Raw genomic sequence first — 144,179 nt, 5'->3', positions numbered from 1 at the left:
AACTTCACTGTATTGGCCAAGCACGATTTAGAGTTGAGTTTACCATTTTACACTCAACTTTAACTCTAAATCGTGCTAGCCAGTGGTTTGAAGCAAACGGTTTGTGCATGAATTCTGAAAAAACAAGTGCCATCCTATTCAGGACAGCTCATTCGGGTCCCCAAGTGCCTACCAGCATTTCACTGTCTAACTCCACATTAGAACTGACTAAATCTTGTCGCTTCCTAGGCCTCACTATTGAGGTAACCCTTGATTGGGGAGAGCACATTTCCAACCTTTGCAATCAACTGGGTACCATCTGCTACACTTTGGGAGTGCTCAATAAATATCTGGACATAACCTCACTAAGAACAATATACCAGGCAGTGTTTAGGTATGGCATCATGTTCTATGGTAGTTCATACAACCTACATAGAGTGCTGAAAATGAAGAAGAGAACCTTCAGAATGATCTGGAGGATGAGGAGGACGGAATCATGCAGGGGAGTCTTCAGAAGGAATGGTCTTTTGACTGCTCCTGCTGTACACATCCAAGAAAGCCTGGTATTTACATTCAAGAACTAGCACTACTTCGAAGAGAAAACAGTAAGTAATTACAATACGAGGACAACTGCACTAAAATATCCAAGACACAGATTAAGCCTCACTGAAAAGGGACCTGAATATAGATATATTCGTTATTACAATAAGATAGCTCACAAACTAAGAGGAGAATGGACTCTACAACAGTTCAAGAAATTCATCTTCAAACTCCTACTTGAAATCGAACCCTACAGTGTGGAAGACTTTATGGAACACAGACTATAAAGCAGAAAATGACCCTGTTTCACTTCAAGTGTTTAATGTCATGTGTACACTTTACCTGATATAAAGCACATTATTTATTTATTTATTTATTTATTTAAATATTTTAGTGATGTATCATAAAGAAAATTACAAATTATATCGAAACAAGTAAGAATTCATGAAGAATTATCCAAAACAGATTTGCATTTTTCGATAGATCATACAGGATGTAAGGGAAAAAATAAACAAAATTGAAGTCTTTAGAAGGCCTCGAGTCAACATATTTTGAAATTGCAACCATATTTTTGTCAAGACATGATGAATCTACAAAATGAAGGTAATAATATAGATACATACTCGGATACATATGATTGATTGGTAATTCCCAAAAGCTATGATGAACAGCGGACACTATGATGGACGCATGATGAAAGGAGAAAGACAAAATTTAATTTAAGTATTTTCGAATGAAGTTTTATTATTCAAAATAAATGATGATTCTTATAATTAACAAATCAGATGCAATTAAAATTTTTGTTTTGGTCTTCGAAAATAACACATATTGATTAAACTTCTACTATCCAAAATGAATAGGTACATAGATAAAATGTATCTATATACAGGATATCTGTAAACAAATGCGAAGGACTAAGGGAGATGATTCCTTAATGAAAATAAGCGGGGCTAGTTCCTATAATTTTTTTTCCAAATAGACAGCTCTTCCAAGATGCAGCCTTGGAAGGCGATGACGAGTCTACAGTTTTTATTTTTTTTTTACAGGTTCTGAAAAACACTGAGTCATAAAACTATACATATTATGAAGCACTGAGTAGATTGGTACCAGTTTCAACTTCGGCAAGCTCGTAGTTTAGGCGGTAACTTGCTATCGATTTTTTTAATGTGTCTCTCCCTTAAATTCAAAAATTTCTATGAAAATGTTGAAATTTGAGTTATTATGCTATTGTCATAGAAGTATACGAAACTATCAGGTCGGGGGATCCAAGATTTCGGGCCGATTCACATGAAAAAAAAAAAACATAATAAAATGAATTTCGTGAATACCGAGGCTGAAAACCACTATTCTCCGCTATGAAAATTTAATATTATTCCAATAATATACCGAGTTAATTAATGCTACGTTGCTATTACTATAAGGCCCGGTTGTTCAGTTCAGGATAAGGCCGAGATTTAAGATGATCCTAGATTAACCTGACAGAACTGAACTGAAGTGTCAAAATCAATTTAGGATAAACTTTAATCCCGAACTGAACAACTGGGCCTATTCATGTAGAGTTTCGGATTTTGCGAGAATCTACTGCTTTTTCTTCAAAACAACAACTGCGCTGAAGGAAATGTGATTGACTGTTATCTATATCATTTACATCATTATTTGCCGAACTTCAAAGTTCTGAATGAATTAAAATCTAAACTTGAAAATATACGAGATAATTTTCGCAAGAATTTCAATGAAATCTGAAAATTTTCATCATTCTGGAGCATTCTGGACATCAATAATTCTCGAATCATCCATGGAATAAATTCAATTTTATCCAATATAACACGCAAAACGAAATGTTATTCGAACTCGGCATCTTGAGCAATTCGTTCCTAAAAAGCCCGAATCAGGTAGAAAATTTTGAACCCTTCATATCAGCGTTAACACGTGTTTTGCAGTAAACAGATGCCGATTTCGTTTTCAACGGGCCATGTAACTAGGGTCGGCGTTGGGTGAAAGGATGAACGGTTCTTACAACAAGAAGAATTTGAATTTTCATATGACGGTGAGAGTACAAGAAGTATACAGGGTGTTTCACGAGTAAACAGACAAATGAAAACCGTGAAAAGAGGGCATTGAGCTGAGTTCAGAATCATACCATATACAGGGTGTTCCAAAACTAGTGAATCAAACGTTACACCACGATAGAGTAAACCAAATATTATCGAATGACACCAACATTAGTTCGACGAAAATGTACCGTTTCCAAAATAATCAGAATTTCATTAAAATACATAAAGTTGCCGATTTTCGAACTATTTTTCTTAATAACAGGGCCAGTTTGTGAAAAAGGATATCGATTTTAAATTATATTGAAGTAATATTATTGTTTCATCTCCCCTAATTGAAATTATTTTAAGTAGTTAATCGATAACCATAACCTAAGTAAATGTAAATTAAAACAATTGTTTTTTCTACATGATTTTTAATACTCAGAATAAACAGGGGTGATAATATGGGAGAAAAACGCTATCCTCAATAACAAATTGGCCTTGTGACTGAAAAAATAGTTCGAAAATCGGCAACTTTAGGTTAGGTTTTTTTAGAAACGGTACATTTTCGCTCAACTAATGTTGGTGTCATTCGATAGTATTTGATCTAGTCTATCGTGGTGTGACGTTTGATTCAATAGTTTTGGGGCACCCTATATATAGGTTTCTTCGAGGTTTTTTGAAATTTCTCAAATTTCCGTTTGGCTATAACTCCTGAAATTCTGATCAAGTCGACTGAAAATTTATATTTAGCCTTGAGTTGTTAATTTCATTGAAACAGAGCATTAAAATTCGACAAAAATCTGGACCGGGCTCAGTGAGGCTTTACTTAACTTCAAACTCATAAAAACACCATGTATGTAGTTTATTAATCATAATTTCAACTTTTTTATCTGCATTATTATTGTCTCAAAATGAATTGATTTTTGGGTTGCCCCACCTGTTGATCATGTTCTAGAAATAATTGTTTTGGTCAGACGCCTCTAAGGAATAGAGCACTTCATGAAAATGTATTTAGAAATCCATAATTGATTTTTTTTCAAAGAATATTCTGTTGAATGTGTTCAACAATTATACCATATTCGGTCTTCAAAATACTCTTTCACAAGAATAAAATGTTTCAAAATTGATAATATCCAAATATGGGTGGAAAAACTACGCTATCTTGAAACTAAAATTTAAAACTTGATAGTCAGAATGAATCTTTTTTTCTATGGACAACTAGTTGTGTGAATAAAAACAAAGAAAGAAATCGCGGGGTGTCAGATCTGGAGATCTAGCAGTCCAATATTGGGGTCCTACCCTTCTAATAAAATGACCTGAAATACTGATAAATACTTTTGCTGGTGCATGAATATCATCAATGTTTCAATAACAAATTGTAATAAGACCAGAACAATCCATAGATTTCCATAGATCCAATAATGACTATAACGGAATCAGTGAAGAATTCGAAAGTGCATTTATCATACTTATCCGAAGTGCCAATCATTACCTTCACTAAAAGACCAAATGAGGTGAAAACCAGTTCGGAAAATTACTTCAGTTCCACGTTGTCCATAAAAAGCGATTCATTCATAAGACATCGAATTATAATTATTATTTTCATGATCATGATAGCGTAGTTTTTTATTTCTATTTTTGTTCATTATCAATAACAAAGCTTATTATCACTGTTAATGACTTATCTGAATGACCAGATATGCTATAAATATCAAAAACAAATGCAAGACATATATTGAGAACGAAAAAATTCAGTTGAACATTTCCAATTCCATTTTTAGATTTCCTCAGTTGATTGGCGATCATATTCATCCCATTAATTAATGTGAAGTAAAAGTCAATATGCAGCGCTGTTTTTTCCAGACATTTCACGATCAAACAATTATTCATTAAAAATAATCTGAAAAGGCATGCCAAAGTTTCATTGATTTTGAGAAAATCAATGGAGATACCTGAAAAATTCAAAATTATGACGAGAAAAACTACAAACAGAGTGTTTTGCATGAGTTTAAATTTGAATATATCCTCAATGAGTTCGGTCCTGTGTTCGTCAACTTTTAATGTTCTGTTTTATTGAAACTTAGAAGTTTAAGCGGATAATGAATTTTTAGCCGAATCCAACTAAAATATTTGGAGTTATAGCCGAACAAAAATTAGGGAAATTTGAATAAACTCCTCTCTATATCGGAAACGGAATGCCTAAGACACACATATGAGGTGTTTTTGAACTAAGCTCAATGCCCTCTATTCACGGTTTTCGTTTGTCCGTTTACATGTGAAACACCCTGTGTACTGAAAAATTTCAAAAGACTCCTCGAGCAATTAAGAAATGCCATTAAATCAAGGAGTTTCTTTTGAACCGCTATGATGAAAAATGTCAATATCCAGTTATTATTATTATTTGGGGTGATTCATCGAAAATCCCCAATATCTCGAAAACCAAGGCACTTTTGCCAAACGTAAAATATATTTATTTGAACCGCCATAGAGTACTCTACCCGCAGGCTCCATATTATCCACTCATTACGCCACACCCTGTATAATTATTATTATTATATCAATGTATTGAAAATAAACAGACATGAATACTAGGCAGTTGTTTTGTTTGAAGGTGAAGCTCCTGTTGCTTCAAACTTCGTTTAATTATTTTGACGCAAGATGATTTTTGTTGAGGAATTGAACATTCACGTAATTATCCGTTCATTTCTTCAAGAGATACCCATTCCCTACCACCTATGAGTATTCAATTCAATGCTAACACTGCATCAAATGCATTTCATCTTCGGGTTGATTTTTTTGAATTTTCCGAAGTGATTTGACATTGTGATGAAATACGTAATTACTGAGAGTCTCACGTAGAACGGACTACGTAGCACTGATTTAAAACTCAAAAATGTTTTGACAAGCGTCTTAACCCAACATTTTCGTACCATACACAGTGAAAGGTATTCAATTTCCATGGCCAATCCTGTGCTAAAATGAAAGTGAATGAAGTATAGAAGCTGAAAGTAAAACGTATATCTTTGTTGATTCATTCGGGAAAAACTTTTCAATGGAGTTCCTCATGTCGTGAATATAATGCCCAAAATTTAGATAACTATTTCATACCAGAACAAATTCGGTAAAATTGTCTTTGGAATTAATCTTATATGTAACGAAAAATTTCATTGTCATGTATCATTCATTTAAGGACCTATACGGTATTAAACTCCCCTATCGGACGAAGTATCGTAGACATAGCATACTTATTCAAAACTGTTGATATTCATGAAGAAAAGATAATAATTTCTGTCCAAATTCATTTACTCCGAATCCTTATCAATCAATTATTAGCGTATGAAGTTTATTAATATCAGTATCGTTCTCGAACTATTTACAGGCTTCAGTATGTGTGAATGAATCGGAAGAGCAGCTGTATTCTGTATATGAGTAGAATTCAAGCTGCCCTACTTTCTGTCCTCCTGAAATCTGGCAACGTTGCGGGAGGTGAGAGCGCACTACTAATAAGAAATATATGCGGAGGTAGTAAGGTCTGATTCGTTTAAAGAATAATTTTTCAATGAAAATCTTTTCCCCTCTTTAGGTACCCCTGTTATTTACCTTCCCCTCTACATATATAAGCAAAAATTATTCCAATTAAAAAACTCCTTCACCTGGAGGTCAGGTCGCCCAATGAACTTAACGGAGGTAACAACGAACTACGGGTTCATATATATATATATATATATATATATATATATATATATATATATATATATATATATATATATATATATATATATATATATATATATATATATATATATATATTTATATATATATATATATATTTATATATATGAACCCGTAGTTCGTTGTTACCTCCGTTAAGTTCATTGGGCGACCTGACCTCCAGGTGAAGGAGTTTTTTAATTGGAATAATTTTTGCTTATATATGTAGAGGGGAAGGTAAATAACAGGGGTACCTAAAGAGGGGAAAAGATTTTCATTGAAAAATTATTCTTTAAACGAATCAGACCTTACTACCTCCGCATATATTTCTTATTAGTAGTGCGCTCTCACCTCCCGCAACGTTGCCAGATTTCAGGAGGACAGAAAGTAGGGCAGCTTGAATTCTACTCATATACAGAATACAGCTGCTCTTCCGATTCATTCACACATACTGAAGCCTGTAAATAGTTCGAGAACGATACTGATATTAATAAACTTTATACGCTAATAATTGATTGATAAGGATTCGGAGTAAATGAATTTGGACAGAAATTATTATCTTTTCTTCATGAATATCAACAGTTTTGAATAAGTATGCTATGTCTACGATACTTCGTCCGATAGGGGAGTGTTATACCGTATAGGTCCTAAAATGAATGATACATGACAATGAAATTTTTCGTTACATATAAGATTAATTCCAAAGACAATTTTACCGAATTTGTTCTGGTATGAAATAGTTATCTAAATTTTGGGCATTATATTCACGACATGAAGAACTCCATTGAAATGTTTTTCCCGAATGAATCAACAAAGATATACGTTTTACTTTCAGCTTCTATACTTCATTCACTTTCATTTTAGCACAGGATTGGCCATGGAAATTGAATACCTTCCACTCTGTATGGTACGAAAATGTTGGGTTAAGACGCTTGTCAAAACATTTTTGAGTTTTAAATCAGTGCTACGTAGTCCGTTCTACGTGAGACTCTCAGTAATTACGTATTTCATCACAATGTCAAATCACTTCGGAAAATATTGCGTCGAAAATATGTAACGAACATAATTGACATTTTATACAAACTGATTGAAGACATACCAAATCTATTTATTTACATGGAAAATAGAAGTAATCAGTAGCTTGAGGAGAGTTACTGTTGTTTATTTTCTTTGGCTGAAGGCTGAAGACGTTACATCGGTTGTAGAATTCAAAAAAATCAACCCGAAGATGAAATGCATTTGATGCAGTGTTAGCATTGAATTGAATACTCATAGGTGGTAGGGAATGGGTATCTCTTGAAGAAATGAACGGATAATTACGAGAATGTTGAATTCCTCAACAAAAATCATCTTGCGTGAATGGTAGTCAAAATAATTAAAAGAAGTTTGAAGCAACAGGAGCTTCACCTTCAAACAAAACAACTGCCTAGTATTCATGTCTGCTTATTTTCAATACATTGATATAATAATAATAATTATACAGGGTGTGGCGTAATGAATGGATAATATGGAGCCTGCGGGTAGAGTACTCTATGGCGGTTCAAATAAATATATTTTACGTTTGGCAAAAGTGCCTTGGTTTTCGAGATATTGGGGATTTTCGATGAATCACCCCAAATAATAATAATTCATCATAGCGGTTCAAAAGAAACTCCTTGATTTAATGGCATTTCTTAATTGCTCGAGGAGTCTTTTGAAATTTTTCAGTACACAGGGTGTTTCACAAGTAAACGGACAAACGAAAACCGTGAATAGAGGGCATTGAGCTTAGTTCAAAAACACCTCATATGTGTGTCTTAGGCATTCCGTTTCCGATTAGATAGAGAGGAGTTTATTCAAATTTCCCTAATTTTTGTTCGGCTATAACTCCAAATATTTTAGTTGGATTCGGCTAAAAATTCATTATCCGCTTAAACTTCTAAGTTTCAATAAAACAGAACATTAAAAGTTGACGAATACAGGACCGGACTCATTGAGGATATATTCAAATTTAAACTCATGCAAAACACTCTGTTTGTAGTTTTTCTCGTCATAATTTTGAATTTTTCAGGTATCTTCATTGATTTTCTCAAAATCAATGAAACTTTGGTATGCCTTTTCAGATTATTTCTAATGAATAATTGTTTGATCGTGAAATGTCTGGAAAAAACAGCGCTGCATATTGACTTTTTCTTCACATTAATTAATGGGATGAATATGATCGCCAATCAACTGAGGAAATCTAAAAATGGAATTGGAAATGTTCAACTGAATTTTTTCGTTCTCAATATATGTCTTGCATTTGTTTTTGATCAGTGGCGGCTCGTGATCTAGTTCACTAGGGGGCTACTTTTAGAATAATAATAAAAATATGAAATTTTAAAACCAGTTTTCCGCAAAATTTTATGCAATTTATAATTCTTTTTGAAACATACCTGTTCTTATCTACTTGCTCGTTGTGCTTAATAATATTATTCCGGTATTCTAATTGAGCAGCGATATTAGTCGTCACCAGAAAAGCTAATTCTGTCGAACAATTTACATGCTTGGCAGATAGCTCATGCTTCTTAATTTTTTCATTAAGGTGCTTCAAATCTCTAAATCCTGCCCTTGCCCATACGTTATCAATTGTTATACACTTGTCTTCAGAAGTTTTTGGAGTTTTATCTGCCTGGGTTAAATTTAAATCGGGAGTCGGTCTACCCAGCAGTTGAATACGGCTTTTTTCCGCCAGCGAAAGCCTCGCGAAATCAGTTTTTAAAATATTTTGAACACTATTGTCCGCCGTGATTTGAAAACGTAAACAAATACGAACGCACGCTAAGATGTCTATACGCTAGCCGGCAGCGGCTAGAATGAAGCGGATAGGGGCGACTTTTATCGTAGCCCTTTTACTCCTTAAAACGACCGACACGAAGAGTTGCGGCTGGAGCCGAATGACTGTCCGAATGCAAGAATTCGGGGCTACACGATTCATCGCCCATGCAGGGACGATCTGCTAGATTATGATTGGAACAAACAAAACTGCAGGAGTCGCATGAAAGTTTTACATTAATAAATTATATAAATAACCGTGGAAAGTAATATTTTCATGGAAAATCTTACGAGAAGGTAAATAGCATAAAAGGATTGATTTCTCGTGATTTCTTGTATGGGAGGCGGTAACCCTATAGCCCTCACAGACCAGCCGCCACTGTTTCTGATATTAATATAGCATATCTGGTCATTCAGATAAGTCATTAACAGTGATAATAAGCTTTATTATTGATAATGAACAAAAATAGAAAAAACTACGCTATCATGATCATGAAAATAATAATTATAATTCGATATCTTCCGAATGAATCGCTTTTTATGGACAACGTGGAACTGAAGTAATTTTCCGAACTGATTTTCATCTCATTTGTTCTTTTAGTGAAGGTAATGATTGGCACTTCGAATAAGTATGATAAATGCACTTTCGAATTCTTCACTGATTCCGTTATAGTCATTATTGGATCTATGGAAATCTATGGATTGTTCTGGTCTTATTACAATTTGTTATTGAAACATTGATGATATTCATGCACCAGCAAAAGTATTTATCAGTATTTCAGGTCATTTTATTAGAAGGGTAGGACCCCAATATTGGACTGCTAGATCTCCAGATCTAACACCCCGCGATTTCTTTCTTTGTTTTTATTCACACAACTAGTTGTCCATAGAAAAATAGATTCATTCTGAATATCAAGTTTTAAATTTTAGTTTCAAGATAGCGTAGTTTTTCCATCCATATTTGGATATTATCAATTTTGAAACATTTTATCCTTGTGAAAGAGTATTTTGAAAACCGAATATGGTATAATTGTTGAACACATTCAACAGAATATTCTTTGAAAAAAATCAATTAAGGATTTCTAAATACATTTTCATGAAGTGCTCTATTCCTTAGAGGCGTCTGACCAAAACAATTATTTCTAGAACATGATCAACAGGTGTCGCATACATGGTGTTTTTATGAGTTTGAAGTTAAGTAAAGCCTCCCTGAGCCCGGTCCAGATTTTTGTCGAATTTTAATGCTCTGTTTCAATGAAATTAACAACTCAAGGCTAAATATAAATTTTCAGTCGACTTGATCAGAATTTCAGGAGTTATAGCCAAACGGAAATTCGAGAAATTTCAAAAAACCCCGAAGAAACCTATATATAGGGTGCCCCAAAACTATTGAATCAAACGTCACACCACGATAGAGTAGATCAAATACTATCGAATGACACCAACATTAGTTGAGCGAAAATGTACCGTTTCTAAAAGAACCTAACGTAAAGTTGCCGATTTTCGAACTATTTTTTCAGTCACAAGGCCAATTTGTTATTAGGGATAGCGTTTTTCTCCCATATTATCACCCCTGTTTATTCTGAGTATTAAAAATCATGTAGAAAAAACAATTGTTTTAATTTACATTTACTTAGGTTATGTTTATCGATTAACTACTTAAAATAATTTCAATTAGGGGAGATGAAACAATAATATTACTTCAAAATAATTTAAAATCTATATCTTTTTTCACAAACTGGCCCTGTTATTAAGAAAAATAGTTCGAAAATCGGCAACTTTATGTATTTTAATGAAATTCTGATTATTTTGGAAACGGTACATTTTCGTCGAACTAATTTTGGTGTCATTCGATAATATTTGGTTTACTCTATCGTGGTGTGACGTTTGATTCACTAGTTTTGGAACACCCTGTATATGGTATGATTCTGAACTCAGCTCAATGCCCTCTATTCACGGTTTTCATTTGTCTGTTTACTCGTGAAACACCCTGTATACTTCTTGTACTCTGAAAATTTTAAAACAAATGCCCTCACCGTCATATGAAAATTCAAATTCTTCTTGTTGTAAGAACCGTTCATCCTTTCACCCAACGCCGACCCTAGTTACATGGCCCGTTGAAAACGAAATCGGCATCTGTTTACTGCAAAACACGTGTTAACGCTGATATGAAGGGTTCAAAATTTTCTACCTGATTCGGGCTTTTTAGGAACGAAATGCTCAAGATGCCCAGTTCGAATAACATTTCGTTTTGCGTGTTATATTGGATAAAATTGAATTTATTCCATGGATGATTCGAGAATTATTGATGTCCAGAATGCTCCAGAATGATGAAAATTTTCAGATTTCATTGAAATTCTTGCGAAAATTATCTCGTATATTTTCAAGTTTAGATTTTAATTCATTCAGAACTTTGAAGTTCGGCAAATAATGATGTAAATGATATAGATAACAGTCAATCCTATTTCCTTCAGCGCAGTTGTTGTTTTGAAGAAAAAGCAAAAGATTCTCGCAAAATCCGAAACTCTACATGAATAGGCCCAGTTGTTCAGTTCGGGATTAAAGTTTATCCTAACTAAATTGATTTTGACATTTCAGTTCAGTTCTGTCAGGTTAATCTAGGATCATCTTAAATCTCGGCCTTACCCTGAACTGAACAACCGGGCCTTATAGTAATAGCAACGTAGCATTAATTAACTCGGCATATTATTAGAATAATATTAAATTTTTATAGCGGAGAATAGTGGTTTTCAGCCTCGGTATTCACGAAATTCATTTTATTATGTTTTTTTTTCATGTGAATCGGCCCGAAATCTTGGATCCCCCGACCTGATAGTTTCGTATACTTCTATGACAATAGCATATAATAATAACTCAAATTTCAACATTTTCACAGAAATTTTTGAATTTAAGGGAGAGACACATTAAAAAAATCGATAGCAAGTTACCGCCTAAACTGCGAGCTTGCCGAAGTTGAAACTGGTACCAATCTACTCAGTGCTTTATAATATGTATAGTTTTATGACTCAGTGTTTTTCAGAACCTGTAAAAAAAAATTAAAAACTGTAGACTCGTCATCGCCTTCCAAGGCTGCATCTTGGAAGAGCTGTCTATTTGGAAAAAAATTTATAGGAACTAGCCCCGCTTATTTTCATTAAGGAATCATCTCCCTTAGTCCTTCGCATTTGTTTACAGATATCCTGTATATAGATACATTTTATCTATGTACCTATTCATTTTGGATAGTAGAAGTTTAATCAATATGTGTAATTTTCGAATACCAAAACAAAAGTTTTAATTGCACCTGATTTGTTAATTATAAGAATCATCATTTATTTTGAATAATAAAACTTCATGCGAAAATACTTAAATTAACTTTAGTCTTTCTCCTTTCATCATGCGTCCATCATAGTGTCCGCTGTTCATCATAGCTTTTGGGAATTACCAATCATATGTATCCGAGTATGTATCTATATTATTACCTTCATTTTGTAGATTCATCATGTCTTGACAAAAATATGGTTGCAATTTCAAAATATGTTGACTCGAGGCCTTCAAAAGTCTTCAATTTTGTTTATTTTTTCCCTTACATCCTGTAGGATCTATCGAAAAATGCAAATCTGTTTTGGATAATTCTCCATGAAATCTTACTTGTTTCGATATAATTTGTAATTTTCTTTATGATACATCACTAAAAAATTTAAATAAATAAACAAATAATGTGCTTTATTTCAGGTAAAGTGTACACATGACATTGAACACTTGAAGTGAAACAGGGTCATTTTCTGCTTTATAGTCTGTGTTCCATAAAGTCTTCCACACTGTAGGGTTCGATTTCAAGTAGGAGTTTGAAGATGAATTTCTTGAACTGTTGTAGAGTCCATTCTCCTCTTAGTTTGTGAGCTATCTTTTTGTAATAACGAATATATTTATATTCAGGTCCCTTTTCAGTGAGGCTTAATATGTGTCTTGGATATTTTAGTGCAGTTGTCCTCGTATTGTAATTACTTACTGTTTTCTCTTCGAAGTAGTGCTAGTTCTTGAATGTAAATATCAGGCTTTCTTGGATGTGTACAGCAGGAGCAGTCAAAAGACCATTCCTTCTGAAGACTCCCCTGCATGATTCCGTCCTCCTCATCCTCCAGATCATTCTGAAGGCTCTGTTCTTCATTTTCAGCACTCTATGTAGGTTGTATGAACTACCATAGAACATGATGCCATACCTGAACACTGCCTGGTATATTGTTCTTAGTGAGGTTATGTCCAGATATATATTGAGGACTCCCAAAGTGTAGCAGATGGTACCCAGTTGATTGCAAAGGTTGGAAATGTGCTCTCCCCAATCAAGGGTTACCTCAATAGTGAGGCCTAGGAAGCGACAAGATTTAGTCAGTTCTAATGTGGAGTTAGACAGTGAAATGCTGGAGGCACTTGGGGACCGGAATGAGCTGTCCTGAATAGGATGGCACTTGTTTTTTCAGAATTCATGCACAAACCGTTTGCTTCAAACCACTGGCTAGCACGATTTAGAGTTAGAGTTGAGTGTGAAATGGTAAACTCAACTCTGAATCGTGCTTGGCCAATACAGTGAAGTTTGTGTCATCTGCATAATTCACTGTCCTAACCATGGTTAGGACTGCTGTCTGAGTTGATCTACCTCTTACATAACCATGTTGTGTGGGTAAAAGGATCTTTTCTTTTACAAGGTATTCTACTAGTTGATACAGATTGTTAGTTCCAGTATTTTAAACCAGAGAGATGGTACAAGCTATTCAAATTTTCGGGAAAATCCAATAATTAAACATAATCGATAATAAAACAGATGTTTCTGAGCAAAGGATTCCTCAAAATCATTGAGCAATCCGATTTAAGAAAAATATATAAAACGTTCCATTTGAAATAACACAACAATGTCCAACATTCGGTTTAGCCGACGTTGTTCATTTCTGTGATATTGTAAAATTTGTAGCATTTTTTCTCTTGATTCTGAAATGAAAATTTTCGGAATGGCTCATTGTCCTTGAATATTCATCACCATTTACATCTGAATATTTAGCTTGAGATGAAAGAAGTTCAACGGATGCATAGATACACACGATGAAATATAAACAGTCATAATTCCATTCGAGAGAGCCAAGATTGGTTTTCTTTCACGTGATTCTTTCCCCTACAGATAAATGCGATAAAAAATCGTTGAGATATGCCGCCTGCATTGCAATTATGGGGAAGATAGCGCGCTGCGCCTCTCTACAGTTAATTCATCCGTATACTTATATTCCGCCTGTCTACATCTGCTTTGAAAATACAACGTTGCCATTTTCGGAGGTGCTAACGAGCAAAGAGTCCCCCACAGCAATTCTTCGATATACAGCTCAGCACACTAGCGCCAGTGATATACACTCGAACTAAAAGATTGTTCAGTACATAAACGGGGTGCGTTGTGACCTCAAAACGATTTTTTGATATGTTGGTCCCTGAAGCCTCCTGAATCTAACAAGCTAAAAAACAAGGCAAAACGTTGTCACCTCCGATTTCGGAGGTGACAGCGATATATATGAGGTGAGAGCGTTAAACGAGTCACTATTTTGGAGGTGATATTAACACTTTATAACTATATATATATATATATATATATATATATATATATATATATATATATATATATATATATATATATATATATATATAGATTTGTTCGACCGCATATACAGACCCAAAACGGTATACTCGACCGACTTTTCAGTCCAAAAGTGACGTTGTCAGACCCGGCTCCGGGTCTGGTAACGTTCGACCATAAAATCGTTATAAGGGGGGTTAGGGGATGCTGGGGGTGAATTTTGAGGTGGGTCTGAAAAGTCGGTTATACTCTTTATTATATACAGAAAACTTCAGGGTTTGGCCAGTGCGAGGGCGCTTCAAGCGACATGAACTTGATGTATATAATCCGCATAGTTAATCGACGCATCTAGTACGCAAATTTGGCAACGCTGCAGTTGAAGAGCTTGAGAATTTATTTTGTCATCTTTTCGATTTATACACCTCAAATGTACTATAAGAAAACTTATACGATCCCGGTATGATGAACAGTCGTCATGAGAAATATTCAATGACAATATTTTGAATTGAATTGAAGTGGTGTTATTGGATTCATTTCGTGTACGAACTATAATAGCATACGTATGGAAACTTATACAAGCCCGATTAAGTTAGTCGACCTAATTTCAGGAGCACTGGCACGTTTAGGATCCTATGCACAAAAATTGTATTTTCACCACACCCTACTTGACCCTCTGCCGTGTTTACGAATTTACGAATTTCCTGAACATCATTGTAGTTATATTTAGTTGACTTGAAAGGAGCTCTTTTCCAGAAATTTTTCAGAAGATCAATATACAAAAGCAATAGAGATTTTTTACTCCTACCACAGTGATAAAAATGTTTTTTCAGTATGAAGTCCTTATATTCTTTGATTCCGCAGATAAATTCACGATTTCCATGAGAATGTACTATAATATTCAATCATGAAGAGCTTCAAAATAGATCAAATTTGTTTGGGAATTTTTCGTTGTTATCCTGTTAGCCATGATATTATGGCAGTAGAAATGCAGCAAGAATAAAAGTTTATACATATGTCATTCGAAAGCTCACTAAATGAGGTATTTTTTTGCTGAAAAAAAAACATATCTATAATTAATATTTTTTCATCGATAAAACCATAATAGGATTAATATTGTTTGTTACGAAAACACAATAATATACAATTCTACATAAAAAGTGATGTTTTCAACCTAAACAAGTTGAGTGAAGACTAATGAGCACGGTCCTGAAATATCGAAATAATTGATCTCCCGATCACAATATGTATCAACAAAGTAAAAAGTTTCCATATGAACTCTGTTGATTCGTTTAGTTTTTATCATAGTCATAGTATTTGCCTAAATGATTTGAAGAATTACTCGTTTTTTTTAGGAGAGCTAAACATTTTTTTTTCAGTCAATTCATACACATTAGATTCTACTCTATCTCTGGTACAAGTATTCTTCAGCAACTTCATTTTTGTTTGAATCATAGAGATGAAATATTGGAATTTACTCGAGTATCCCGAACTAACAATTGGAAATTTTCAGTTCAGGAGGTGGAAGGGTATTCCTCAGTCAAACTTTCGATTTATTCATTTATAAAAATACACATGAAAATCATTATCAATTCAGAGGACTTTCAGTTACACGATTGATTTTCGCCTATAGGTACAAGTTAATTTACAGAGTGATGTGATACCTGATATAAGTTTAATATAGATATTTGAATTAGCTTGAGCTGAAATGAACAGATGATATAATATACCGAAATAAATCAAAACACCTAAAAACTGTCTCTCACCAATTTATTCTACAAGAACCACCGGTTTCGGGGTGACTAATCGCATCCCATCTTCAGGTTCCAACACCAGAAACGCTGTTATGAGCCTCTGGACTCTAAAAACCTACTGGGATGTCAAAAATTCTGGAAAAGATCATAGTGATATTTCAAATTTTGACATTTAAATTGACATTTTCTGGAACTCATCTATGTCTTGAAATTTTTACTTTTCGTAACTAGTGAATTATTTCGCAACTGTTGCGATAAACTAAAATGAAATACCTTCAGTGACGACTGAGACAATTTAAAAGGAATCTGCGAGGAACGTTTGACTATTGACGGCAGAGGGTAGACTAGGGTAAAGTTGAAATTAATTTTTTTTTTGGCGAAGATCCTGAAGTTGACGCACTTCATCGGACGTTTATAGTTTTGCGGACGTGTGATAATCTAGTTTGTATACGAAAAGAATTCAATAACACCACTCAGATTCTATTCAAAATATTGTGATAACTTTTTCTTTCAAGGTGTTCCAGACATAAAAATCCAAAAGCGTAAGGTCGGGGCTTCTTGTTGGCCATCTTACCGGACTGTACCTACCAATCCATTGCACCCCAAAATATTGATTTATTTAGTCCCGTACATTCCGGCTATTATGTGCTGGGCAGCCATTCATTTGAAACCAGACATTTTCTCCAATATGTCTGTCAAGATGCTTTGGATCAATCGGATCGGGAAATATTACTCGTCCGAAAAGTTCACCTCTCATGACTGCCAACCACACGTTGAGCCTCAACCCATGTATGGAAAAGAGAAAACCCCCATGCGACCATGGTTTCTCATTTTCAACATGAGTTGAGGGTCAACGTAAGATGGCCACAAAGAGGCTCCGACCTTACGCCTTTGGATTTTTATGTCTGGAACACCTTGAAAGAAAAAGTTTATTAAATTATCGTTTAGACTCGAGAGGTCCTGATCGAAAGTATAACATTGTGTTATGCTGAAAAGCGTCAGAAACTTCGCAGGGTTACAGATTCACTACAAAAACGATGTCTAAAATGTATTGAACAAGGCGGTGGACATTTCGAGCAATTATTACGAGTATGAGTACTAGTCGTAATTTGTTTTCTTTACATGTTTTCATAAAATCTATATCATTAAAATTTAGTTCATTTATTTCGGTTATTTGATTTTGCAGATAAATTCATGATTTCCATGTGAATAATTTCAATATTCAATCATTCAATCGAATTAAGGTTTGGAATGTGTCGAGTTTTTCGTTGTTATCTTGTTAGTCATTATATTCATATGTTAACACTTTCTCCTTAACCGTATATTTCACAACTGGAACCGTCTCCCTGAATGCGTAGTGCGATCGACCCCGGTAAACAGTTTCAAAAACAGTTATGACAGTTAGAAGTCCTCTCTGTGAGGAACTGTGGTGTTATTTCTAATTTTTTTCTTTTTTGTATATGATATTTCAGTTTTGTATTTTTCGCTTTCATTTTCATTTATCCACATCAGTTTATGTATGCATGTATGTAATCTACAACCTCCGAGTTTATAGGCTTGTCCTCTACTGGAAACAATTATGTAATGAATAAATGTAATGGAAAAAGACAAGCAGCAAGAATGAATGCTTATATGTCATTCGGAAGCAATCTAAATGGGGTATTTTTTGTTGAAAAGAAAACATATCCATAATTAATAATTTTTCATTGATAAAACCATTGGAAAAATAGGCTTAATTTTGTTCACTTCAGAATCGTGATATTCATCCCATCCCCTTACCAAGCCCGCAATAAGAAATTTTTTCGTACACACGAATTCTCATTATGTAGCAGATTTATTGCTGTTTCCAGATATGTGGTCAAATTTAATTAGGCTACGAGATAACTGTAGTGTGATTGATACATACCATTAAAAAAACTTGGAATATTTCATGAAATCGAAAAATGTTATATTAAAGAATAACCGATAACATTTCGATGATGTGTTATACGACATTTTTCGTTCAAAATCACTTGTATGATCTCATCATGAAGTTTGGCCCTTTTAAAAGTGGACACGCTGTATAAACCAATAATCAATTAGTTTTCAACCTTGACAGTCGAAAATTAATTTTTCAACAGTATTCAATTGTAAAGCGCAGTATACAAGAGTTTCCTCTCCACATGCAGTATTTAGAATGTTTAGAACTTGGAGATAATATTCAACCTTGAATTTTTCAAATTGTATGGCCAATCACAAACCTTCTTTGTATATGAGGATCTGCAGTGATGAGGATGCTCAGTTCACTGAAGATCATGCGTTTTACTCCAGAGATCGAATAGTATCATCGTGTGAAACCATAAGAAATACTACCGGGTTCTTCGAAAGAATACGAAGGTCTACGAGACAGAGAGTTGATGCATATATTTTAGCGAGAGATAGTCATTTTGAATATTTATTATAGTTTTGCGTTATTGAATCTGAAATAAAATGAAAAGTACTGTTGTCAAGTATGCTTATTAATAGAAAGAAATTTCGATTTGTTAAATTAAAATTTTACGGATATAATTTTCTTCTGGAAATTGGTAATTTAACCTTCAGAAAGATTCATAGAACATCTTTATCTCCCGTCATAGACATACAATATCTCAGAATATTCATTCTATGGAACACTTTTACGACGAAATGGAATGAACAGTAATCAGAACTGATTGTAAGTTTATATTTCTCCCGAGGAAGTATCGACTGTAACGAAACTTTGCAGGCGATTTTTTTTCCCGAATCGAATAGGAATCCATAAGAGAATTTTGTTTTTTGAATATCTATCCCACGAAAACAATTTTTGAAAGAAAATCATAAAGGGTTGTTATGTTCAACCCTTACCTTAATAATGAAGTTGAGATCTAAAAAATTTTGTGGGTAATAATATATACTTAGTGCTTCATATTATGTATAGTTTTATGACTCAGTGTTTTTAGGAACCCGTAAAAAAATCAAAAACTATAAACTCGTCATCGCCTTGCAAAGGCTGTATCTTGGATGGAGGTTCATTTCGAAAAAAATTCATAGGAACTACCCCTGCTTATTTTCATCATCTCCCTTAGTCCTTCGCATTTGTATGATATTAGCTTTCCACAAAATATTTCTCCTGGCATGCCACAGGGCATAAAAATCGGAGAAACACATTTTCAAAGGAATGGCCTGGACAATACCTATCCAATTAAATGAATTGGTCCAGGAGGACCAACTGGGAACCATATATGATATGATATGAAAAAACTGAACACGTTGAATTAGGTGTGATGTGTCTAGCTCTGGATTATTAAAATAATTCATATTTCTCTCTCTAGCTCTCAATATTTGTCAACAGTGTTTCATAAAATCATTTTATGTATACAGGCCTCTCAAGGTTATGTTATTAATGGATCAAAATTTGAGAAGAATCTGTCAAAAAAGAATTTGCTTCATGAGAATATTGAGACAATATTTCTTTCTCAACAAACTCACACATATATGAATTTCTACCGTAACACCTACTTTTTCGCGTCATTTTATACATCGAAATTGTCGGCTCCAGTCCCGTCAAACTGGCAACAGCGCCGGGATCGTGAACGTTGGCCATATTTACCGCTGGAGTATATGTGGGATTGTAAAGTTGGTGCAATGTCTCGGGTTTGGAAAATATTATCGATTATGCTACTTTTTTAAATGAAGGAATTCTTTTCCCCTCTAAGTGTGCCTAAGGAGTTATAATTCTCATTAACGTTATTTCATCATATATACTCGAAGAAAACATTCGGATCATGTGGGTCTCAGGTCGCCTTAGAAACGTATCGGGACTGGAAACGTCTATTGGACAAATATATATATATATATATATATATATATATATATATATATATTTGTCCAAAAGACGTTTCCAGTCCCGATACGTTTCTAAGGCGACCTGAGACCCACATGATCCGAATGTTTTCTTCGAGTATATATGATGAAATAACGTTAATGAGAATTATAACTCCTTAGGCACACTTAGAGGGGAAAAGAATTCCTTCATTTGAAAAAGTAGCATAATCGATAATATTTTCCAAACCCGAGACATTGCACCAACTTTACAATCCCACATATACTCCAGCGGTAAATATGGCCAACGTTCACGATCCCGGCGCTGTTGCCAGTTTGACGGGACTGGAGCCGACAATTTCGATGTATAAAATGACGCGAAAAAGTAGGTGTTACGGTAGAAATTCATATATGTGTGAGTTTGTATTGTCTCAATATTCTCATGAAGCAAATTCCTTTTTAACAGATTCTTCTCAAATTTTGATCCATCAATAACATAATCTCGAGAGGCCTGTATACATAAAATGATTGTAATAAAATATGAAAAATTAATTTTTAGCTTCCTTCTGAAATCTACAAGGGGGTTCCTGAAATTCGTGCAAGTACTCCAACTATCATAAAAATGAGACAAAAATCAACAAAATTTATTGAAACACTGTTTTCAAAAATTGAGATCTAGGGAGGGAAATATGAATCATTTTAATATTCCACAGTTAGACCAGAGAAGTTCGTGCCAAGCCCAGAATTCCTCCTCTAATGTATTCTCCAAATTGAAATAAAAAACAGAAAAATCTAATTCATTCCTATAAATATCGCGTCAATGAATAGGTTTGAGATGTGAAATATTCCATAACAAACTAAAACGACCAGAATAATCGTAATAGCTTTCCTCGATAGGTACAATCATTCATTAATGCGAAACACTGAAATGAAATAACACAAACAAAAATGAAAAAATTGATTACTGACGTTCAAATTCCGTCAATATTATTTTGAAAGTTTTGCGAAATGAGAACCGTTTGTTTGTACACATCTGTCACGTTGAATTATCCGATGAGATGAAGCCTTCCGATCCATTTTGCCATTGTTTCTTAATAGATCACAAAAATTCATCATTCAATTGAATGCATTCAATTGGTTTCTCGTCGTCTGGATATTCTCCTCATAAACCTCCTTCAATTTTACCCACAAAGAATTGTATAGAAGGTTCAGATCTGGTAATCTATAAGGTCATCATTCCCAGTTGGGCCTCCTGGACCAATTCATTTAATTGGATAGGTATTGTCCAGGCCATTCCTTACTTTGAAAATGTGTTTCTCTGATTTTTATGCCCTGTGGCATGACAGGAGAAATATTTTGTGGAAAGTTATTATAATATTATACAAATGCGATGGACTAAGGGAGATGATTCCTCGATGAAAATAAGCAGGGGCAGTTCATATGTTCCTATTATCTCCAAGTTCTAAACATTCTACATACTGCATGTGGAGAGGAAACTCTTGTATACTGCGCTTTACAATTGAATACTGTTGAAAAATTAATTTTCCACTGTCAAGGTTGAAATCTAATTGATTATTTATTGGTTTATGCAGCGTGTCGCGTGCCCACTTTTAAAAGGGCCAAACTTCATGATGAGATCATACAAGTGATTTGGAACGAAAAATGTCATATAAAGAATTCTCCGGAGAATTCTCGGCTATTGCAAACGGGCTTTACACATCATCGAAATGTTATCGGTTATTCTTTAATATAACATTTTTTGATTTCACGAAATATTCCAAGTTTTTCTAATGGTATCAATCACACTACAGTTATCTCGTAGCCAAATTAAATTTGACCACATATCTGGAAACAGCAATAAATCTGCTACATGATGAGAATTCGTGTGTACGAAAAAATTTTTTATTGTGGGCTTGGTAAGGGGATGGGATGAATATCACGATTCTGAAGTGAACAAAATTAAGCCTATTATTCCAATGGTTTTATCAATGAAAAATTATTAATTATGGATATTTTTTCTTTTCAACAAAAAATACCCCATTTAGATTGCTTCCGAATGACATATACGCTTTTATTCTTGCTGCTTGTCTTCTTCCATTATATTTATTTATTACATAATTGTTTCCAGTAGAGGACAAGCCTATAAACTCGGAGGTTGTAGATTACATACATGCATATATAAACTGATGTGGATAAACGAAAAATACAAAACTGAAATATCATATACAAAAAAGAAAAAAATTAGATATAACACCACAGTTCCTCACAGAGAGGACTTCTACCTGTCATAACTGTTTTTGAAACCGTTTACCAAGGTCGATCGCACTACGCATTCAGGTAGAGGGAGACGGTTTCAATTGTGAAATATACGGATAGGGAGAAAGTGTTAACATACGAATAAAATGGCTAACAAGATAATAACGAAAAACTCGACACATTCCAAACCTTAATTTGATTTATTTTGAAGCTCCTTATGATTAAATATTTAAATAATTCACAAAGAAATCATGAATTTATCTGTAAAATCAAATGACCGAAATAAATAAACTAAATTTTAATGATATAGATTTTATGAAAACATGTAAAGAAAACAAATTACTACTAGTACTTATACTCGTAATAATTGCTCGAAATGTCCACCGCCTTGTTCAATACATTTTGCACATCGTTTTTGTAGTGAATCTGCAACCCTGCGAAGTTTCTGACGCATTTCAGCATAACACAATGTTATTCTTTCGATCAGGACATCTCGAGTCTGAACGCTAAGTTAATGAACTTTTTCTTTCAAGGTGTTCCAGACATAAAAATCCAAAAGCGTAAGGTGGGAGCCTCTTTGTGGCCATCTCACGTTGACCCTAAACTCCATGTTGAAAATGAGAAACCATGGTCGCATGGGGGTTTTCTCTTTTCCAACATGGGTTGAGGGACAACGTGTGGTTGGCAGTCATCAGAGGTGAACTTTTCGGACGAGTAATATTTCCCGATCCGATTGATCCAAAGCATCTTGACAGACATATTGGAGAAAATGAATGGCTGCCCAGCACATAATAGCCGGAATGTACGGGACTAAATAAATCAATATTTTGGGGTGCAATGGATTGGAAGGTAGAGTCCGGTAAGATGGCCAACAAGAAGCCCCGACCTTACGCTTTTGGATTTTTATGTCTGGAACACCTTGAAAGAAAAAGTTATCACAATATTTTGAATAGAATCTGAGTGGTGTTATTCTTTTCGTATACAAACTAGATTATCACACGTCCGCAAAACTATAAACGTCCGATGAAGTGTGTCAACTTCAGGATCTTCGCCAAAAAAAAAATTAATTTTAACTTTACCCTAGTCAACCCTCTGCCGTCAATCGTCAAACGTTCCTCGCAGAGTCCTTTTAAATTGTCTCAGTCGTCACTGAAGGTATTTCAATTTAGTTTATCGCAACAGTTGCGAAATAATTTACTAGTTACGAAAAGTAAAAATTTCAAGAAATAGATGAGTTCCAGAAAATGTCAATTCAAATGTCAAAATTTGAAAAATCACTATGGTCTTTTCCAGAATTATTGATATCCTAGTAGGTTTTTAAAGTCCAGAGGCTCATAACAGCGTTTCTGGTGTTGGAACCTGAAGATGGGATGCGATTAGTCATCCCGAAACCGGTAGTTCTTGTAGAATAAATTGGTGAGAGTCAGTTTTCAGGTGTTTTGATTTATTTCGGTATATTATATCATCTGTTCATTTCAGCTCAAGCTAATTCAAATATCTATATTAAACTTATTAGGTATCACATCACTCTGTAAATTAACTTGTACCTATAGGCGAAAACCAATCGTGTAACTGAAAGTCCTCTGAATTGATAATGATTTTTATGTGTATTTTTATAAATGATTAAATTGAAAGTTTGACTGAGGAATACCCTTCCACCTCCTGAACTGAAAATTACCAATTGTTAGTTCGGGATACTCGAGTAATTTTCAATATTTCATCGCTATGATTCAAACAAAAATGAAGTTGCTGAAGAATACGTGTACCAGAGATGGAGTAGAATCTGATGTGTATGAATTAACTGAAAAAAAAATGTTTAGCTCTCCTAAGAAATACGATTAATTCTTCAAATCATTTAGGTAAATACTATGACTATGATAAGAACTAAACGAATCAACAGAGTTTATATGGAAACTTTTTGCTTTGTTGATACATATTTTGATCGGGAGATCAATTATTTCGATATTTCAGGACCGTACTCATTAGTCTTCACTCAACTTGTTTAGGTTAAAAACATCACTTTTTATGTAGAATTGTATATGATTGTGTTTTCGTAACAAACAATATTAATCCTATTATGGCTTTATCGATGAAAAATTATTAATTATGGATATGTTTTTTTTTTTCAGCAAAAAAATAAACCATTTAGTGTGCTTTCGAATGACATATGTATAAACTTTCATTCTTGCTGCATTTCTACTGCCATAATATCATGACTAACAAGATAACAACGAAAAATTCCCAAACAAATTTGATCTATTTTGAAGCTCTCCATGATTGAATATTATTGTAATTCTCATGGAAATCGTGAATTTATCTGCGCAAACAAATAATCAAAATAACTCAAATGAATAAACAAAATTCCAATGATATAGATTTTAAGAAAATATGTGAAGAAAAAAACTACTACTTAAAATTATTGCTCGAAATATCCACCGCCTTGTTCAATACATTTTACACATCGTTATCGTACGTACACGTTTTATATTATGAAAATAAAGTTTTTCAAGAATATAAGGACTTCATGCTGAAAAAACCTTTTTCTACAAGCGTGCGCGTTCAACCTTTTTCCCGCACACATTCCAAGTTGCAAGGAGTCACTTTCCCGCACGCAAATATTATAGAGTAAATTAAATTCTATCATGTTTCTATGCACAGAACGTCAACGATGAGAAACTCATAGTAATGACATGCAGAATTACGTCTGTCATTATATATGAATTAATCAAATGAGATATGATATGTTTCGTGAAATGGATACAATTATATATTTCAAGCGCTTGTAGAAAAAATATTGATCCTAACTCTTGCGGAAAGTGTCTTGCCCGCACTCAACTGCTTACCCGAACTCTGCTTCGCATCGTTCGGGCAACGGCAGTTTCGTGCGGGCAAGTATCACTTTCCGCACTTGATAGGAAAATAACTATTTTATCACTGTGGTAGGAGTAAAAAATCTCCATTGCTTTTGTATATTGATCTTCTGAAAAATTTCTGGAAAAGAGCTCCTGTCAAGTCAACCAAATATAAATACAATGATGTTCAGGAAATTCGTAAACACGGCAGAGGGTCCAGTAGGGTCTGGTGAAAATATAATTTTTGTGCATAGGATCCTAAACGTGCCAGTGCTCCTGAAATTAGGTCGACTCACTTAATCGGGCTTGTTTAAGTTTCCATACGTGTGCTTTTATAGTTCGTATACGAAAAGAATCCAATAACACCACTTCAATTCAATTCAAAATATTGTCATTGAATATTTCTCATGACGACCGTTCATCATACCGGGATCGTATAAGTTTTCTTATAGTACATATGTATAAATCGAAAACATGACAAAATAAATTCTCAAGCTCTTCAACTGCAGCGTTGCCAAATTTGCGGACTAGATGCGTCGGTCAACTATGCGGATTATATACATCAAGTTCATGTCGCTCGAAGCGCCCTCGCACTGGCCAAACCCTGAAGTTTTCTGTATATAATAACGAGTATAACCGACTTTTCAGACCCACCTGAAAATTCACCCCAAGCATCCCCTAACCCCCCTTATAACGATTCTATGGTCGAACGTTACCAGACCCGGAGCCGGGTCTGACAACGTCACTTTTGGACTGAAAAGTCGGTCGAGTATACCGTTTTGGGTCTGTATATGCGGTCGAACAAATCTATATATATATATATATATATATATATATATATATATATATATATATATATATATATATATATATATATATATATATATATATGAACCCGTAGTGCGTTGTTACCTCCGTTAAGTTCATTGGGCGACCTGACCTCCGGGTGAAGGAGTTATATAATTGGAATAATTTTTGTTTATATATGTAGAGGGGAAGGTAAATAACAGGGGTACCTAAAGAGGGGAAAAGATTTTTATCGAAAAATTTTTCTCCAAACGAATCAGACCTTACTACCTCCGCATATATTTCTTATTAGTAGTGCGCTCTCACCTCCCGCAACGTTGCCAGATTTTAGGAGGACAGAAAGTAAGACAGCTCGAATTCTACTCATATATAGAATACAGCTGCTCTTCCGATTCCTTCACACATATTGAAACCTGTAAATAGTTCGAGAACGATACTTATATTAATAAACTTCATACGCTGATAATTGATTGATAAGGTTCGTGATCTCGGTGTAAATGAATTTGGACAGTTTTGAATAAATATGCTTATGTCTACGATACTTCGTTCGATAGGGGAGTTCAATAACATATAGGTCCCAAAATGAATGGTTTTTCGTGACATATAAGATTAATTCAAAAGACAATTTTACCGAATTTGTTCTGGTATGAAATAGTAGTCTAATTTTTGGGCATTATATTCACGACATTAGGAACTCCATATAAATATTTTTCCCGAATGAATCAATAAAGATATACGTTTTACTTTCAGCTTCTATACTTCATTCACTTTCATTTTAGCACTGGATTGGCCATGGAAATTGGAAACCTTTCACTCTGTATGGTACGAAAATGTTGGGTTAAGACGCTTATCAAAACATTCTTGAGTTTTAAATCAGTGCTACGTAGTCCGTTCTACGTGAGACTTTCAGTAATTACGTATTTCATCACAATGTCAAATCACTTGGGTAAATATTAAGTCGAAAATATGTAACGAACATAATTGACGTTTATACAAACTGATTGAAGACATACCAAATCTATTTATTTATATGGAAAATACCAGTGATCAGTAGCTTGAGGAGAGTTACTGTTGTTTATCTTCTTTGGCTGGAGGGTGAAGACGTTACATCAATTGTAGAATTCAAAAAAATCAACCCGAAGATGAAATGCATCTGATGCAGTGATAGCATTGAGTTGAATAATCAAAGGTGGTAGGGAATGGGTATCTCTTGAAGAAATGAACGGATAATTACAAGAATGTTGAATTCTTCAACAAAAATCATCTTGCGTGAATGGTAGTCAAAATAATTAGAAGAAGTTTGAAGCAAGAGGAGCTTCACCTCACAAAACAACTGGCTCGTATTCATGTCTGTTTATTTTCAATACATTGATATAATGATAATAATTATACAGGGTGTGGCGTAATGAATGGATAATATGGATCCTGCGGGTAGAGGACTCTATGGCGCTTCAGATAAATATATTTTACGTTTGGTAAAAGTGCCTTGGTTTTCGAGATATAATTATATAAATAATAATAATAACTGGATATTGACATTTTTCATCATAGCGCATCAAAAGAAACTCCTTGATTTAATGGCATTTCTTAATTGCTCGAGGAGTCTTTTGCGATTTTTCAGTACACAGAGTGTTTCACAAGTAAACGGACAAACGAAAACCGTGAATAGAGGGCATTGAGCTGAGTTCAAAAACACCTCATATGTTTGTCTTGGGCATTCCGTTTCCGATATACAGAGGAGTTTATTCAAATTTCCCGAATTTTCGTTCAGCTATAACTCCAAATAATTTAGTTGTATTCGGCTAAAAACTCATTATCCGCTTAAGCTTGTAAGTTTCAATAAAACAGAACATTAAAAGTTGACGAACACAGGACCGGACTCATTGAGGCTATATATATTCAAACTTAAACTCATGCAAAACACTCTGTTTGTAGTTTTTTTCGTCATAATTTTCAATTTTTCAGGTATCTGCATTTATTTTCTCAAAATCAATGAAAGTTTGGTATGCTTTATCAGTGGATAATTTTTAATGAATAATTGTTTGGTGGTGAAATGCCTCTAGAAAAAACCAGCGCAGCATATTGACTTTTACTTCATAATAATTAATGGTATGAATATGATCGCCAATCAGATGTGGAAATCTAAAAATTGAATTGGAAATGTTCAACTGAATTTTTTCGTTTTTGATATTTTAGCATATCTGGTTATTCAGATAAATCATTCACAGTGATAATAAGCTTTATTATTGATAATGAAAAAAATAGCAATAAAAAACTACGCTATCATGAAAATAATAATTATAACTTGATATCTTCCGAATGAATCGCTTTTTATGGACAACGTGGACCTGAAGTAATTTTCCGAATTGATTTTCACCTCATTTGGTCTTTTAGTGAAGGTAATGATTGGCACTTCGAATAAGTATGATAAATGCACTTTCGAGTTCTTCACTTATTCCGTTATATTCATTATTGGATCTATGGAAATCTATGGATTGGTCTGGTCTTATTACAATTTGTTATTGAAACATTGATGATATTCATGCACTAGCAAAAGTATTTATCAGTATTTCAGGTCATTTCATTAGAAGGGTAGGACCCCAACATTGGACTGCTAGATCTCCAGATCTGACACCCCGCGATTTCTTTCTTTGTTTTCATTCACACAACTAGTTGTCCAAAGAAAAATAGATTAATTCTGAAGATCAAGTTTTAATATTTAGTTTGAAGATAGCGTAGTTTTTCCATCCATATTTGTGCATTATCAATTTTGAAACATTTTATCATTGTGAATGACTATTTTGAAGACCGAATATGGTATAATTGTTGAACACATTCATTTCATTTCTTTGAAACAAAAAATCAATTAAGAATTTCTATTTTTCATGAAGTGCTCTATTCCTTAAAGGCGTCTGACCAAAACAATTACTTCTAAAACATGATCAACAGGTGGCGCAACCCAAAAATCAATTCATTTTGAGACAATAATAATGCAGATAACAAAAAAGTTTAAATTATGATTAAAAAACTACATACACGTTGTTTTTATGAGTTTGAAGTTAAGTAAAGCCCCACTGAGCCCGGTCCTGATTTTTGTCGAATTTAAATGCTCTGTTTCAATGAAATTAACAACTCAAGGCTAAATATAAATTTTCAGTCGACTTGATAGAGAATTTCAGGACTTATAGCCGAACGGAAATTCGAGAAATTTCAAAAAACACTGAAGAAACCTATATATAGGGTGCCCCAAAACTATTGAAACAAACGTCACACCACGATAGAGTAGATCAAATACTATCGAATGACACCAACATTAGTTGAGCGAAAATGTACGGTTTCTGTGAAAACCTAACCTAAAGTTGCCGATTTTCGAACTATTTTTTCAATCACAAGGCAAATTTGTGATTAAGGATAGCGTTTTTCTCCCATATTATCACCCCTGTTTAATCTGAGTATTGAAAATCATGTAGAAAAAACAATTGTTTCAATTAACATCAACTTAGGTCGAGACTTAGGTTATGGTTATCGATTAACTACTTAAAATAATTTCAATTAGGGGAGATAAAACAATAATCTTAGTTCAATATAATTTAGAATCGATATCCTTCTTCACAAACTGGCCCTGTTATTAAGAAAAATAGTTCGAAAATCGGGAACTTTAGGTGTTTTAATAAAATTCTGATTATTTTGGAAACGGTACGTTTTCGTTGAACTAATGTTGGTGTCATTCTATAATATTTGGTTTACTCTATCGTGGTGTGACGTTTGATTCACTAGTTTTGGGACACCCTGTATATGGGGTGATTTGGAACTCCGCGCAATGCCCTCAATTCACGGTTTTCATTTGTCTGTTTACTAGTGAAACACCCTGTATACTCCTCGTACCCTGAAAATTTTGAAACAAATACCTCACCCTCATATGAAAATTCAAATTCTTCTTGTTGTGAGAAACGTTCATCCAGAGACTCTGGTTCATCCCCCCGACCCTGGTTACATTGCCCGTTGAAAATGAAATCGGCATCTGTTTACTGCAAAACACGTGTTAATGCTGATACGAAGGGTTCAAACTTTTCTACCTGATTCGAGCTTTTTAGGAACGAATTGCTCAAGATGAGTTCGAGTAACATTTCGTTTTGCGTGTTATATTGGATAAAATTGAATTTATGCCATGGATGATTCGAGAATTATTGATGTCCAGAATGCTCCAGAATGATGAAAATTTTCAGATTTCATTGAAACTCTTGCGAAAACTGTCTCGTATATTGTCAAGTTTAGATTTTAATTCATTCAGAACTTTGAAGTTCGACAAATAATGATGTAAATAATTCAATATTATATTTGCCTCAAGACTCGAAACTTTTCGAGAAACGATTTATTTAATTATTTGATGACGAATAAATCAATTATGTGTGTTGATATTATATTTTCATTCATTGAAGAATATTTAGAATAATGAAGTTCAACAAATGATACGAACAAGATACTTATTCAATTAACCTCATGATCCGAAACATTTCAGAATTAATTTCGTGTTTAGATAATCCGCTGCATATCGTTGTTCACAATACGACTGTCAATTTAGGACCAATTATAGAACGATTTAATTAATAGATCAATAGCTTTCGAAAATGTTGGTCAGTCTATGACTGACAACTCATTTTGTCAAATGACGGATTTCAGTATCAGACTGCTATATTAGTATGATGAGAGTTCAAAAAAATTTGTATGGACTACAGAATTCAGATGGTTGATATTCCGTGTCGCTAACAGTCAATCACATTTCCTTCAGCGTAGTTGTTGTTTTGAAGAAAAAGTAGTAGATTCTCGCAAAATCCGAAACTCTACATGTATAGCAGTTGTTCAGTTCGGGATTAAAGTTTGTCCTAGATTGATTTTGACATTTCAGTTCAGTTCTGTCAGATCAATCTAGGATCATCTTAAATCTCGGCCTAATCCTGATCCTGATCCTGATCCTGGATCCCCCTGACCTGATAGTTTCGTATACTTCTATGACAATAGCATAAAAACTCAAATTTCAACATTTTCACAGAAATTTTTGAATTTAAGGGAGAGACACATTGAAAAAATCGATAGCAATTTACCGCCTAAACTACGAGCTTGCCGAAGTTGAAACTGGTAACAATCTACTCAGTGCTTCTGTGAAAAAAATTAAAACCTGTAAACTCGTCATCGCCTTCCAAAGGCTGTATTTTGGAAGGGCTGTCGATTTGGAAAAAAATTTATAGGAACTACCCCCGCTTATTTTCATTAAGGAATCATCTCCCTTAGTTCTTCGCATTTGTTCACAGATATCCTGTATATAGATATATTTTATCTATTTACCTACTTATTTTGGATAGTAGAAGTTTAGTTTCGAAGACCAAAACAAAAATGTCAATTGCACCTGATTTGTTGATTATAAGAATCATTTATTTTGAATAATAAAACAGCATGCGAAAATACTTAAATTAACTTTTGTCTTTCTCCTTTCATCATGCCTCCATCATAGTGTCCGCTGTTCATCATAGCTTTTGGGAATTTACCAACCAATCATCTGTATATCAATCATATGTATCCGAGTATGTATTTATATTATTAACTTCATTTTGTAGATTCATCATGTCTTGACAAAAACATGGTTGCAATTTCAAAATATGTTGACTCGAGGCCTTCTAAAGACTTCAATTTTGTTTAATTTTTCCCTTACATCCTTTATGATCTATCGAAAAATGAAATCTGTTTTGAATAATTCTTCATAAAATCTTACTTGTTTCGATATAATTGGTAATTTTCTTTATGATACATCACTAAAAAATTCAAACCAGAGAGATGGTACAAGTTCTTTAAATTTTCGGGAAAATCCAATATTTAAACATAATCTATAATAAAATAGATGCTTCTGAGCAAAGGATTCCTCAAAATCATTGAGCAATCCGATACAAAGAAAATATACAGAGCGTTAGATCTGGAATAACACATCAATGACCAACATTGGGTTCAGCCGACGTTCATTTCTTTTATATTGTAAAATTTATCGCATTTTTTCTCTCGATTCTGAAATAATTTGAATTAATCTGAAAATGTTCGGAATCGCTTATTCTCATTGAATATTCATCACTATCTATTACGGTAGTGCCGATCCTAGCAGGTATGCAGCGCTTGTCCGGCACGCGGTCGCCCAAATAAAAGGGATGGCCTCAGACAGCCACCTTCATTTGTCAGTCAGTGTCAATTATTGAGTATTACTTTCTAACTCCAATTATCCAAATTTTGAATGAGACGACGAAAAATATTAAATGAAACTGAATTTTTCAATCTTGTCAAATCGAATATTCCTTGTTCCCTTTCACCGAAAAAAAGAAAAACAAAAGAATGCTTGCTTCAGAAGAACGTGATGTAAAGATCGAACAAACCACCATCTGAGAGCAATTATCGTTATCGATAGGGACTCGAGATAGGAATGTCTAGGGTTTGTAAAAATTACCAGATTTTGAAATAGAATCGCGTGGTCGTAAAAACAAAAACGGCTAGGGTTCAATTATGATGCTTCCTACAGTTACTGCATGGGTGTACTTAAAAATGTAAATTGCATTTTTATTGTGTAGATTAGATAACATAAAAATCTGTAGAGAAGATGTCGGAGGGCAGGGACATCATCATCCAAATGGGAGATTATAGATTCTCATTTACAGGGTGTTTTTAAAGTTTGAGTGGAGTGGAAATTAAAACAACTCTATCTCCTGAACGGAATCGCCTATTCATCCGAAATTTGGAATGGAGATAGTTTCCATGAGGTTCCAGAAAACTGCAATCAATATCATTCTATTTGCAGGACAGTAAATTTGGATAGTCGTTGTCGTTAAAATTTCGCGAAATCACCCAATGAATTTCATGATTTCTCGATATCTGCGTAAACTGTAAATTTTATTTATTCAATTTCTTGATAGTGACAATAAGTTTTTTCTCGTGTTGATATTTAACATTCTATTCTTCTCATACCGAAGTGAATTTTGAATCTTTACGAATTTAATCAATTAAATATACATTATTGAATGTTTATTCCAATTTTCATTTGATCCAATACAAAAAAAATCAAAGGTGCGTCGCGTTCTATAAAATAACATCAAATAAAATCATCTCTGCAACCAAAGATGTAGGAACAATTAATTCTTTAATGCAATTCATTAAGATATAAAATTCACTTCATCATGGGATGAAAACGATCACTTTATATTTTATTTTTACCAATTAAATTACTTAAAAATAAATAATTGTTGAAGAACCATCCTCGAGTTACTCTTCAGAAAACTGATCTAAGTAGTCGATCAAATGAAAACTAAAATTAACATTCAATAGTGATTCAATTGATTAAATCCATAAAAATTCAAAATTCACTTCGTTATGAGATCAATAGGATGTTGAATATCGACACGATAGAAAAAATTATTGTCGCTATCAAGACGAAAAATCAGTTTCTGGAACCTCATAGAAGCTATCTTCATATCAAATTTCGGATGAATATCTCCGTTCAGGAGATAGAGTGGTTTCAATTTCCATTTAAATTTGAAAAACACCCTGTAAATCAGAATCTAGAACTCTTAGATACTACATGTGGGGGTTCTTCGTAATCCTCGAGGTGTTCTCTATCTCACATTAAAATGTTTTTCATCTTATCTGGGACACCGTATATATGTAAAAAAAAAGTATATTTTTTGTCTTTGGAGCGGGCGGAGCGGCACATAAGGAATTCGGCACGCCTTAGGATCGGCCTGTACTTCTGAATATTCTTTTCCAAAAAGTATTCTCCTTTCTCTGAACAGCTCATTTTTTTATATGCAATGTAACATTTCTGATTATTCATTATTCTAATAGGAAGTATTATCTATATAAATAATTTTCATAGAAAGAATCAATATTATTATGGTTTTATTTCAGGTAGGTAATGAATTATTTCGCCAAATTCAGAATTATAGAGATATATTGAATTGATGTGACTGATACTGGATGAAGATCCATAATTGAACTCAAAATAGATAATACGATTTTACAAAATTAGTTTTGAACCACGACACAATAACATCTTCAGGTGGGTGAAGGTAAGCTCAGTTTACCCAGTAGTGGAATTAATAGTATTCCAAATCTTGCTTATGACCATGAAGGTCTTTCGACTAGGTTCGGCCTTCCAAGTGAAGATTCTTCTGTTCTTCAGTTGCTTGAGGAACCCTCATGTTGGGGAATCATCTCCCATAGATATATCAGTGGTTATTCATTAAAAAATAGGAAAAAGAAATTCAAAAATTTCTCACACTTCATTGAAAATTCGTCAATATTTCCTATCAGTGGTTATCAAACCGGCCGAAACAAGGCAACATTTGGCCCGATAAAATCATGCAGAAACCAGAGACGGAATAACTTGAAATATCTCCAATTGTACAAATTCGTGATTCGTGTTGGCGTAGATTCAGGGTTTTTAGCCCGATATGTATTTTAACAAGTGTTTGAAACAATGAATAATTTTTCTCCTGTTGTGTTATCTTGCAGGTAGTTGTACATTCTTAACAAAAAACTATCTGGTATCATCCATTTAAGCCGTTTCCCTACATAGAGCATTACGCTCTTGTGAGTGATACACTTTTTGTAGTGCTATCGATGTTGATATAAATGAATATCGAAAGTTCGAGCTGAAAGAAAGTTCTTCATAGTATATATAGATATATTTTACCTCTAGGTGTACCTAGAAAAGCTCCTTCCTGTTATTCTATGTTCTAAGAACATTACTGATTTATTCGTTATTCTAATGAGTGGTATTATCTATATAGATCATTTTCATAGAAAGAATCACTATTATGTACAAGATTCAAATCGATTTGTTTTCAAGTAAGTAATTAAATCGCCAAATTCAGAATTATGGTGTTAGCTTGAGATGAAAGAAGTTCAACGGATGCATAGATACACACGATGAAATGTATACAGTCATAATCCCATTCGAGAGAGCTAAGATTGGTTTTCTTTCTCGTGATTCTTTCCCCTACAAAAGAATGCGATAAAAATTGTTGAGATATGCCGCCTGGATTGCAATTATGGAGGAGATAGCGCGCTGCGCCTCTCTTTACTTAATTCCTCCGTATACTGATATTCCGCCTGTCTACATCTGCTTGTACGGTACAACGTTGCCATTTTCGGAGGTGCTAACCAGCAAAGAGTCCCGCAGAGCAATTCTTCTATATACAGCTCGGCACACTAGCGCCAGTGATATACACTCGAACTAAAAGATTGTTCAGTACATAAACGGGGTGCGTTGTGACCTCAAAACGATTTTTTGATATGTTGATCCCTAAAGCCTCCTGAATCTAACAAGCTAAAAAACAAGGCAAAACGTTGTCACCTCCGATTTCGGAGGTGACATCGATATATATGAGGTGAGAGCGTTAAACGAGTTACTATTTTGGAGGTGGTATTAACACTTTATAACTATATATATATATATATATATATATATATATATATATATATATATATATATATATATATATATATATATATATATATATATATATCTGAATATCTGAACCTATAGAGTAAATACACATATAAATGATCATTATTGTTTAAATACAAAATTTTTCAACTGATCTTGATCAAGTGAGGTGCACCTTCAATATTTTTTTGTGAAAGCTTTAATATTATTACGTTACTACTTAATGTTAGGCTCAAGATTTTGTTGGAAATTTCGCTAGAATTGTGCTCGAATTCGACGTTACATATTAAATTCTTTTCATATTCTCCAGGTTCTTCTCAATTCCTTTTAATTTTTTTTTTTTATTACTTGTCACAATATACTTTTCCACCTTTGAAATATTCTGGTCGGTATTTACGTATTTAGCCGATGTGATATAGTTTTTCATTTTTGAAGAGTCACTTTATTCAAAATACGTTGGCGCCCTTTATAAAATCATTGTGAACCCACGCCGTCTACACTGACAGCTGACCGAGGAAAAACCCAAGTGAAACTCTTCTGTGTATTGGTTTTCTTTATTAATTTTTTTGAGCAAGAATGACGCCACAACTGGCAACTTAAAATATTCGTGTAAGGCAAGTTCAGCATAATAATCATACTTACAATCACGTGTAGTTTTTTGCAACTTCAGTATTTTCATTACGTTTCAAGTCACCCTGTTTATGCCAATTGTTCAGGAATAATTTACTATTATCAGTATTATTTTCAAAACTTATTGAAACATATATTTATTGGTAGTTTTTCCAACATTCATTTTGAATCGGTTTCAATATTTGTGAAAATAAAGTTATCGACGTGAAACATGTTCCGCCGGAGACAAAAAGAATGGTACGATCTGACCAGCCCGCTGGCACAAAAATCACCCGACCCACCGGGAATTTTCCCGGTTACCCGGCGGTCCAATAAGCCCCTGAACATAAATCTGTGAATATTTTGAAAATAACATTGAATTTTCCTTCAGATTGAATATAGGATTCCTAGAATAACTAGGCACTTATATTGACCATACTCTGCCCATAGGTTTCAACACTCGAAACGTCGTAAAACTTTTTTTTATGACATGTTTGGGAGTTTATCGCCATTTCGAATATTCTGAAGATATTGAAGTTTTCCTGAAGAAATTTGTCCAGAAGAATTATTCAGATGAGTGTGACCCACTGGTTTCACCATTTCACCGGTGAAAATCACCGCAACTCATAAAGCAAGGTATGGTATTCTGCCTAATTCAATATAAAAAACTTGTGAGTATCTGAGTGGCATATAAATTTGGATTCATTATTATTTCAATAGGTATTTGGACAAACATACATATTTTCAATGTAAACACCAATAAGGTACATACATGTAGAAAGATATTTTTATTACTCTTGATTAACTTTTGACGTTGTTGTTGCTGTTCTATTGTTGTTCCTATTGTTTGAATAATGAGAAACTGATAGAAAATGGGAAGGCTAGGGAGTTGTCAATTTAGACGGAAATTGAAAAAATACTTTAGTATTCAGTTCTTCAAAAATTTGTTGAAAAGTGTTGAAAAATAACATCAGTCGAGACGCGACCGTTATTTAGAAGAAGTAACGACGAATTTAATATCGAAGACGTAAGGTTGTATCAAAATTGTGTGTTGCCGATTAAAGAGTGAAACCAGTAAGAATAATATAATTAACCCTGTATACCCTAGACAATTATAAAAAACCTAGTTACATGTTCCAGAAGTTTTCATAAAACATTTCTACAATATCAGAATCATAGCATTGGTAATTTGAACTCGTAAAATAGAATCTTTTGGTAGCTTTCTATAAAATTCAGTCTTTTTATCGTTCCACTGCAAAAGCAGCGGATAAGAGAGCAGTGAGTAATCAGTAATTGAAAGAGGTACTGATATTTTTCGTACTTGATTATTGGATATCAATAAAAAAAATCTACCCAAACTACTTACACAAATATAACACTTAACTAAGAACTATATTCAAAATAAGATCGTGTATAAAAGCATGTTAGGATTAATTACTATATCATTTCTTATATATTTTTTCTAAATCATTATATTCGCCCAACTGCCCATCATTTCTCCTACAGTAGGAAGTATATTGAATTATACCTGCGCTATCCACCGGACTCAAAAAATTGGCTATCCCTCTCAGAATATAAGTTTGGCTTCCAATTTCTAAGTCAAGTGACACTTGTAGTTGGGGAGCCGAAGAGGGAAATTCGGGATATACTCGAGCGTGTCAGATTAATATAAGGGGACATACCTTGGAACCTGTAGAGTACCTCTACGAAAAATTAGACCTGTATATAGGGGGAATTGTCAAGATGACTTCACCTTTGAAAAAAAATTTCACCTGAATAAACAATTAACAGGACAACTGACGCGTATTTGTGGCTGTTCATCTTAATACATTGATATAATAATAATAATTGATAATTAATAATTGGTACCTTAAATCATTCACAATGTATAGGCAACTCAAATGAAGATTAGAAATATCAATTTTCGGGAACATATTCTACGATGACATTCATCGAGAATCCTGTAGTAAACTTTTCGCAATTAATTCACTCAAGCATGAAATTCTCAAATGCACCACTTTTTTGGGTCTCTCAATAGAAGGAAATTCTTTGTCATCCTCTTCATTCACAATCTTTCTGATTGTGGAAATATTCAGCTGAAATATAAGTCGTTTGGATTCAGATGAAACATTATATAAATTTTCTCACAATTGATATTTTCGCTTCTGTCTGACGTATTGTGGATTTTAGAATATTAAATGAGCGGACCTGAATTCTTAATAGTATTTCCCGAAACCCTGTCTCTTTTTTCAATCACTTTCGGCATTTTCGTAATAAAAATTGATATTAGTTGTGGCAACGGTGTTGTGACAAACGAATTATCCACAACTGACTTTAATATTGTTTTCTGCCCATTTATGTCAAACAGTAAAAATTCTTCATTTGTATAAATAAGAACATTGAGTATTATCATTCAAACTGAAATGTGGCATAATGAAAAAATAAAATTTAATTTGAAGATGGACATTGGAAAAGCTAAAGAATAAGATAAAAGCAAGCTGCGATCTGAAGAAATAATATGTTCCCCTCTTACTTTGATCTCCTTTGGATTCAAGTCAAATAGCTATTTTAGCCCTTCACATGAGGAATGAAAAGTGCAAAATGTGAATTTTTTTTCGATGAATCCGTTTCATAGGGACAATTTCTGGTGAATAAAAAGGTGATTTGGGTTAAATTAATATCAAAAACTGATAATTTCAATCAATTGTATTTTCTCTCAACAATAATGTGGACAATTTTTTCACATCCTCTTCAGACAAATATTTGCATATTTGCTTTAAACATAAATAGGGAATTCTACTATCGAACACTATATTCAGAACTCTACAGGCCTCCTCTTGAAATTTGACGATTTCAATGATTTTCGAGAATTTGTGTCGAATTTCATTCCAATAAAAAGTGGAAACCTCTTGTGAAAAAATGTTATTCCTGACACTAGCGTTTCTCAAGTAATTGATAACCTCACTCTTCTCGCAGCATAATATATGATGCAGTGTTACCCAGTGTGTTTCAACTATATTTATGGATTTCAGATACTCCAAATCTTCGTCGTAATAGCGATATATGATTTGTAGTTTCACATCGGAGGCAATTTTCCTAAAAATACTGTCTTCAACATTTTCCCCACGGTGTTTTCTCAGAGCGATGTGTTTAATGAAGGTGGTGATGATGGCCGTCATTGGATGATTTTCCACGAACAATTGCTCGAAAGCAGTCAATCCAATGTTGCTCCTCACGTCTATTGCCGCCCCCTCACGAAGAAGAAGATCGACCAAAACCGTCTTTCCTGTACGGGATGCTATTTGTAAGGGTGTCTCACCGATTGATGTATTCTTACGGTCGATATCAACACCTCTGTGTATGAATTTCCTCGCCAGAAACAGGACCTTTTCGATAGAGCATGTGCGAGATGCAGCAATGATGTGGAGGCAGTTGTTTCCTATTATATTTGTGGCATTTGGACCTAAACCGTAATCCAGCAGTTTTTCGATAAAATTCATATTTTGGGGTCTAAACTTCACCACTAAATGTAGTAAGGTATTTTGCAAACAGTCAACGGCATCTAGTTGAGCACCATATTTCAGTAACTCTTCCAAGCATTTGTCTTTGTTGGCCGCATAAACACACAAATGAATTGGTTTGTAACCGTAAAAATTGCCTTCTTGCTCTATCTCAGCGCCATACATTACTAGGTGTTTAATTAATTTGTAATGTCCGCATAGCACTGCGTGGTGAAGACAAGCATAGCCAATAACATCGGTGCATTTCACATCCGCCCCCTCTTCCAATAACTTCAACATTGTATGTTCTTCTCCAGCAAAAATTGAAGCTCTGAAAGCGGAGTTAATCCTATCCTGGTTCTGCTTCAGTTTCTTCCTCGCATATAAGAGTAACACCTTCTGTGAGAAAAAAAATTAGGAATTAATTAATTGATGCAGTTGAAGTTCCAGAATTTTTTATCGCTTTCATAAGCCAATTTTTTCAGAGCCAATGTCTATTTGAAATGAAATATTGATGCAAACAATTCATGAAGCAGGTGAAGAATTTTGATTGCTCTAGTATTTTAGATGAGCGAATACCGTTACGGTTCTAGTTTCTTCCGAATTAATAAAATTTCAAATTATATACTTTGTAACAATATTAGTACACCGTTCAAGTTTTCAGTTAGAATACTAAGGATGGTTGTTACTCAAGAGGTGTGAATATTACAAGTTCAACATTTTTTCAATTTTAAGAGACAGAATTTTGTAAAACATTGATGTAAGTTTCTTTAGAATTCAAAAATTTAAAAATTTCTTCGTAAAATAAATGATACACCTATGACAAATTAAATTGGATGTCAGATTCTGATTGAAGTTTGGAAAAAATAAATGATTGAAAGAATGTAATTTTTATATTTCTGTAGAATTTGATGAATTAAGGAATTTGCTTCGATTTGTGAAAAGTAGAATTGCAGATCATGGTAGAAAATGAGGGAATCAATTCCATTATAACCGTATCCGAATTATAACCGTAGACCCGCCCTTGTCAGATCACGAGCAAATATTTATGGGAATTCTTGGAATTGGGACCTTACTGGCTTTGAAAGGGGCATTGGAATTGGGGCTAAACTGTAAAAATTTTTTTGGTAAATAAGATTTGTTGACATTATATGTGACTTTGTATTATATGTTTTTGAATAAATTGTAGACCTGAAGATGCAAAAGGCAACTTCTGCGAAATGTCGCCACGGCAGTTGTATAACCATTAATATTTTTTATTTAGTCCTATTTCCTGAAAGAATAGATCCGTTGAATTAATTATGGAGGACGAAAGTTCTGGTATAATTTTAATAAAAATAAATTTCTTCGACATATTTCCATTAGTTAACTATTCTTCCAAATATTGAGTTCAGTTATTTATTTCTTATATTCAATCCAATGTTACTGTATCGTTAAGCCTTTGATATATCCTCGATGAATTTAGCATTCAAGTATTTGTTCGTTCTATAGAAAATTGATTTCAATATTTCTCGCATATGAGTATCTCTTTCAACGTCAATTTTTTTTATTCTAAGCCAATATTACCCGTTACTCAAGGGAAATGAATCGAGGTATTAATTATTTCACACAAAGGTACTACACATACTGAATATGTATACAAACGGAATTTCAGAGATCGAAAAAAAGTACCTGAAGAAAACTATTATTAGATTCCATAAAAATATGCCGGTTAGCATATTTTGTAGCTTAATTTTAGCGTTGAGTCAAAATTATTCGGACTTACCTTATTGACACATAGTATAACGATCAAAAACAGAATAAAGAAGAGTTCGACACTTAGGAACAACATTTTGAAAGCACCAATAACTTTAGACTTGTACTAAGCAGAGTGTCTTTCGCACTAATGAAACTCAAATCGCAGAATACTCAACTATTCATCAACCCGGTTAAGTGGTGAGAATTCTAGATGTTCTTCTTCTTTTCTGCATCTTTTTCTTCCGAACAATAATAATAAACTTCGGTTCGTTTCATGGAAATTGTCAACTATGACTCATTATAGACTGGGCTTCGAAATTTCAAATTATACCTGAGCAAGCGTACCCTCATAAGATGAAGTAATTCGGTTGGTGATATTCAGTTTTATAGGCATATCCTTCAGGCTAATCTACAGCCCCTTTTTATTCAAATTTGATAGGGAAAAAATTGAGAGAAAAATCATATCTCTGAACTTTTTGAAGCTGCGAATCATGAATCCTGGAACGCCTATTTATTTCCGAATATTGGATAGATGAACTTGTCCCAATAATTCGTTAGATTCGAGTAGATAATGAAGATTTTTAATTTTATTACTACACACACCGGCAAATTTAAATGAACGGAGATGAATTGTATTATTCTTTCTCATAACATTTTTGCGGCACAATTTAAAAGCATCATTCAACGGATAGATAGAATTCGAAAATTACAGTGAGATACTTCAATATTATTCATTAGTATAGACATAAATGTAGTAAAGGAGGGTGAATGGTTCTTGAAAGAATAAGAACAAGATGTGGACATGGAACCTATTTGATTTCTCTTTCGCTTCTCTTGCGAAAGGGAAAATAAATTGAGTCTAATCCTGACCGTTTCTGAGAAAATCAGAAATCAGAAGAATATAATATAGTTAGGGAATTAAGAAAATGTTTCTAGACAAATTATGGAAGTTAGGTATAACAAGAGGCAAATTGAAGCAAACATTCAATCTGACAAACATTGTTTTCTCTAAAAGCAGACACACTCTTCAAAATTTGCCGAAATCTGATAATTTTTCGTAATTATGACATCCTGTATCTCAGAAATAAACCGAGCAAAAAAAATTTATAAAATCCATTTGTAACATCTACCGTTTGTTATACCTACTCTGATACACCGTGTATATTAGGTTTTTCTCCTCTCGCTACTTTGAAGATCGCACATATTTGGGAATTCCGCCGAAGTAGAAACTTTTCCATCAGAAAATAAAAAGACATATATGATAAAATATAGATCATACAAAAATGAAAAATATGAAAAATAAAAGTGTCGAAATACAATTTTTGTTTTTGACTTTTTGATTCTGTAATATTTATATCGCTTTAGCTGGTCGTGAATACGTCATTACATTGCCAAAATGTGACAATAAGGAAAAAATTCTTGACATAGTTCTTCTAGGAGAGTATGCAGTTTGTATGGGGCACATAAAAATTGTAGATTCTTTTGAAGAAAGGAGCATGTCTATTCGTGAACTTTATCGTTAAGTATTTTCTTATCGAATACCTTTTGTTATTGGGATCAACATCATAAAATTTTGGGAAAAATATTCCTTCATGATTCTAGGAAATGTTAGTCCATTCCAGGAATAATTTGATAGGTATAATGGGATTTTGGGGTACGCTCTCACTTTACAAAGTGTTGCTGTGCAAATTGATTTCTGAAAGGTTAAGTACGGTATAATTTAACGGTGAAGTGAGAGAATACCAGGTAATTTCAGACATTCATAATTTCACAGTTAATTCATCTGGAATATTCTCAAAAATATTGTTCTTTTAGAAAGTAAGAAACGATCTCAAACAGCGGCAGATACTTATACTTCATACGAAATTTGTTCATTTGGATTTAATTGTAGTTTTTTTTTGAAAATACAATAATATTAAAAACACCTAGATCTGGCAGGCACATATTGATGCCCCAACTCATAATTTTATGAGTGTGGGGTAGTTATGTTTAAGGTTGACAGCCGTCTCCATGGGTTGATTCTACAACTAAATTTCCATATTTCTTATTTATCATATAATATTTTTGCTTTTCACCAAGAAATCCGGTTTTTATGCAATCCATAATTTTTCCGTTTTTTTTTCGACCTTACGTCATTAAAATGGGCATAACTTCCCAACCTTGGATATTGAACAGAAGCAGATATGGGCTACATCGAACCGGCCCGGGAATTTTCTTCCAGACCGGCACACTTAGAACGAAAAAGTAGTTTTGGTGAGGGTTCAGTGGAGTAGCTAGCATGAAGTGCTATGAAAAAGACGTTTTAATGAACATCCCCAAAGGATGGCAACTGAAACGCGATTTTTTTTCTTACAATTCAGAAAAATGTCAAAAAATTGAGCAGACATTTTGGGGAAGCGAGAAGGCGATCAAAAAATTCTGCGATGTTTTCATATAATTGCAAGGGGTAGAAAAAAACACCTCTTAAATCGTTTCGCGAAAAGTTTTTTACTTATGCATATAATACTTTTGAGAAATCAATTTTTGATAGCTTGATTCATTTTGAACAAATAAGATCTCTCGTCATTTCCTGCAAAGTGACAGTTTTTACCTAGTTGGCGTATATCATGCTGACATTATAGAGAAACACCACCAATTTTTTATTGCCTATAGAACAACTACAAAATTTGATTGATAGTTACTAAGGAGAAAATTAAACATTTATTTTCACATGCCATCTTCAGGGGGCTGCTCAAAAAAATATATTTGAAAAACCCACTGTTTTTCGACCATAAATTAACTAGTCATTTACAAATTGCATGAATATATTCATACAATGTTAGTTTTATATTTATATTTCATTAATATTCATATATTATATTATCCTAATTCTCCATAGGTACCGAAGTACGCCTCAGAAGCTCCGTAAGCTTGTACGAGTTCGGAGAATAAGATTTGTTCTAGCTTACTGTGTCCTTACGCCACCTTAGGCGCAGCACTGTTAATTCGAACACAACAGTGAATGGTGGCTCGTACCCGTATGGACAAGAAAATTCCTTCTCTAGCCCAGGATCGAACTCAGTACCTTACGGTTGCGAAATACTGAGCCGACGCTTCTGGCTTCTAACCACCAAGCTACGGACGCTGTGTTTAATGAAACAACTCTGAGTAAAAAGCATCAACGAAAAATGTATCCATGTTGTCTATAGGTATGGTTTAAAAAATAAAATTTGTCGAATTAGTTTTATCCATTTTCTCACATTTGACATCAAGTATTTTTTGAACCATACACAACATGGATGCATAGTTTCCGAATTTCGATTTCAAATTTCCTCGGAGTTATTTTGTAAGAAATTGATGGAATCTGAAAAAAGGTTAGAAATAGTCTCTATGTACCATTAATTTCTAAGCCAGTCGACGAAAATGGTTGTTTACCATGATACCTTCCCATGCGTATGTTGGATAGTTTTTCCGATATCATATTTTGATATATGTACCCTAAAATATCATCAAATTGATTATTCACTTCAAGATTTTGCTCAACGAATTAGGTACAAAATCCAGGGATCCACTCACGTGATATACACAGTACCTACATAAATTCTGAAGGAACATACCGGGTTATTCAAAACTAAAATAAAATCTGGAAACTATTGATATTGCTAACTAATTATATGGCAAATATATGGTTTCGGGATATTGAAAACACAAAAATTGATAATAATGGTTATTTTGACAGTAGAAACAAGAAAATTTAGTTGTAGGAGTTTTTTCTTGAAAATAAGAATTCTTATATAATTCGTTTTACTGTAGATTATAGAAGGCGCTAGATCCCAAAAAAGAGACCTATCCTGTCAGGTAAAAGATGTATTCTCGGATGTATTTTTGCTCAAAAACTTCTTTTGGAGATTTTCGTTTCACATAATGGAATTGCAATTTATGCATCTTCAAATGGCGGACATAGATTTTGTATTTCCTATAGCGAGTAAGCTTTTGTCAAATAATATCACTCACTTCCCTGTTTTTAATCACAATACCAAACTTTACTTTCACACCATGGACTGTGTAGCGTTCAATTTCATTGCAGCACAAAATACTTCGTATAGTAATTTGGGTTGCCTACTGATTTCGAGTTCGACTAATTTAAATTATCTCGGGGAATGTTAATCGGTTTTTTTTTCCATATGTGCCAGATACGGTTATTTTCCTTCAAGAAAGAATTCACTTTCGTACTCGAAATTGGGAAAGTAGATATTTCGATTTATTCTGTGGAAATCCAAGAGTTTTGGGATAAAAATATTTTCCTGATTTCTTTCAATATTGTATTGCGAGTTGGTTATTTGATGAAGCAATATAATACCCAAATTTGGGGATCATTGGAGTGTATTGAAAGAGTATCTTTCTCCATTAGGCCAGACAACATCAAAGTGAGTTTTTTTTTCATACATTCGTTAATAGTTTATATCTTCATCTAGAACGATTAATATCGTACATCCCATTGTTCAAGGGCCTTTTTTTTTCCCGACTTTTTCTTCTTGAGTTTACGTTTGGAATATAACGTAAAATATAAGAGTGCTGTCGACAGAGAATTCAATTTACCTAAGACCCAAGAACATCAAGGATACTGAACGAGCGCTGCAGATTTTTGGTTTATGTTCAATTTTTGTCTTCACGAGTTTGGACTCACAGGATTGAGAATTGGTGACGTAGTTTTAATAATAGTTTCAATCCTGCTGTTCATCAAACTGGTATGTACAGATAATTTCGCTTTCGATTGCTGGTACCAATCAAGAATACCTTGTGACATAGGAACTTTTCTAGTGAAGTTGATTTTGGAGTTTTGACATTAATAAGTGAATATCTGAATATCTGAACCTATAGAGTAAATACACATATAAATGATCATTATTGTTTAAATACAAAATTTGTCAACTGATCTTGATCAAGTGAGGTGCACCTTCAATATTTTTTTGTGAAAGCTTTAATATTATTACGTTACTACTTAATGTTAGGCTCAAGATTTTGTTGGAAATTTCGCTAGAATTGTGCTCGAATTCGACGTTACATATTAAATTCTTTTCATATTCTCCAGGTTCTTCTCAATTCCTTTTAATTTTTTTTTTTATTACTTGTCACAATATACTTTTCCTCATTTGAAATATTCTGGTCGGTATTTACGTATTTAGCCGATGTGATATAGTTTTTCATTTTTGAAGAGTCACTTTATTCAAAATACGTTGGCGCCCTTTATAAAATCATTGTGAACCCACGCCGTCTACACTGACAGCTGACCGAGGAAAAACCCAAGTGAAACTCTTCTGTGTATTGGTTTTCTTTATTAATTTTTTTGAGCAAGAGTGACGCCACAACTGACAACTTAAAATATTCGTATAAGGCAAGTTCAGCATAATAATCATACTTCTTTATCCTCTTCATTCACAATCTTTCTGATTGTGGAAATATTCAGCTGAAATATAAGTCGTTTGGATTCAGATGAAACATTATATAAATTTTCTTACAATTGATATTTTCGCTTCTGTCTGACGTATTGTGGATTTTAGAATATTAAATGAGCGGACCTGAATTCTAAATAGTATTTCCCGAAACCCTGTCTCTTTTTTCAATCACTTTCGGCATTTTCGTAATAAAAATTGATATTAGTTGTGGCAACGGTGTTGTGACAAACGAATAATCCACAACTGACTTTAATATTGTTTTCTGCCCATTTATGTCAAACAGTAAAAATTCTTCATTTGTATAAATAAGAACATTGAGTATTATCATTCAAACTGAAATGTGGCATAATGAAAAAATAAAATTTAATTTGAAGATGGACATTGGAAAAGCTAAAGAATAAGATAAAAGCAAGCTGCGATCTGAAGAAATAATATGTTCCCCTCTTACTTTGATCTCCTTTGGATTCAAGTCAAGTAGCTATTTTAGCCCTTCACATGAGGAATGAAAAGTGCAAAATGTGAATTTTTTTTCGATGAATCCGTTTCATAGGGACAATTTCTGGTGAATAAAAAGGTGATTTGGGTTAAATTAATATCAAAAACTGATAATTTCAATCAATTGTATTTTCTCTCAACAATAATGTGGACAATTTTTTCACATCCTCTTCAGACAAATATTTGCATATTTGCTTTAAACATAAATAAGGAATTCCACTATCGAACACTATATTCAGAACTCTACAGGCCTCCTCTTGAAATTTGACGATTTTAATGATTTTCGAAAATTTGTGTCGAATTTCATTCCAATAAAAAGTGGAAACCTCTTGTGAAAAAATGTTATTCCTGACACTAGCGTTTCTCAAGTAATTGATAACCTCACTCTTCTCGCAGCATAATATATGATGCAGTGTTACCCAGTGTGTTTCAACTATATTTATGGATTTCAGATACTCCAAATCTTCGTCGTAATAGCGATATATGATTTGTAGTTTCACATCGGAGGCAATTTTCCTAAAAATACTGTCTTCAACATTTTCCCCACGGTGTTTTCTCAGAGCGATGTGTTTAATGAAGGTGGTGATGATGGCCGTCATTGGATGATTTTCCACGAACAATTGCTCGAAAGCAGTCAATCCAATGTTGCTCCTCACGTCTATTGCCGCCCCCTCACGAAGAAGAAGATCGACCAAAACCGTCTTTCCTGTACGGGATGCTATTTGTAAGGGTGTCTCACCAATTGATGTATTCTTACGGTCGATATCAACACCTCTGTGTATGAGTTTCCTCGCCAGAAACAGGACCTTTTCGATAGAGCATGTGCGAGATGCAGCAATGATGTGGAGGCAGTTGTTTCCTATTATATTTGTGGCATTTGGACCTAAACCGTAATCGAGCAGTTTTTCGATAAAATTCATATCTTGGGGTCTAAACTTCACCACTAAATGTAGTAAGGTATTTTGCAAACAGTCAACGGCATCTAGTTGAGCACCATATTTCAGTAACTCTTCCAAGCATTTGTCTTTGTTGGCCGGATAAACACACAAATGAATTGGTTTGTAACCGTAAAAATTGCCTTCTTTCTCTATATCAGCGCCATACATTACTAGGTGTTTAATTAATTTGTAATGTCCGCATAGCACTGCGTGGTGAAGACAAGCATAGCCAATAACATCGGTACATTTCACATCCGCCCCCTCTTCCAATAACTTCAACATTGTATGTTCTTCTCCAGCAAAAATTGAAGCTCTGAAAGCGGAGTTAATCCTATCCTGGTTCTGCTTCAGTTTCTTCCTCGCATATAAGAGTAACACCTTCTGTGAGAAAAAAAAAATTAGGAATTAATTAATTGATGCAGTTGAAGTTCCAGAATTTTTTATCGCTTTCATAAGCCAATTTTTTCAGAGCCAATGTCAATTTGAAATGAAATATTGATGCAAACAATTTATGAAGCAGGTGAAGAATTTTGATTGCTCTAGTATTTTAGATGAGCGAATACCGTTACGGTTCTAGTTTCTTCCGAATTAATAAAATTTCAAATTATATACTTTGTTACAATATTAGTACACCGTTCAAGTGTTCATTTAGAATACCAAGGATGGTTGTTATTCAAGAGGTGTGAATATTACAAGTTCAACATTTTTTCAATTTTAAAGAGACAGAATTTTGTAAAACATTGATGTAAGTTTCCTTAGAATTCAAAAATTGAAAAATTTCTTCGTAAAATAAATGATATACCTATGACAAATTGAATTGGATGTCAGATTCTGATTGAAGTTTGGAAAAAATAAATGATTGAAAGAATGTAATTTTTATATTCCTGTAGAATTTGATAAATTTAGGAATTTGCTTCGATTTGTGAAAAGTAGAATTGCAGATCATGGTAGAAAATGAGGGAATCAATTCCATTAACAATTGGTCCTAAGTGTACAGTCAGTTTATGAGTTTTTCTCAAACAATATAATCGAGGTGGAACAGAGTTGTATTTTTAATTTTTTTCTACTGTTGATCCGTTAGAAAGTTGTTTTTATATAATTTGTCTACCAATTGATTAGCCCTCGTCTGTAATCTAGAAGTAGGTTTTTTTTGTGAAACTTCATAAATATTAACATCTCGTAACAATTTCCTTAACTTCTGTTATATATTCATAGCGAATTATAACCGTAGACCCGCCCTTGTCAGATCACGAGCAAATATTTATGGGAATTCTTGGAATTGGGACCTTACTGGCTTTGAAAGGGGCATTGGAATTGGGGCTAAACTGTAAAAATTTTTTTGGTAAATAAGATTTGTTGACATTATATGTGACTTTGTATTATATGTTTTTGAATAAATTGTAGACCTGAAAATGCAAAAGGCAACTTCTGCGAAATGTCGCCACGGCAGTTGTATAACCATTAATATTTTTAATTTAGTCCTATTTCCTGAAAGAATAGTCCTGTTGAATTAATTATGGAGGACGAAAGTTCTGGTATAATTTAAATAAAAATAAATTCCTTGGACATATTTCCATTAGTTAACTATTCTTCCAAATATTGAGTTCAGTTATTTATTTATTTCTTATATTCAATCCAATGTTACTGTATCGTTAAGCCTTTGATATTTCCTCGATGAATTTAGCATTCAAGTACTTATTCGTTCTATAGAAAATTGATTTCAATATTCCTCGCATATGAGTATCTCTTTCAACGTCAATTTTTTCTATTCTAAGCCAATATTACCCGTTACTCAAGGGAAATGAATCGAGGTATTAATTATTTTACACAAAGGTACTACACATACTGAATATGTATACAAACGGAATTTCAGAGATCGAAAAAAAGTACCTGAAGAAAACTATTATTAGATTCCATAAAAATATGAAGCCGGTTAGCATATTTTGTAGCTTAATATTAGCGTTGAGTCAAAATTATTCGGACTTACCTTATTGACACATAGTATAACTATCAAAAACAGAATAAAGAAGAGTTCGACACTTAGGAACAACATTTTGAAAGCACCAATAACTTTAGACTTGTACTAAGCAGAGTGTCTTTCGCACTAATGAAACTCAAATCGCAGAATACTCAACTATTCATCAACCCGGTTAAGTGGTGAGAATTCTAGATGTTCTTCTTCTTTTCTGCATCTTTTTCTTCCGAACAATAATAATTAACTTCGGTTCGTTTCATGGAAATTGTCAACTATGATTCATTATAGACTGGGCTTCGAAATTTCAAATTATACCTGAGCAAGCGTACCCTCAAGATGAAGTCATTCGGTTGGTGATATTCAGTTTTATAGGCATATCCTTCAGGCTAATCTACAGCCCCTTTTTATTCAAATTTGATAGGGAAAAAATTGAGAGAAAAATCATATCTCTGAACTTTTTGAAGCTGCGAATCATGAATCCTGGAACGCCTATTTATTTCCGAATATTGGATAGATGAACTTGTCCCAATAATTCGTTAGATTCGAGTAGATAATGAAGATTTTTAATTTTATTACTACACACAGCGGCAAATTTAAATGAACGGAGATGAATTGTATTATTTTTTCTCATAACTTTTTTGCGGCACAATTTAAAAGAATCATTCAACGGATAGATAGAATTCGAAAATTACAGTGAGATACTTCAATATTATTCATTAGTATAGACATAAATGTAGTAAAGGAGGGTGAATGGTTCTTAAAAGAATAAGAACAAGATGTGGACATGGAACCTATTTGATTTCTCTTTCGCTTCTCTTGCGAAAGGGAAAATAAATTGAGTCTAATCCTGACCGTTTCTGAGAAAATCAGAAATCAGAAGAATATAATATAGTAAGGGAATTAAGAAAATGTTTCTAGACAAATTATGGAAGTTAGGTATAACAAGAGGCAAATTGAAGCAAATATTCAATCTGACAAACATTGTTTTCTCTAAAAGCAGACACACTCTTCAAATTCTGCCGAAATCTGATAATTTTTCGTAATTATGACATCCTGTATCTCAGAAATAAACCGAGCAAAAAAAATTTATAAAATCCATTTGTAACATCTACCGTTTGTTATACCTACTCTGATACACCGTGTATATTAGGTTTTTCTCCTCTCGGTACTTTGAAGATCGCACATATTTGGGAATTCCGCCGAAGTAGAAACTTTTCCATCGGAAAATAAAAAGACATATATGATAAAATATAGATCATACAAAAATGAAAAATATGAAAAATAAAAGTGTCGAAATACAATTTTTGTTTTTGACTTTTTGATTCTGTAATATTTATATCGCTTTAGCTGGTCGTGAATACGTCATTACATTGCCAATATGTGACAATAAGGAAAAAATTCTTGACATAGTTCTTCTAGGAGAGTATGCAGTTTGTATGGGGCACATAAAAATTGTAGATTCTTTTGAAGAAAGGAGCATGTCTATTCGTGAACTTTATCGTTAAGTATTTTCTTATCGAATACCTTGTGTTATTGGGATCAACATCATAAAATTTTGGGAAAAATATTCCTTCATGATTCTAGGAAATGTTAGTCCATTCCAGGAATAATTTGATAGGTATAATGGGATTTTGGGGTACGCTCTCACTTTACAAAGTGTTGCTGTGCAAATTGATTTCTGAAAGGTTAAGTACGGTATAATTTAACGGTGAAGTGATAGAATACCAGGTTATTTCAGACATTCATAATTTCACAGTTAATTCATCTGGAATATTCTCAAAAATATTGGTTTTTTAGAAAGTAAAAAACGATCTCAAACAGCGGCAGATACTTATACTTCATACGAAATTTGTTCATTTGGATTTAATTGTAGTTTTTTTTTGAAAATACAATAATATTAAAAACACCTCGATCTGGCAGGCACATATTGATGCCTCAACTCATAATTTTATGAGTGTGGGGGTAGTTATGTTTAAGGTTGACAGCCGTCTCCATGAGTTGATTCTACAACTAAATTTCCATATTTCTTATTTATCATATAATAATAATAATAATAAACCTTATTCACAAAAACCCATCGTTACATCATTCACAATGAAAATGGGAAATGTCAAAAACAGAAAATACACAAAAGTGATTATGCTTAAGTTTGACTCATTCCTGACAAAAAATCAAGTATGGTGTAGGGTTCCTGCTGTATTAAGAGTTCATGAATCTCTCTGCGAATTTTTTTGAATTTATCAATCTCCCTTATGCGTCTTGGCAGTGCGTTGTACAGTTTTATACACATATAAGTACAAGATTTTTCGGTGGAAGAGTGGTTATGCTGAGGATAAATGAAGTAGTCGTTCCTTGTGTTATATGAACGGGTCTTTTCGAACTTTGTGAAGTATTGAGGCTGTTTATACACAAATTGTAGGCATTTAAATATATAAAGGGCAGGTAAAGTAAGTATATTAATAATGAGGATAAATTCAGATGCATACCACCCGACGATATGAATATCGACAAGTGTTACGATCTGAATTGAGCTAGCCAATTTGTCATCGTCAAGGCCCCCAAATGGAGTATGCTCCACCGAAGAAAAGCAGATGCTGACCATGGTTTCGGCCTCGTTTGGCCTCATCAGAGCAACATAGCATTTTTCCACGGTGGAGAACGTTTGGAATTGATGGAACTTTATTCAATGTTGTCATGTTCTCGTGGGTATTATTTACCCACAGCGCCATCCAACATGAAACGGTATCCGATTCAATCCCCCCCAGATAGTTGTTGGAATCTTTAGATGATGGTTCAGTGTGAATATTAAAATAGCCTGCTATCAGGTAGTCCACGTTCATATCGGATAACAATTGTACGAGGATTATCAACTTCTCGAAGAAGAGATTTACATCACTTTTTGAAGCATTGGAGGATCTATACACTGAAGCAATGATAATTTTTTTGTTTACTAATTCCATTGATATGGCCGCGCATTCGAAAGAATATATTTTTGCTTTTCACCAAGAAATCCGGTTTTTATGCAATCCATAATCTTTCCGTTTTTTTTCGACCTTACGTCATTAAAATGGGCATAACTCCCCAACCTAGGATATTGAACATAAACAGAAGTATATATGGGCTACATCGAACCGACCCGGGAATTTTCTTCCAGACCGGCACACTTAGAACGAAAAAAGTAGTTTTGGTGAGGGTTCAGTGGAGTAGCTAGCATGAAGTGCTATGAAAAAGACGTTTTAATGAACATCCCCAAAGAATGGCAACTGAAATGCGATTTTTTTTCTTACAATTCAGAAAAATGTCAAAAAATTGAGCAGACATTTTGGGGAAGCGAGAAGGCGATCAAAAAATTCTGCGATATTTTCATATAATTGCAAGGGGTAGAAAATAACACCTCTAAAATCGTTTCGCGAAAATTTTTTCACTTATGCATATAATACTCTTGAGAAATCAATTTTTGATAGCTCGATTTATTTTGAACAAATAAGATCTCTCGTCATTTCCTGCAAAGTGACAGTTTTTACCTAGTTGGCGTATATCATGCTGACATTATAGAGAAACACCACCAATTTTTTATTGCCTATAGAACAACTACAAAATTTGATTGATGGTTACTAAGGAGATAATTAAACATTTATTTTCACATGCCATCTTCGGGACCCACTGTTTTTCGACCATAAATTAACTACTCATTAACAAATTGCATGAATATATTCATACAATGTTAGTTTTATATTTATATTTCATTAATATTCATATATTATATTATCCTGATTCTCCATAGGTACCGAAGTACGCCTCAGAAGCTCCGTAAGCTTGTACGAGTTCGGAGAATCAGTTTTGTTCTGGCTTACTGTGTCCTTACGCCACCTTAGGCGCAGCACTGTTATTTCGAACACAACAGTGAATGGTGGCCCGTACCCGTATGGACAAGAAAATTCCTTCTCTAGCCCAGGATCAAACTCAGTACCTTACGGTTGCGAAATACTGAGCCGACGCTTCTAACCACCAAGCTACGCACGCTATGTTTAATGAAACAACTCTGAGTAAAAAGCATCAACGAAAAATGTATCCATGTTGTCTATAAGTATGGTTTAAAAAATAAAATTTGTCGAATTAGTTTTATCCATTTTCTCACATCTGATATCAAGTATTTTTTGAACCATACACAACATTGTTGCATAGTTTCCGAATTTCGATTTCAAATTTCCTCGGGGTTATTTTATTTATTTATTTATTTATTTATTTATTTATTATCTCAGGAATACACACAGGTGATTTCCACACCCAAAAAGTTATTCACAAAATATTATAGAAAAGTGAACAATTTGTGAATTGAATTGCATTTGGTACAATCAAAAATCAGCAAAACATATGAGGCTTAACCTAGTAATAAAAAAAAAATCCGAGAAATGATATCCCAATAAAACAAAATATTAGGTGTCAAAAAGAAAAGTCAAAGTTCTTCGAAATATTTTCTCAACATTTTCCGCTTGACCGCCGTCGAACCGTCGAAAAATATGTCACATATCTCAGCAAACATGCAAGTTTCCTTTTGCATACGATACAAAGGAGAGTTTTGAGCAGAAACAGTATTTCTCCTAGGAAGGCAAAAGATGTCATGTTTCCTCAGTGATCTACTCGGGGTATAAAAGGTAATACAGTCTTGAAGGAATTCTGACTCCAATGAGCCATTCAAAAGTTTTTGGAGCATCAGTACATCATTTATAGTTCTACGATATTCTAAACTGACCACATTAAAATGTTTTTGCCTTAATGAATAATTTTCAGCATTACCTCTCTGGGTCAAGAGACCGGACTTGTAACTGAGAAATCTCAGGAATTTTTTCTGAACATTTTCGAGCCTCGAAATATGGACATTGTAATGAGGACTCCATACAGAAGTTGCAAAATTTAGTCTACTGAATATGAAAGCATAATAAACAGCTAATAATGAATGTATATTTTTGAAGTCTCTGCATTGTCTTGTAATGAAGCCAAGCATCCTATTGCTGTTATTGACCACAGACTCGAAATGATGACGGAAAGTTAGTTTGGAGTCGAGAACCACTCCCAGGTCTCTGACTATTTCTGTTCTAGAAAGAGTCGTATTGTCGATAGAATAATCAAAAAGAAAAGGACGATTACTTCTAGTGAAAGAGACCACTGAGCATTTAGAAATATTGAGAACTACGCCTTTATTTCTGCAGTACCCACAGAATTCAGTCAGCTCTTCCTGCATAGCAATGCAGTCATGGATGCTGCGAACCACAATAAAAATTTTCAAATCGTCCGTAAATAGCAGAAATCTGCATTTCTTGAAACATTTCCCTATTCCATTGATAAACACCAAAAAAAGCAACGGACCCAAATGAGACCGCTGAGGCACACCCGACGCAGAAACAAAGCATTCGGAACGACGCCCTGTCACCACCCTTGTGTATGGGAATGATGCAGCCCAATTTCCAGTAGGTTGGAAAGACACCAGTAGCCAGAGATTTATTAAAAATGATTTTTTGTAAGAAATTGATGGAATCTGAAAAAAGGTTAGAAATAGTCTCTATGTACCATTAATTTCTAAGCCAGTCGACGAAAATGGTTGTTTACCATGATACCTCCCCATGCGTATGTTGGATAGTTTTTCCGATATCATATTTTGATATATGTACCCTAAAATATCATCAAATTGATTATTCACTTCAAGATTTTGCTCAACGAATTAGGTACAAAATCCAGGGATCCACTCACGTGATATACACAGTACCTACATAAATTCTGAAGGAACATACCGGGTTATTCAAAACTAAAATAAAATCTGGAAACTATTGATATTGCTAACTAATTATATGGCAAATATATGGTTTCGGGATATTGAAAACACAAAAATTGATAATAATGGTTATTTTGACAGTAGAAACAAGAAAATTTAGTTGTAGGAGTTTTTTCTTGAAAATAAGAATTCTTATATAATTCGTTTTACTGTAGATTATAGAAGGCGCTAGATCCCAAACAAGAGACCTATCCTGTCAGGTAAAAGATGTATTTTTGCTCAAAAACCTTCTTTTGGAGATTTTCGTTTCACATAATGGAATTGCAATTTATGCATCTTCAAATGGCGGACATAGATTTGTGTATTTTCTATAGCGAGTAAGCTTTTGTCAAATAATATCACTCACTTCCCTGTTTTTAATCACAATACCAAACTTTACTTTCACACCATGGACTGTGTAGCGTTCAATTTCATTGCAGCACAAAATACTTCGTATAGTAATTTGGGTTGCCTACTGATTTCGAGTTCGACTAATTTAAATTATCTCGGGGAATGTTAATCGGTTTTTTTTTCCATATGTGCCAGATACGGTAATTTCCTTCAAGAAAGAATTCACTTTCGTACTCGAAATTGGGAAAGTAGATATTTCGATTTATTCTGTGGAAATCCAAGAGTTTTGGGATAAAAATATTTTCCTGATTTCTTTCAATATTGTATTGCGAGTTGGTTATTTGATGAAGCAATATAATACCCAAATTTGGGGATCATTGGAGTGTATTGAAAGAGTATCTTTCTCCATTAGGCCAGACAACATCAAAGTGAGTTTTTTTTTCATACATTCGTTAATAGTTTATATCTTCATCTAGAACGATTAATATCGTACATCCCATTGTTCAAGGGCCTTTTTTTTTCCCGACTTTTTCTTCTTGAGTTTACGTTTGGAATATAACGTAAAATATAAGAGTGCTGTCGACAGAGAATTCAATTTACCTAAGACCCAAGAACATCAAGGATACTGAACGAGCGCTGCAGATTTTTGGTTTATGTTCAATTTTTGTCTTCACGAGTTTGGACTCACAGGATTGAGAATTGGTGACGTAGTTTTAATAATAGTTTCAATCCTGCTGTTCATCAAACTGGTATGTACAGATAATTTCGCTTTCGATTGCTGGTACCAATCAAGAATACCTTGTGACATAGGAACTTTTCTAGTGAAGTTGATTTTGGAGTTTTGACATTAATAAGTGAATATCTGAATATCTGAACCTATAGAGTAAATACACATATAAATGATCATTATTGTTTAAATACAAAATTTGTCAACTGATCTTGATCAAGTGAGGTGCACCTTCAATATTTTTTTGTGAAAGCTTTAATATTATTACGTTACTACTTAATGTTAGGCTCAAGATTTTGTTGGAAATTTCGCTAGAATTGTGCTCGAATTCGACGTTACATATTAAATTCTTTTCATATTCTCCAGGTTCTTCTCAATTCCTTTTAATTTTTTTTTTTATTACTTGTCACAATATACTTTTCCTCATTTGAAATATTCTGGTCGGTATTTACGTATTTAGCCGATGTGATATAGTTTTTCATTTTTGAAGAGTCACTTTATTCAAAATACGTTGGCGCCCTTTATAAAATCATTGTGAACCCACGCCGTCTACACTGACAGCTGACCGAGGAAAAACCCAAGTGAAACTCTTCTGTGTATTGGTTTTCTTTATTAATTTTTTTGAGCAAGAGTGACGCCACAACTGACAACTTAAAATATTCGTATAAGGCAAGTTCAGCATAATAATCATACTTCTTTATCCTCTTCATTCACAATCTTTCTGATTGTGGAAATATTCAGCTGAAATATAAGTCGTTTGGATTCAGATGAAACATTATATAAATTTTCTTACAATTGATATTTTCGCTTCTGTCTGACGTATTGTGGATTTTAGAATATTAAATGAGCGGACCTGAATTCTAAATAGTATTTCCCGAAACCCTGTCTCTTTTTTCAATCACTTTCGGCATTTTCGTAATAAAAATTGATATTAGTTGTGGCAACGGTGTTGTGACAAACGAATAATCCACAACTGACTTTAATATTGTTTTCTGCCCATTTATGTCAAACAGTAAAAATTCTTCATTTGTATAAATAAGAACATTGAGTATTATCATTCAAACTGAAATGTGGCATAATGAAAAAATAAAATTTAATTTGAAGATGGACATTGGAAAAGCTAAAGAATAAGATAAAAGCAAGCTGCGATCTGAAGAAATAATATGTTCCCCTCTTACTTTGATCTCCTTTGGATTCAAGTCAAGTAGCTATTTTAGCCCTTCACATGAGGAATGAAAAGTGCAAAATGTGAATTTTTTTTCGATGAATCCGTTTCATAGGGACAATTTCTGGTGAATAAAAAGGTGATTTGGGTTAAATTAATATCAAAAACTGATAATTTCAATCAATTGTATTTTCTCTCAACAATAATGTGGACAATTTTTTCACATCCTCTTCAGACAAATATTTGCATATTTGCTTTAAACATAAATAAGGAATTCCACTATCGAACACTATATTCAGAACTCTACAGGCCTCCTCTTGAAATTTGACGATTTTAATGATTTTCGAAAATTTGTGTCGAATTTCATTCCAATAAAAAGTGGAAACCTCTTGTGAAAAAATGTTATTCCTGACACTAGCGTTTCTCAAGTAATTGATAACCTCACTCTTCTCGCAGCATAATATATGATGCAGTGTTACCCAGTGTGTTTCAACTATATTTATGGATTTCAGATACTCCAAATCTTCGTCGTAATAGCGATATATGATTTGTAGTTTCACATCGGAGGCAATTTTCCTAAAAATACTGTCTTCAACATTTTCCCCACGGTGTTTTCTCAGAGCGATGTGTTTAATGAAGGTGGTGATGATGGCCGTCATTGGATGATTTTCCACGAACAATTGCTCGAAAGCAGTCAATCCAATGTTGCTCCTCACGTCTATTGCCGCCCCCTCACGAAGAAGAAGATCGACCAAAACCGTCTTTCCTGTACGGGATGCTATTTGTAAGGGTGTCTCACCAATTGATGTATTCTTACGGTCGATATCAACACCTCTGTGTATGAGTTTCCTCGCCAGAAACAGGACCTTTTCGATAGAGCATGTGCGAGATGCAGCAATGATGTGGAGGCAGTTGTTTCCTATTATATTTGTGGCATTTGGACCTAAACCGTAATCGAGCAGTTTTTCGATAAAATTCATATCTTGGGGTCTAAACTTCACCACTAAATGTAGTAAGGTATTTTGCAAACAGTCAACGGCATCTAGTTGAGCACCATATTTCAGTAACTCTTCCAAGCATTTGTCTTTGTTGGCCGGATAAACACACAAATGAATTGGTTTGTAACCGTAAAAATTGCCTTCTTTCTCTATATCAGCGCCATACATTACTAGGTGTTTAATTAATTTGTAATGTCCGCATAGCACTGCGTGGTGAAGACAAGCATAGCCAATAACATCGGTACATTTCACATCCGCCCCCTCTTCCAATAACTTCAACATTGTATGTTCTTCTCCAGCAAAAATTGAAGCTCTGAAAGCGGAGTTAATCCTATCCTGGTTCTGCTTCAGTTTCTTCCTCGCATATAAGAGTAACACCTTCTGTGAGAAAAAAAAAATTAGGAATTAATTAATTGATGCAGTTGAAGTTCCAGAATTTTTTATCGCTTTCATAAGCCAATTTTTTCAGAGCCAATGTCAATTTGAAATGAAATATTGATGCAAACAATTTATGAAGCAGGTGAAGAATTTTGATTGCTCTAGTATTTTAGATGAGCGAATACCGTTACGGTTCTAGTTTCTTCCGAATTAATAAAATTTCAAATTATATACTTTGTTACAATATTAGTACACCGTTCAAGTGTTCATTTAGAATACCAAGGATGGTTGTTATTCAAGAGGTGTGAATATTACAAGTTCAACATTTTTTCAATTTTAAAGAGACAGAATTTTGTAAAACATTGATGTAAGTTTCCTTAGAATTCAAAAATTGAAAAATTTCTTCGTAAAATAAATGATATACCTATGACAAATTGAATTGGATGTCAGATTCTGATTGAAGTTTGGAAAAAATAAATGATTGAAAGAATGTAATTTTTATATTCCTGTAGAATTTGATAAATTTAGGAATTTGCTTCGATTTGTGAAAAGTAGAATTGCAGATCATGGTAGAAAATGAGGGAATCAATTCCATTAACAATTGGTCCTAAGTGTACAGTCAGTTTATGAGTTTTTCTCAAACAATATAATCGAGGTGGAACAGAGTTGTATTTTTAATTTTTTTCTACTGTTGATCCGTTAGAAAGTTGTTTTTATATAATTTGTCTACCAATTGATTAGCCCTCGTCTGTAATCTAGAAGTAGGTTTTTTTTGTGAAACTTCATAAATATTAACATCTCGTAACAATTTCCTTAACTTCTGTTATATATTCATAGCGAATTATAACCGTAGACCCGCCCTTGTCAGATCACGAGCAAATATTTATGGGAATTCTTGGAATTGGGACCTTACTGGCTTTGAAAGGGGCATTGGAATTGGGGCTAAACTGTAAAAATTTTTTTGGTAAATAAGATTTGTTGACATTATATGTGACTTTGTATTATATGTTTTTGAATAAATTGTAGACCTGAAAATGCAAAAGGCAACTTCTGCGAAATGTCGCCACGGCAGTTGTATAACCATTAATATTTTTAATTTAGTCCTATTTCCTGAAAGAATAGTCCTGTTGAATTAATTATGGAGGACGAAAGTTCTGGTATAATTTAAATAAAAATAAATTCCTTGGACATATTTCCATTAGTTAACTATTCTTCCAAATATTGAGTTCAGTTATTTATTTATTTCTTATATTCAATCCAATGTTACTGTATCGTTAAGCCTTTGATATTTCCTCGATGAATTTAGCATTCAAGTACTTATTCGTTCTATAGAAAATTGATTTCAATATTCCTCGCATATGAGTATCTCTTTCAACGTCAATTTTTTCTATTCTAAGCCAATATTACCCGTTACTCAAGGGAAATGAATCGAGGTATTAATTATTTTACACAAAGGTACTACACATACTGAATATGTATACAAACGGAATTTCAGAGATCGAAAAAAAGTACCTGAAGAAAACTATTATTAGATTCCATAAAAATATGAAGCCGGTTAGCATATTTTGTAGCTTAATATTAGCGTTGAGTCAAAATTATTCGGACTTACCTTATTGACACATAGTATAACTATCAAAAACAGAATAAAGAAGAGTTCGACACTTAGGAACAACATTTTGAAAGCACCAATAACTTTAGACTTGTACTAAGCAGAGTGTCTTTCGCACTAATGAAACTCAAATCGCAGAATACTCAACTATTCATCAACCCGGTTAAGTGGTGAGAATTCTAGATGTTCTTCTTCTTTTCTGCATCTTTTTCTTCCGAACAATAATAATTAACTTCGGTTCGTTTCATGGAAATTGTCAACTATGACTCATTATAGACTGGGCTTCGAAATTTCAAATTATACCTGAGCAAGCGTACCCTCAAGATGAAGTCATTCGGTTGGTGATATTCAGTTTTATAGGCATATCCTTCAGGCTAATCTACAGCCCCTTTTTATTCAAATTTGATAGGGAAAAAATTGAGAGAAAAATCATATCTCTGAACTTTTTGAAGCTGCGAATCATGAATCCTGGAACGCCTATTTATTTCCGAATATTGGATAGATGAACTTGTCCCAATAATTCGTTAGATTCGAGTAGATAATGAAGATTTTTAATTTTATTACTACACACAGCGGCAAATTTAAATGAACGGAGATGAATTGTATTATTTTTTCTCATAACTTTTTTGCGGCACAATTTAAAAGAATCATTCAACGGATAGATAGAATTCGAAAATTACAGTGAGATACTTCAATATTATTCATTAGTATAGACATAAATGTAGTAAAGGAGGGTGAATGGTTCTTAAAAGAATAAGAACAAGATGTGGACATGGAACCTATTTGATTTCTCTTTCGCTTCTCTTGCGAAAGGGAAAATAAATTGAGTCTAATCCTGACCGTTTCTGAGAAAATCAGAAATCAGAAGAATATAATATAGTAAGGGAATTAAGAAAATGTTTCTAGACAAATTATGGAAGTTAGGTATAACAAGAGGCAAATTGAAGCAAATATTCAATCTGACAAACATTGTTTTCTCTAAAAGCAGACACACTCTTCAAATTCTGCCGAAATCTGATAATTTTTCGTAATTATGACATCCTGTATCTCAGAAATAAACCGAGCAAAAAAAATTTATAAAATCCATTTGTAACATCTACCGTTTGTTATACCTACTCTGATACACCGTGTATATTAGGTTTTTCTCCTCTCGGTACTTTGAAGATCGCACATATTTGGGAATTCCGCCGAAGTAGAAACTTTTCCATCGGAAAATAAAAAGACATATATGATAAAATATAGATCATACAAAAATGAAAAATATGAAAAATAAAAGTGTCGAAATACAATTTTTGTTTTTGACTTTTTGATTCTGTAATATTTATATCGCTTTAGCTGGTCGTGAATACGTCATTACATTGCCAATATGTGACAATAAGGAAAAAATTCTTGACATAGTTCTTCTAGGAGAGTATGCAGTTTGTATGGGGCACATAAAAATTGTAGATTCTTTTGAAGAAAGGAGCATGTCTATTCGTGAACTTTATCGTTAAGTATTTTCTTATCGAATACCTTGTGTTATTGGGATCAACATCATAAAATTTTGGGAAAAATATTCCTTCATGATTCTAGGAAATGTTAGTCCATTCCAGGAATAATTTGATAGGTATAATGGGATTTTGGGGTACGCTCTCACTTTACAAAGTGTTGCTGTGCAAATTGATTTCTGAAAGGTTAAGTACGGTATAATTTAACGGTGAAGTGATAGAATACCAGGTTATTTCAGACATTCATAATTTCACAGTTAATTCATCTGGAATATTCTCAAAAATATTGGTTTTTTAGAAAGTAAAAAACGATCTCAAACAGCGGCAGATACTTATACTTCATACGAAATTTGTTCATTTGGATTTAATTGTAGTTTTTTTTTGAAAATACAATAATATTAAAAACACCTCGATCTGGCAGGCACATATTGATGCCTCAACTCATAATTTTATGAGTGTGGGGGTAGTTATGTTTAAGGTTGACAGCCGTCTCCATGAGTTGATTCTACAACTAAATTTCCATATTTCTTATTTATCATATAATAATAATAATAATAAACCTTATTCACAAAAACCCATCGTTACATCATTCACAATGAAAATGGGAAATGTCAAAAACAGAAAATACACAAAAGTGATTATGCTTAAGTTTGACTCATTCCTGACAAAAAATCAAGTATGGTGTAGGGTTCCTGCTGTATTAAGAGTTCATGAATCTCTCTGCGAATTTTTTTGAATTTATCAATCTCCCTTATGCGTCTTGGCAGTGCGTTGTACAGTTTTATACACATATAAGTACAAGATTTTTCGGTGGAAGAGTGGTTATGCTGAGGATAAATGAAGTAGTCGTTCCTTGTGTTATATGAACGGGTCTTTTCGAACTTTGTGAAGTATTGAGGCTGTTTATACACAAATTGTAGGCATTTAAATATATAAAGGGCAGGTAAAGTAAGTATATTAATAATGAGGATAAATTCAGATGCATACCACCCGACGATATGAATATCGACAAGTGTTACGATCTGAATTGAGCTAGCCAATTTGTCATCGTCAAGGCCCCCAAATGGAGTATGCTCCACCGAAGAAAAGCAGATGCTGACCATGGTTTCGGCCTCGTTTGGCCTCATCAGAGCAACATAGCATTTTTCCACGGTGGAGAACGTTTGGAATTGATGGAACTTTATTCAATGTTGTCATGTTCTCGTGGGTATTATTTACCCACAGCGCCATCCAACATGAAACGGTATCCGATTCAATCCCCCCCAGATAGTTGTTGGAATCTTTAGATGATGGTTCAGTGTGAATATTAAAATAGCCTGCTATCAGGTAGTCCACGTTCATATCGGATAACAATTGTACGAGGATTATCAACTTCTCGAAGAAGAGATTTACATCACTTTTTGAAGCATTGGAGGATCTATACACTGAAGCAATGATAATTTTTTTGTTTACTAATTCCATTGATATGGCCGCGCATTCGAAAGAATATATTTTTGCTTTTCACCAAGAAATCCGGTTTTTATGCAATCCATAATCTTTCCGTTTTTTTTCGACCTTACGTCATTAAAATGGGCATAACTCCCCAACCTAGGATATTGAACATAAACAGAAGTATATATGGGCTACATCGAACCGACCCGGGAATTTTCTTCCAGACCGGCACACTTAGAACGAAAAAAGTAGTTTTGGTGAGGGTTCAGTGGAGTAGCTAGCATGAAGTGCTATGAAAAAGACGTTTTAATGAACATCCCCAAAGAATGGCAACTGAAATGCGATTTTTTTTCTTACAATTCAGAAAAATGTCAAAAAATTGAGCAGACATTTTGGGGAAGCGAGAAGGCGATCAAAAAATTCTGCGATATTTTCATATAATTGCAAGGGGTAGAAAATAACACCTCTAAAATCGTTTCGCGAAAATTTTTTCACTTATGCATATAATACTCTTGAGAAATCAATTTTTGATAGCTCGATTTATTTTGAACAAATAAGATCTCTCGTCATTTCCTGCAAAGTGACAGTTTTTACCTAGTTGGCGTATATCATGCTGACATTATAGAGAAACACCACCAATTTTTTATTGCCTATAGAACAACTACAAAATTTGATTGATGGTTACTAAGGAGATAATTAAACATTTATTTTCACATGCCATCTTCAGGACCCACTGTTTTTCGACCATAAATTAACTACTCATTAACAAATTGCATGAATATATTCATACAATGTTAGTTTTATATTTATATTTCATTAATATTCATATATTATATTATCCTGATTCTCCATAGGTACCGAAGTACGCCTCAGAAGCTCCGTAAGCTTGTACGAGTTCGGAGAATCAGTTTTGTTCTGGCTTACTGTGTCCTTACGCCACCTTAGGCGCAGCACTGTTATTTCGAACACAACAGTGAATGGTGGCCCGTACCCGTATGGACAAGAAAATTCCTTCTCTAGCCCAGGATCAAACTCAGTACCTTACGGTTGCGAAATACTGAGCCGACGCTTCTAACCACCAAGCTACGCACGCTATGTTTAATGAAACAACTCTGAGTAAAAAGCATCAACGAAAAATGTATCCATGTTGTCTATAAGTATGGTTTAAAAAATAAAATTTGTCGAATTAGTTTTATCCATTTTCTCACATCTGATATCAAGTATTTTTTGAACCATACACAACATTGTTGCATAGTTTCCGAATTTCGATTTCAAATTTCCTCGGGGTTATTTTATTTATTTATTTATTTATTTATTTATTTATTATCTCAGGAATACACACAGGTGATTTCCACACCCAAAAAGTTATTCACAAAATATTATAGAAAAGTGAACAATTTGTGAATTGAATTGCATTTGGTACAATCAAAAATCAGCAAAACATATGAGGCTTAACCTAGTAATAAAAAAAAAATCCGAGAAATGATATCCCAATAAAACAAAATATTAGGTGTCAAAAAGAAAAGTCAAAGTTCTTCGAAATATTTTCTCAACATTTTCCGCTTGACCGCCGTCGAACCGTCGAAAAATATGTCACATATCTCAGCAAACATGCAAGTTTCCTTTTGCATACGATACAAAGGAGAGTTTTGAGCAGAAACAGTATTTCTCCTAGGAAGGCAAAAGATGTCATGTTTCCTCAGTGATCTACTCGGGGTATAAAAGGTAATACAGTCTTGAAGGAATTCTGACTCCAATGAGCCATTCAAAAGTTTTTGGAGCATCAGTACATCATTTATAGTTCTACGATATTCTAAACTGACCACATTAAAATGTTTTTGCCTTAATGAATAATTTTCAGCATTACCTCTCTGGGTCAAGAGACCGGACTTGTAACTGAGAAATCTCAGGAATTTTTTCTGAACATTTTCGAGCCTCGAAATATGGACATTGTAATGAGGACTCCATACAGAAGTTGCAAAATTTAGTCTACTGAATATGAAAGCATAATAAACAGCTAATAATGAATGTATATTTTTGAAGTCTCTGCATTGTCTTGTAATGAAGCCAAGCATCCTATTGCTGTTATTGACCACAGACTCGAAATGATGACGGAAAGTTAGTTTGGAGTCGAGAACCACTCCCAGGTCTCTGACTATTTCTGTTCTAGAAAGAGTCGTATTGTCGATAGAATAATCAAAAAGAAAAGGACGATTACTTCTAGTGAAAGAGACCACTGAGCATTTAGAAATATTGAGAACTACGCCTTTATTTCTGCAGTACCCACAGAATTCAGTCAGCTCTTCCTGCATAGCAATGCAGTCATGGATGCTGCGAACCACAATAAAAATTTTCAAATCGTCCGTAAATAGCAGAAATCTGCATTTCTTGAAACATTTCCCTATTCCATTGATAAACACCAAAAAAAGCAACGGACCCAAATGAGACCGCTGAGGCACACCCGACGCAGAAACAAAGCATTCGGAACGACGCCCTGTCACCACCCTTGTGTATGGGAATGATGCAGCCCAATTTCCAGTAGGTTGGAAAGACACCAGTAGCCAGAGATTTATTAAAAATGATTTTTTGTAAGAAATTGATGGAATCTGAAAAAAGGTTAGAAATAGTCTCTATGTACCATTAATTTCTAAGCCAGTCGACGAAAATGGTTGTTTACCATGATACCTCCCCATGCGTATGTTGGATAGTTTTTCCGATATCATATTTTGATATATGTACCCTAAAATATCATCAAATTGATTATTCACTTCAAGATTTTGCTCAACGAATTAGGTACAAAATCCAGGGATCCACTCACGTGATATACACAGTACCTACATAAATTCTGAAGGAACATACCGGGTTATTCAAAACTAAAATAAAATCTGGAAACTATTGATATTGCTAACTAATTATATGGCAAATATATGGTTTCGGGATATTGAAAACACAAAAATTGATAATAATGGTTATTTTGACAGTAGAAACAAGAAAATTTAGTTGTAGGAGTTTTTTCTTGAAAATAAGAATTCTTATATAATTCGTTTTACTGTAGATTATAGAAGGCGCTAGATCCCAAACAAGAGACCTATCCTGTCAGGTAAAAGATGTATTTTTGCTCAAAAACCTTCTTTTGGAGATTTTCGTTTCACATAATGGAATTGCAATTTATGCATCTTCAAATGGCGGACATAGATTTGTGTATTTTCTATAGCGAGTAAGCTTTTGTCAAATAATATCACTCACTTCCCTGTTTTTAATCACAATACCAAACTTTACTTTCACACCATGGACTGTGTAGCGTTCAATTTCATTGCAGCACAAAATACTTCGTATAGTAATTTGGGTTGCCTACTGATTTCGAGTTCGACTAATTTAAATTATCTCGGGGAATGTTAATCGGTTTTTTTTTCCATATGTGCCAGATACGGTAATTTCCTTCAAGAAAGAATTCACTTTCGTACTCGAAATTGGGAAAGTAGATATTTCGATTTATTCTGTGGAAATCCAAGAGTTTTGGGATAAAAATATTTTCCTGATTTCTTTCAATATTGTATTGCGAGTTGGTTATTTGATGAAGCAATATAATACCCAAATTTGGGGATCATTGGAGTGTATTGAAAGAGTATCTTTCTCCATTAGGCCACACAACATCAAAGTGAGTTTTTTTTCATACATTCGTTAATAGTTTATATCTTCATCTAGAACGATTAATATCGTACATCCCATTGTTCTAGGGCCTTTTTTTTTCCCGACTTTTTCTTCTTGAGTTTACGTTTGGAATATAACGTAAAATATAAGAGTGCTGTCGACAGAGAATTCAATTTACCTAAGATCCAAGAACATCAAGGATACTGAACGAGCGCTGCAGATTTTTGGTTTATGTTCAATTTTTGTCTTCACGAGTTTGGACTCACAGGATTGAGAATTGGTGACGTAGTTTTAATAATAGTTTCAATCCTGCTGTTCATCAAACTGGTATGTACAGATAATTTCGCTTTCGATTGCTGGTACCAATCAAGAATACCTTGTGACATAGGAACTTTTCTAGTGAAGTTGATTTTGGAGTTTTGACATTAATAAGTGAATATCTGAATATCTGAACCTATAGAGTAAATACACATATAAATGATCATTATTGTTTAAATACAAAATTTGTCAACTGATCTTGATCAAGTGAGGTGCACCTTCAATAATTTTTTGTGAAAGCTTTAATATTATTACGTTACTACTTAATGTTAGGCTCAAGATTTTGTTGGAAATTTCGCTAGAATTGTGCTCGAATTCGACGTTACATATTAAATTCTTTTCATATTCTCCAGGTTCTTCTCAATTCCTTTTAATTTTTTTTTTTATTATTTGTCACAATATACTTTTCCTCATTTGAAATATTCTGGTCGGTATTTACGTATTTAGCCGATGTGATATAGTTTTTCATTTTTGAAGAGTCACTTTATTCAAAATACGTTGGCGCCCTTTATAAAATCATTGTGAACCCACGCCGTCTACACTGACAGCTGACCGAGGAAAAACCCAAGTGAAACTCTTCTGTGTATTGGTTTTCTTTATTAATTTTTTTGAGCAAGAGTGACGCCACAACTGGCAACTTAAAATATTCGTATAAGGCAAGTTCAGCATAATAATCATACTTCTTTATCCTCTTCATTCACAATCTTTCTGATTGTGGAAATATTCAGCTGAAATATAAGTCGTTTGGATTCAGATGAAACATTATATAAATTTTCTTACAATTGATATTTTCGCTTCTGTCTGACGTATTGTGGATTTTAGAATATTAAATGAGCGGACCTGAATTTTAAATAGTATTTTCCGAAACCCTGTCTCTTTTTTCAATCACTCTCGGCATTTTCGTATTATAATAAAAATTGATATTAGTTGTGGCAACGGTGTTGTGACAAACGAATAATCCACAACTGACTTTAATATTGTTTTCTGTCCATTTATGTCGAACAGTAAAAATTCTTCATTTGTATAAATAAGAACATTGAGTATTATCATTCAAACTGAAATGTGGCATAATGAAAAAATAAAATTTAATTTGAAGATGGACATTGCAAAAGCTATAGAATAAGATAAAAGCAAGCTGCGATCTGAAGAAATAATATGTTCCCCTCTTACTTTGATCTCCTTTGGATTCAAGTCAAGTAGCGATTTTAGCCCTTCACATGAGGAATGAAAAGTGCAAAATGTGAATTTTTTTTCGATGAATCCGTTTCATAGGGACAATTTCTGGTGAATAAAAAGGTGATTTGGGTTAAATTAATATCAAAAACTGATAATTTCAATCAACTGTATTTTCTCTCAACAATAATGTGGACAATTTTTTCACATCCTCTTCAGACAAATATTTGCATATTTGCTTTAAACATAAATAAGGAATTCTACTATCGAACACTATATTCAGAACTCTACAGGCCTCCTCTTGAAATTTGGCGATTTTAATGGTTTTCGAAAATTTTTGTCGAATTTCATTCCAATAAAAAGTGGAAACCTCTTGTGAAAAAATGTTATTCATGACACTAGCGTTTCTCAAGTAATTGATAACCTCACTCTTCTCGCAGCATAATATATGATGCAGTGTTACCCAGTGTGTTTCAACTATATTTATGGATTTCAGATACTCCAAATCTTCGTCGTAATAGCGATATATGATTTGTAGTTTCACATCGGAGGCAATTTTCCTAAAAATACTGTCTACAACATTTTCCCCACGGTGTTTTCTCAGAGCGATGTGTTTAATGAAGGTGGTGATGATGGCCGTCATTGGATGATTTTCCACGAACAATTGCTCGAAAGCAGTCAATCCAATGTTGCTCCTCACGTCTATTGCCGCCCCCTCACGAAGAAGATCGACCAAAACCGTCTTTCCTGTACGGGATGCTATTTGTAAGGGTGTCTCACCAATTGATGTATTCTTACGGTCGATATCAACACCTCTGTGTATGAATTTCCTCGCCAGAAACAGGACCTTTTCGATAGAGCATGTGCGAGATGCAGCAATGATGTGGAGGCAGTTGTTTCCTATTATATTTGTGGCATTTGGACCTAAACCGTAATCGAGCAGTTTTTCGATAAAATTCATATCTTGGGGTCTAAACTTCACCACTAAATGTAGTAAGGTATTTTGCAAACAGTCAACGGCATCTAGTTGAGCACCATATTTCAGTAACTCTTCCAAGCATTTGTCTTTGTTGGCCGGATAAACACACAAATGAATTGGTTTGTAACCGTAAAAATTGCCTTCTTGCTCTATATCAGCGCCATACATTACTAGGTGTTTAATTAATTTGTAATGTCCGCATAGCACTGCGTGGTGAAGACAAGCATAGCCAATAACATCGGTGCATTTCACATCCGCCCCCTCTTCCAATAACTTCAACATTGTATGTTCTTCTCCAGCAAAAATTGAAGCTCTAAAAGCGGAGTTAATCCTATCCTGGTTCTGCTTCAGTTTCTTCCTCGCATATAAGAGTAACACCTTCTGTGAGAAAAAAAAATAGGAATTAATTAATTGATGCAGTTGAAGTTCCAGAATTTTTTATCGCTTTCATAAGCCAATTTTTTCAGGGCCAATGTCAATTCGAAATGAAATATTGATGCAAACAATTCATGAAGCAGGTGAAGAATTTTGATTGCTCTAGTATTTTAGATGAGCGAATACCGTTGCGGTTCTAGTTTCTTCCGAATTAATAAAATTTCAAATTATATACTTTGTAACAATATTAGTACACCGTTCAAGTTTTCAGTTAGAATACCAAGGATGGTTGTTACTCAAGAGGTGCGAATATTACAAGTTCAACATTTTTTCAATTTTAAAGAGACAGAATTTTGTAAAACATTGATGTAAGTTTCCTTAGAATTCAAAAATTGAAAAATTTCTTCGTAAAATAAATGATATACCTATGACAAATTAAATTGGATGTCAGATTCTGATTGAAGTTTGGAAAAAATAAATGATTGAAAGAATGTAATTTTTATATTCCTGTAGAATTTGATAAATTTAGGAATTTGCTTCGATTTGTGAAAAGTAGAATTGCAGATCATGGTAGAAAATGAGGGAATCAATTCCATTAACAATTGGTCGCGAATTATAACCGTAGACCCGCCCTTGTCAGATCACGAGCAAATATTTATGGGAATTCTTGGAATTCGGACCTTACTGGCTTTGAAAGGAGCATTGGAATTGGGGCTAAACTGTAAAAATTTTTTTGGTAAATAAGATTTGTTGACATTATATGCGACTTTGTATTATATGTTTTTGAATAAATTGTAGACCTGAAGATGCAAAAGGCAACTTCTGCGAAATGTCGCCACGGCAGTTGTATAACCATTAATATTTTTTATTTAGTCCTATTTCCTGAAAGAATAGACCCGTTGAATTAATTATGGAGGACGAAAGTTCTGGTATAATTTTAATAAAAATAAATTTCTTGGACATATTTCCATTAGTTAACTATTCTTCCAAATATTGAGTTCAGTTATTTATTTCTTATATTCAATCCAATGTTACTGTATCGTTAAGCCTTTGATATTTCCTCGATGAATTTAGCATTCAAGTATTTATTCGTTCTATAGAAAATTGATTTCAATATTTCTCGCATATGAGTATCTCTTTCAACGTCAATTTTTTCTATTCTAAGCCAATATTACCCGTTACTCAAGGGAAATGAATCGAGGTATTAATTATGTCACACAAAGGTACTACACATACTGAATATGTATACAAACGGAATTTCAGAGATCGAAAAAAAGTACCTGAAGAAAACTATTATTAGATTCCATAAAAATATGCCGGTTAGCATATTTTGTAGCTTAATATTAGCGTTGAGTCAAAATTATTCGGACTTACCTTATTGACACATAGTATAACTATCAAAAACAGAATAAAGAAGAGTTCGACACTTAGGAACAACATTTTGAAAGCACCAATAACTTTAGACTTGTACTAAGCAGAGTGTCTTTCGCACTAATGAAACTCAAATCGCAGAATACTCAACTATTCATCAACCCGGTTAAGTGGTGAGAATTCTAGATGTTCTTCTTCTTTTCTGCATCTTTTTCTTCCGAACAATAATAATAAACTTCGGTTCGTTTCATGGAAATTGTCAACTATGACTCATTATAGACTGGGCTTCGAAATTTCAAATTATACCTGAGCAAGCGTACCCTCATAAGATGAAGTCATTCGGTTGGTGATATTCAGTTTTATAGGCATATCCTTCAGGCTAATCTACAGCCCCTTTTTATTCAAATTTGATAGGGAAAAAATTGAGAGAAAAATCATATCTCTGAACTTTTTGAAGCTGCGAATCATGAATCCTGGAACGCCTATTTATTTCCGAATATTGGATAGATGAACTTGTCCCAATAATTCGTTAGATTCGAGTAGATAATGAAGATTTTTAATTTTATTACTACACACACCGGCAAATTTAAATGAACGGAGATGAATTGTATTATTCTTTCTCATAACTTTTTTGCGGCACAATTTAAAAGAATCATTCAACGGATAGATAGAATTCGAAAATTACAGTGAGATACTTCAATATTATTCATTAGTATAGACATAAATGTAGTAAAGGAGGGTGAATGGTTTTTAAAAGAATAAGAACAAGATGTGGACATGGAACCTATTTGACTTCTCTTTCGCTTCTCTTGCGAAAGGGAAAATAAATTGAGTCTAATCCTGACCGTTTCTGAGAAAATCAGAAATCAGAAGAATGTAATATAGTTAGGGAATTAAGAAAATGTTTCTAGACAAATTATGGAAGTTAGGTATAACAAGAGGCAAATTGAAGCAAATATTCAATCTGACAAACATTGTTTTCTCTGAAAGCAGACACACGCTTCAAATTCTGCCGAAATCTGATAATTTTTCGTAATTATGACATCCCATATCTCAGAAATAAACCGAGCAAAAAAAATTTATAAAATCCATTTGTAACATCTACCGTTTGTTATACCTACTCTGATACACAGTGTATATTAGGTTTTTCTCCTCTCGCTACTTTGAAGATCGCACATATTTGGGAATTCCGCCGAAGTAGAAACTTTTCCATCAGAAAATAAAAAGACATATATGATTAAATATAGATCATACAAAAATGAAAAATATGGAAAATAAAAGTGTCGAAATACAATTTTTGTTTTTGACTTTTTGATTCTGTAATATTTATATCGCTTTAGCTGGTCGTGAATACGTCATTACATTGCCAATATGTGACAATAAGGAAAAAATTCTTGACATAGTTCTTCTAGGAGAGTATGCAGTTTGTATGGGGCACATAAAAATTGTAGATTCTTTTGAAGAAAGGAGCATGTCTATTCGTGAACTTTATCGTTAAGTATTTTCTTATCGAATACCTTGTGTTATTGGGATCAACATCATAAAATTTTGGGAAAAATATTCCTTCATGATTCTAGGAAATGTTAGTCCATTCCAGGAATAATTTGATAGGTATAATGGGATTTTGGGGTACGCTCTCACTTTACAAAGTGTTGCTGTGCAAATTGATTTCTGAAAGGTTAAGTACGGTATAATTTAACGGTGAAGTGAGAGAATACCAGGTTATTTCAGACATTCATAATTTCACAGTTAATTCATCTGGAATATTCTCAAAAATATTGGTTTTTTAGAAAGTAAAAAACGATCTCAAACAGCGGCAGATACTTATACTTCATACGAAATTTGTTCATTTGGATTTAATTGTAGTTTTTTTTTTGAAAATACAATAATATTAAAAACACCTAGATCTGGTAGGCACATATTGATGCCCCAACTCATAATTTTATGAGTGTGGGGGTAGTTATGTTTAGCCGTCTCCATGAGGTGATTCTACAACTAAATTTCCATATTTCTTATTTATCATATTATAATAATAATAATAAACTTTATTCACAAAAAATCATCGTTACATCATTCACAATGAAAATGGGACATGTCAAAAACAGAAAATACACAAAAGTGATTATGCTTAAGTTTGACTCATTCCTGACAAAAAATCAAGTATGGTGTAGGGTTCCTGCTGTATTAAGAGTTCATGAATCTCTCTGCGAATTTTTTTGAATTTATCAATCTCCCTTATGCGTCTTGGCAGTGCGTTGTACAGTTTGATACACATATAAGTACAAGATTTTTCGGTGGAAGAGAGGTTATGCTGAGGATAAATGAAGTAGTCGTTCCTTGTGTTATATGAACGGGTCTTTTCGAACTTTGTGAAGTATTGAGGCTGTTTATACACAAATTGTAGGCATTTAAATATATAAAGGGCAGGTAAAGTAAGTATATTAATAATGAGGATAAATTCAGATGCATACCACCCGACGATATGAATATCGACAAGTGTTACGATCTGAATTGAGCTAGCCAATTTGTCATCGTCAAGGCCCCCAAATGGAGTACGCTCCACCGAAGAAAAGCAGATGCTGACCATGGTTTCGGCCTCATTTGGCCTCATCAGAGCAACATAGCATTTTTCCACGGTGGAGAACGTTTGGAATTGATGGAACTTTATTCAATGTTGTCATGTTCTCGTGGGTATTATTTACCCACAGCGCCATCCAACATGAAACGGTATCCGATTCAATCCCCCCCAGATAGAAACCAAGACGAAGACGATAGGTTTGTTCGTAGAGTGGTTCACAACGGTTGTGAACTGTGCAGAGCAAGCGCAAATGGATTTTCGCTACCCTAAAATGGAATTGCGCTTGCTCTGTACAGTTCACAACCGTTGTGAACCACTCTACGAACAAGCCTAATAGCATATGTCCCATATTTTCCCTAATTCAGCACGCCGGCTCGCTTTTGCGAACGTCGGACGTATGATGAGAAGTCTGAGACGCGCTCGGTTCGTGGCAGGGTACGATGCCGGCGGTACAATAATAAAGAATGATCACGCCTAAACAGGGAGGCAATGAATAAAAATGCTATGTTGCTCTGCTGAGGCCAAATGAGGCCGAAACCATGGTCAGCATCTGCTTTTCTTCGGTGGAGCGTACTCCATTTGGGGGCCTTGACGATGACAAATTGGCTAGCTCAATTCAGATCGTAACACTTGTCGATATTCATATCGTCGGGTGGTATGCATCTGAATTTATCCTCATTATTTTTATTATACCACTAGGAGATTGCCTTTGATGGATAAACTTATTGTAGGTTTCGGATATAGGCAAAGAAGTTAATATAAAAACGATTTATTTCGCTACAGTTTCGGATCTTATTTGATCCTTCTTCAGGCTGCAATAAAATTCTTATGTAAGGAAAACAGATTTTATAAAATACAGAGGCGACTCACCGAGACAAACCAAACGAACCTTTACTTGTATCAATCATGAAACTAGAAATCCACCGACATTGCGAACTCATAAAGGAAGTCAAAAAACACATAAAATTTTTAAAAAAACCGAAAATGAAATCTGAAAACACATAGAAAACATGTATCGAATCTCAGAGAAAACATGAAACAATATTCCATCAAACAGTTAAAAATAAATGAACTAACAAATAAATTAAATCAACCAATATAAACATACGATGTACATATAAGTAAAATATTTGAAAATGTCGAAGAGATAAAAATATAATAAATTAAAGACAAACATCAAGACCATGCATCAAAAAGAGTTAGAATAATCCTAACAAATGGTAGACAAGAAATCTGCTTTACATGAACGAAAAATAAGAACTACCAAAAACAAAAACAACAACATAACCTAAATGAAACACAGGTCAACTATTGCATCTATTAATTATTACATTGTATATTGAACTCAAATTGTCCAGGTCCGATCTGAAATTCACACAACTGTTGGATCTCTTAATATAAAACATCTCAGCGAACAGTCTTTTTCTATAATTGTCCTCTCTGTGGAGAACCTCTACATTATCTATATTAAAATCGAATGAATGTCCAGTTGCGAGGTGGTGTTCAACCAGAGCTGTTCTCTGATTCGAAATTGTCGTACACGATGACCTGTGGTTCGAGATTCTACTGGTGAGGTGCTGCTTGGTTGTGCCAATATAGCATTTCTCACAGTGACAACACTTAATCTTATAAATGACATTGGACAAGAATTTTTTTGGAGTCTTGTCTTTGAGACAACTGAACACCAAGTTGTTCAAAGTGTTCTTAGAATAACTAATTATTTTAAAGTTCTCCTTGTTGAGGACAGATTTAAGTTGACTAGACAAACCAGGAACGGACAACAGTTTGAAGTGTTTCACGTTTGTTTGTTCAGAGGGTGCGTTTTCTCTCCGAGGGTTAGGAGTGTGAGAGTTCAATACACTATTAATGAGTCGGGCAGGATAGCCATTTTTATGTAAGTCTTCTCTCAAATGTGTGAAGTTCTTTTCTCTGAACTCAACACTGCAAAGGTTAGTAATCCTTAATTTAGACTGTGTGATGATATTTATTTTTTGATGTAAGGGGTGTAACGAGTTGAAGTTTATGGTCCTACTAGTGCTCGTTGGTTTTCTGTAGAGATCAGTTGATAGCCTTCCACCCACTAGATCTCTGAAAATTCGGACATCTAAAAATGGAAGGGAATGATTCAAGTCCTCCAACTCGTAGGTGAAATTTATCTCAGGAACTATAGAATTAAAAATCGATAGGACGCGTTGAACAGAATCTTTTGGGATAATAGCGAAGATATCATCTACGTAAACTAGTAAAATTAGAAATATGGAGTCCAATCTTCTCTGAACCTCTGATAAAATGAAATGCATGACGAGTATTGCAAATAGAGATGAACAGGGAGCTCCCATAGGGCAACCTGAAATTTGTCTGTAAAAACAATCCATAAAGCTGACATAACTACACCTGAAACAGAATTCCACCAGTTCCACCACAATTCCGAGATCCAGGCTAGTTGAGTCCTCCAGGAGATGCCAATATTTTCGAATAAGCTCCAAAACAAGCTCCTTCTTGACATTTGTGTAGAGGCTTTCAGCATCGAAAGAAATTAACACATGGTCATCGGGGACGACGATGTTCCCAATGCGATCCAACAATTCTGTTGAGTTTTTAATACTGTAAGTAAACATCGGGTTAAGGTTACTTAGGATGTTAGAAACAAACTTAGAAATATTATAGCCAGGTGATCCAACAAAAGAAACTATTGGGCGTAGAGGAAAACCCTGCTTGTGTATCTTGCATAGTCCATAAAGTTTTGGAGGAACGCAGTTGTATTTCGATAAAGAATCTTTCTGATCCTTTGAGATGTAATTCTTCCTAAATAATGATGAAATAATTTTGTTGGCTTCTTTCTGGAGGGAGATGGTAGGATCCCTAATTAGAAGCATATATGTGTTTTCATCTTCGACGATGGTTACCATTTTTCCCTCATATTCAGACTTATATAACACAACGGTTCGATTTCCCTTGTCTGCCTTGGATATAATTATTTCTGGATGACTTCTCAGGAAAACTTTGGTTTCTTTGACCAAATCGATTAGGTGATGGTCAATTGGTCTTAAAGATCTATCAATCCAAGTTCTACTCATGAAGTTGGTTATAATGTTCGAGCATAAAGCCCGCTTTTCGTCTCTTATTTCTGATGAAGCTTCCTCCTGGACTATATTCTCCACGTCCTTCAAAATTTCCAAGAAAGAGATATTCTTTGCTTTTTGTGGGGCTATGAATTTAGGTCCCAATGCTAACAGAGAACAGACATTGAAAGGCAGAGTCACCGCCGTGCAATTAAATAACCAATCCGAATTCTCCTCCAACCTGAGCACACCACGATTCTCATCAAGATCATCCAATTTCTTATTGAGAGAAGCACACAATCTATGATTGAGTCGTCCAAAAGACCTATCCTGCATGAAAATGAAGTTCTGAATGACTACATGTGGTAGTATTGAAGAGACTTTCTCAATTATGATTCTGATACTACTCTGAATCTGACTGATTTTCCAAAATGTGATCCAAATTTCCAAATTCAGACATTTATTCTTGAATGCTGCGATCACTCTATCAACACATCTCTTATAGGGATGATCGAATATCAACATACCATAAATAGATCCAAAATTCTGCTTGATATGTCTAGGAATGAGCTTACGCCTTCTACACGCTGTTAAAAACATCTTCCTACTCTCCAATGTCACCAACTTCTTCCGAAGAGATGACCAGTCTTTTAAAAGGGTTCTAGCTGTTTCCTCATATAAATCTGCAATATCCTCAAAGAATGCCATGACAGATGGACGTTGCTAGAGATTTCACCGAAAAATATATATAATACCACTGGGAGATTGCCTTTGATGGATAAACTTATTGTAGGTTTCGGATATAGGCAAAGAAGTTAATATAAAAACGATTTATTTCGCTACAGTTTCGGATCTTATTTGATCCTTCTTCAGGCTGCAATAAAATTCTTATGTAAGGAAAACAGATTTTATAAAATACAGAGGCGACTCACCGAGACAAACCAAACGAACCTTTACTTGTATCAATCATGAAACTAGAAATCCACCGACATTGCGAACTCATAAAGGAAGTCAAAAAACACATAAAATTTTTAAAAAAACCGAAAATGAAATCTGTCAACACATAGAAAACATGTATCGAATCTCAGAGAAAACATGAAACAATATTCCATCAAACAGTTAAAAATAAATGAACTAACAAATAAATTAAATCAACCAATATAAACATACGATGTACATATAAGTAAAATATTTGAAAATGTCGAAGAGATAAAAATATAATAAATTAAAGACAAACATCAAGACCATGCATCAAAAAGAGTTAGAATAATCCTAACAAATGGTAGACAAGAAATCTGCTTTACATGAACGAAAAATAAGAACTACCAAAAACAAAAACAACAACATAACCTAAATGAAACACAGGTCAACTATTGCATCTATTAATTATTACATTGTATATTGAACTCAAATTGTCCAGGTCCGATCTGAAATTCACACAACTGTTGGATCTCTTAATATAAAACATCTCAGCGAACAGTCTTTTTCTATAATTGTCCAAAACCAACGAGCACTAGTAGGACCATAAACTTCAACTCGTTACACCCCTTACATCAAAAAATAAATATCATCACACAGTCTAAATTAAGGATTACTAACCTTTGCAGTGTTGAGTTCAGAGAAAAGAACTTCACACATTTGAGAGAAGACTTACATAAAAATGGCTATCCTGCCCGACTCATTAATAGTGTATTGAACTCTCACACTCCTAACCCTCGGAGAGAAAACGCACCCTCTGAACAAACAAACGTGAAACACTTCAAACTGTTGTCCGTTCCTGGTTTGTCTAGTCAACTTAAATCTGTCCTCAACAAGGAGAACTTTAAAATAATTAGTTATTCTAAGAACACTTTGAACAACTTGGTGTTCAGTTGTCTCAAAGACAAGACTCCAAAAAAATTCTTGTCCAATGTCATTTATAAGATTAAGTGTTGTCACTGTGAGAAATGCTATATTGGCACAACCAAGCAGCACCTCACCAGTAGAATCTCGAACCACAGGTCATCGTGTACGACAATTTCGAATCAGAGAACAGCTCTGGTTGAACACCACCTCGCAACTGGACATTCATTCGATTTTAATATAGATAATGTAGAGGTTCTCCACAGAGAGGACAATTATAGAAAAAGACTGTTCGCTGAGATGTTTTATATTAAGAGATCCAACAGTTGTGTGAATTTCAGATCGGACCTGGACAATTTGAGTTCAATATACAATGTAATAATTAATAGATGCAATAGTTGACCTGTGTTTCATTTAGGTTATGTTGTTGTTTTTGTTTTTGGTAGTTCTTATTTTTCGTTCATGTAAAGCAGATTTCTTGTCTACCATTTGTTAGGATTATTCTAACTCCTTTTGATGCATGGTATTGATGTTTGTCTTTAATTTATTATATTTTTATCTCTTCGACATTTTCAAATATTTTACTTATATGTACATCGTATGTTTATATTGGTTGATTTAATTTATTTGTTAGTTCATTTATTTTTAACTGTTTGATGGAATATTGTTTCATGTTTTCTCTGAGATTCGATACATGTTTTCTATGTGTTGACAGATTTGATTTTCGGTTTTTTTTAAAAATTTTATGTGTTTTTTGACTTCCTTTATGAGTTCGCAATGTCGGTGGATTTCTAGTTTCATGATTGATACAAGTAAAGGTTCGTTTGGTTTGTCTCGGTGAGTCGCCTCTGTATTTTATAAAATCTGTTTTCCTTACATAAGAATTTTATTGCAGCCTGAAGAAGGATCAAATAAGATCCGAAACTGTAGCGAAATAAATCGTTTTTATATTAACTTCTTTGCCTATATCCGAAACCTACAATAAGATTATTTTTATTCATTGCCTACCTGTTTAGGCGTGATCATTCTTTATTATTAGTAAGTATATTGTTTTTTTTTTAATGCACCTCTACAGGTCTCCCTATACTTCATCTTGAATATACTTCTAATGGCGAATTTCTGTATTCTGAATATAGATAAAGCGTGTGGGCTATTTCCCCAGAACATCACGCCATAACTTAAAAGGGACTGGGAGTTGGAAAAATATACTGCCATAAAAAATTCGACAGTAAACTCGGTGCGCAGTACACGCAGTGTGTATACTACCTTGTTCAGTTCACGAATGTGTTCGGCCCACTCAAGGTGTTTGTCGATGGTTACACCAAGGAATTTGGTATGATCTTTCAGCTCAACTGGCTTACCATTGAGAGTAATCGATAAGTTTTCGGATTTTCTTAGTTTGTGAGAAAAAAGGACCAACTCGGATGTGGCATTTAGAAGTTCCTGTAGGGCCGCCAGAATTTTCTGGCGAAGTATGATATTGGTGTCATCCGCGTAATTAAAGAAGAAATCATACAATCGAGGAATTACTTCTGGCATATCATTCACATAAATAAGGTAAAATAATGGACCCAGAATGCTGCCCTGAATCACACCTCTTATTATTTCCGTTATGGTGGATCTATAGTCCATTCCATTTACGTTCAACTCAACATATTGAAAGCGTCCTCGCAAATAACTTTTAATTAAATCCAGCTGTCTATCTCTACTGCCATATATTTCGAGCTTCGTTATGGGTACCTCATGAATAACCGAGTCAAAAGCCTTGGAGAAGTCAATGAAATACCCCAACAATATATCGTCTCCCTCCAAACCCTCAGTCAATGTCTCAATGAGTTTGTAAATGGCCGTTTCAGTGCTTTTACCGGGAATGGAACCGTGTTGCTGACTATTGAACACACCAAACTTCCTGAAGAAACTATATAGTCTATTGTATAGAACTTTTTCAAATATTTTCGAGAAACTGTCAAGTAAACTAATTGGTCTATAATTTCGTAGATCAGTAGGATCATTCTTTTTGAAAGTTGGTTTTATAACAGTTGTTTTGAGTTTTTCAGGAAAAATTCCATATTTAAAACTATTATTAATAATATATGCAAGAGGCTGGACTATGTTGTGTATTGTTTTTTTATGACATTTATTGGTATTCCGTCTTGGCCTGTACTTTTTTCATTGCTTAGTATTTTTACAACTTGATGAATTTCAGATTCAGTTACGTCGAACATGTAGAATGAATTTTCCACGCGCTTCACAAAATTAACATGTGATGGAGAATGCAAGTGAGAATGTTATTCAGGACCTCGAAACACATCACTGAAATTGTTTACAACTTCTTGGGGAGGACCTAGCTTATCAAGTTGATTTATGCTAGTGTTTCTACCAGTTTTGTTATTGATGAGTGACCAAATTGTTTTATTTTTATTTGCCGAGTTGTTGAATTTTTCAAAGTAAAAATCCTGTTTCGCTTTTTTGATTGTCGCATCATATGTTAACTTAAGTTTCTTATAAGCTGGTTCCAGTTCCGTATTATTGCTTGAAATTACATAAAAAATATCTAATATACTTTTAAGCCTTTTGATTTCTGGATTATTCAATGGTGCGAATTTATTTTCAGGTGTTAATTTGATCACTTTTTATCACTGTTTATGCCAATTGTTCAGGAATAATTTACTATTATCAGTATTATTTTCAAAACTTATTGAAACATATATTTATTGGTAGTTTTTCCAACATTCATTTTGAATCGGTTTCAATATTTGTAAAAATAAAGTTATCGACGTGAAACATGTTCCGCCGGAGACAAAAAGAATGGTACGATCTGACCAGCCCGCTGGCACAAAAATCAACCGACCCACCGGGAATTTTCCCGGTTACCCGGCGATCCAATCCGCCCCTGAACATAAATCTGTGAATATTTTGAAAATAACATTGAATTTTCCTTCAGATTGAATATAGGATTCCTAGAATAACTAGGCACTTATATTGACCATACTCTGCCCATAGGTTTCAACACTCGAAACGTCGTAAAACTTTTTTTTATGACATGTTTGGGAGTTTATCGCCATTTCGAATATTCTGAAGATATTGAAGTTTTCCTGAAGAAATTTGTCCAGAAGAATTATTCAGAGGAGTGTGACCCACTGGTTTCACCATTTCACCGGTGAAAATCACCGCAACTCATAAAGCAAGGTATGGTATTCTGCCTAATTCAATATAAAAAACTTGTGAGTATCTGAGTGGCATATAAATTTGGATTCATTATTATTTCAATAGGTATTTGGACAAACATACATATTTTCAATGTAAACACCAATAAGGTACATACATGTAGAAAGATATTTTTATTACCCTTGATTAACTTTTGACGTTGTTGTTGCTGTTCTATTGTTGTTCCTATTGTTTGAATAATGAGAAACTGATAGAAAATGGGAATGCTAGGGAGTTGTCAATTTAGACGGAAATTGAAAAAATACTTTAGTATTCAGTTCTTCAAAAATTTGTTGAAAAGTGTTGAAAAATAACATCAGTCGAGACGCGACCGTTATTTAGAAGAAGTAACGACGAATTTAATATCGAAGACGTAAGGTTGTATCAAAATTGTGTGTTGCAATTTTCCTAAAAATACTGTCTACAACATTTTCCCCACGGTGTTTTCTCAGAGAGATGTGTTTAATGAAGGTGGTGATGATGGCCGTCATTGGATGATTTTCCACGAACAATTGCTCGAAAGCAGTCAATCCAATGTTGCTCCTCACGTCTATTGCCGCCCCCTCACGAAGAAGAAGATCGACCAAAACCGTCTTTCCTGTACGGGATGCTATTTGTAAGGGTGTCTCACCAATTGATGTATTCTTACGGTCGATATCAACACCTCTGTGTATGAATTTCCTCGCCAGAAACAGGACCTTTTCGATAGAGCATGTGCGAGATGCAGCAATGATGTGGAGGCAGTTGTTTCCTATTATATTTGTGGCATTTGGACCTAAACCGTAATCGAGCAGTTTTTCGATAAAATTCATATCTTGGGGTCTAAACTTCACCACTAAATGTAGTAAGGTATTTTGCAAACAGTCAACGGCATCTAGTTGAGCACCATATTTCAGTAACTCTTCCAAGCATTTGTCTTTGTTGGCCGCAGAAACACACAAATGAATTGGTTTGTAACCGTAAAAATTGCCTTCTTGCTCTATCTCAGCGCCATACATTACTAGGTGTTTAATTAATTTGTAATGTCCGCATAGCACTGCGTGGTGAAGACAAGCATAGCCAATAACATCGGTGCATTTCACATCCGCCCCCTCTTCCAATAACTTCAACATTGTATGTTCTTCTCCAGCAAAAATTGAAGCTCTGAAAGCGGAGTTAATCCTATCCTGGTTCTGCTTCAGTTTCTTCCTCGCATATAAGAGTAACACCTTCTGTGAGAAAAAAAATTAGGAATTAATTAATTGATGCAGTTGAAGTTCCAGAATTTTTTATCGCTTTCATAAGCCAATTTTTTCAGAGCCAATGTCAATTTGAAATGAAATATTGATGCAAACAATTCATGAAGCAGGTGAAGAATTTTGATTGCTCTAGTATTTTAGATGAGCGAATACCGTTACGGTTCTAGTTTCTTCCGAATTAATAAAATTTCAAATTATATACTTTGTAACAATATTAGTACACCGTTCAAGTTTTCAGTTAGAATACTAAGGATGGTTGTTACTCAAGAGGTGTGAATATTACAAGTTCAACATTTTTTCAATTTTAAGAGACAGAATTTTGTAAAACATTGATGTAAGTTTCTTTAGAATTCAAAAATTTAAAAATTTCTTCGTAAAATAAAAGATACACCTATGACAAATTAAATTGGATGTCAGATTCTGATTGAAGTTTGGAAAAAATAAATGATTGAAAGAATGTAATTTTTATATTTCTGTAGAATTTGATGAATTAAGGAATTTGCTTCGATTTGTGAAAAGTAGAATTGCAGATCATGGTAGAAAATGAGGGAATCAATTCCATTATAACCGTATCCGAATTATAACCGTAGACCCGCCCTTGTCAGATCACGAGCAAATATTTATGGGAATTCTTGGAATTGGGACCTTACTGGCTTTGAAAGGGGCATTGGAATTGGGGCTAAACTGTAAAAATTTTTTTGGTAAATAAGATTTGTTGACATTATATGTGACTTTGTATTATATGTTTTTGAATAAATTGTAGACCTGAAGATGCAAAAGGCAACTTCTGCGAAATGTCGCCACGGCAGTTGTATAACCATTAATATTTTTTATTTAGTCCTATTTCCTGAAAGAATAGATCCGTTGAATTAATTATGGAGGACGAAAGTTCTGGTATAATTTTAATAAAAATAAATTTCTTCGACATATTTCCATTAGTTAACTATTCTTCCAAATATTGAGTTCAGTTATTTATTTCTTATATTCAATCCAATGTTACTGTATCGTTAAGCCTTTGATATATCCTCGATGAATTTAGCATTCAAGTATTTATTCGTTCTATAGAAAATTGATTTCAATATTTCTCGCATATGAGTATCTCTTTCAACGTCAATTTTTTTTATTCTAAGCCAATATTACCCGTTACTCAAGGGAAATGAATCGAGGTATTAATTATTTCACACAAAGGTACTACACATACTGAATATGTATACAAACGGAATTTCAGAGATCGAAAAAAAGTACCTGAAGAAAACTATTATTAGATTCCATAAAAATATGCCGGTTAGCATATTTTGTAGCTTAATTTTAGCGTTGAGTCAAAATTATTCGGACTTACCTTATTGACACATAGTATAACGATCAAAAACAGAATAAAGAAGAGTTCGACACTTAGGAACAACATTTTGAAAGCACCAATAACTTTAGACTTGTACTAAGCAGAGTGTCTTTCGCACTAATGAAACTCAAATCGCAGAATACTCAACTATTCATCAACCCGGTTAAGTGGTGAGAATTCTAGATGTTCTTCTTCTTTTCTGCATCTTTTTCTTCCGAACAATAATAATAAACTTCGGTTCGTTTCATGGAAATTGTCAACTATGACTCATTATAGACTGGGCTTCGAAATTTCAAATTATACCTGAGCAAGCGTACCCTCATAAGATGAAGTAATTCGGTTGGTGATATTCAGTTTTATAGGCATATCCTTCAGGCTAATCTACAGCCCCTTTTTATTCAAATTTGATAGGGAAAAAATTGAGAGAAAAATCATATCTCTGAACTTTTTGAAGCTGCGAATCATGAATCCTGGAACGCCTATTTATTTCCGAATATTGGATAGATGAACTTGTCCCAATAATTCGTTAGATTCGAGTAGATAATGAAGATTTTTAATTTTATTACTACACACACCGGCAAATTTAAATGAACGGAGATGAATTGTATTATTCTTTCTCATAACATTTTTGCGGCACAATTTAAAAGCATCATTGAACGGATAGATAGAATTCGAAAATTACAGTGAGATACTTCAATATTATTCATTAGTATAGACATAAATGTAGTAAAGGAGGGTGAATGGTTCTCAAAAGAATAAGAACAAGATGTGGACATGGAACCTATTTGATTTCTCTTTCGCTTCTCTTGCGAAAGGGAAAATAAATTGAGTCTAATCCTGACCGTTTCTGAAAAAATCAGAAATCAGAAGAATATAATATAGTTAGGGAATTAAGAAAATGTTGCTAGACAAATTATGGAAGTTAGGTATAACAAGAGGCAAATTGAAGCAAACATTCAATCTGACAAACATTGTTTTCTCTAAAAGCAGACACACTCTTCAAAATTTGCCGAAATCTGATAATTTTTCGTAATTATGACATCCTGTATCTCAGAAATAAACCGAGCAAAAAAAATTTATAAAATCCATTTGTAACATCTACCGTTTGTTATACCTACTCTGATACACCGTGTATATTAGGTTTTTCTCCTCTCGCTACTTTGAAGATCGCACATATTTGGGAATTCCGCCGAAGTAGAAACTTTTCCATCAGAAAATAAAAAGACATATATGATAAAATATAGATCATACAAAAATGAAAAATATGAAAAATAAAAGTGTCGAAATACAATTTTTGTTTTTGACTTTTTGATTCTGTAATATTTATATCGCTTTAGCTGGTCGTGAATACGTCATTACATTGCCAAAATGTGACAATAAGGAAAAAATTCTTGACATAGTTCTTCTAGGAGAGTATGCAGTTTGTATGGGGCACATAAAAATTGTAGATTCTTTTGAAGAAAGGAGCATGTCTATTCGTGAACTTTATCGTTAAGTATTTTCTTATCGAATACCTTTTGTTATTGGGATCAACATCATAAAATTTTGGGAAAAATATTCCTTCATGATTCTAGGAAATGTTAGTCCATTCCAGGAATAATTTGATAGGTATAATGGGATTTTGGGGTACGCTCTCACTTTACAAAGTGTTGCTGTGCAAATTGATTTCTGAAAGGTTAAGTACGGTATAATTTAACGGTGAAGTGAGAGAATACCAGGTTATTTCAGACATTCATAATTTCACAGTTAATTCATCTGGAATATTCTCAAAAATATTGTTCTTTTAGAAAGTAAGAAACGATCTCAAACAGCGGCAGATACTTATACTTCATACGAAATTTGTTCATTTGGATTTAATTGTAGTTTTTTTTTGAAAATACAATAATATTAAAAACACCTAGATCTGGCAGGCACATATTGATGCCCCAACTCATAATTTTATGAGTGTGGGGTGGTTATGTTTAAGGTTGACAGCCGTCTCCATGAGTTGATTCTACAACTAAATTTCCATATTTCTTATTTATCATATAATATTTTTGCTTTTCACCAAGAAATCCGGTTTTTATGCAATCCATAATTTTTCCGTTTTTTTTTCGACCTTACGTCATTAAAATGGGCATAACTCCCCAACCTTGGATATTGAACAGAAGCAGATATGGGCTACATCGAACCGGCCCGGGAATTTTCTTCCAGACCGGCACACTTAGAACGAAAAAGTAGTTTTGGTGAGGGTTCAGTGGAGTAGCTAGCATGAAGTGCTATGAAAAAGACGTTTTAATGAACATACCCAAAGGATGGCAACTGAAACGCGATTTTTTTTCTTACAATTCAGAAAAATGTCAAAAAATTGAGCAGACATTTTGGGGAAGCGAGAAGGCGATCAAAAAATTCTGCGATGTTTTCATATAATTGCAAGGGGTAGAAAAAAACACCTCTTAAATCGTTTCGCGAAAAGTTTTTTACTTATGCATATAATACTTTTGAGAAATCAATTTTTGATAGCTTGATTCATTTTGAACAAATAAGATCTCTCGTCATTTCCTGCAAAGTGACAGTTTTTACCTAGTTGGCGTATATCATGCTGACATTATAGAGAAACACCACCAATTTTTTATTGCCTATAGAACAACTACAAAATTTGATTGATGGTTACTAAGGAGAAAATTAAACATTTATTTTCACATGCCATCTTCAGGGGGCTGCTCAAAAAAATATATTTGAAAGACCCACTGTTTTTCGACCATAAATTAACTAGTCATTTACAAATTGCATGAATATATTCATACAATGTTAGTTTTATATCTATATTTCATTAATATTCATATATTATATTATCCTGATTCTCCACAGGTACCGAAGTACGCCTCAGAAGCTCCGTAAGCTTGTACGAGTTCGTAGAATAAGTTTTGTTCTGGCTTACTGTGTCCTTACGCCACCTTAGGCGCAGCACTGTTAATTCGAACACAACAGTGAATGGTGGCTCGTACCCGTATGGACAAGAAAATTCCTTCTCTAGCCCAGGATCGAACTCAGTACCTTACGGTTGCGAAATACTGAGCCGACGCTTCTAACCACCAAGCTACGGACGCTGTGTTTAATGAAACAACTCTGAGTAAAAAGCATCAACGAAAAATGTATCCATGTTGTCTATAGGTATGGTTTCAAAAATAAATTTGTCGAATTAGTTTTATCCATTTTCTCACATTTGACATCAAGTATTTTTTGAACCATACACAACATGGATGCATAGTTTCCGAATTTCGATTTCAAATTTCCTCGGAGTTATTTTGTAAGAAATTGATGGAATCTGAAAAAAGGTTAGAAATAGTCTCTATGTACCATTAATTTCTAAGCCAGTCGACGAAAATGGTTGTTTACCATGATACCTTCCCATGCGTATGTTGGATAGTTTTTCCGATATCATATTTTGATATATGTACCCTAAAATATCATCAAATTGATTATTCACTTCAAGATTTTGCTCAACGAATTAGGTACAAAATGCAGGGATCCACTCACGTGATATACACAGTACCTACATAAATTCTGAAGGAACATACCGGGTTATTCAAAACTAAAATAAAATCTGGAAACTATTGATATTGCTAACTAATTATATGGCAAATATATGGTTTTGGGATATTGAAAACACAAAAATTGATAATAATGGTTATTTTGACAGTAGAAACAAGGAAATTTAGTTGTAGGGGTTTTTTCTTGAAAATAAGAATTCTTATATAACTCGTTTTACTGTAGATTATAGCCTTCTATAATTCCTTCTATAATCCCAAACAAGAGACCTATCCTGTCAGGTAAAAAATGTATTTTTGCTCAAAAACCTTCTTTTGGAGATTTTCGTTTCACATAATGGAATTACAATTTATGCATCTTCGAATGGCGGACATAGATTTTGTATTTCCTATAGCGAGTAAGCTTCTGTCAAATAATATCACTCACTTCCCTGTTTTTAATCACAATACCAAACTTTACTTTCACACCATGGACTGTGTAGCGTTCAATTTCATTGCAGCACAAAATACTTCGTATAGTAATTTGGGTTGCCTACTGATTTCGAGTTCGACGAATTTAAATTATCTCGGGGAATGTTTATCGGTTTTTTTTTTCCATATGTGCCAGATACGGTAATTTCCTTCAAGAAAGAATTTACTTTCGTACTTCGAAATTGGGAAAGTAGATATTTCGATTTATTCTGTGGAAATCCAAGAGTTTTGGGATAAAAATATTTTCCTGATTTCTTTCAATATTGTATTGCGAGTTGGTTATTTGATGAAGCAATATAATAACCAAATTTGGGGATCATTGGAGTGTATTGAAAGAGTATCTTTCTCCATTAGGCCACACAACATCAAAGTGAGTTTTTTTTCATACATTCGTTAATAGTTTATATCTTCATCTAGAACGATTAATATCGTACATCCCATTGTTCTAGGGCCTTTTTTTCCCGACTTTTTCTTCTTGAGTTTACGTTTGGAATATAACGTAAAATATAAGAGTGCTGTCGACAGAGAATTCAATTTACCTAAGATCCAAGAACATCAAGGATACTGAACGAGCGCTGCAGATTTTTGGTTTATGTTCAATTTTTGTCTTCACGAGTTTGGACTCACAGGATTGAGAATTGGTGACGTAGTTTTAATAATAGTTTCAATCCTGCTGTTCATCAAACTGGTATGTACAGATAATTTAGATTTCGATTGCTGGTACCAATCAAGAGTACCTTGTGACATAGGCACTTTTCTAGTGAAGTTGATTTTGGAGTTTTGACATTAATAAGTGAATATCTGTTTTTAGGATCTGTCTCTTGTTCCATTTCTTTACACCCGCTTCATTGTTATTTTCAGATTGTAAAAATTTGTAACACTCTTTTTCAAAAGAATATATATATATATATATATATATATATATATATATATATATATATATATATATATATATATATATATATATATATATATATATATATATATATATATATATATATATATATATATATATATATATATATATATATATATAAATTCGACGATAAGGCTCTTATAACTACAGTGATTATATATATATATATATATATATATATATATATATATATATATATATATATATATATATATATATATATATATATATATATATATATATATATATATATATATATATATATATATATATATATATATATATATAGTTATAAAGTGTTAATACCACCTCCAAAATAGTAACTCGTTTAACGCTCTCACCTCATATATATCGATGTCACCTCCAAAATCGGAGGTGACAACGTTTTGCCTTGTTTTTTAGCTTGTTAGATTCAGGAGGCTTCAGGGACCAACATATCAAAAAATCGTTTTGAGGTCACAACGCACCCCCTTTATGTACTGAACAATCTTTTAGTTCGAGTGTATATCACTGGAGCTAGTGTGCTGAGCTGTATATCGGAGAATTACTCTGAAAGACTCTTTGCTCGTTTGCACCTCCGAAAATGGCAACGTTGTACTGTGCAAGCAGATGTAGACAGGCGGAATATCAGTATACGGAGGAATTAAGTAATTAGAGGCGCAGCGCGTTTTCTCCTCCATTATTGCAAGCCAGGCGGCATATCTCAACGATTTTTTATCGCATTCCTTTGTAGGGGAAAGAATCACGTGAAAGAGAACCAATCTTGGCTCTCTCGAATGGGATTATGACTGTTTATATTTCATCGTGCGTATATCTATGCATCCGTTGAACTTCTTTCATCTCAAGCTTACACTATAATTCTGAATTTGGCGAACTATTTCATTACCTATCTGAAAACGAATCGATTTGAGTCTTGTCCATAATGATATTTCTTCTCTCTATGGAAATGATCCATATAGATAATACTACCTATTAGTATAACGAATAATCAGTATTGTATCATTGCATATAATAAAATAACCTGTTCAGAGAAAAACATTTTTTGGATAAGAAAATTCAGATGTTAATGGTGAATAATATTCAAGGACAATGAGCCAATCCGAAAATTTTCATTTCAGAATCAGGAGAAAAAAATGCTACAAATTTCACAATATCAGAGAAATGAACAACGACGGCTAAACCGAATGTTTGACATTGTGTTATTTCAAATGGAACGCTCTTTATATCTTTCTTGAATCAGATTTCTCAAAGATTTTGAGGGATCCTTTGCTCAGAAACATCTCTTTTATTATCGATTATGTTTAAATATTGGATTTTCCCAAAAATTTGAAGAGCTTGTAGCATCTCTCTGGTTTAAATATTTCAGTGATGTATCATAAAGAAAATTACCAATTATATCGAAACAAGTAAGATTTTATGAAGAATTCGCCAAAACAGATTTGCATTTTTCGATAGATCATACAGGGTGTAAGGGAAAAAATAAACAATATTGAAGTCTTTGGAAGGCCTCGAGTCAACATATTTTGAAATTGCAACCATATTTTTGTCAAGATATAATGAATCTTCAAAATGAAGTTAATAATATAGATACATACTCGGATACATATGATTGAGATACAGATGATTGATTAACTTCTACTATCTAAAATAAAAAGGTACATAGATAAAATATAGCTATATACAGGATATCTGTAAACAAATGCGAAGGAATAAGGGAGATGATTCCTTAATGAAAATAAGCGGGGGTATTTCCTGTAAATTTTCCAAATCGACAGACCTTCCAAGATACAGCCTTTGGAAGGCGATGACGAGTTTACAGTTTTTAATTTTTTTTACAGGTTCTAAAAAACACTGAGTCATAAAACTATACATATTATGAAGCACTGAGTAGATTGTTACCAGTTTCAACTTCGGCAAGCTCGTAGTTTAGGCGGTAAATTGCTATCGATTTTTTCAATGTGTCTCTCCCTTAAATTCAAAAATTTCTGTGAAAATGTTGAAATTTGAGTTATTATGCTATTGTCATAGAAGTATACGAAACTAGCAGGTCGGGGGAACCAAGATTTCGGGCCGATTCACCTTAAAAAAACATAATAAAATGAATTTCGTGAATACCTACCGAGGCTGAAAACCACTATTCTCCGCTATAAAAAATTAGTATTATTCCAATAATATACCGACTTAATGAATGCTACGTTGCTATTACTATAAGGCCCGATTGTTCAGTTCAGGATGAGGCAGAGATTTAAGATGATCCTAGATAATCTGACAGAACTGAACTGAAATGTCAAAATCAATCTAGGATAAACTTTAATCCCGAACTGAACAACTGCTATACATGTAGAGTTTCGGATTTTGCGAGAATCTACTACTTTTTCTTCAAAACAACAACTGCGCTGAAGAAAATGTGATTGACTGTTAGCGACGCGGAATATCAACCATCTAAATTCTGTAGTCCATACAAATTTTTTTGAACTCTCATCACAACTGCTAAACATGTAGAGTTTCGGATTTTGCGAAAAACAAAAATCAAAAAATTGTATTTACAACATACCCTGTATTTGTGGTAAAACTTATACAGGTGAAACGTCCAGACCTCTAGAAATAAGAAAACGCGAACATAAAAATAATATTAAAAATAGAGAAATTAATCGATCGCAAATCGCAGATCACATTTGTTCTAATACGGGAGACCACATGATGGATTGGGACAACACAAAAATTTTAATGACAGAACCAGACCATTATAAACGAAAAATTAAAGAGTCTACGTGTATTCTATTAGATCAGGATAATAATTTGGCAAATTGTTCGGTAGGAATAGATCATATTTGGATCAATTTATTAAAGAAGGAACTGTCATCCGGTAATTTCAAAATTAAATGAATCAACGTTTCTGTGCAGTCTCTGTTTCTGTGTGTTGACAATTAATGTCAGACAAAAAGCGACAATTCCAGAAGATTTTCAAAAGTAGATTTTTTCGTCTGATGAAGGAGTCTGATATAGACTCCGAAACGTTACGAAGAATTATAGTTTCAACGTTATTTATTTTGAGTTCATTGTCAGGCAACAATTTTTTCTAGTTAATTTGCTCCTGACAAATTAGTGCAAGAATTCACGCAGGAGCAAATCGTTGATTTCATTTTTAATTAATTTTGTTTCAGAGATTGGGAGTGAAAGCCCTAAAAGGTTTGTGAAGAGAGAATCTACTACTTTTTCTTCAAAACAACAACTGCGCTGAAGAAAATGTGATTGACTGTTAGCGACGCGGAATATCAACCATCTAAATTCTGTAGTCCATACAAATTTTTTTGAACTCTCATCATACTATATAGCAGTCGGATACTGAAATCCGTCATTTATCAAAATGAGTTGTCAGTTCAGAGACTGACCAACATTTTCGAAAGCTATTGATCTATTAATTAAATCGTTCTATAATTGGTCCTAAATTGACAGTCGTATTGTGAAAAACGATCTGCAGCGGATTATCTAAACACGAAATAAATTCTGAAATGTTTCGGATCATAAGGTTAATTGAATAAGTATCTTGTTCGTATCATTTGTTGAACTTCATTATTCTAAATATTCTTCAATGAATGAAAATATAATATCAACACACATAATTTTTTGATTTATTCGTCATCAAATCATTAAATAAATCGTTTCTCGAAAAGTTTCGAGTCTTGGGGCAAATATAATATTGAATTATTTACATCATTATTTGTCGAACTTCAAAGTTCTGAATGAATTAAAATCTAAACTTGACAATATAAGAGACAGTTTTCGCAAGAGTTTCAATGAAATCTGAAAATTTTCATCATTCTGGAGCATTCTGGACATCAATAATTCTCGAATCATCCATGGCATAAATTCAATTTCATCCAATATAACACGCAAAACGAAATGTTACTCGAACTCATCTTGAGCAATTCTCTCCTGAAAAGCTCGAATCAGGTAGAAAAGTTTGAACCCTTCGTATCAGCATTAACACGTGTTTTGCAGTAAACAGATGCCGATTTCATTTTCAACGGGCAATGTAACCAGGGTCGGGGGGATGAACCAGAGTCTCTGGATGATCGTTTCTCACAACAAGAAGAATTTGAATTTTCATATGAAGGTGAGGGCATTTGTTTCAAAATTTTCAGAGTACAAGGAGTATACAGAGTGTTTCACGAGTAAACAGACAAATGAAAACCGTGAATAGAGGGCATTGCGCTGAGTTCAAAATCACCCCATATACAGGGTGTCCCAAAACTAGTGAATCAAACGTCACACCACGATAGAGTAAACCAAATATTATCGAATGACACCAACATTAGTTCAACGAAAACGTACCGTTTCCAAAATAATCAGAATTTTATTAAAATACCTAAAGTTTCCGATTTTCGAACTATTTTTCTTAATAACAGGGCCAGTTTGTGAAGAAGGATATCGATTTTAAATTATATTGAACTAAGATTATTGTTTTATCTCTCCTAATTGAAATTATTTCAAGTAGTTAATCGATAACCATAACCTAAGTCTCGACCTAAGTTGATGTTAATTGAAACAATTGTTTTTTCTACATGATTTTTAATACTCAGATCAAACAGGGGTGATAATATGGGAGAAAAACGCTATCCTTTATCACAAATTTGCCTTGTAATTGAAAAAATAGTTCGAAAATCGGCAACTTTAGGTTAGGTTTCCTCAGAAACCGTACATTTTCGCTCAACTAATGTTGGTGTCATTCGATAGTATTTGATCTACTCTATCGTGGTGTGACGTTTGTTTCGATAGTTTTGAGGCACCCTATATATAGGTTTCTTCAGTGTTTTTTTGAAATTTCTCGAACTTCCGTTCGGCTATAACTCCTGAAATTCTCTATCAAGTCGACTGAAAATTTATATTTAGCCTTGAGTTGTTAATTTCATTGAAACAGAGCATTTAAATTCGACAAAAATCAGGACCGGGCTCAGTGAGGCTTTACTTAACTTCAAACTCATAAAAACACCGTGTATGTAGTTTTTTAATAATAATTTGAACTTTTTTGTTATCTGCATTTTCATTGTCTCAAAATGAATTGATTTTTGGGTTGCCCTACCTGTTGATCATGTTCTAGAAAAAATTGTTTTGGTCAGACGCCTCTAATTAATAGAGGACTTCATGAAAAATAGAAATTCTTAATTGATTTTTTTCAAAGAAATGAAATGAATGTGTTCAACAATTATACCATATTCGGTCTTCAAAATAGTCATTCACAATGATGAAATGTTTCAAAATTGATAATGCACAAATATGGATGGAAGAACTACGCTAACTTGAAACTAAATATTAAAACTTGATCTTCAGAATTAATCTATTTTTCTATGGACAACTAGTTGTGTGAATGAAAACAAAGAAAGAAATCGCGGGGTGTCAGGTCATTTCAAATGAGATGACCTGAAATACTGATAAATACTTTTGCTGGTGCATGAATATCATCAATGTTTCAATAACAAATTGTAATAAGACCAGACCAATCCATAGATTTCCATAGATCCAATAATGAATATAACGGAATAAGTGAAGAATTCGAAAGTGCATTTATCATACTTATTCGAAGTGCCAATCATTACCTTCACTAAAAGACCAAATGAGGTGAAAATCAATTCGAAAAATTACTTCAGGTCCACGTTAGCCATAAAAAGCGATTCATTCGGAAGATATCAAGTTATAATTATTATTTTCATGATAGCGTAGTTTTTTATTGCTATTTTTGTTCATTATCAATAATTAAGCTTATTATCACTGTGAATGATTTATCTGAATAACCAGATATGCTAAAATATCAAAAACGAAAAAATTCAGTTGAACATTTCCAATTCCATTTTTAGATTTCCACATCTGATTGGCGATCATATTCATACCATTAATTATTGTGAATTAAAAGTCAATATGCAGCGCTGTTTTTTCTAGAGGCATTTCACCACCAAATAAATATTCATTAAAAATTATCCACTGATAAAGCATACCAAAATTTCGTTGATTTTGAGAAAATCTATGCAGATACCTGAAAAATTCAAAATTATGACGAAAAAAACTACAGAGTGTTTTGCATGAGTGTAAGTTTGAATATGGCCTCAATGAGTCCGGTCCTGTGCTCGCCAACTTTTAATGTTCTGTTTTATTGAAACTTACAAGCTCAAGCGGATAATGAGTTTTTAGCCGAATACAACTCAATTATTTGGAGTTATAGCTGAACGAAAATTAGGGAAATTTGAATAAACTCCTCTGTATATCGGAAACGGAATGCACAAGACACACATATGAGGTGTTTTTGAACTCAGCTCAATGCCCTCTATTCACGGTTTTCGTTTGTCCGTTTACTTGTGAAACAACCTGTGTACTGAAAAATCGCAAAAGACACCTCGAGCAATTAAGAAATGCCATTCAATCGAGGAGTTTTTTTTGATCCGCTATGATGGAAAATGTCAATATCCAGATATAATTATTATTTGGGGTGATTCATCGAAAATCCCAAATATCTAGAAAATCAAGGCACTTTTACAAAACGTAAAATATATCTATCTGAACCGCCATAGAGTCCTCTAACCGCAGGTTCTATATTATCCATTCATTACGCCATACTCTGTATAATTATTATTATTATATCAATGTATTGAAAATAAACAGACACGAATACGAGCCAGTTGTTTTGTTTGAAGTTGAAGCTCCTCTTGCTTCAAACTTCTTTTAATTATTTTGACTACTATTCACGCAAGATGATTTTTGTTGAAGAATTTAACATTCTTGTAATTATCCGTTCATTTCTTCAAGAGATACCCATTCCCTACCACCTTTGATTATTCAACTCAATGCTAACACTGCATCGAATGCATTTCATCTTCGGGTTGATTTTTTTGAATTCTACAACTGATGTAACGTCTTCAACCTCCAGCCAAAGAAGATAAACAACTACTGATCTACTACAGCTACTGATCACTTGTATTTTCCATATAAATAACTAGATTTGGTATGTCTTCAATCAGTTTGTATAAACGTCAATTATGTTCGTTACATATTTTCAACTCAATATTTTCCGAAGTGATTTGACATTGTGATGAAATACGTAATTACTGAGATGTAGCACTGATTCGAAACTCAAGAATGTTTCGACAAGCGTCTTAACCCAACATTTTCGTACCATACAGAGTGAAAGGCATCCAATTTCCATGGCCAATCCAGTGCTAAAATGAAAGTGAATGAAGTATAGAAGCTGAAAGTAAAACGTATATCTTTATTGACTCATTCAGGAGAAACATTTATATGGAGTTCCTAATGTCGTGAATATAATGCCCAAAAATTAGACTACTATTTCATACCAGAACAAATTCGGTAAAATTGTCTTTTGAATTAATCCTATATGTCACGAAAAATTTCATTTTCATGCATCATTCATTTTGGGACCTATATGGTATTAAACTCCCCTATCGGACGAAGTATCGTAGACATAAGCATATTTATTCAAAACTGTCCAAATTCATTTACACCGAGATCACGAACCTTATCAATCAATTATCAGCGTATGAAGTTTATTAATATTATCTAGTATCGTTCTTGAACTATTCACAGGTTTCAATATTTGTGAATTAATCGGAAGAGCAGCTGTATTCTATATATGAGTAGAATTCGAGCTGTCTTACTTTCTGTCCTCCTAAAATCTGACAACGTTGCGGGAGGTGAGAGCGCACTACTAATAAGAAATATATGCGGAGGTAGTAAGGTCTGATTCGTTTGAAGAAAAATTTTTCGATAAAAATCTTTTCCCCTCTTTAGGTACCCCTGCTATTTACCTTCCCCTCTACATATATAAACAAAAATTATTCCAATTATATAACTCCTTCACCCGGAGGTCAGGTCGCCCAATGAACTTAACGGAGGTAACAACGCACTACGGGTTCATATATATATATATATATATATATATATATATATATATATATATATATATTTATATATATATATATATATATATATATATATATATATATATATATATATATATATATATATATATCTGAATATCTGAACCTATAGAGTAAATACACATATAAATGATAATTATTGTTTAAATACAAAATTTTTCAACTGATCTTGATCAAGTGAGGTGCACCTTCAATATTTTTTTGTGAAAGCTTTAATATTATTACGTTACTACTTAATGTTAGGCTCAAGATTTTGTTGGAAATTTCGCTAGAATTGTGCTCGAATTCGACGTTACATATTAAATTCTTTTCATATTCTCCAGGTTCTTCTCAATTCCTTTTAATTTTTTTTTTTTTTATTACTTGTCACAATATACTTTTCCACCTTTGAAATATTCTGGTCGGTATTTACGTATTTAGCCGATGTGATATAGTTTTTCATTTTTGAAGAGTCACTTTATTCAAAATACGTTGGCGCCCTTTATAAAATCATTGTGAACCCACGCCGTCTACACTGACAGCTGACCGAGGAAAAACCCAAGTGAAACTCTTCTGTGTATTGGTTTTCTTTATTAATTTTTTTGAGCAAGAATGACGCCACAACTGGCAACTTAAAATATTCGTGTAAGGCAAGTTCAGCATAATAATCATACTTACAATCACGTGTAGTTTTTTGCAACTTCAGTATTTTCATTACGTTTCAAGTCACCCTGTTTATGCCAATTGTTCAGGAATAATTTACTATTATCAGTATTATTTTCAAAACTTATTGAAACATATATTTATTGGTAGTTTTTCCAACATTCATTTTGAATCGGTTTCAATATTTGTGAAAATAAAGTTATCGACGTGAAACATGTTCCGCCGGAGACAAAAAGAATGGTACGATCTGACCAGCCCGCTGGCACAAAAATCACCCGACCCACCGGGAATTTTCCCGGTTACCCGGCGGTCCAATAAGCCCCTGAACATAAATCTGTGAATATTTTGAAAATAACATTGAATTTTCCTTCAGATTGAATATAGGATTCCTAGAATAACTAGGCACTTATATTGACCATACTCTGCCCATAGGTTTCAACACTCGAAACGTCGTAAAACTTTTTTTTATGACATGTTTGGGAGTTTATCGCCATTTCGAATATTCTGAAGATATTGAAGTTTTCCTGAAGAAATTTGTCCAGAAGAATTATTCAGATGAGTGTGACCCACTGGTTTCACCATTTCACCGGTGAAAATCACCGCAACTCATAAAGCAAGGTATGGTATTCTGCCTAATTCAATATAAAAAACTTGTGAGTATCTGAGTGGCATATAAATTTGGATTCATTATTATTTCAATAGGTATTTGGACAAACATACATATTTTCAATGTAAACACCAATAAGGTACATACATGTAGAAACTTATTTTTATTACTCTTGATTAACTTTTGACGTTGTTGTTGCTGTTCTATTGTTGTTCCTATTGTTTGAATAATGAGAAACTGATAGAAAATGGGAAGGCTAGGGAGTTGTCAATTTAGACGGAAATTGAAAAAATACTTTAGTATTCAGTTCTTCAAAAATTTGTTGAAAAGTGTTGAAAAATAACATCAGTCGAGACGCGACCGTTATTTAGAAGAAGTAACGACGAATTTAATATCGAAGACGTAAGGTTGTATCAAAATTGTGTGTTGCCGATTAAAGAGTGAAACCAGTAAGAATAATATAATTAACCCTGTATACCCTAGACAATTATAAAAAACCTAGTTACATGTTCCAGAAGTTTTCATAAAACATTTCTACAATATCAGAATCATAGCATTGGTAATTTGAACTCGTAAAATAGAATCTTTTGGTAGCTTTCTATAAAATTCAGTCTTTTTATCGTTCCACTGCAAAAGCAGCGGATAAGAGAGCAGTGAGTAATCAGTAATTGAAAGAGGTACTGATATTTTTCGTACTTGATTATTGGATATCAATAAAAAAAATCTACCCAAACTACTTACACAAATATAACACTTAACTAAGAACTATATTCAAAATAAGATCGTGTATAAAAGCATGTTAGGATTAATTACTATATCATTTCTTATATATTTTTTCTAAATCATTATATTCGCCCAACTGCCCATCATTTCTCCTACAGTAGGAAGTATATTGAATTATACCTGCGCTATCCACCGGACTCAAAAAATTGGCTATCCCTCTCAGAATATAAGTTTGGCTTCCAATTTCTAAGTCAAGTGACACTTGTAGTTGGGGAGCCGAAGAGGGAAATTCGGGATATACTCGAGCGTGTCAGATTAATATAAGGGGACATACCTTGGAACCTGTAGAGTACCTCTACGAAAAATTAGACCTGTATATAGGGGGAATTGTCAAGATGACTTCACCTTTGAAAAAAAATTTCACCTGAATAAACAATTAACAGGACAACTGACGCGTATTTGTGGCTGTTCATCTTAATACATTGATATAATAATAATAATTGATAATTAATAATTGGTACCTTAAATCATTCACAATGTATAGGCAACTCAAATGAAGATTAGAAATATCAATTTTCGGGAACATATTCTACGATGACATTCATCGAGAATCCTGTAGTAAACTTTTCGCAATTAATTCACTCAAGCATGAAATTCTCAAATGCACCACTTTTTTGGGTCTCTCAATAGAAGGAAATTCTTTGTCATCCTCTTCATTCACAATCTTTCTGATTGTGGAAATATTCAGCTGAAATATAAGTCGTTTGGATTCAGATGAAACATTATATAAATTTTCTCACAATTGATATTTTCGCTTCTGTCTGACGTATTGTGGATTTTAGAATATTAAATGAGCGGACCTGAATTCTTAATAGTATTTCCCGAAACCCTGTCTCTTTTTTCAATCACTTTCGGCATTTTCGTAATAAAAATTGATATTAGTTGTGGCAACGGTGTTGTGACAAACGAATAATCCACAACTGACCAAAGATTATAGAGTAGAAAGATAGGAAACGCCCTCGTATCGCTAGTACTAAAAACCGACTACATTTTGGCCAGTGAAAACACGCGTGACAATGAGATGGCGCTAAAAACGCACTATCAATACAGGAAAAACTTTTTAATAACAGTTTTCTGTTTTTTAATTGGGGGGCGCGAAATTCGAATACTATTTCTTGCATTAAATTTCAATATCGACTTTGTTTCTATCAGAAAACAAACATCCTGAGCGACAAAACAAAAGTATGGTTTTGTTTTGTGATCAGGATGTTAGTTTTCATCTAAACATTCTTTGGAATCAATGATATCAAAGAAAAACGCTGTTGGATGTGCTATATGTTTAATTGCAATTCATGAAAAATTTACAAATATTGAAATTGTGGGCAATAAATGAAGCTTTGACTAGGACACTAAAGTATATGGTGATCTGCTATACGTTGAAGGTGTTATTTCTGTACAATAGATTGTTCTGAATTAATGAACTTAGTTGAATTTGTAAAATATACATATATCAGTAATTAATATGAACCAATATTCAATATACATATTCCAGGTACTTACATAATATGTAGGTATTATTTATAGAATTTTCAGAACCACACTTAAAAAAAACCTTACAGACATATACAAGACCTGTATGTCAGTATAGTTTCTTTGGTGCTTTTTTTATAATTTCCTTATGGTATGGTCTCTTCATGACACAGTATACAAATTGATTAACGAATGAACAAAACACTCACAGGTTTCATAAAACTTGGACTTTCCAAACAACAATTTGACAGTCACACAAGAGTAGCAATTGAGAATCATTGAAAGGACCTATTAAGATTATAAATTTCCCATTAATAGACCGTTCATGCAAGGGATGCTTTCTGCATACAACAATTTACGTGGGTGAACAGTTCTCAATTGACCTGCAGTAAAATGTTCACTGCATATGGTGTAGTTAGTAGTGTTTGCTGAAGTAATTGTCTTCAAGTCCTGAGAATTTCATCCACTTCGGAGCACTGAAAATTAGAATCAATGAATGACCAGTTCACATATGTTACGAGATTTAATACTTACGCTTCCATTTTCCTTAGTTGAGTGAAAAACTTGATCTCGGAAAATCCATTTTATTATTTGATCCACAGTTCTTCACCATTCAATAATTTTCGAACAATATTTTGGTGTTTTCATCAAGAAATAAGGCAAAAAAATTCAATAATCAGCAACTAGAACGAGCTAGATAAAAAAAATGCGGAACGATAATCAAAACATTCAAAACCTCTTTGATCAAAATGGACGTCTGAAATCCTACAAAATTTCATATGTTTCTGCAAATGGCACTCAAATTAATATTTTAACCAGTCCTAGCGTCTTAAAAACACGCGTGACACACAGATGGCTCTCAAATCGCTTTAGTCGCTTCGTTTCCCATCTTTATACTCTATAATCTTTGCAACTGACTTTAATATTGTTTTCTGCCCATTTATGTCAAACAGTAAAAATTCTTCATTTGTATAAATAAGAACATTGAGTATTATCATTCAAACTGAAATGTGGCATAATGAAAAAATAAAATTTAATTTGAAGATGGACATTGGAAAAGCTAAAGAATAAGATAAAAGCAAGCTGCGATCTGAAGAAATAATATGTTCCCCTCTTACTTTGATCTCCTTTGGATTCAAGTCAAATAGCTATTTTAGCCCTTCACATGAGGAATGAAAAGTGCAAAATGTGAATTTTTTTTCGATGAATCCGTTTCATAGGGACAATTTCTGGTGAATAAAAAGGTGATTTGGGTTAAATTAATATCAAAAACTGATAATTTCAATCAATTGTATTTTCTCTCAACAATAATGTGGACAATTTTTTCACATCCTCTTCAGACAAATATTTGCATATTTGCTTTAAACATAAATAAGGAATTCTACTATCGAACACTATATTCAGAACTCTACAGGCCTCCTCTTGAAATTTGACGATTTCAATGATTTTCGAGAATTTGTGTCGAATTTCATTCCAATAAAAAGTGGAAACCTCTTGTGAAAAAATGTTATTCCTGACACTAGCGTTTCTCAAGTAATTGATAACCTCACTCTTCTCGCAGCATAATATATGATGCAGTGTTACCCAGTGTGTTTCAACTATATTTATGGATTTCAGATACTCCAAATCTTCGTCGTAATAGCGATATATGATTTGTAGTTTCACATCGGAGGCAATTTTCCTAAAAATACTGTCTTCAACATTTTCCCCACGGTGTTTTCTCAGAGCGATGTGTTTAATGAAGGTGGTGATGATGGCCGTCATTGGATGATTTTCCACGAACAATTGCTCGAAAGCAGTCAATCCAATGTTGCTCCTCACGTCTATTGCCGCCCCCTCACGAAGAAGAAGATCGACCAAAACCGTCTTTCCTGTACGGGATGCTATTTGTAAGGGTGTCTCACCGATTGATGTATTCTTACGGTCGATATCAACACCTCTGTGTATGAATTTCCTCGCCAGAAACAGGACCTTTTCGATAGAGCATGTGCGAGATGCAGCAATGATGTGGAGGCAGTTGTTTCCTATTATATTTGTGGCATTTGGACCTAAACCGTAATCGAGCAGTTTTTCGATAAAATTCATATCTTGGGGTCTAAACTTCACCACTAAATGTAGTAAGGTATTTTGCAAACAGTCAACGGCATCTAGTTGAGCACCATATTTCAGTAACTCTTCCAAGCATTTGTCTTTGTTGGCCGCATAAACACACAAATGAATTGGTTTGTAACCGTAAAAATTGCCTTCTTGCTCTATATCAGCGCCATACATTACTAGGTGTTTAATTAATTTGTAATGTCCGCATAGCACTGCGTGGTGAAGACAAGCATAGCCAATAACATCGGTGCATTTCACATCCGCCCCCTCTTCCAATAACTTCAACATTGTATGTTCTTCTCCAGCAAAAATTGAAGCTCTGAAAGCGGAGTTAATCCTATCCTGGTTCTGCTTCAGTTTCTTCCTCGCATATAAGAGTAACACCTTCTGTGAGAAAAAAAATTAGGAATTAATTAATTGATGCAGTTGAAGTTCCAGAATTTTTTATCGCTTTCATAAGCCAATTTTTTCAGAGCCAATGTCAATTTGAAATGAAATATTGATGCAAACAATTCATGAAGCAGGTGAAGAATTTTGATTGCTCTAGTATTTTAGATGAGCGAATACCGTTACGGTTCTAGTTTCTTCCGAATTAATAAAATTTCAAATTATATATTTTGTAACAATATTAGTACACCGTTCAAGTTTTCAGTTAGAATACCAAGTATGGTTGTTACTCAAGAGGTGCGAATATTACAAGTTCAACATTTTTTCAATTTTAAAGAGACAGAATTTTGTAAAACATTGATGTAAGTTTCCTTAGAATTCAAAAATTGAAAAATTTCTTCGTAAAATAAATGATATACCTATGACAAATCAAATTGAATGTCAGATTCTGATTGAAGTTTGGAAAAAATAAATGATTGAAAGAATGTAACTTTTATATTCCTGTAGAATTTGATAAATTTAGGAATTTGCTTCGATTTGTGAAAAGTAGAATTGCAGATCATGGTAGAAAATGAGGGAATCAATTCCATTAACAACTGGTCGCGAATTATAACCGTAGACCCGCCCTTGTCAGATCACGAGCAAATATTTATGGGAATTCTTGGAATTGGGACCTTACTGGCTTTGAAAGGGGCATTGGAATTGGGGCTAAACTGTAAAAATTTTTTTGGTAAATAAGATTTGTTGACATTATATGTGACTTTGTATTATATGTTTTTGAATAAATTGTAGACCTGAAGATGCAAAAGGCAACTTCTGCGAAATGTCGCCACGGCAGTTGTATAACCATTAATATTTTTTATTTAGTCCTATTTCCTGAAAGAATAGACCCGTTGAATTAATTATGGAGGACGAAAGTTCTGGTATAATTTAAATAAAAATAAATTCCTTGGACATATTTCCATTAGTTAACTATTCTTCCAAATATTGAGTTCAGTTATTTATTTCTTATATTCAATCCAATGTTACTGTATCGTTAAGCCTTTGATATTTCCTCGATGAATTTAGCATTCAAGTATTTATTCGTTCTATAGAAAATTGATTTCAATATTTCTCGCATATGAGTATCTCTTTCAACGTCAATTTTTTCTATTCTAAGCCAATATTACCCGTTACTCAAGGGAAATGAATCGAGGTATTAATTATTTTACACAAAGGTACTACACATACTGAATATGTATACAAACGGAATTTCAGAGATCGAAAAAAAGTACCTGAAGAAAACTATTATTAGATTCCATAAAAATATGCCGGTTAGCATATTTTGTAGCTTAATATTAGCGTTGAGTCAAAATTATTCGGACTTACCTTATTGACACATAGTATAACTATCAAAAACAGAATAAAGAAGAGTTCGACACTTAGGAACAACATTTTGAAAGCACCAATAACTTTAGACTTGTACTAAGCAGAGTGTCTTTCGCACTAATGAAACTCAAATCGCAGAATACTCAACTATTCATCAACCCGGTTAAGTGGTGAGAATTCTAGATGTTCTTCTTCTTTTCTGCATCTTTTTCTTCCGAACAATAATAATAAACTTCGGTTCGTTTCATGGAAATTGTCAACTATGACTCATTATAGACTGGGCTTCGAAATTTCAAATTATACCTGAGCAAGCGTACCCTCATAAGATGAAGTCATTCGGTTGGTGATATTCAGTTTTATAGGCATATCCTTCAGGCTAATCTACAGCCCCTTTTTATTCAAATTTGATAGGGAAAAAATTGAGAGAAAAATCATATTTCTGAACTTTTTGAAGCTGCGAATCATGAATCCTGGAACGCCTATTTATTTCCGAATATTGGATAGATGAACTTGTCCCAATAATTCGTTAGATTCGAGTAGATAATGAAGATTTTTAATTTTATTACTACACACACCGGCAAATTTAAATGAACGGAGATGAATTGTATTATTCTTTCTCATAACTTTTTTGCGGCACAATTTAAAAGAATCATTAAACGGATAGATAGAATTCGAAAATTACAGTGAGATACTTCAATATTATTCATTAGTATAGACATAAATGTAGTAAAGAAGGGTGAATGGTTCTCAAAAGAATAAGAACAAGATGTGGACATGGAACCTATTTGATTTCTCTTTCGCTTCTCTTGCGAAAGGGAAAATAAATTGAGTCTAATCCTGACCGTTTCTGAGAAAATCAGAAATCAGAAGAATATAATATAGTTAGGGAATTAAGAAAATGTTTCTAGACAAATTATGGAAGTTAGGTATAACAAGAGGCAAATTGAAGCAAACATTCAATCTGACAAACATTGTTTTCTCTAAAAGCAGACACACTCTTCAAAATTTGCCGAAATCTGATAATTTTTCGTAATTATGACATCCTGTATCTCAGAAATAAACCGAGCAAAAAAAATTTATAAAATCCATTTGTAACATCTACCGTTTGTTATACCTACTCTGATACACCGTGTATATTAGGTTTTTCTCCTCTCGCTACTTTGAAGATCGCACATATTTGGGAATTCCGCCGAAGTAGAAACTTTTCCATCAGAAAATAAAAAGACATATATGATAAAATATAGATCATACAAAAATGAAAAATATGAAAAATAAAAGTGTCGAAATAAAATTTTTGTTTTTGACTTTTTGATTCTGTAATATTTATATCGCTTTAGCTGGTCGTGAATACGTCATTACATTGCCAAAATGTGACAATAAGGAAAAAATTCTTGACATAGTTCTTCTAGGAGAGTATGCAGTTTGTATGGGGCACATAAAAATTGTAGATTCTTTTGAAGAAAGGAGCATGTCTATTCGTGAACTTTATCGTTAAGTATTTTCTTATCGAATACCTTTTGTTATTGGGATCAACATCATAAAATTTTGGGAAAAATATTCCTTCATGATTCTAGGAAATGTTAGTCCATTCCAGGAATAATTTGATAGGTATAATGGGATTTTGGGGTACGCTCTCACTTTACAAAGTGTTGCTGTGCAAATTGATTTCTGAAAGGTTAAGTACGGTATAATTTAACGGTGAAGTGAGAGAATACCAGGTAATTTCAGACATTCATAATTTCACAGTTAATTCATCTGGAATATTCTCAAAAATATTGTTCTTTTAGAAAGTAAGAAACGATCTCAAACAGCGGCAGATACTTATACTTCATACGAAATTTGTTCATTTGTATTTAATTGTAGTTTTTTTTTGAAAATACAATAATATTAAAAACACCTAGATCTGGCAGGCACATATTGATGCCCCAACTCATAATTTTATGAGTGTGGGGTAGTTATGTTTAAGGTTGACAGCCGTCTCCATGAGTTGATTCTACAACTAAATTTCCATATTTCTTATTTATCATATAATATTTTTGCTTTTCACCAAGAAATCCGGTTTTTATGCAATCCATAATCTTTCCGTTTTTTTTCGACTTTACGTCATCAAAAGGGGCATAACTCCCCAACCTTGGATATTGAACATAAACAGAAGCAGATATGGGCTACATCGAACCGGCCCGGGAATTTTCTTCCAGACCGGCACACTTAGAACGAAAAAAGTAGTTTTGGTGAGGGTTCAGTGGAGTAGCTAGCATGAAGTGCTATGAAAAAGACGTTTTAATGAACATCCCCAAAGGATGGCAACTGAAACGCGATTTTTTTTCTTACAATTCAGAAAAATGTCAAAAAATTGAGCAGACATTTTGGGGAAGCGAGAAGGCGATCAAAAAATTCTGCGATGTTTTCATATAACTGCAAGGGGTAGAAAAAAACACCTCTTAAATCGTTTCGCGAAAAGTTTTTTACTTATGCATATAATACTTTTGAGAAATCAATTTTTGATAGCTTGATTCATTTTGAACAAATAAGATCTCTCGTCATTTCCTGCAAAGTGACAGTTTTTACCTAGTTGGCGTATATCATGCTGACATTATAGAGAAACACCACCAATTTTTTATTGCCTATAGAACAACTACAAAATTTGATTGATGGTTACTAAGGAGAAAATTAAACATTTATTTTCACATGCCATCTTCAGGGGGCTGCTCAAAAAAATATATTTGAAAGACCCACTGTTTTTCGACCATAAATTAACTAGTCATTTACAAATTGCATGAATATATTCATACAATGTTAGTTTTATATTTCATTAATATTCATATATTATATTATCCTGATTCTCCACAGGTACCGAAGTACGCCTCAGAAGCTCCGTAAGCTTGTACGAGTTCGGAGAATCAGTTTTGTTCTGGCTTACTGTGTCCTTACGCCACCTTAGGCGCAGCACTGTTAATTCGAACACAACAGTGAATGGTGGCTCGTACCCGTATGGACAAGAAAATTCCTTCTCTAGCCCAGGATCGAACTCAGTACCTTACGGTTGCGAAATACTGAGCCGACGCTTCTAACCACCAAGCTACGGACGCTGTGTTTAATGAAACAACTCTGAGTAAAAAGCATCAACGAAAAATGTATCCATGTTGTCTATAGGTATGGTTTAAAAAATAAAATTTGTCGAATTAGTTTTATCCATTTTCTCACATTTGACATCAAGTATTTTTTGAACCATACACAACATGGATGCATAGTTTCCGAATTTCGATTTCAAATTTCCTCGGAGTTATTTTGTAAGAAATTGATGGAATCTGAAAAAAGGTTAGAAATAGTCTCTATGTACCATTAATTTCTAAGCCAGTCGACGAAAATGGTTGTTTACCATGATACCTTCCCATGCGTATGTTGGATAGTTTTTCCGATATCATATTTTGATATATGTACCCTAAAATATCATCAAATTGATTATTCACTTCAAGATTTTGCTCAACGAATTAGGTACAAAATGCAGGGATCCACTCACGTGATATACACAGTACCTACATAAATTCTGAAGGAACATACCGGGTTATTCAAAACTAAAATAAAATCTGGAAACTATTGATATTGCTAACTATTTATATGGCAAATATATGGTTTCGGGATATTGAAAACACAAAAATTGATAATAATGGTTATTTTGACAGTAGAAACAAGAAAATTTAGTTGTAGGGGTTTTTTCTTGAAAATAAGAATTCTTATATAACTCGTTTTACTGTAGATTATAGCCTTCTATAATTCCTTCTATAATCCCAAACAAGAGACCTATCCTGTCAGGTAAAAAATGTATTTTTGCTCAAAAACCTTCTTTTGGAGATTTTCGTTTCACATAATGGAATTGCAATTTATGCATCTTCGAATGGCGGACATAGATTTTGTATTTCCTATAGCGAGTAAGCTTCTGTCAAATAATATCACTCACTTCCCTGTTTTTAATCACAATACCAAACTTTACTTTCACACCATGGACTGTGTAGCGTTCAATTTCATTGCAGCACAAAATACTTCGTATAGTAATTTGGGTTGCCTACTGATTTCGAGTTCGACGAATTTAAATTATCTCGGGGAATGTTTATCGGTTTTTTTTTCCATATGTGCCAGATACGGTAATTTCCTTCAAGAAAGAATTTACTTTCGTACTTCGAAATTGGGAAAGTAGATATTTCGATTTATTCTGTGGAAATCCAAGAGTTTTGGGATAAAAATATTTTCCTGATTTCTTTCAATATTGTATTGCGAGTTGGTTATTTGATGAAGCAATATAATACCCAAATTTGGGGATCATTGGAGTGTATTGAAAGAGTATCTTTCTCCATTAGGCCACACAACATCAAAGTGAGTTTTTTTTCATACATTCGTTAATAGTTTATATCTTCATCTAGAACGATTAATATCGTACATCCCATTGTTCTAGGGCCTTTTTTTTTCCCGACTTTTTCTTCTTGAGTTTACGTTTGGAATATAACGTAAAATATAAGAGTGCTGTCGACAGAGAATTCAATTTACCTAAGATCCAAGAACATCAAGGATACTGAACGAGCGCTGCAGATTTTTGGTTTATGTTCAATTTTTGTCTTCACGAGTTTGGACTCACAGGATTGAGAATTGGTGACGTAGTTTTAATAATAGTTTCAATCCTGCTGTTCATCAAACTGGTATGTACAGATAATTTAGATTTCGATTGCTGGTACCAATCAAGAGTACCTTGTGACATAGGCACTTTTCTAGTGAAGTTGATTTTGGAGTTTTGACATTAATAAGTGAATATCTGAATATCTGAACCTATGGAGTAAATACACATATAAATGATCATTATTGTTTAAATACAAAATTTGTCAACTGATCTTGATCAAGTGAGGTGCACCTTCAATATTTTTTTGTGAAAGCTTTAATATTATTACGTTACTACTTAATGTTAGGCTCAAGATTTTGTTGGAAATTTCGCTAGAATTGTGCTCGAATTCGACGTTACATATTAAATTCTTTTCATATTCTCCAGGTTCTTCTCAATTCCTTTTAATTTTTTGTTTTTTATTAGTTGTCACAATATACTTTTCCACCTTTGAAATATTCTGGTCGGTATTTACGTATTTAGCCGATGTGATATAGTTTTTCATTTTTGAAGAGTCACTTTATTCAAAATACGTTGGCGCCCTTTATAAAATCATTGTGAACCCACGCCGTCTACACTGACAGCTGACCGAGGAAAAACCCAAGTGAAACTCTTCTGTGTATTGGTTTTCTTTATTAATTTTTTTGAGCAAGAATGACGCCACAACTGGCAACTTAAAATATTCGTGTAAGGCAAGTTCAGCATAATAATCATACTTACAATCACGTGTAGTTTTTGGCAACTTCAGTATTTTCATTACGTTTCAAGTCACCCTGTTTATGCCAATTGTTCAGGAATACTTTACTATTATCAGTATTATTTTCAAAACTTATTGAAACATATATTTATTGGTAGTTTTTCCAACATTCATTTTGAATCGGTTTCAATATTTGTAAAAATAAAGTTATCGACGTGAAACATGTTCCGCCGGAGACAAAAAGAATGGTACGATCTGACCAGCCCGCTGGCACAAAAATCAACCGACCCACCGGGAATTTTCCCGGTTACCCGGCGGTCCAATCCGCCCCTGAACATAAATCTGTGAATATTTTGAAAATAACATTGAATTTTCCTTCAGATTGAATATAGGATTCCTAGAATAACTAGGCACTTATATTGACCATACTCTGCCCATAGGTTTCAACACTCGAAACGTCGTAAAACTTTTTTTTTATGACATGTTTGGGAGTTTATCGCCATTTCGAATATTCTGAAGATATTGAAGTTTTCCTGAAGAAATTTGTCCAGAAGAATTATTCAGAGGAGTGTGACCCACTGGTTTCACCATTTTTTCCATGAAAATCACCGCAACTCATAAAGCAAGGTATGGTATTCTGCCTAATTCAATATAAAAAACTTGTGAGTATCTGAGTGGCATATAAATTTGGATTCATTATTATTTCAATAGGTATTTGGACAAACATACATATTTTCAATGTAAACACCAATAAGGTACATACATGTAGAAAGATATTTTTATTACCCTTGATTAACTTTTGACGTTGTTGTTGCTGTTCTATTGTTGTTCCTATTGTTTGAATAATGAGAAACTGATAGAAAATGGGAATGCTAGGGAGTTGTCAATTTAGACGGAAATTGAAAAAATACTTTAGTATTCAGTTCTTCAAAAATTTGTTGAAAAGTGTTGAAAAATAACATCAGTCGAGACGCGACCGTTATTTAGAAGAAGTCACGACGAATTTAATATCGAAGACGTAAGGTTGTATCAAAATTGTGTGTTGCCGATTAAAGAGTGAAACCAGTAAGAATAATATAATTAACCCTGTATACCCTAGACAATTATAAAAAACCTACTTACATGTTCCAGAAGTTTTCATAAAACATTTCTACAATATCAGAATCATAGCATTGGTAATTTGAACTCGTAAAATAGAATCTTTTGGTAGCTTTCTATAAAATTCAGTCTTTTTATCGTTCCACTGCAAAAGCAGCGGATAAGAGAGCAGTGAGTAATCAGTAATTGAAAGAGGTACTGATATTTTTCGTACTTGATTATTGGATATCAATAAAAAAAATCTACCCAAACTACTTACACAAATATAACACTTAACTAAGAACTATATTCAAAATAAGATCGTGTATAAAAGCATGTTAGGATTAATTACTATATCATTTCTTATATATTTTTTCTAAATCATTATATTCGCCCAACTGCCCATCATTTCTCCTACAGTAGGAAGTATATTGAATTATACCTGCGCTATACACCGGACTCAAAAAATTGGCTATCCCTCTCAGAATATAAGTTTGGCTTTCAATTTCTAAGTCAAGTGACACTTGTAGTTGGGGAGCCGAAGAGGGAAATTCGGGATATACTCGAGCGTGTCAGATTAATATAAGGGGACATACCTTGGAACCTGTAGAGTACCTCTACGAAAAATTAGACCTGTATATAGGGGGAATTGTCAAGATGACTTCACCTTTGAAAAAAAATTTCACCTGAATAAACAATTAACAGGACAACTGGCGCGTATTTGTGGCTGTTCATCTTAATACATTGATATAATAATAATAATTGATAATAAATAATTGGTACCTTAAATCATTCACAATGTATAGGCAACTCAAATGAAGATTAGAAATATCAATTTTCGGGAACATATTCTACGATGACATTCATCGAGAATCCTGTAGTAAACTTTTCGCAATTAATTCACTCAAGCATGAAATTCTCAAATGCACCACTTTTTTGGGTCTCTCAATAGAAGGAAATTCTTTGTCATCCTCTTCATTCACAATCTTTCTGATTGTGGAAATATTCAGCTGAAATATAAGTCGTTTGGATTCAGATGAAACATTATATAAATTTTCTCACAATTGATATTTTCGCTTCTGTCTGACGTATTGTGGATTTTAGAATATTAAATGAGCGGACCTGAATTCTAAATAGTATATCCCGAAACCCTGTCTCTTTTTTCAATCACTTTCGGCATTTTCGTAATAAAAATTGATATTAGTTGTGGCAACGGTGTTGTGACAAACGAATAATCCACAACTGACTTTAATATTGTTTTCTGCCCATTTATGTCAAACAGTAAAAATTCTTCATTTGTATAAATAAGAACATTGAGTATTATCATTCAAACTGAAATGTGGCATAATGAAAAAATAAAATTTAATTTGAAGATGGACATTGGAAAAGCTAAAGAATAAGATAAAAGCAAGCTGCGATCTGAAGAAATAATATGTTCCCCTCTTACTTTGATCTCCTTTGGATTCAAGTCAAGTAGCTATTTTAGCCCTTCACATGAGGAATGAAAAGTGCAAAATGTGAATTTTTTTTCGATGAATCCGTTTCATAGGGACAATTTCTGGTGAATAAAAAGGTGATTTGGGTTAAATTAATATCAAAAACTGATAATTTCAATCAATTGTATTTTCTCTCAACAATAATGTGGACAATTTTTTCACATCCTCTTCAGACAAATATTTGCATATTTGCTTTAAACATAAATAAGGAATTCTACTATCGAACACTATATTCAGAACTCTACAGGCCTCCTCTTGAAATTTGACGATTTCAATGATTTTCGAAAATTTGTGTCGAATTTCATTCCAATAAAAAGTGGAAACCTCTTGTGAAAAAATGTTATTCCTGACACTAGCGTTTCTCAAGTAATTGATAACCTCACTCTTCTCGCAGCATAATATATGATGCAGTGTTACCCAGTGTGTTTCAACTATATTTATGGATTTCAGATACTCCAAATCTTCGTCGTAATAGCGATATATGATTTGTAGTTTCACATCGGAGGCAATTTTCCTAAAAATACTGTCTTCAACATTTTCCCCACGGTGTTTTCTCAGAGCGATGTGTTTAATGAAGGTGGGGATGATGGCCGTCATTGGATGATTTTCCACGAACAATTGCTCGAAAGCAGTCAATCCAATGTTGCTCCTCACGTCTATTGCCGCCCCCTCACGAAGAAGAAGATCGACCAAAACCGTCTTTCCTGTACGGGATGCTATTTGTAAGGGTGTCTCACCAATTGATGTATTCTTACGGTCGATATCAACACCTCTGTGTATGAATTTCCTCGCCAGAAACAGGACCTTTTCGATAGAGCATGTGCGAGATGCAGCAATGATGTGGAGGCAGTTGTTTCCTATTATATTTGTGGCATTTGGACCTAAACCGTAATCGAGCAGTTTTTCGATAAAATTCATATCTTGGGGTCTAAACTTCACCACTAAATGTAGTAAGGTATTTTGCAAACAGTCAACGGCATCTAGTTGAGCACCATATTTCAGTAACTCTTCCAAGCATTTGTCTTTGTTGGCCGCATAAACACACAAATGAATTGGTTTGTAACCGTAAAAATTGCCTTCTTGCTCTATATCAGCGCCATACATTACTAGGTGTTTAATTAATTTGTAATGTCCGCATAGCACTGCGTGGTGAAGACAAGCATAGCCAATAACATCGGTGCATTTCACATCCGCCCCCTCTTCCAATAACTTCAACATTGTATGTTCTTCTCCAGCAAAAATTGAAGCTCTGAAAGCGGAGTTAATCCTATCCTGGTTCTGCTTCAGTTTCTTCCTCGCATATAAGAGTAACACCTTCTGTGAGAAAAAAAATTAGGAATTAATTAATTGATGCAGTTGAAGTTCCAGAATTTTTTATCGCTTTCATAAGCCAATTTTTTCAGAGCCAATGTCAATTTGAAATGAAATATTGATGCAAACAATTCATGAAGCAGGTGAAGAATTTTGATTGCTCTAGTATTTTAGATGAGCGAATACCGTTACGGTTCTAGTTTCTTCCGAATTAATAAAATTTCAAATTATATATTTTGTAACAATATTAGTACACCGTTCAAGTTTTCAGTTAGAATACCAAGTATGGTTGTTACTCAAGAGGTGCGAATATTACAAGTTCAACATTTTTTCAATTTTAAAGAGACAGAATTTTGTAAAACATTGATGTAAGTTTCGTTAGAATTCAAAAATTGAAAAATTTCTTCGTAAAATAAATGATATACCTATGACAAATCAAATTGAATGTCAGATTCTGATTGAAGTTTGGAAAAAATAAATGATTGAAAGAATGTAACTTTTATATTCCTGTAGAATTTGATAAATTTAGGAATTTGCTTCGATTTGTGAAAAGTAGAATTGCAGATCATGGTAGAAAATGAGGGAATCAATTCCATTAACAATTGGTCGCGAATTATAACCGTAGACCCGCCCTTGTCAGATCACGAGCAAATATTTATGGGAATTCTTGGAATTGGGACCTTACTGGCTTTGAAAGGGGCATTGGAATTGGGGCTAAACTGTAAAAATTTTTTTGGTAAATAAGATTTGTTGACATTATATGTGACTTTGTATTATATGTTTTTGAATAAATTGTAGACCTGAAGATGCAAAAGGCAACTTCTGCGAAATGTCGCCACGGCAGTTGTATAACCATTAATATTTTTTATTTAGTCCTATTTCCTGAAAGAATAGACCCGTTGAATTAATTATGGAGGACGAAAGTTCTGGTATAATTTAAATAAAAATAAATTCCTTGGACATATTTCCATTAGTTAACTATTCTTCCAAATATTGAGTTCAGTTATTTATTTCTTATATTCAATCCAATGTTACTGTATCGTTAAGCCTTTGATATTTCCTCGATGAATTTAGCATTCAAGTATTTATTCGTTCTATAGAAAATTGATTTCAATATTTCTCGCATATGAGTATCTCTTTCAACGTCAATTTTTTCTATTCTAAGCCAATATTACCCGTTACTCAAGGGAAATGAATCGAGGTATTAATTATTTTACACAAAGGTACTACACATACTGAATATGTATACAAACGGAATTTCAGAGATCGAAAAAAAGTACCTGAAGAAAACTATTATTAGATTCCATAAAAATATGCCGGTTAGCATATTTTGTAGCTTAATATTAGCGTTGAGTCAAAATTATTCGGACTTACCTTATTGACACATAGTATAACTATCAAAAACAGAATAAAGAAGAGTTCGACACTTAGGAACAACATTTTGAAAGCACCAATAACTTTAGACTTGTACTAAGCAGAGTGTCTTTCGCACTAATGAAACTCAAATCGCAGAATACTCAACTATTCATCAACCCGGTTAAGTGGTGAGAATTCTAGATGTTCTTCTTCTTTTCTGCATCTTTTTCTTCCGAACAATAATAATAAACTTCGGTTCGTTTCATGGAAATTGTCAACTATGACTCATTATAGACTGGGCTTCGAAATTTCAAATTATACCTGAGCAAGCGTACCCTCATAAGATGAAGTCATTCGGTTGGTGATATTCAGTTTTATAGGCATATCCTTCAGGCTAATCTACAGCCCCTTTTTATTCAAATTTGATAGGGAAAAAATTGAGAGAAAAATCATATTTCTGAACTTTTTGAAGCTGCGAATCATGAATCCTGGAACGCCTATTTATTTCCGAATATTGGATAGATGAACTCGTCCCAATAATTCGTTAGATTCGAGTAGATAATGAAGATTTTTAATTTTATTACTACACACACCGGCAAATTTAAATGAACGGAGATGAATTGTATTATTCTTTCTCATAACTTTTTTGCGGCACAATTTAAAAGAATCATTAAACGGATAGATAGAATTCGAAAATTACAGTGAGATACTTCAATATTATTCATTAGTATAGACATAAATGTAGTAAAGGAGGGTGAATGGTTCTCAAAAGAATAAGAACAAGATGTGGACATGGAACCTATTTGATTTCTCTTTCGCTTCTCTTGCGAAAGGGAAAATAAATTGAGTCTAATCCTGACCGTTTCTGAGAAAATCAGAAATCAGAAGAATATAATATAGTTAGGGAATTAAGAAAATGTTTCTAGACAAATTATGGAAGTTAGGTATAACAAGAGGCAAATTGAAGCAAACATTCAATCTGACAAACATTGTTTTCTCTAAAAGCAGACACACTCTTCAAAATTTGCCGAAATCTGATAATTTTTCGTAATTATGACATCCTGTATCTCAGAAATAAACCGAGCAAAAAAAATTTATAAAATCCATTTGTAACATCTACCGTTTGTTATACCTACTCTGATACACCGTGTATATTAGGTTTTTTTCTCCTCTCGCTACTTTGAAGATCGCACATATTTGGGAATTCCGCCGAAGTAGAAACTTTTCCATCAGAAAATAAAAAGACATATATGATAAAATATAGATCATACAAAAATGAAAAATATGAAAAATAAAAGTGTCGAAATACAATTTTTGTTTTTGACTTTTTGATTCTGAAATATTTATATCGCTTCAGCTGGTCGTGAATACGTCATTACATTGCCAATATGTGACAATAAGGAAAAAATTCTTGACATAGTTCTTCTAGGAGAGTATGCAGTTTGTATGGGGCACATAAAAATTGTAGATTCTTTAAAAGAAAGGAGCATGTCTATTCGTGAACCTTATCGTTCAGTATTTTCTTACCGAATACCTTGTGTTATTGGGATCAACATCATAAAATTTTAGGAAAAATATTTCTTCATGATTCTAGGAAAGGTTAGTCCATTCCAGGAATAATTTGATAGGTATAATGGGATTTTGGGGTACGCTCTCACTTTACAAAGTGTTGCTGTGCAAATTGATTTCTGAAAGGTTAAGTACGGTATAATTTAACGATGAAGTGAGAGAATACCAGGTAAGTTCAGACATTCATAATTTCACAGTTAATTCATCTGGAATATTCTCATAAATATTGGTTTTTTAGAAAGTAAAAAACGATCTCAAACAGCGGCAGATACTTATACTTCATACGAAATTTGTTCATTTGGATTTAATTGTAGTTTTTCTTTGAAAATACAATAATATTAAAAACACCTAGATCTGGCAGGCACATATTGATGCCCCAACTCATAATTTCATGAGTGTGGGGGTAGTTATGTTTAAGGTTGACAGCCGTCTCCATGAGTTGATTCTACAACTAAATTTCCATATTTCTTATTTATCATATAATAATAATAATAATAAACTTTATTCACAAAAACTCATCGTTACATCATTCACAATGAAAATGGGAAATGTCAAAAACAGAAAATACACAAAAGTGATTATGCTTAAGTTTGACTCATTCCTGACGAAAAATCAAGTATGGTGTAGGGTTCCTGCTGTATTAAGAGTTCATGAATCTCTCTGCGAATTTTTTTGAATTTATCAATCTCCCTTATGCGTCTTGGCAGTGCGTTGTACAGTTTGATACACATATAAGTACAAGATTTTTCGGTGGAAGAGAGGTTATGCTGAGGATAAATGAAGTAGTCGTTCCTTGTGTTATATGAACGGGTCTTTTCGAACTTTGTGAAGTATTGAGGCTGTTTATACACAAATTGTAGGCATTTAAATATATAAAGGGCAGGTAAAGTAAGTATATTGTTTTTTTTTAATGCACCTCTACAGGTCTCCCTATACTTCATCTTGAATATACTTCTAATGGCGAATTTCTGTATTCTGAATATAGGTAAAGCGTGTGGGCTATTTCACCAGAACATCACGCCATAACTTAAAAGGGACTGGAAGTTGGAAAAATATACTGCCATAAAAAATTCGACAGTAAACTCAGTGCGCAGTACACGCAGTGTGTATACTACCTTGTTCAGTTTTCCCTGAAGTTCACGAATGTGTTCGGCCCACTCAAGGTGTTTGTCGATGGTTACACCAAGGAATTTGGTATGATCTTTCAGCTCAACTGGCTTACCATTGAGAGTAATCGATAAGTTTTCGGATTTTCTTAGTTTGTGAGAAAAAAGGACCAACTCGGTTTTGTTATCATTGAGGATAAGATTATGCGGCAGACACCATCGCTCAATTGACTCGGATGTGGCATTTAGAAGTTCCTGTAGGGCCGCCAGAATTTTCTGGCGAAGTATGATATTGGTGTCATCCGCGTAATTAAAGAAGAAATCATACAATCGAGGAATTACTTCTGGCATATCATTCACATAAATAAGGTAAAATAATGGACCTAGATACTGCCCTTAATCACACCTCTTATTATTTCCGTTATGGTGGATCTATAGTCGATTCCATTTACGTTCAACTCAACATATTGAAAGCGTCCTCGCAAATAACTTTTAATTAAATCCAGCTGTCCATCTCTAATGCCATAGATTTCGAGCTTCGTTATGAGTACCTCATGAATAACCGAGTCAAAAGCCTTGTAGAAGTCAATGAAATACCCCAACAATATATCATCTCCCTCCAAACCCTCAGTCAATGTCTCAATGAGTTTGTAAATGGCCGTTTCAGTGCTTTTACCGGGAATGAAACCGTGTTGCTGACTATTGAACACACCAAACTTCCTGAAGAAACTATATAGTCTATTGTATAGAACTTTTTCGAATATTTTCGAGAAAGTGTCAAGTAAACTAATTGGTCTATAATTCCGTAGATCAGTAGGATCATTCTTTTTGAAAGTTGGTTTTATAACAGTTGTTTTGAGTTTTTCAGGAAAAATTCCATATTTAAAACTATTATTAATAATATATGCAAGAGGCTGAACTATGTTGTTTATTGTTTTTTTTATGACATTTATTGGTATTCCGTCTTGGCCTGTACTTTTTTTATTGCTTAGTATTTTTACAACTTGATGAATTTCAGATTCAGTTACGTCGAACATGTAGAATGAATTTTCCACGCGCTTCACAAAATTAACATGTGATGGAGAATGCAAGTGAGAATGTGATTCAGGACCTCGAAACACAAGAAATTGTTTACAACTTCTTGTGGAGACCTAGCTTATCAAGTTGATTTATGCTAGTGTTTCTACCAGTTTTGTTATTGATGAGTGACCAAATTGTTTTATTTTTATTTGCCGAGTTGTTGAATTTTTCAAAGTAAAAATCCTGTTTCGCTTTTTGATTATGCATCATATGTTAACTTAAGTTTCTTATAAGCTGGTTCCAGTTCCGTATTATTGCTTGAAATTACATAAAAAATATCTAATATACTTTTAAGCCTTTTGATTTCTGGATTATTCAATGGTGCATTTTTAGGTGTTAATTTGATCACTTTCGTTGGAAAATAAATCTGAAACATATCTTTATATAAAGCTATGAATTGGTATCATTGAGAATTTACATCTTCTGGAGGTATACTATATACAAACTCCCAGTTAAGTTCTGACAAATATTCATTGAACATTGTAAGGCCTACCTCATTTATTGTACGTACAGTTGTTGATTTGTATGACTTCTGCGAACTAACAAGCTCGAAGGATACAATTTGTGCCAAATGATCTGAAAGGTGTGGTTGTTCTGTATAGGCTGATTGTACATTGTCGAGATGTGTAATTATATTGTCGATACATGCTGTTTTTCGTGTTGGAGTGCTGATGAGCAATTAATCATTGACTGATTCGATGATATGTGAGAATTTATATTTGTTGGAATCTTTAGATGATGGTTCAGTGTGAATATTAAAATAGCCTGCTATCAGGTAGTCCACGTTCATATCAGATAACAATTGTACAAGGATTATCAACTTCTCGAAGAAGAGATTTACATCACTTTTTGAAGCATTGGAGGATCTATACACTGAAGCAATGATAATTTTTTTGTTTACTAATTCCATTGATATGGCCGCGCATTCGAAAGAATATATTTTTGCTTTTCACCAAGAAATCCGGTTTTTATGCAATCCATAATCTTTCCGTTTTTTTTCGACCTTACGTCATTAAAATGGGCATAACTCCCCAACCTAGGATATTGAACATAAACAGAAGCAGATATGGGCTACATCGAACCGGCCCGGGAATTTTCTTCCAGACCGGCACACTTAGAACGAAAAAAGTAGTTTTGGTGAGGGTTCAGTGGAGTAGCTAGCATGAAGTGCTATGAAAAAGACGTTTTAATGAACATCCCCAAAGAATGGCAACTGAAACGCGATTTTTTTTCTTACAATTCAGAAAAATGTCAAAAAATTGAGCAGACATTTTGGGGAAGCGAGAAGGCGATCAAAAAATTCTGCGATATTTTCATATAATTGCAAGGGGTAGAAAAAAACACCTCTAAAATCGTTTCGCGAAAATTTTTTCACTTATGCATATAATACTCTTGAGAAATCAATTTTTGATAGCTTGATTTATTTTGAACAAATAAGATCTCTCGTCATTTCCTGCAAAGTGACAGTTTTTACCTAGTTGGCGTATATCATGCTGACATTATAGAGAAACACCACCAATTTTTTATTGCCTATAGAACAACTACAAAATTTGATTGATGGTTACTAAGGAGATAATTAAACATTTATTTTCACATGCCATCTTCAGGGGGCTGCTCGAAAAAAAATATTTAAAAGACCCACTGTTTTTCGACCATAAATTAACTACTCATTAACAAATTGCATGAATATATTCATACAATGTTAGTTTTATATTTATATTTCATTAATATTCATATATTATATTATCCTGATTCTCCATAGGTACCGAAGTACGCCTCAGAAGCTCCGTAAGCTTGTACGAGTTCGGAGAATCAGTTTTGTTCTGGCTTACTGTGTCCTTACGCCACCTTAGGCGCAGCACTGTTAATTCGAACACAACAGTGAATGGTGGCCCGTACCCGTATGGACAAGAAAATTCCTTCTCTAGCCCGGGATCGAACTCAGTACCTTACGGTTGCGAAATACTGAGCCGACGCTTCTAACCACCAAGCTACTCACGCTATGTTTAATGAAACAACTCTGAGTAAAAAGCATCAACGAAAAATGTATCCATGTTGTCTATAAGTATGGTTTAAAAAATAAAATTTGTCGAATTAGTTTTATCCATTTTCTCACATCTGATATCAAGTATTTTTTGAACCATACACAACATGGATGCATAGTTTCCGAATTTCGATTTCAAATTTCCTCGGGGTTATTTTATTTATTCATTTATTTATTTATTTATCAACTCAGGAATACACACAGGTGATTTCCACACCCAAAAAGATATTCACAAAATATTATAGAAAAGTGAACAATTTGTGAATTGAATTGCATTTGGTACAATCAAAAATCAGCACATATGAGGCTTAACCTAGTAATAAAAAAAAAAAAATCCAAGAAATGATATCCCAATAAAACAAAATATTAGGTGTCAAAAAGAAAAGTCAAAGTTCTTCGAAATATTTTCTCAACATTTTCCGCTTGACCGCCGTCGAACCGTCGAAAAATATGTCACATATCTCAGCAAACATGCAAGTTTCCTTTTGCATACGATACAAAGGAGAGTTTTGAGCAGAAACAGTATTTCTCCTAGGGAGGCAAAAGATGTCATGTTTCCTCAGTGATCTACTCGGGGTATAAAAGGTAATACAGTCTTGAAGGAATTCTGACTCCAATGAGCCATTCAAAAGTTTTTGGAGCATCAGTACATTATTTATAGTTCTACGATATTCTAAACTGACCACATTAAAATGTTTTTGCCTTAATGAATAATTTTCAGCATTACCTCTCTGGGTCAAGAGACCGGACTTGTAACTGAGAAATCTCAGGAATTTTTTCTGAACATTTTCGAGCCTCGAAATATGGACATTGTAATGAGGACTCCATACAGAAGTTGCAAAATTTAGTCTACTGAATATGAAAGCATAATAAACAGCTAATAATGAATGTATATTTTTGAAGTCTCTGCATTGTCTTGTAATGAAGCCAAGCATCCTATTGCTGTTGTTGACCACAGACTTGAAATGATGACGGAAAGTTAGTTTGGAGTCGAGAACCACTCCCAGGTCTCTGACTATTTCTGTTCTAGAAAGAGTCGTATTGTCGATAGAATAATCAAAAAGAAAAGGACGATTACTTCCAGTGAAAGAGACCACTGAGCATTTAGAAATATTGAGAACTAAGCCTTTATTTCTGCAGTACCCACAGAATTCAGTCAGCTCTCCCTGCATAGCAATGCAGTCATGGATGCTGCGAACCACAATAAAAATTTTCAAATCGTCCGCAAATAGCAGAAATCTGCATTTCTTGAAACATTTCCCTATTCCATTGATAAACACCAAAAAAAGCAGCGGACCCAAATGAGACCCCTGAGGCACACCCGACGCAGAAACAAAGCATTCGGAACGAAAACCCTGAACCGCAACAAACTGACTTCTGTTCTCCAAATAGGACTTAAACCACCGCAGCAAAGCACCGTGATCCCCGACCTCAGCAAGCCCAGACAAAAGACTGGATATGTCAACTTTGTCAAAAGCCTTGCTGAAATCAGTATACACTGCATCAACCTGCTCCCGCTCGTCAAGCTTATTGGTCAGATACTCGACAAAACTCAACAAGTTAGTCTCAACCGATCTCCCCTTAAAAAATCCGCATTGTTCAGGAATAATCTGAGTCTTTACTAAGTGAAAAAGATGTGGGTAGACCAAGGACTCAAAGATTTTTTCGAACACACAAAGCTTGCTTATTGGTCTATGGTTACTAATCGACGCCCTGTCACCACCCTTGTGTATGGGAATGATGCAGCCCAATTTCCAGTAGGTTGGAAAGACACCAGTAGCCAGAGATTTATTAAAAATGATTTTTTGTAAGAAATTGATGGAATCTGAAAAAAGGTTAGAAATAGTCTCTATGTACCATTAATTTCTAAGCCAGTCGACGAAAATGGTTGTTTACCATGATACCTTCCCATGCGTATGTTGGATAGTTTTTCCGATATCATATTTTGATATATGTACCCTAAAATATCATCAAATTGATTATTCACTTCAAGATTTTGCTCAACGAATTAGGTACAAAATCCAGGGATCCACTCACGTGATATACACAGTACCTACATAAATTCTGAAGGAACATACCGGGTTATTCAAAACTAAAATAAAATCTGGAAACTATTGATATTGCTAACTAATTATATGGCAAATATATGGTTTCGGGATATTGAAAACACAAAAATTGATAATAATGGTTATTTTGACAGTAGAAACAAGAAAATTTAGTTGTAGGAGTTTTTTCTTGAAAATAAGAATTCTTATATAATTCGTTTTACTGTAGATTATAGAAGGCGCTAGATCCCAAAAAAGAGACCTATCCTGTCAGGTAAAAGATGTATTTTTGCTCAAAAACCTTCTTTTGGAGATTTTCGTTTCACATAATGGAATTGCAATTTATGCATCTTCAAATGGCGGACATAGATTTTGTATTTCCTATAGCGAGTAAGCTTCTGTCAAATAATATCACTCACTTCCCTGTTTTTAATCACAATACCAAACTTTACTTTCACACCATGGACTGGGCAACTTAAAATATTCGTATAAGGCAAGTTCAGCATAATAATCATACTTACAATCACGTGTAGTTTTTTGCAACTTCAGTATTTTCATTACGTTTCAATTCACCTTGTTTATGCCAATTGTTCAATAATAATTTACTATTATCAGTATTATTTTCAAAACTTATTGAAACATATATTTGTTGGTAGTTTTCCCAACATTCATTTTGAATCGGTTTCAATATTTGTAAAAATAAAGTTATCGACGTGAAACATGTTTCGCCGGAGACAAAAACGAATGGTACGATCTGACCAGCCCGCTGGCACAAAAATCAACCGAACCACCGGGAATTTTCCCGGTTACCCGGCGGTCCAATCCGCCCCTGAACATAAATCTGTTAATATTTTGAAAATAACATTTGAATTTTCCTTCAGATTGAATATAGGATTCCTAGAATAACTAGGCACTTATATTGACCATACTCTGCCCATAGGTTTTAACAATCGAAACGTCGTAAAACTTTTTTTTATGACATGTTTGGGAGTTTATTGCCATTTCGAATATTCTGAAGATATTGAAGTTCTCCTGAAGAAATTTGTCCAGAAGAATTATTCAGAGGAGTTGGACCCACTGGTTTCACCATTTTTTCCATGAAAATCACCGCAACTCATAAAGCAAGGTATATAAAAAAATTGTGAGTATCTGAGTAGCATATAAATTTGGATTCATTATTAATTCAATAGGTATTAGGACAAACATACATATTTTCAATGTAAACACCAATAAGGTACATACATGTAGGAAGATATTTTTATTACCCTTGATTAACTTTTGACGTTGTTGTTGCTGTTCTATTGTTGTTCCTATTGTTTGAATAATGAGAAACTGATAGAAAATGGGAAGGCTAGGGAGTTGTCAATTCAGACGGAAATTGAAAAAATATTTTAGTATTCAGTTCTTCAAAAATTTGTTGAAAAGTGTTGAAAAATAGCATCAGTCGAGACGCGACCGTTATTTAGAAGAAGTAACGACGAACTTAATATCGAAGACACACAAAATTGTGTGTTGCCGATTAAAGAGTGAAACCAGTAAAAATAATATAATTAACCCTGTATACCCTGGAAATTATAAAAAACCTACTTACATGTTCCAGAAGTTTTCATAAAACATTTCTACAATATCAGAATCATAGCATTGGTAATTTGAACTCGTAAAATAGAATCTTTTGGTAGCTTTCTATAAAATTCAGTCTTTTTATCGTTCCACTGCAAAAGCAGCGGATAAGAGAGCAGTGAGTAATCAGTAATTGAAAGAGGTACTGATATTTTTCGTACTTGATTATTGGATATCAATAAAAAAAATCTACCCAAACTACTTAAACAAATATAACACTCAACTAAGAACTATATTCAAAATAAGATCGTGTATAAAAGCATGTTAGGATTAATTACTATATCATTTCTTATATATTTTTTCTAAATCATTATATTCTCCCAACTGCCCATCATTTCTCCTACAGTAGGAAGTATATTGAATTATACCTGCGCTATCCACCGGACTCCAAAAATTGGCTATCCCTCTCAGAATATAAGTTTGGCTTCCAATTTCTAAGTCAAGTGACACTTGTAGTTGGGGAGCCGAAGAGGGAAATTCGGGATATACTCGAGCGTGTCAGATTAATATAAGGGGACATACCTTGGAACCTGTAGAGTACCTCTACTAAAAATTAGACCTGTATATAGGGGAATTGTCAAGATGACTTCACCTTTGAAAAAAAATTTCACCTGAATAAACAATTAACAGGACAACTGGCGCGTATTTGTGGCTGTTCATCTTAATACATTGATATAATAATGATAATTGATAATTGGTACCTTAAAACATTCACAATGTATAGGCAACTCAAATGAAGATTAGAAAAATCAATTTTCGGGAACATATTCTACGATGACATTCATCGAGAATCCTGTAGTAAACTTTTCGCAATTAATTCACTCAAGCATAAAATTCTCAAATGTACCACTTTTTTGGGTCTCCCGAAAGAAGGAAATTCTTTGTCATCCTCTTCATTCACAATCTTTCTGATTGTGGAAATATTCAGCTGAAATATAAGTCGTTTGGATTCAGATGAAACATTATATAAATTTTCTCACAATTGATATTTTCGCTTCTGTCTGACGTATTGTGGATTTTAGAATATTAAATGAGCGGACCTGAATTCTAAATAGTATATCCCGAAACCCTGTCTCTTTTTTCAATCACTTTCGGCATTTTCGTAATAAAAATTGATATTAGTTGTGGCAACGGTGTTGTGACAAACGAATAATCCACAACTGACTTTAATATTGTTTTCTGCCCATTTATGTCAAACAGTAAAAATTCTTCATTTGTATAAATAAGAACATTGAGTATTATCATTCAAACTGAAATGTGGCATAATGAAAAAATAAAATTTAATTTGAAGATGGACATTGAAAAAGCTATAGAATAAGATAAAAGCAAGCTGCGATCTGAAGAAATAATATGTTCCCCTCTTACTTTGATCTCCTTTGGATTTAAGTCAAGTAGCTATTTTAGCCCTTCACATGAGGAATGAAGAGCGCAAAATGTGAATTTTTTTCGATGAATCCGTTTCATAGGGACAATTTCTGGTGAATAAAAAAGTGATTTGTGTTGAATTAATATCAAAAACTGATAATTTCAATCAATTGTATTTTCTCTCAACAATAATGTGGACAATTTTTTCACATCCTCTTCCGACAAATATTTGCATATTTGCTTCAAACATAAATAAGGAATTCTACTATCGAACACTATATTCAGAACTCTACAGGCCTCCTCTTGAAATTTGACGATTTCAATGATTTTCGAGAATTTGTGTCGAATTTCATTCCAATAAAAAGTGGAAACCTCTTGTGAAAAAATGTTATTCCTGACACTAGCGTTTCTCAAGTAATTGATAACCTCACTCTTCTCGCAGCATAATATATGATGCAGTGTTACCCAGTGTGTTTCAACTATATTTATGGATTTCAGATACTCCAAATCTTCGTCGTAATAGCGATATATGATTTGTAGTTTCACATCGGAGGCAATTTTCCTAAAAATACTGTCTACAACATTTTCCCCACGGTGTTTTCTCAGAGCGATGTGTTTAATGAAGGTGGTGATGATGGCCGTCATTGGATGATTTTCCACGAACAATTGCTCGAAAGCAGTCAATCCAATGTTGCTCCTCACGTCTATTGCCGCCCCCTCACGAAGAAGAAGATCGACCAAAACCGTCTTTCCTGTACGGGATGCTATTTGTAAGGGTGTCTCACCAATTGATGTATTCTTACGGTCGATATCAACACCTCTGTGTATGAATTTCCTCGCCAGAAACAGGACCTTTTCGATAGAGCATGTGCGAGATGCAGCAATGATGTGGAGGCAGTTGTTTCCTATTATATTTGTGGCATTTGGACCTAAACCGTAATCGAGCAGTTTTTCGATAAAATTCATATCTTGGGGTCTAAACTTCACCACTAAATGTAGTAAGGTATTTTGCAAACAGTCAACGGCATCTAGTTGAGCACCATATTTCAGTAACTCTTCCAAGCATTTGTCTTTGTTGGCCGGATAAACACACAAATGAATTGGTTTGTAACCGTAAAAATTGCCTTCTTGCTCTATATCAGCGCCATACATTACTAGGTGTTTAATTAATTTGTAATGTCCGCATAGCACTGCGTGGTGAAGACAAGCATAGCCAATAACGTCGGTGCATTTCACATCCGCCCCCTCTTCCAATAACTTCAACATTGTATGTTCTTCTCCAGCAAAAATTGAAGCTCTGAAAGCGGAGTTAATCCTATCCTGGTTCTGCTTCAGTTTCTTCCTCGCATATAAGAGTAACACCTTCTGTGAGAAAAAAAATTAGGAATTAATTAATTGATGCAGTTGAAGTTCCAGAATTTTTTATCGCTTTCATAAGCCAATTTTTTCAGAGCCAATGTCAATTCGAAATGAAATATTGATGCAAACAATTCATGAAGCAGGTGAAGAATTTTGATTGCTCTAGTATTTTAGATGAGCGAATACCGTTACGGTTCTAGTTTCTTCCGAATTAATAAAATTTCAAATTATATACTTTGTAACAATATTAGTACACCGTTCAAGTTTTCAGTTAGAATACCAAGTATGGTTGTTACTCAAGAGGTGCGAATATTACAAGTTCAACATTTTTTCAATTTTAAGAGACAGAATTTTGTAAAACATTGATGTAAGTTTCTTTAGAATTCAAAAAGTTAAAAATTTCTTCGTAAAATAAATGATATACCTATGACAAATTAAATTGGATGTCAGATTCTGATTGAAGTTTGGAAAAAATAAATGATTGAAAGAATGTAATTTTTATATTCCTGTAGAATTTGATGAATTAAGGAATTTGCTTCGATTTGTGAAAAGTAGAATTGCAGATCATGGTAGAAAATGAGGGAATCAATTCCATTAACAATTGGTCGCGAATTATAACCGTAGACCCGCCCTTGTCAGATCACGAGCAAATATTTATGGGAATTCTTGGAATTGGGACCTTACTGGCTTTGAAAGGGGCATTGGAATTGGGGCTAAACTGTAAAAATTTTTTTGGTAAATAAGATTTGTTGACATTATATGTGACTTTGTATTATATGTTTTTGAATAAATTGTAGACCTGAAGATGCAAAAGGCAACTTCTGCGAAATGTCGCCACGGCAGTTGTATAACCATTAATATTTTTTATTTAGTCCTATTTCCTGAAAGAATAGACCCGTTGAATTAATTATGGAGGACGAAAGTTCTGGTATAATTTAAATAAAAATAAATTCCTTGGACATATTTCCATTAGTTAACTATTCTTCCAAATATTGAGTTCAGTTATTTATTTCTTATATTCAATCCAATGTTACTGTATCGTTAATCCTTTGATATTTCCTCGATGAATTTAGCATTCAAGTATTTATTCGTTCTATAGAAAATTGATTTCAATATTTCTCGCATATGAGTATCTCTTTCAACGTCAATTTTTTCTATTCTAAGCCAATATTACCCGTTACTCAAGGGAAATGAATCGAGGTATTAATTATTTCACACAAAGGTACTACACATACTGAATATGTATACAAACGGAATTTCAGAGATCGAAAAAAAGTACCTGAAGAAAACTATTATTAGATTCCATAAAAATATGCCGGTTAGCATATTTTGTAGCTTAATATTAGCGTTGAGTCAAAATTATTCGGACTTACCTTATTGACTTATAGTATAACTATCAAAAACAGAATAAAGAAGAGTTCGACACTTAGGAACAACATTTTGAAAGCACCAATAACTTTAGACTTGTACTAAGCAGAGTGTCTTTCGCACTAATGAAACTCAAATCGCAGAATACTTAACTATTCATCAACCCGGTTAAGTGGTGAGAATTCTAGATGTTCTTCTTCTTTTCTGCATCTTTTTCTTCCGAACAATAATAATAAACTTCGGTTCGTTTCATGGAAATTGTCAACTATGACTCATTATAGACTGGGCTTCGAAATTTCAAATTATACCTGAGCAAGCGTACCCTCATAAGATGAAGTCATTCGGTTGGTGATATTCAGTTTTATAGGCATATCCTTCAGGCTAATCTACAGCCCCTTTTTATTCAAATTTGATAGGGAGAAAATTGAGAGAAAAATCATATCTCTGAACTTTTTGAAGCTGCGAATCATGAATCCTGGAACGCCTATTTATTTCCGAATATTGGATAGATGAACTTGTCTCAATAATTCGTTAGATTCGAGTAGATAATGAAGATTTTTAATTTTATTACTACACACACCGGCAAATTTAAATGAACGGAGATGAATTGTATTATTCTTTCTCATAACTTTTTTGCGGCACAATTTAAAAGAATCATTCAACGGATAGATAGAATTCGAAAATTACAGTGAGATACTTCAATATTATTCATTAGTATAGACATAAATGTAGTAAAGGAGGGTGAATGGTTCTTGAAAGAATAAGAACAAGATGTGGACATGGAACCTATTTGATTTCTCTTTCGCTTCTCTTGCGAAAGGGAAAATAAATTGAGTCTAATCCTGACCGTTTCTGAGAAAATCAGAAATCAGAAGAATATAATATAGTTAGGGAATTAAGAAAATGTTTCTAGACAAATTATGGAAGTTAGGTATAACAAGAGGCAAATTGAAGCAAACATTCAATCTGACAAACATTGTTTTCTCTAAAAGCAGACACACTCTTCAAAATTTGCCGAAATCTGATAATTTTTCGTAATTATGACATCCTGTATCTCAGAAATAAACCGAGCAAAAAAAATTTATAAAATCCATTTGTAACATCTACCGTTTGTTATACCTACTCTGATACACCGTGTATATTAGGTTTTTCTCCTCTCGCTACTTTGAAGATCGCACATATTTGGGAATTCCGCCGAAGTAGAAACTTTTCCATCGGAAAATAAAAAGACATATATGATAAAATATAGATCATACAAAAATGAAAAATATGAAAAATAAAAGTGTCGAAATACAATTTTTGTTTTTGACTTTTTGATTCTGTAATATTTATATCGCTTTAGCTGGTCGTGAATACGTCATTACATTGCCAAAATGTGACAATAAGGAAAAAATTCTTGACATAGTTCTTCTAGGAGAGTATGCAGTTTGTATGGGGCACATAAAAATTGTAGATTCTTTTGAAGAAAGGAGCATGTCTATTCGTGAACTTTATCGTTAAGTATTTTCTTATCGAATACCTTTTGTTATTGGGATCAACATCATAAAATTTTGGGAAAAATATTCCTTCATGATTCTAGGAAATGTTAGTCCATTCCAGGAATAATTTGATAGGTATAATGGGATTTTGGGGTACGCTCTCACTTTACAAAGTGTTGCTGTGCAAATTGATTTCTGAAAGGTTAAGTACGGTATAATTTAACGGTGAAGTGAGAGAATACCAGGTAATTTCAGACATTCATAATTTCACAGTTAATTCATCTGGAATATTCTCAAAAATATTGTTCTTTTAGAAAGTAAGAAACGATCTCAAACTGCGGCAGATACTTATACTTCATACGAAATTTGTTCATTTGGATTTAATTGTAGTTTTTTTTTGAAAATACAATAATATTAAAAACACCTAGATCTGGCAGGCACATATTGATGCCCCAACTCATAATTTTATGAGTGTGGGGTAGTTATGTTTAAGGTTGACAGCCGTCTCCATGGGTTGATTCTACAACTAAATTTCCATATTTCTTATTTATCATATAATATTTTTGCTTTTCACCAAGAAATCCGGTTTTTATGCAATCCATAATTTTTCCGTTTTTTTTTCGACCTTACGTCATTAAAATGGGCATAACTCCCCAACCTTGGATATTGAACAGAAGCAGATATGGGCTACATCGAACCGGCCCGGGAATTTTCTTCCAGATCGGCACACTTAGAACGAAAAAAGTAGTTTTGGTGAGGGTTCAGTGGAGTAGCTAGCATGAAGTGCTATGAAAAAGACGTTTTAATGAACATCCCCAAAGGATGGCAACTGAAACGCGATTTTTTTTCTTACAATTCAGAAAAATGTCAAAAAATTGAGCAGACATTTTGGGGAAGCGAGAAGGCGATCAAAAAATTCTGCGATGTTTTCATATAATTGCAAGGGGTAGAAAAAAACACCTCTTAAATCGTTTCGCGAAAAGTTTTTTACTTATGCATATAATACTTTTGAGAAATCAATTTTTGATAGCTTGATTCATTTTGAACAAATAAGATCTCTCGTCATTTCCTGCAAAGTGACAGTTTTTACCTAGTTGGCGTATATCATGCTGACATTATAGAGAAATTCCACCAATTTTTTATTGCCTATAGAACAACTACAAAATTTGATTGATGGTTACTAAGGAGAAAATTAAACATTTATTTTCACATGCCATCTTCAGGGGGCTGCTCAAAAAAATATATTTGAAAGACCCACTGTTTTTCGACCATAAATTAACTAGTCATTTACAAATTGCATGAATATATTCATACAATGTTAGTTTTATATTTATATTTCATTAATATTCATATATTATATTATCCTGATTCTCCACAGGTACCGAAGTACGCCTCAGAAGCTCCGTAAGCTTGTACGAGTTCGGAGAATAAGTTTTGTTCTGGCTTACTGTGTCCTTACGCCACCTTAGGCGCAGCACTGTTAATTCGAACACAACAGTGAATGGTGGCTCGTACCCGTATGGACAAGAAAATTCCTTCTCTAGCCCAGGATCGAACTCAGTACCTTACGGTTGCGAAATACTGAGTCGACGCTTCTGGCTTCTAACCACCAAGCTACGGACGCTGTGTTTAATGAAACAACTCTGAGTAAAAAGCATCAACGAAAAATGTATCCATGTTGTCTATAGGTATGGTTTAAAAAATGAAATTTGTCGAATTAGTTTTATCCATTTTCTCACATTTGACATCAAGTATTTTTTGAACCATACACAACATGGATGCATAGTTTCCGAATTTCGATTTCAAATTTCCTCGGAGTTATTTTGTAAGAAATTGATGGAATCTGAAAAAAGGTTAGAAATAGTCTCTATGTACCATTAATTTCTAAGCCAGTCGACGAAAATGGTTGTTTACCATGATACCTTCCCATGCGTATGTTGGATAGTTTTTCCGATATCATATTTTGATATATGTACCCTAAAATATCATCAAATTGATTATTCACTTCAAGATTTTGCTCAACGAATTAGGTACAAAATCCAGGGATCCACTCACGTGATATACACAGTACCTACATAAATTCTGAAGGAACATACCGGGTTATTCAAAACTAAAATAAAATCTGGAAACTATTGATATTGCTAACTAATTATATGGCAAATATATGGTTTCGGGATATTGAAAACACAAAAATTGATAATAATGGTTATTTTGACAGTAGAAACAAGAAAATTTAGTTGTAGGAGTTTTTTCTTGAAAATAAGAATTCTTATATAATTCGTTTTACTGTAGATTATAGAAGGCGCTAGATCCCAAAAAAGAGACCTATCCTGTCAGGTAAAAGATGTATTTTTGCTCAAAAACCTTCTTTTGGAGATTTTCGTTTCACATAATGGAATTGCAATTTATGCATCTTCAAATGGCGGACATAGATTTTGTATTTCCTATAGCGAGTAAGCTTTTGTCAAATAATATCACTCACTTCCCTGTTTTTAATCACAATACCAAACTTTACTTTCACACCATGGACTGTGTAGCGTTCAATTTCATTGCAGCACAAAATACTTCGTATAGTAATTTGGGTTGCCTACTGATTTCGAGTTCGACTAATTTAAATTATCTCGGGGAATGTTAATCGGTTTTTTTTTCCATATGTGCCAGATACGGTAATTTCCTTCAAGAAAGAATTCACTTTCGTACTCGAAATTGGGAAAGTAGATATTTCGATTTATTCTGTGGAAATCCAAGAGTTTTGGGATAAAAATATTTTCCTGATTTCTTTCAATATTGTATTGCGAGTTGGTTATTTGATGAAGCAATATAATACCCAAATTTGGGGATCATTGGAGTGTATTGAAAGAGTATCTTTCTCCATTAGGCCAGACAACATCAAAGTGAGTTTTTTTTTCATACATTCGTTAATAGTTTATATCTTCATCTAGAACGATTAATATCGTACATCCCATTGTTCAAGGGCCTTTTTTTTTCCCGACTTTTTCTTCTTGAGTTTACGTTTGGAATATAACGTAAAATATAAGAGTGCTGTCGACAGAGAATTCAATTTACCTAAGACCCAAGAACATCAAGGATACTGAACGAGCGCTGCAGATTTTTGGTTTATGTTCAATTTTTGTCTTCACGAGTTTGGACTCACAGGATTGAGAATTGGTGACGTAGTTTTAATAATAGTTTCAATCCTGCTGTTCATCAAACTGGTATGTACAGATAATTTCGCTTTCGATTGCTGGTACCAATCAAGAATACCTTGTGACATAGGAACTTTTCTAGTGAAGTTGATTTTGGAGTTTTGACATTAATAAGTGAATATCTGAATATCTGAACCTATAGAGTAAATACACATATAAATGATCATTATTGTTTAAATACAAAATTTGTCAACTGATCTTGATCAAGTGAGGTGCACCTTCAATATTTTTTTGTGAAAGCTTTAATATTATTACGTTACTACTTAATGTTAGGCTCAAGATTTTGTTGGAAATTTCGCTAGAATTGTGCTCGAATTCGACGTTACATATTAAATTCTTTTCATATTCTCCAGGTTCTTCTCAATTCCTTTTAATTTTTTTTTTTATTACTTGTCACAATATACTTTTCCTCATTTGAAATATTCTGGTCGGTATTTACGTATTTAGCCGATGTGATATAGTTTTTCATTTTTGAAGAGTCACTTTATTCAAAATACGTTGGCGCCCTTTATAAAATCATTGTGAACCCACGCCGTCTACACTGACAGCTGACCGAGGAAAAACCCAAGTGAAACTCTTCTGTGTATTGGTTTTCTTTATTAATTTTTTTGAGCAAGAGTGACGCCACAACTGACAACTTAAAATATTCGTATAAGGCAAGTTCAGCATAATAATCATACTTCTTTATCCTCTTCATTCACAATCTTTCTGATTGTGGAAATATTCAGCTGAAATATAAGTCGTTTGGATTCAGATGAAACATTATATAAATTTTCTTACAATTGATATTTTCGCTTCTGTCTGACGTATTGTGGATTTTAGAATATTAAATGAGCGGACCTGAATTCTAAATAGTATTTCCCGAAACCCTGTCTCTTTTTTCAATCACTTTCGGCATTTTCGTAATAAAAATTGATATTAGTTGTGGCAACGGTGTTGTGACAAACGAATAATCCACAACTGACTTTAATATTGTTTTCTGCCCATTTATGTCAAACAGTAAAAATTCTTCATTTGTATAAATAAGAACATTGAGTATTATCATTCAAACTGAAATGTGGCATAATGAAAAAATAAAATTTAATTTGAAGATGGACATTGGAAAAGCTAAAGAATAAGATAAAAGCAAGCTGCGATCTGAAGAAATAATATGTTCCCCTCTTACTTTGATCTCCTTTGGATTCAAGTCAAGTAGCTATTTTAGCCCTTCACATGAGGAATGAAAAGTGCAAAATGTGAATTTTTTTTCGATGAATCCGTTTCATAGGGACAATTTCTGGTGAATAAAAAGGTGATTTGGGTTAAATTAATATCAAAAACTGATAATTTCAATCAATTGTATTTTCTCTCAACAATAATGTGGACAATTTTTTCACATCCTCTTCAGACAAATATTTGCATATTTGCTTTAAACATAAATAAGGAATTCCACTATCGAACACTATATTCAGAACTCTACAGGCCTCCTCTTGAAATTTGACGATTTTAATGATTTTCGAAAATTTGTGTCGAATTTCATTCCAATAAAAAGTGGAAACCTCTTGTGAAAAAATGTTATTCCTGACACTAGCGTTTCTCAAGTAATTGATAACCTCACTCTTCTCGCAGCATAATATATGATGCAGTGTTACCCAGTGTGTTTCAACTATATTTATGGATTTCAGATACTCCAAATCTTCGTCGTAATAGCGATATATGATTTGTAGTTTCACATCGGAGGCAATTTTCCTAAAAATACTGTCTTCAACATTTTCCCCACGGTGTTTTCTCAGAGCGATGTGTTTAATGAAGGTGGTGATGATGGCCGTCATTGGATGATTTTCCACGAACAATTGCTCGAAAGCAGTCAATCCAATGTTGCTCCTCACGTCTATTGCCGCCCCCTCACGAAGAAGAAGATCGACCAAAACCGTCTTTCCTGTACGGGATGCTATTTGTAAGGGTGTCTCACCAATTGATGTATTCTTACGGTCGATATCAACACCTCTGTGTATGAATTTCCTCGCCAGAAACAGGACCTTTTCGATAGAGCATGTGCGAGATGCAGCAATGATGTGGAGGCAGTTGTTTCCTATTATATTTGTGGCATTTGGACCTAAACCGTAATCGAGCAGTTTTTCGATAAAATTCATATCTTGGGGTCTAAACTTCACCACTAAATGTAGTAAGGTATTTTGCAAACAGTCAACGGCATCTAGTTGAGCACCATATTTCAGTAACTCTTCCAAGCATTTGTCTTTGTTGGCCGGATAAACACACAAATGAATTGGTTTGTAACCGTAAAAATTGCCTTCTTTCTCTATATCAGCGCCATACATTACTAGGTGTTTAATTAATTTGTAATGTCCGCATAGCACTGCGTGGTGAAGACAAGCATAGCCAATAACATCGGTACATTTCACATCCGCCCCCTCTTCCAATAACTTCAACATTGTATGTTCTTCTCCAGCAAAAAATGAAGCTCTGAAAGCGGAGTTAATCCTATCCTGGTTCTGCTTCAGTTTCTTCCTCGCATATAAGAGTAACACCTTCTGTGAGAAAAAAAAAATTAGGAATTAATTAATTGATGCAGTTGAAGTTCCAGAATTTTTTATCGCTTTCATAAGCCAATTTTTTCAGAGCCAATGTCAATTTGAAATGAAATATTGATGCAAACAATTTATGAAGCAGGTGAAGAATTTTGATTGCTCTAGTATTTTAGATGAGCGAATACCGTTACGGTTCTAGTTTCTTCCGAATTAATAAAATTTCAAATTATATACTTTGTTACAATATTAGTACACCGTTCAAGTGTTCATTTAGAATACCAAGGATGGTTGTTATTCAAGAGGTGTGAATATTACAAGTTCAACATTTTTTCAATTTTAAAGAGACAGAATTTTGTAAAACATTGATGTAAGTTTCCTTAGAATTCAAAAATTGAAAAATTTCTTCGTAAAATAAATGATATACCTATGACAAATTGAATTGGATGTCAGATTCTGATTGAAGTTTGGAAAAAATAAATGATTGAAAGAATGTAATTTTTATATTCCTGTAGAATTTGATAAATTTAGGAATTTGCTTCGATTTGTGAAAAGTAGAATTGCAGATCATGGTAGAAAATGAGGGAATCAATTCCATTAACAATTGGTCCTAAGTGTACAGTCAGTTTATGAGTTTTTCTCAAACAATATAATCGAGGTGGAACAGAGTTGTATTTTTAATTTTTTTCTACTGTTGATCCGTTAGAAAGTTGTTTTTATATAATTTGTCTACCAATTGATTAGCCCTCGTCTGTAATCTAGAAGTAGGTTTTTTTTGTGAAACTTCATAAATATTAACATCTCGTAACAATTTCCTTAACTTCTGTTATATATTCATAGCGAATTATAACCGTAGACCCGCCCTTGTCAGATCACGAGCAAATATTTATGGGAATTCTTGGAATTGGGACCTTACTGGCTTTGAAAGGGGCATTGGAATTGGGGCTAAACTGTAAAAATTTTTTTGGTAAATAAGATTTGTTGACATTATATGTGACTTTGTATTATATGTTTTTGAATAAATTGTAGACCTGAAAATGCAAAAGGCAACTTCTGCGAAATGTCGCCACGGCAGTTGTATAACCATTAATATTTTTAATTTAGTCCTATTTCCTGAAAGAATAGTCCCGTTGAATTAATTATGGAGGACGAAAGTTCTGGTATAATTTAACCCTTAATAACCTGAGTTATGATCACTATTCTAATTGAATAAATATTCTTTATAGAGTGTACAAGACAAAAACAACTCAATTTCTGTTTGAAAATTGTATAGTTTTTGTTTGAGAAAAATGGTGTTACATATATGTAACGCTAATAGCTACAGTTACTGAGAAATAAAATAGATTTGCCAGTGAAATTTGCGTTACATATGTGTAACACTAGGTTATTATGGGTTAAATAAAAATAAATTCCTTGGACATATTTCCATTAGTTAACTATTCTTCCAAATATTGAGTTCAGTTATTTATTTATTTCTTATATTCAATCCAATGTTACTGTATCGTTAAGCCTTTGATATTTCCTCGATGAATTTAGCATTCAAGTACTTATTCGTTCTATAGAAAATTGATTTCAATATTCCTCGCATATGAGTATCTCTTTCAACGTCAATTTTTTCTATTCTAAGCCAATATTACCCGTTACTCAAGGGAAATGAATCGAGGTATTAATTATTTTACACAAAGGTACTACACATACTGAATATGTATACAAACGGAATTTCAGAGATCGAAAAAAAGTACCTGAAGAAAACTATTATTAGATTCCATAAAAATATGAAGCCGGTTAGCATATTTTGTAGCTTAATATTAGCGTTGAGTCAAAATTATTCGGACTTACCTTATTGACACATAGTATAACTATCAAAAACAGAATAAAGAAGAGTTCGACACTTAGGAACAACATTTTGAAAGCACCAATAACTTTAGACTTGTACTAAGCAGAGTGTCTTTCGCACTAATGAAACTCAAATCGCAGAATACTCAACTATTCATCAACCCGGTTAAGTGGTGAGAATTCTAGATGTTCTTCTTCTTTTCTGCATCTTTTTCTTCCGAACAATAATAATTAACTTCGGTTCGTTTCATGGAAATTGTCAACTATGACTCATTATAGACTGGGCTTCGAAATTTCAAATTATACCTGAGCAAGCGTACCCTCATAAGATGAAGTCATTCGGTTGGTGATATTCAGTTTTATAGGCATATCCTTCAGGCTAATCTACAGCCCCTTTTTATTCAAATTTGATAGGGAAAAAATTGAGAGAAAAATCATATCTCTGAACTTTTTGAAGCTGCGAATCATGAATCCTGGAACGCCTATTTATTTCCGAATATTGGATAGATGAACTTGTCCCAATAATTCGTTAGATTCGAGTAGATAATGAAGATTTTTAATTTTATTACTACACACAGCGGCAAATTTAAATGAACGGAGATGAATTGTATTATTTTTTCTCATAACTTTTTTGCGGCACAATTTAAAAGAATCATTCAACGGATAGATAGAATTCGAAAATTACAGTGAGATACTTCAATATTATTCATTAGTATAGACATAAATGTAGTAAAGGAGGGTTGTTCAAAAATCTGGGTGTTGAGATTTTTGGCAATTACTTAAAAGTGGACTGTTACCAAATGATTGAGTTGGAGATGGTAAAATAAAATCTTTATTGTATATCAAACACGTCACATAATAAATAGACACTCGCATGAAGTAAAATTATATATAACATCTTAACAGAGTGAACCTATTTACAATTATTGAGAAGTTATTGATAGAATTTGAGAGTAATGTTTCAATGAGAAAATCAACGTTGTATTTGCTTGAGAGAAAGAGCAGGTTGAGTGAATTTCATGTATCGAGTAACAAGATCAATTATTATGCGTTTGATAAGAATTGAGAGAATTGAGATAGATCTACATCAAAACGTGTTTATGTATTTTGAGTGGCATAATAATTGAGCTTGATAGTTATGAATTGATGTGAGTGTTATCATGCAAGCACAACGTTTACAGTGATAGAGTTTACGATTTCATAAACTGTCTCGCTATCAGAAAAACAGAAGGTTGCAGTGACAACTTGAGAAGTTAGAGATATGTAATGTAGTGAGACAGGTGTAATGAGACAGAATGAGAGAGATGATTACCAACGCTTACAGGAATAGCAAATCTATTAGAAAAGCAGAAGGTGTTTTATGAGAGTACATAAATTGAGGTGAGTCGTGTAACAAATGTAATGTAGAGAGATGATTACCAACGCTTACAGGAATAGCAAATCCATTAGAAAAGCAGAAGGTGTTTTATGAGAGTACATAAATTGAGGTGAATCGTGTAACAAATGTAATGTAGAGAGATGAAATATTGTAAACGTAGAAAGAATTAATGAATAGTATTCATAATTGAGATGAAACAAGAAGAGCAGTTCACAACGTTAGAGAATAGAAATAAAGTATCATAAGTTTCAGGTAATAGAGACATGCAAAAGTTTATAATAAATTATACTTATTGAGTTGAAATCAGGTTGGACCTCCTCGAGCGTTATCACAAACCAGTCTGTCCAAGAGAGTTAATTGAGTGTATTCCTTTGTTCGGAGTGCTGAGTGTAGTGAGATGGATTTCGATCTGGTCTATGAGAAGCCTTCGAAGTGTTCAACTTGAGCGTAGAGGTACCTGAAACTTAAGAGGCCTGAGAAGTCTGATCGTAAGAGGTGTAAAGTTAATCTGAGGTGACATGTATACAAAATGAGAGTGAATACAAGTATATAAGCTTCTAATAGAGTGGTGTGAAATGTGAACTTGGTGCTAAAATTAGAGAAATTAAAATGTGAGTGGTTGTCGAGATGATGTGATTTTAGGTGAATGGAATATCGATGCATTTTGAGAAGGTTGAAGCAGTTAGGTACATTGAGCACGTGGTTGATTGAGAGATTTGGAGAAAATTGAGAAAATATACATGCAAATATGATATAGAGATGTAGAGCAGAATATTGCAAATGTAATTGTGAGAAAATGTATAGCGATGGAGTGAATGTTGAGAGGAAAATTATGTAGAATGATATTCTAACGTGACACATGCAAAAAATGATTACATTTTTTGTTGAGTGAAAAAAGTACTGTACCTTTTTGAGATGTTAATCCTGTAATTATTATGAATTAATATTAATATGATTTGAGTTGAATGAATTTAGAATGAGAGAGCACTAAAACCACGATATCGATTACACCAAGTTAACAAATCACTTGAGCGATCGAAGAATCTAGAATGGAATGAATTAAATTGAGCAGATTCAACAGGTTCCACCGGTTTTTTTTTGAACAGCTGATTGACAGCGATTTTAAGGTTACGTTCACAGAAGCATGTAACGATAAACGCAGTCACTGAGTTGATAGAGCTGTGCACCAAGAGATAGAGATGGGTTAAAAATTCCTCCAATTTTTAACATTCCGGCCGCCATAATTAACGTAGTTGATTATAATCGAGTAGGTCTTCGTAAATTATCCATTGTGAGGAAGTTGAGGCAATCCATCACTCCAGTGTCTGAGCTACTCAATCCACCCATAACTGGAGCGAAAAGACTGCTTTCAATCCTCAGAGTCCACCAGGATTGGTAATATGCATAACTTTGCAACGGGTCGACGTAGAGTTGTAGTGGGAGTCTTTAAGGTGACTACTCGTGTCAGTCCGTCATGCCCAGGGTGCATATCGAGAACTCTTGCCAAAGGCCACTTGCAGGGAGGTGTACGTTCATCTGTAATTAGAACTAAAGAACCAACCTTTACGTCATTGCGAGGATGGTGCCATTTTGAGATGGATAGCTGGCGTTGCAAATATTGTGATGACCATTGTGTCCAAAACTGTTGAGTTCGTTGTTGAACAAATTGCCATCTTGAGAGTCGAGAGGTGGAGAGATGTTCAAGAGATGGTTCTGGAACAGCTGTTAATGGAGCGCCTATGAGGAGATGTCCAGGTGTGAGAGCTACGCAATCGTCAGGGTCGTCACTGAGCGGTTCGAGCGGTCTTGAGTTGAGAATAGCTTCGATTTGAGAAGTTAGAGTCATTATTTCTTCTAATGTGAAGGATACATCCTTGACAGTTCGAATGAAGTGGTGCTTGAATGACTTGACGACAGCCTCCCATTTTCCACCCATATGAGGAGCTGCTGGGGGGTTGAAACACCATGTAGTGCCTTCATTGAGGAGTAGATTGGAGAGGGTCTGATTTTGACTGGAAGCCTTGGTGAAAAGTTCCTTGAGAGCGGTGTCTGCGCCAATGAAGGTGGTTCCACAGTCCGAGTATAGAGTGTGACATATTCCTCGTCTTGCTGTGAACCTGCGAAAGGCAGCGAGAAAGGAATCAGTTGAATAATCGCTTACAACTTCGAGATGAACTGCTGAGGAGGCAAAGCAGACGAAGACACAAACCCAGCCTTTGTGTGTTTTGGAACCCCTTCCTTTCCATGTCTTGAGAGTGAGTGGACCAGCGTAATCTACACCGGTGTGGAGGAATGGACGAGATGGCTGCACTCGAGATGCTGGTAGCTGTCCCATGAGTTGTTGAGCGCGAATACCACGGTGCCTTGCACACAGAACACATTTCAGTATATGGGATTTAACTGGGGCTCTTCCTCCAATGATCCAATACCTTTGACGTATCGTGGCTAGAGTGAGTTGAGTGCCTCCATGTAGAGTTTTTCGGTGAGTTTCATCTATAACCAAAGAAGTAAATTGAGAGTGTCGAGGAAGAATAATTGGATGCTTGCTATCTGGGTCGAGTTGAGAATGGGAAATTCGTCCGCCTACACGAATTACACCATTGTTGTCGAGGAATGCAGTAAGTCTACTGAATACATGTGAAGAGAGAAGTGGAGTGTGTGATTGAAGAGCCTTGAGTTCATGTGGAAAGTAGACTTTTTGAGTTGCCTTTATCCAGAAAATTCGAGATGCTTCCAAGTCAGTTGAAGTCAGGTGTGTGAGGTGTGCTGGATCCAGCTTGCGTTGGAGTCGTGCGAGAACCTTTGAACAAATAGAGGTGATTCTTAACAATTTATTCAAACTGGAATACCTGTAGATGAGATCCCATGAGTAGTCTGACGTAGTGGAGGTGAGTATGGAGATGGCTGGTCTTGCTTCTGATTCATGGTCGGTTGTCGGTGCCGGCTGACGATTTGGCCATGAATCTTCTGACTTGGAAAGCCATGGTGGTCCCGTCCACCATAGCGAGTGGTTGCGAAGTTGAGATGAAGTTAACCCTCGTGATGCACAGTCAGCAGGATTGTCTTTGCCGGAAATATACCTCCAATGGGCCCTTGGAGTTAGATCTTGGATTGTTGCAACTCTGTTCCGTACAAAGTCCTTCCAACGTGAAGGGTGAGTGTTGATCCAAGCTAGAGTGATTGAGGAGTCCGTCCATAGAGTGGTTGAGTGAATGTTGAGAGCTAAAACATTATGCGCATAATTAACGAGTCGAGAGAGAAGAAGAGCAGCTGATAATTCGAGTCTCGGGATTGTGAGTGGTTTTAAAGGCGATACTTTGGTTTTGGAGCAAAGCATTGTAACTTTGCATTCCTTGGACGGAGTTCGAACGAGAAGGTAGAGAACGGCTGAAATGGCGAGTTGAGATGCATCAGAGAAGCCGTGGAGTTGTATGAAAGAACCCTCTTGAGTGTTAATCCATCTTGGAATTGTGATGCTGGCCAGCTTGGAGAGATCTTCACTGATGTCGTACCATTTCTGTTGGAGTAGTTGAGGTAGAGGTTCGTCCCATGATAACTTTTGGAGCCATAATTCCTGCAACAACATTTTAGCCCTAATCGTAACAGGGGAGACTAAACCGAGTGGATCAAATATTTTTGCAATATGAGATAGAACTGATCGCTTGGTGATCAAAGACCCAGATAGATTGGAGCTGACTTTAAAAGTGAAATAGTCTTCTTGAGGGTACCAGATTAGACCTAACACTTTAGTTGAGTGAGAACCTTCATCGAATGAGATTGGAGTGGATGTTGATTCTTCCTCTTGAGTGACGTGAGAGAGACTTGAGACGTTTGACTGCCATTTTGCTAGCGGAAGGCCGGCCGCCATGCAAAGGTTCTGGAGTTGTTTGGCAATTTCGAGAAGTTGATGTTCAGTATCTGCTCCACCACAAATATCATCGACATAACGACCTTTCGTTAATGGAGGAATGGCTAGTGGAAA

The 144,179-nt window shown here is 33.8% G+C and overlaps 10 protein-coding genes and 5 long non-coding RNA genes across 17 annotated transcripts; 5 read left to right on the top strand and 10 right to left on the bottom strand.

Moving 5' to 3' along the window:
- The first annotated feature begins 44,435 nt into the window (after positions 1 to 44,435).
- Positions 44,436 to 46,551, top strand: LOC123316351. Its single transcript, XR_006538059.1, has 2 exons — positions 44,436 to 44,673; positions 45,972 to 46,551. It is a non-coding gene; the product is annotated as an uncharacterized LOC123316351 (long non-coding RNA).
- Positions 46,552 to 47,022: 471 nt separating this feature from the next.
- LOC123317062 (ankyrin repeat and protein kinase domain-containing protein 1-like) lies at positions 47,023 to 50,599 on the bottom strand. The gene is made up of 2 exons (XM_044903421.1): positions 50,341 to 50,599; positions 47,023 to 48,734 (listed from the first exon to the last, which is right to left on the bottom strand). Exons 1-2 carry the CDS (start codon positions 50,404 to 50,406, stop codon positions 47,532 to 47,534), a joined length of 1,269 nt encoding a protein of 422 aa, XP_044759356.1. The 5' UTR covers positions 50,407 to 50,599; the 3' UTR covers positions 47,023 to 47,531.
- Positions 50,600 to 58,047: 7,448 nt separating this feature from the next.
- LOC123317043 (ankyrin repeat and protein kinase domain-containing protein 1-like) lies at positions 58,048 to 61,926 on the bottom strand. Its single transcript, XM_044903398.1, has 2 exons — positions 61,366 to 61,926; positions 58,048 to 59,759 (listed from the first exon to the last, which is right to left on the bottom strand). Exons 1-2 carry the CDS (start codon positions 61,429 to 61,431, stop codon positions 58,557 to 58,559), a joined length of 1,269 nt encoding a protein of 422 aa, XP_044759333.1. The 5' UTR covers positions 61,432 to 61,926; the 3' UTR covers positions 58,048 to 58,556.
- Positions 61,927 to 66,913: 4,987 nt separating this feature from the next.
- Positions 66,914 to 70,686, bottom strand: LOC123317750 (serine/threonine-protein phosphatase 6 regulatory ankyrin repeat subunit B-like). Its single transcript, XM_044904360.1, has 2 exons — positions 69,855 to 70,686; positions 66,914 to 67,023 (listed from the first exon to the last, which is right to left on the bottom strand). Exons 1-2 carry the CDS (start codon positions 70,684 to 70,686, stop codon positions 66,914 to 66,916), a joined length of 942 nt encoding a protein of 313 aa, XP_044760295.1.
- A 5,346-nt stretch (positions 70,687 to 76,032) lies between these two features.
- On the bottom strand, positions 76,033 to 79,164 carry LOC123317749. The gene is made up of 2 exons (XM_044904359.1): positions 78,723 to 79,164; positions 76,033 to 78,664 (listed from the first exon to the last, which is right to left on the bottom strand). Exon 2 carries the CDS (start codon positions 78,496 to 78,498, stop codon positions 76,033 to 76,035), a length of 2,466 nt encoding a protein of 821 aa, XP_044760294.1. The 5' UTR covers positions 78,499 to 78,664; positions 78,723 to 79,164.
- A 1,214-nt stretch (positions 79,165 to 80,378) lies between these two features.
- Positions 80,379 to 80,620, top strand: LOC123316990. Its single transcript, XR_006538128.1, has 2 exons — positions 80,379 to 80,469; positions 80,528 to 80,620. It is a non-coding gene; the product is annotated as an uncharacterized LOC123316990 (long non-coding RNA).
- A 2,578-nt stretch (positions 80,621 to 83,198) lies between these two features.
- Positions 83,199 to 85,482, bottom strand: LOC123317748 (serine/threonine-protein phosphatase 6 regulatory ankyrin repeat subunit B-like). The gene is made up of 2 exons (XM_044904357.1): positions 85,417 to 85,482; positions 83,199 to 84,050 (listed from the first exon to the last, which is right to left on the bottom strand). Exons 1-2 carry the CDS (start codon positions 85,480 to 85,482, stop codon positions 83,199 to 83,201), a joined length of 918 nt encoding a protein of 305 aa, XP_044760292.1.
- Positions 85,483 to 89,318: 3,836 nt separating this feature from the next.
- On the top strand, positions 89,319 to 100,634 carry LOC123316988. Its single transcript, XR_006538126.1, has 3 exons — positions 89,319 to 89,787; positions 89,867 to 90,105; positions 99,295 to 100,634. It is a non-coding gene; the product is annotated as an uncharacterized LOC123316988 (long non-coding RNA).
- Positions 100,635 to 102,704: 2,070 nt separating this feature from the next.
- LOC123316985 (ankyrin repeat and protein kinase domain-containing protein 1-like) lies at positions 102,705 to 106,062 on the bottom strand. The gene is made up of 2 exons (XM_044903316.1): positions 105,634 to 106,062; positions 102,705 to 104,265 (listed from the first exon to the last, which is right to left on the bottom strand). Exons 1-2 carry the CDS (start codon positions 105,697 to 105,699, stop codon positions 103,063 to 103,065), a joined length of 1,269 nt encoding a protein of 422 aa, XP_044759251.1. The 5' UTR covers positions 105,700 to 106,062; the 3' UTR covers positions 102,705 to 103,062.
- A 3,241-nt stretch (positions 106,063 to 109,303) lies between these two features.
- Positions 109,304 to 121,796, top strand: LOC123316986. Of its 3 annotated transcripts, none has more exons than XR_006538122.1 (3): positions 109,304 to 110,324; positions 111,360 to 111,605; positions 121,736 to 121,796. It is a non-coding gene; the product is annotated as an uncharacterized LOC123316986 (long non-coding RNA). The 3 variants fall into 3 exon arrangements; XR_006538123.1 differs by lacking the exon at positions 121,736 to 121,796 and adding an exon at positions 114,002 to 114,128; XR_006538121.1 differs by lacking the exon at positions 121,736 to 121,796 and having other exon boundaries at positions 109,323 to 110,004; positions 110,084 to 110,324; positions 111,360 to 111,956.
- Positions 113,206 to 116,665, bottom strand: LOC123316983 (ankyrin repeat and protein kinase domain-containing protein 1-like). The gene is made up of 2 exons (XM_044903314.1): positions 116,237 to 116,665; positions 113,206 to 114,868 (listed from the first exon to the last, which is right to left on the bottom strand). Exons 1-2 carry the CDS (start codon positions 116,300 to 116,302, stop codon positions 113,666 to 113,668), a joined length of 1,269 nt encoding a protein of 422 aa, XP_044759249.1. The 5' UTR covers positions 116,303 to 116,665; the 3' UTR covers positions 113,206 to 113,665.
- A 2,070-nt stretch (positions 121,797 to 123,866) lies between the features above and the next one.
- LOC123317747 (serine/threonine-protein phosphatase 6 regulatory ankyrin repeat subunit B-like) lies at positions 123,867 to 128,313 on the bottom strand. The gene is made up of 2 exons (XM_044904356.1): positions 127,479 to 128,313; positions 123,867 to 123,976 (listed from the first exon to the last, which is right to left on the bottom strand). Exons 1-2 carry the CDS (start codon positions 128,311 to 128,313, stop codon positions 123,867 to 123,869), a joined length of 945 nt encoding a protein of 314 aa, XP_044760291.1.
- Positions 128,314 to 132,390: 4,077 nt separating this feature from the next.
- Positions 132,391 to 134,806, top strand: LOC123316989. Its single transcript, XR_006538127.1, has 2 exons — positions 132,391 to 132,940; positions 134,227 to 134,806. It is a non-coding gene; the product is annotated as an uncharacterized LOC123316989 (long non-coding RNA).
- A 1,099-nt stretch (positions 134,807 to 135,905) lies between these two features.
- On the bottom strand, positions 135,906 to 136,890 carry LOC123317746 (serine/threonine-protein phosphatase 6 regulatory ankyrin repeat subunit B-like). Its single transcript, XM_044904355.1, has 2 exons — positions 136,090 to 136,890; positions 135,906 to 135,926 (listed from the first exon to the last, which is right to left on the bottom strand). The coding sequence occupies exons 1-2, from the start codon at positions 136,888 to 136,890 to the stop codon at positions 135,906 to 135,908; spliced, it is 822 nt and encodes a 273-aa protein (XP_044760290.1).
- Positions 136,891 to 141,035: 4,145 nt separating this feature from the next.
- LOC123316981 lies at positions 141,036 to 143,098 on the bottom strand. Its single transcript, XM_044903311.1, has 2 exons — positions 143,047 to 143,098; positions 141,036 to 142,997 (listed from the first exon to the last, which is right to left on the bottom strand). Exons 1-2 carry the CDS (start codon positions 143,062 to 143,064, stop codon positions 141,567 to 141,569), a joined length of 1,449 nt encoding a protein of 482 aa, XP_044759246.1. The 5' UTR covers positions 143,065 to 143,098; the 3' UTR covers positions 141,036 to 141,566.
- Positions 143,099 to 144,179: the final 1,081 nt, after the last annotated feature.

Source organism: Coccinella septempunctata, chromosome 7, assembly GCF_907165205.1.
Source record: "Coccinella septempunctata chromosome 7, icCocSept1.1, whole genome shotgun sequence".
Taxonomy (NCBI): domain Eukaryota; kingdom Metazoa; phylum Arthropoda; class Insecta; order Coleoptera; family Coccinellidae; genus Coccinella; species Coccinella septempunctata.
This window is presented reverse-complemented; position numbering and strand designations above follow the sequence as displayed.

Coding starts and splice junctions, on each gene's coding strand:
- LOC123317043 (XM_044903398.1), bottom strand. CDS start 61,431: ATGTTGTTCCTAAGTGTCGAACTCTTCTTTATTCTGTTTTTGATAGTT. Junction 59,760..61,365: donor TTATACTATGTGTCAATAAG/GTAAGTCCGAAT, acceptor TTTTTCTCACAG/AAGGTGTTACTCTTATATGC.
- LOC123316985 (XM_044903316.1), bottom strand. CDS start 105,699: ATGTTGTTCCTAAGTGTCGAACTCTTCTTTATTCTGTTTTTGATAGTT. Junction 104,266..105,633: donor TTATACTATGTGTCAATAAG/GTAAGTCCGAAT, acceptor TTTTTCTCACAG/AAGGTGTTACTCTTATATGC.
- LOC123317747 (XM_044904356.1), bottom strand. CDS start 128,313: ATGTTGAAGTTATTGGAAGAGGGGGCGGATGTGAAATGCACCGACGTT. Junction 123,977..127,478: donor TATATTATGCTGCGAGAAGA/GTGAGGTTATCA, acceptor ATGATATTTTAG/GGTACATATATCAAAATATG.
- LOC123317062 (XM_044903421.1), bottom strand. CDS start 50,406: ATGTTGTTCCTAAGTGTCGAACTCTTCTTTATTCTGTTTTTGATAGTT. Junction 48,735..50,340: donor TTATACTATGTGTCAATAAG/GTAAGTCCGAAT, acceptor TTTTTCTCACAG/AAGGTGTTACTCTTATATGC.
- LOC123316983 (XM_044903314.1), bottom strand. CDS start 116,302: ATGTTGTTCCTAAGTGTCGAACTCTTCTTTATTCTGTTTTTGATAGTT. Junction 114,869..116,236: donor TTATACTATGTGTCAATAAG/GTAAGTCCGAAT, acceptor TTTTTCTCACAG/AAGGTGTTACTCTTATATGC.
- LOC123317746 (XM_044904355.1), bottom strand. CDS start 136,890: ATGTTGAAGTTATTGGAAGAGGGGGCGGATGTGAAATGTACCGATGTT. Junction 135,927..136,089: donor ATATAGTTGAAACACACTGG/GTAACACTGCAT, acceptor TCAAATTTCAAG/AGGAGGCCTGTAGAGTTCTG.
- LOC123317748 (XM_044904357.1), bottom strand. CDS start 85,482: ATGTTGTTCCTAAGTGTCGAACTCTTCTTTATTCTGTTTTTGATCGTT. Junction 84,051..85,416: donor TTATACTATGTGTCAATAAG/GTAAGTCCGAAT, acceptor TTTTTCTCACAG/AAGGTGTTACTCTTATATGC.
- LOC123317749 (XM_044904359.1), bottom strand. CDS start 78,498: ATGGCATTCTTTGAGGATATTGCAGATTTATATGAGGAAACAGCTAGA.
- LOC123317750 (XM_044904360.1), bottom strand. CDS start 70,686: ATGTTGAAGTTATTGGAAGAGGGGGCGGATGTGAAATGCACCGATGTT. Junction 67,024..69,854: donor TATATTATGCTGCGAGAAGA/GTGAGGTTATCA, acceptor ATGATATTTTAG/GGTACATATATCAAAATATG.